The following is a 140,106-nucleotide window of genomic DNA, read 5'->3' as shown; positions in this document are numbered from 1 at the left end:
TGGTCTAGGTGGGGGAGATGGTCCTTTACATCTCATTGTCAATTGTATGTGTCCATGCTTCCTCCCCTTCCCCCAGAAAATTCTGGCTTCAGACGCTGTCAGAAACCAAGCAAGAGGGATGGGGCGCCTGGGTGGCTCAGTGGGTTAGAGCCTCTGCCTTCGGCTCAGGTCATGACCCCAGGGCCCTGGAATTGAGTCCCCCATTGGGCTTTCTGCTCAGAGAGGAGCCTGCTTCCTCCTCTCTCTCTGCCTGCCTCTCTGCCTGCTTGTGATCTCTGTCTGTCAAATAAATAAAATCTTTAAAAAAAAAAACAAGAGGGAGAAGGCAGGAGATCAGGAAAATCTTGGTTTGATGGGTACTATCATGAGATACTTTCTACTTTCTGGTCCTGATAGGTGTTTCAAGTTCTCTCTTCCACCAATTACCTTTGGGTCCTTAAGCGGCCTCCAAGGGAAGCATTTACTGCCCCTCCCATGACCAGGATCTTACATTTTCCCCCATCTCTCTCATCTCCTGAGTTTCCATCCTCCACCCAGCTGGGGCCACCAGATCCTGCAGGCAGTGCTGCAGGATTTATAACAGCTCCAGGCTGGTGCTTGCTGTGGAGTCACCCCACCCCCACCCCTCTCTGCTTCATGCGGCCTGCCCTGGAGCTCTGGCTCCCTCATAGCGGGGGTGGGGAGGGGGTGGGGGGGGAGGAATGGGATTCATTCTCCTGGCAGTCTGTTCTCTCTCTGCCCTGTCGCCTTTTAACTTAAATCCCTCAGGGGCATGTCAGGCACCTGTCCGCTGTACCCACCAAACTCCAGGGGTTGAATGCTAAACTTTTCAGGGGGCCTCCTTGTAGCCTCCTTTTGGCAGAGGCCAGGCTTTACCCTGTTGTCTTTTGCAGGAGGGGAAGGTATATACCCACAACACAGCTATTTCCAAAGAAATCCTTTTCAATCCTTTTCTATCCATGCTGTGGGTCTTAGAGTCATCTAACAATTGCTTGGTCATGAACTTTTGGAAACAGGCAAGCTCCTGGGACGGTCTGTCCCCCAACCTACTTTATATCTGACATCCACCAAAGTGTAGCACTTCTGCCGAAACTCCCATTTTAACATCCTGCTTCATGAGCCTGCAGGTCAGAGCGGGAAGTTGAAGGATTTCGGGCCTGAGAGTCTGATTTTTTTCTCAGTGAAATCAGCAGCACCAGCTTCTATTGAGCAGGAGGAGGAAGGGAGCCAAGTAGAAGTCTCAGGAATCACAGTGAAGCTTTGCCAGTTACCCTGGAGAGAAGTCAAAGTCAAGGATAAGAATGGGTGGGTGACACTAGAGGCTCAGGTGATGGAGACCAGGAGTTAGAGCTGGCATCTACATGGGGTTTTTCTCCAGTAGCCACGTGTGGGTTGAGAGCCAGGAACGAGGGACTTAGGACTAAGGTGTTTCCAGACAGGAGTGGCTGAAGGGTAGCGATGTGGGGGCATGGACAGCCACCAAGGGAAGAAGAGAGCCGAGGAGAGGTTTGAAGGAGCCGGCAGCTGTGGTGTCCAAGGCGGAAGGGCAGGGCAGAAAGGGGGAGGGTGGGAGGAGGTTGAAGGGAAGGAGACTGTGTCACAGAAGGGGAGGCCAGATTCAATATTTGACAGAGGTCCCCTGAGTCAAGACCTGGGAAGAGGAGGCTGAGCTGGAGAGAAGATTCAGTCTATGTTCCGCTGGAGGGGCGGGGACGGCGAGGCTGCCCTGGGAGGCGTGGGCGATGGGGGTCAGGATGGCAACAAGCAGGCTAGAAAGAACAGGTGATAACTCCGAGGGGTAGACAGGTGTCTGTCCAAGCCTCACAGGCGTGGGGGATGTCTTCGCTCTGCAGAGAGAGGAAAGATAGAGACTTGAAAGAAGCAGAGAGGACCCAGGCAAGCCCATCCCCCTCTCTGGGGTCTCTGATGAGCATCATTTGGAGATAACGCCCCACTGGTGAGGGTGACACGCGGATCAGGGACTCCAGGGGGAAAGCTGGGGCTCAGCCAAGGTGGGGAAATGAGAGAGGACCCTGGAGGAGGGCAGGTGAGGGGAGTTGGTCTGTCCACGGGCAAGCCCTGGGGAGCGCATCTGTGGAGGGAGGCAGAGGCTGGAGGTTGGGAGGCACTGGGCAATAATGAAATTCGAGCAGGGAAGTGGAGAGGAGGAACCGTCAGTGAGGAGAGGGAGGCTGGGAAGCCGCTGCCCCTCATGTCCTTGTTCTGCTCCCGCTTTGCAGAGGGTTTGGAGACAGAAAAGGCCCGCTGAGATATGCTCTGGGCTCTCACTTACACAGGGCTGAGTGGCTAAGAGCCAGGGACCCCCTGAAGAAGCGCCTTCCCTGGGCTCAAATCGGGGGACAGGGAGCTCAGACACAGACCTCAGGAGCTGGCCTGGGGCTTGAAGGAAGTGGCACCATAAGGCACATGAGGGTCATAATACACCAAAGTCACTGTCAGCCTCCCTCTTACTTCCTCCGACCAATGGGCTGAGAAAACACGGGAGTTTTTCCCACTTAATAAAAAGGAAATAAATGTTCAAAACTGTATTGCTAGATTTAGGATGAGGAAAAAGTTCTGGAGATGGGTGGGGTGATACCCATCCATTCCTACCCACAGGCAAATGTGCTCAATGCCACCAAACTGTGCCCTAAAATATAGTTAAAATGGTAAATTTTATGTTTATGAAGATGCTGTGTATATTACCACAATAAAACACATATGTGTTATATATGTATGTATCATATATACATATATTTAGCACCAGAATGATTTTAGAGAGATTTGTTGACTTAAAAAAATAAAACAAAACCCTATTCCTGCTATAGAAGGTCATAGTGGGAAAATACCAGTTTGGTAGAAAGAACAGCTCCACTAGAACCCATCCTTACAAGGAATTTATTCACTAGAATGTGAATTCTTTGCTCTGTGCCCAGGTAGGCAATTTCTGACTCATCACCAACATGGGAATTCTATTTTCTGAAAATATTCTCTCTTATTTTTGCTAGTGGTTTGAGATGTATCTGACACACTGTTAACATTTATACAGTTGGTCGTTTAAAATGCATACTAGGGGTGCCTGGGTGGCTCAGTCGTTAAGCATCTGCCTTCAGCTCAGGTCATAATCCTGGAGTCCTGGGATTGAGCCCTGCATCGGGCTCCCTGGTCAGTGGGAGCCTGCTTCTCCCTCTCCCACTCCCCCTGCTTATGTTCCCTCTCTATCAAATAAATAAATTAAATATTTAATAAAATAAAATAAAATAATGCATACGAGATGGAAAGGCGTCATACATAAAATTATGCAGACTGAGCTAGATTTATCAAACATTTGCTCTCTGACAAACAAGATTGTAGCAGAAGAAAAATGTTAATAGTATATATTGTCAGCCAAAAGCAAAGTTAACCAAAGTAATGTTTTCAAAAATTTCCTATTTCCCAAGTCCCCAAGCAGCACACCCTGAATTCATTTCCACAGTCCGAGCCTAGAGTATAAAGATCTGTCATTTTATAAAGAAAAGACAAGATGATTGAAACAATCACGAAACCACAGCAGAGCTGGAAGCCAGTAGTGAAAGGCGTGTCTGGGAGGCTTAGTTCCCAGGCTGCTCTGGCTCACAGAGTTTGAGAAGGGGAGGGGAAGGGACCTTTTTTAAGGTGTTTTTGTTTTTGTTGTTTTGTCTTTGTTTTTTTGAGAAAGAGAGGGAGCATGAGTGAGTGAGAGGCAGAGGAAGCAGCAGAGTCCCCGCTGAGAAGGGAGCCCAGTGTGGGGCTCGATCCCGGGACCCTGAGGTCATGACTTGAGCCAAACCCAGGTGTCCCAAGTAGGTTAATTTATGACATAATCTCAGCTGACGTTTTGGAGCGTGTATTTAACTATTCAGTATCAACCCAACAGAGTAAGATCAGGGGCGCATAAGATAAAACTCCTGTTAGAACCAGGCAGGAGACAGGCCCTGTCACTGACACTGCCCAGTCCAGCGGTGGGAGAGGGGAGGGAGCCGAGCCGAGTGGGTTGCCGCTGCAGGGTTGCTGTCCCAGCTCTGTGGTTGCTGGGCCTGTGGGCACTCATCCCACTTCTGCGTCTCATGCCACAAAATACAAGAGATGTCCCTGTATCCTGGAGAAGCGGAGGCCTTGACTTCTTTTCACTTGACTTCCGTTTTTACTGCATCTGCCTCCTGTGTATCAGTGGTGTGTCTCGTAAAATGCTCATCACCTGGGGGGGCAGAGGGTTGGGTGGGGGTGCAGGGGGGCTGGACAGAAAGAAGGAAAGCAGGAAGGCACTGGAAGGAGTGTCGGTCCCGTCCTCGCCGCCGGAGGACTTGACAAGGCAGGAAGCCCTTTGCGTTACTAAGGATCCATCCAGGTACAACGAGGAGATCCTCAGGCCTATTTATTTGTGGTTACAGGTGAGGACACTACAAATCACCAGGCACCTTTGACCCTTCCTCCAAAGAGTTCAGAATGTTCCTGAACTGTGAGCCTTCGTGGTTGCTCACCAGGACTTGGGCATCCGTGCTCCGTGGAAGGAAGCAGTCCGGGCCAGTTCTGGGGCCCTCCCCAGAAAGGCAGGAGGGTCTCAGAGCTCAGACACCAAGACGAAGGCCTAGGGTTTCCCCCCAGGACCTGGGCATGGGGTGTGGAGGCATCTGCTAGCACCCCAAAGTTACAGGCTGCTTGGCTGACCCCAGGCTTTGCACCCCTCCCACCACTGGGCGATGCTGGTGTCAGCAGAGGCCCTGGGAGGGACAGCTGGGAGCCCCCGGTGCTGCCGTCACGCCCGAGACCCAGGGAAGCAAGAACCAGGAGACAGGGGACAGGGATCCTTCCTTTATTTAATCCCAGTGAGACAGTCATTGCTAGGACATGCAGGGGTGAGGGAGGCCGTCTCTGATTTCCCCCCAGCTGCGCTGTCTTCTGGGAGAGAGGCAGAATGTCCTTTCTCCATGATAAAAACCCTGCCCCCTTAAGTAAAATGAAATCATGGTTTCAAAGTACCAAGCACAGCAAATGTTCGCTCTATGGCCATTTCCTCCTCCCGGAAATAATTCAGCGTGAAACAGAATGGCTCCAATTGTCTTTGGAAGAACTCGCAGGGCTGACGGGCGCTTTCCAACTCAAACCCTGATGGGCCGTTTGCAGTCAGGGAGAGATGTACTCATTCCACCCGCACTGAGTGGCCCATCCTGCCAGGTCAGTAGCTGAAAAGACCTTGAGCCAGAGCTCCAGGAGCCAGTGGTCTAGCGGGGGAGGCAGGAGGGGCACGGTCCTCATGCAGTGCCCTACAGAGGGCGGGCCTGATGTCACTGGAGCCCTGAGCGGGGCTGCCTTCCTGCTTTGCCTTCTTAGCTGTGTGACCTGAGGCAAGTTGCTAAACCCCTCTGAGCCTCCCGTTCTTATCTATAAAGTGGAGCTGATAAGACCCATCTCACAAGGTCATGGGCAGGACTGAATGAATTAATAGGACAAGACATCCGGCCCATAGAAGCGGCTTACCCACTGTTCCTAGGACTTCACCCTGGGGAAGGAGGGTTAGCAAGGACCTGAGTCTTTCCTCAGCAGCAGACCTTTTGGGCACAGGCCCTAGTCAGCCAGCTCCGGGGATGGAAGTCCTCCACCCCGGCTGGTGTCTGCAGTGTTCATCTCCTTTTGAAGCGACAGGAGGAGGAGCCAACGGCCAGAAGAATTGCCTAGTGTGAGCCTTAGGAAGGCAATATAGTACAGTGAACGCTAATTCTCTTCCAGGTCTGTGCTCAAGTCCTGCTCAACCCTAGACACTCTGAGCACGGACCTCAGTTTCCCCATCTGGAAAATGGAGCTAACAGTAACCACCTCATAGATTTATGTTAAGAAAGAATGTATGTAGGGGCACCTGGGCGGCTCAGTGGGTTAAGTGGCTGCCTTTAGCTCGGGTCATGATCCCAGGGTCCTGGGATCGAGCCCCACATCGGGCTCTCTGCTCAGCGGGGAGCTTGCTTCTCTCTCTCCCTCTGCAGCATTCCCTGCTTGTGCTTTCTCGCTCTCTCTCCACCCCTCCCCGTCGTCTATCAAATAAGTTTTGTTTGTTTGTTTGTTTGTTTGTTTTTAAAGAGTGCATGTCAAGTTTCAGAAACATGGAAGATTCTCAATAAATGGGAGCGGAGGTGGGGATATGGTGACAGGCAATATGACGATGGTGGGGATGGTGGCGGTGATGACACAGGGTCAGTGATCACGTCTTCCCTCATTCAGGTGCCCCAGGAGGTAGCCCAAGGCTGGTGTAAAGAGAAGGATATCCCCTACTTTGAAGTCAGTGCCAAGAATGACATCAATGTGGTGCAAGCCTTCGAGATGCTGGCCAGCCGGGCTCTGTCCAGGGTGAGTGGCTGTGGGGATTGTACCTCCAGGACTGGCCCCCGAGGATTAGGAACTTGGGAGCTTCCAGAGAATACACTGGGTGCATGTAGGGCCATGGGTAGGACAGGCTTGCTCGTCGTCCTAATGAGTTACGCAATGGGCTCAGCCGTACCCTGATTCTGAGCCCCAGAAGGCCAGAAGTATGAGGCTTCCTTGGGGGTAGAGCTGGTCCTCCTCAGTCTGGCAGAGTATCATCTTGCAGTTTCTGAAACAGACGGTTCTGCCCCTTACCCCTAGATATGCTCATGCAGTAGGGTTTGCGAACGATGATCTAGCTCAATCTGGGCTGGTGGGAGAGAAGCCCCATTGGCCCGAGCATCTGTCCAGGGGGAGATCGAGTCTGCCGCAGTTGCTGACATGCTCCAGTCAAACAGCAGAGTAGCTGTGGACCCCGTGTTGAGTGTGTCGTCTGTGCGGGGCAGTGTGCAAGGCTCGGGGCCCCTTGCTCTCTGGAGGCAGTCCGATAGGCCCACGCATGGTCACAGTACAGGTGTGTGCTGGGGAAGGATTTGGTGGGGAGCCCTGAGAAGCGGCGTGCACCCCGCTGTGGGGTGCGGGGAGGGCGGGACGATCAGGGAAGACAGGAGCAGGGTTTTCATCCCCTTCGGATACAGAGTCTGGAAACTCAGAGGAAGGTTCCTGAGTGATCAGCACAGAGCACGGATCAGCTTGCCTCATCAGTCTGCCACATGTAATCAGGGTGGGCTTCTCAGAAGAAGGGAGAAGCTCATGGCAGCAATGATTTTGAATTGAGGAAAGGAGCCCGAGAGATGGAGGGTCTCCCCTCCATGCAGGTGTCTGCTGATGTAGTGGGTGACCAGCTGCCGGGCCCTGAGGCCCTGCCTGGGGGCATCGCAGCAACCCCCTCCTAGTGGCCGCCCACCCGGAGAGACGCCCCGTGTGTGCCACCCAGACATCTCCAAGCCTTCATCCCGGGGTTTGCCCCCACAGGCTGTCTTTGTGCTTCCCCTCCCAGCCCCCAGCCCCTGCTGCCTTGTGTTAAAGGGAAGCTGGGGGCGTCCGTCTCTAGCGCATGATGGAGAGGTGTGGTTTTATGACACAGCCCGCAACGTTGGCTCTTAACCCACAGCTGTGCCTGCTCATGCCATTCCGCTGGAAAGCGGAGGAATGTTGTCTGACCCTGTATGGCGCTCTGATTCTCCGCAAACACTGTGCAATGGTTGCCAAATGCTGAGTCACGGGGAAGCGCCATCTGCCCACAGCCCGTGTCTGTGTGTGGCCGGCATCCGCCCTTTCTGAAGAAGGAGTGTCCTTTATTCTTAAAGTTACATCTTTCTTGCTGTGTCCACTTTATGAAGTTCTCTGCTGATGGTGGTGGTGGTGGTGGTGTTGTGTTAATATCCTACCTGGTAAGAGAATGGCTTAGCAAGCCCAGGTCAGTCCCTCATGTCGATGGTGGAAACTTACCAATGAGAAGTCTGGAAGTCACAAATACGGTGTCCACAGTCAGGCTGACCTACATTCGAATCCCGCTCTGGTGCTTCCAAATGGACCCCTGGGCAAGACATGGGATTCTTTGGGCCTCAGTTTCCTCATCTGTAAAATGGAAATAATGTAATCCCAGAAACATTGATTGAGTTCTCAGGCTAGGGCTGGAGCTAGGGACGTCAGGAGCTCTAAGGTCAGGTAGGGGAGTAAGACGTTCACAGACAGGCTGTCGTAGAGCTACGTGCCCCAGAGGGAGCAGGGTCAAGGCACAGAGATGACTCAGTGCAGGCTGGCTGGTGGCAAGGGGGGGTGAGGATGCTGTCTACAAAAGCGGCATGTGACCTGGGTGTTGAAAGACAATACGCAGTTTGCTGGTGGACACGGGGGCGGGGGAGCAGAGAAGGACTGAGAGAAGGGCATGGCCAGAGGCCCAGGGACCAACCCACAGGGCTCACGTGAGGAACCAACTGTGGGTTGGTCTGTAGAAGGAAACATAGCATGAAGGGAGGCAGGGGTGTGGTGCAAGCAAGGAAGATCCCCAAGGTCAACAGCACGGATCATGAGATCCTGGAGAGCCCCAACAGGGACTTGAAATTCACGCTGCGGGTGTGGGCTCTCCAGACCACACCACTGGACCCGAGGCACGTGGGGACTCACCCAGCACCTTGACACCCCACCATGCATGTCCTTTACTCAGAAACTGGAAGGAGAAATATTTTCACATTAAAATGAAACAAACATAATTACTAGAGCATAGAATCTAAAATTCACGTGGATGTTTAAAGCGAAACTGGAGATTGCACATTTCTAGTTTAAGGTCAAACACATTTTCAAAGACATTTTCTACCAAGGGCTTTTCTCTCCTTCCCAGGGAGGTGGTGGAGGGAGTGAGAGGGAGATATGAGGGGTGGACGGGGAGGAGAACCCTAGGCTGGGGCTCCGAAGCCTGGTGCATCTGATGTTAAGTCCAGACTCTACCTCTTAACTGTGTGTCCTAAAGCAAGTCATGCAGCCTCCGTCAGCCACCACTTCTGTCTCTTTAAAGTAAAAATAATAATATCTTCCTACTGGAGTTGTTGCAAGGGCCAAAGAAAGCAATTCATTGTAGAGAGACGGCATTGAACAGAAGGTAGCTGTTTTAACACAGGAGCTCTGCATAAGGATTTCCGCCAGGGGAGCTCCCTGCTTCGTGGAGGGCGGGCCCCAGGGGCAGATGAGAAGGTACTGCAACAGTCCAAGCATGACAGAATGGAGGTGGCAGGACTGGGTGAATTCAGCAGACTTCGGAGGGAGAGCCTCAGCGGTTGATGATGGATGTAGGAGAGAAGGAACCAGTAGCTGTTTCAAGTCGATGACCAGGTTCCCAGCTTGGCAGTCGGAGGCAGGATTAAGTACAATGCTAGGGACCAAACTAGAGAAGAGAGGGGAGAACACAAGCATCTAGAGGAGGGAGTGCTGCGGTCCACTGGGGCACATGACACACTCGTGGTCCCTTAAAACATCGGAGTTCTGCAGCAAACTCTGGTTGGAAAGTGATTTGTGAGTTCAACACCAGAATAGATCCGTGGCTAACATTTGGAAAGGAAAGGTGGTAGGTACTTCAGTATCCTGATCTGGCCACTTTCAAGGATGGGGCTACTTAGTTATTCCAGAATACTAAGAATGCCTTCATGATCCAAGAAGGGACACTGCCTGCTTCAGGGGTTCTGGGATGATGAGAGGTTGCTCTTACCAACTTGGCACTCTCTCTGGGCTGGGAGCGGTCAGGCCTGGCCCCCGTGGGCATGACCTGCAGCCCGGAGGCCCAGTTCCTTCTAAGCTAACAGGAGAAAGACAAAATCGCCACGTCCAGGAGGGAAGCAGGCTGGCTGGTGAGCAAGTAAGCTTGGTGAAGGAGCAAGACCTTTCTGAGGTACACCCAGAGGCAGGATCTAAAGGCAGGGCCATAGCGGTGACCAGGCTTGCGAGGACAGATGCCACAGTCAGTCACAGTGCTTGGGCCCACAGGTGCGTGCGTGAGGATGGTACTGTGTGACTTTCCAGTTAGATGCACACATTGCCAAGGGCACGGAAATGATGTCAGAAATGGGAAGGACTCCGGTGACACGGACCTGGGGAGGTGTGACTATTACTGGGTGAAGATGGCTAGTGTGAAGACCTCAGGTTTTGCTAGTGTAATGAATGAGGAGGTTTCTCACACCTTCCAGAGGCAGTGATCTGTTTGACTCTAGAATAAAATGCAGAAGAGCCAGAAAGCTCGGCTGCAGCCCCTCCAGGTGCACCCAGTCTCTTTCCCCAGAGGCTGGCTCCCCAGAGACAGTGGCACAGGCTTCTGGTCACGAGGGGCTCTGGGGTCACGAGGGGCCTTGCATGGACGTGAGGGTGGGGCACACTTGGGGGGGATGAACCACCAGGCCCTGCCACCTGGGCCCGAAGATCCGGTTAGGAAAGTTCCAGATCCCAGCCAAGGTGTCGGGCTTTCATGATGAGGGAGGGACCCAGAAAACACCAGACAATAGGAGAATCCTTCCGAAACCTTCCTCTCACGGAGAGCCGGCTCTCTCAGTGTAATGGGGGCCTTAGTCAGGGACGCTGTGCTCTTCCTCGGCCCTCACAGGGAGGTTCGGAAATGTCAGGCTGGTCACATTTCGCCCCGTGGCGTGAGGGGACCCCGCACCCAGCAGAAAGGGCCGGCAGGAGGACTGGACACATGCGGAGTTGCCCAGGCCGGAGCCCGCACGCCAGGCTGCACGGTGCTGGCGAGAAGGAGCCACCCGGCCCCGTTTCCTCTTCTCAGACACCTCGGGTGGGGTTCTGCTCTCTCAGGGAAGCCCTGGGATGGCCCTGGGTCAAGCGTGGCATCCTCCCCGGCCAGGGGGAGACCAATCTGGGGAGTGGAGACATCTCCAGAGTGATGGACCCCTTGCAGAGCAAACACAGCCCCTCACCCCCGGCACTAACCCTTCCTGTTAAAATTATTGTCATTGTAATTATTACATTATATACATTCTAATAACTCTAATCTGTCCAGGGATACCCAGGCTGGTGAAGGCCCCGTAAGACCCTCTGTGGGAGGGCTGAGGGACAAGGGCTCTCAAGAAACAAACTGTGGAAAAGGGCCAGATCCCGGCTCTGCACATCTGGCTAAATGGCCACGCTGTCCGGGGGTGGCAGTGAGTCATGGGGCATCAAGGGACCATCTTCTGTGTCTCAGGGCGCAGCAGGGGAGCCCTGACACCACCTCCTAGGACCCAGGGCCACGGCGTTAAGGGCTGTGACATTCACCAGGAGTGATGAGGGGTGCTTGGGTCCACGCCAAGGCAGCAAGAGGCCCTCACCGACTTGCACACTCACACACGCAGTACCAGTGGTGCGGGCTCGGACGCCTAAGCTTGCTGACTGGTGAGAGCCTGGCAGAGTAAAGAGGTGGGGTCCCTGGAAGTAGAGACCCTTTTGCCCTTGAATTCATCTCCTGGAGGAAGGGTCCCCTTGCCCCACACCGCCCTCAGCCCGAGCCAAGCAGGGTGGGTCCTGGGAGAGAAGGGGCCTGCTGGGTGGGGAGAGGCTTTCTCTGGACATTGTTGGGACTTCGGGGAGGTGGGCGGAGAAGCAAACAGGCCCTTCGGAAATGCTGAGTCTGTTTCAGGGAGGACTGGGCCCCTCCAGGTGCCCGGGCGGCGGTGGGGGAGGCTGGGAGGCAGACATGGTGGGTGTTTGTGAGGAGAGGTCTCCAGCAGGAAGGAGGAGTGAGTTGTCATGTCTGCCTGAGGTCCGATGTCACCTCGGTTTCTCCCTCTGGAGAATGGAGAGTTGTGGGACCTTGTTGGAGGTCAGGAGACTCGTGCCGTCCACCTGCTCTGGGCTCCAGGAAAGAAGCTGGAGGAGGAGGGGAGGAAAGAAGTGGGTGGGGAAGATCAGTGCCTGCCCCACTCCCCATCCCCCACTCCCACCCCCACCCCCCACCCCCGCTCCACCAGGACTTCTGCTTCCTCCCAGCGCATTAGGGAAGGAATAAAAAGCCCAACCACCAGCAGCCAGTACTAGACCGAAGGCAGGTGAGGCCCTTTACCTCTCAGGATGTGAGCTCTGGCTTCTCTTTTCCCTCCCCAGTATCGCAGCATCTTAGAGAACTACCTCACAGATTCCATCAAGCTCTCACCAGAAGACCAGTCCAGGAGTAAATGTTGCTGATCATTCAGACTCCCACCCTGGTGCTCAGACGAAGCCTGCTTGGGACCTGGGCATCCCGGCCCCCGCCAGCCCCACCACCACCTGCCCGAGCCCAGCCCCAGCAACCCAGGCTCTGCGGCTGGAGCCCCCAATCCCCTCACATCTGTGCTGGGCCCAGATCAGAGTGCAGCCCCCACCTCGGGCTGAGTGCAGTGAGGACACGGCTGGGCCCTCAGGGGCCCCCATGGAACCCAGAATGTCACAGCCAAATCTGGACCCTGGAGGAGTCATTGTTCCCTCGATGGCTCCAGCCTTCTTGCTTCCCGCCCTCCCCAACACAGTTGTGCTCCAGAAGATGCAGCTCTGCGGGCAGATGGGCCATGGTCTCCGGAGTCCTGTTCTACTCTCCTGTGAGCTGGCCTTCTTCGTCCAGGCCACCACACACCCGCAAAACCACAGGACAGCTTGGGATCAGGCCGCAGCTCAGGGTCCCTTGGTCACCAGGCCAGGAGGGAGGGTCTGCCTCAACCCTGGTGGCCATGGTTCAGGCCTGGAACAGATTTAGCCAGATGTGCAGAGCATGGTTCTGTCCCCCCCAGGGTATGGAGCCCAGGAAAATGCACCAAGGACTGGCTCATTCCTCTCTGCCGGAAGCTCAGATGACTCCTATAAATCTCTCTCAGCCTCGGCTTGCTGGTTGGCCCAGTGGGAGTGGTGTGTTTCTCGCCCACCTCGGTGTGATTTCGAGGACCTGAAGGTCAGCTTAAATCTCAGTTGCTCTCGTTGGTACACATTTATTTATCCCTTCAATGAGTATCATTGGGTATCTCTGAGGTACAATGCATGGAGGTCCAGTGACAAATGAAACCAACAGGGACCCTGCTCTCTGGAAACCTACGTTCTGATAAGGGAGAGAAGTCACAGGCACAGAATTGAAACCTATTCTCAAATAGTGGATATGCGCTTGAACAAAGCATACAAGGAAATGGAGTGGAAAGAAACAGGAATGGCAGTTGGTGCTGTTTCAGACAAAATGGTCCAGGAAGGCTTCCCTGAGGAGGTGTTATTTGGCATAAGGACTAGAGAATGCACAGGGGACTGGCACTGGAGATCTAGACAAAGAGCATTTCAGGGAGAGGAAGCAGCAAGAGCCAAGGCCCTGAGGTGAGGACAGGCTTGCTGTGGTCCAGCAACAGTGCAAGGACATTCATTGACCTGAAGACTCAAAGCTGCTGCTGTCCCAGAGACAAGCAAAGGGGACCCCGCCCCCCCAGCGACTCCTTGAGCCGCCGCTGATTGGCCACCAGAGGGCAGCCGTGCTCCTTGCAGGCTGAGTGGCCAGCGGCCACTGCCTGACACTTGAAACAAGGGCTTTTCTCTCCGTGCCAATCCTCAAAGCTGGTCCTCAGGCTGTGGGTATGTTTAACCCTTGAGATCTGAGGGGTAGGAGAATCCCAGTTTCCTCCCCCTGGTAAGAAATAGGCAAAAACTGAAACATGAATGATTCAGGCCAGAAATCCCCATCAGTGACCCCTACTAGGATGAGGGTTCTGGGAAACTCGTAGACTCCCTGTCCCTGCAAACTCTGGCAACAGAGAGCACAGGCAGGGCCCAGCTGACAGGGGTGGCCGAGATGACCATTCGGAGGCTCCCCAGGCCACATGACTGCCTGCCACGGAGGTCTCCTGTCTGCACAGATGTACCCTGCCCTCAGCTCCGAGCAGAGCTGGCGTGGGAGCACAGGACTTCTGATGTCCTCTGACTCCGACGATACTCCCGGAGGTAGGGAGTCCTTGGGGGAAGGGGTCAGCAGGAGAGTCTGAGGAGCCTTGTCTCCCCACCCAGCTGTGGGATAAAGACTGGCTCATCCTGGGCAGTGGCATGTGTCTGGGAGTAAGGCACTGTCTGTGTCCTTTGTGTGAGTGGTCTGCAGGTCACGCGGGCTTCCTGGGAGTCCCCCCGACTGTGGCTCGGACATACAGTGTTTGGGTGTGTGTCTACAGCAGCTCGTGCAATGGGCGTATGAACTGTTGCAAACTGTGCGCCACAATAATAAATGTACTTTATTGTTCTTCTTTTGGGCATTTTATTAAGTTTCAAAAACAAAAAACACCTGGGTGGCTTAGTCGGTAAAGCGTCTGCCTTCCGCTCAGGTCATGATCCTGGGGTCCTGGGATCGAGCCCCACATTAGGCTCCCTGCTCAGCGGAGAGCCTGCTTCTCCCTCTCCCTCTGCTGTTACCCCTGCTTATGCTCTCTCTCTCTCTCAAATAAAGTTTTTTTTTTTTTAAGTGAAATAAAATGCAAACAAACATGTTGCCAGAGTTCAAAATTCAAAAGATACTAAAGAGAAGACACAAAAAGTTAGGACAGGCTTAAGTAACTGGGGGCCCCGGGGCAGCAAAAGGAAAGCGCCCCGCCTCTTGTTCCAAAATGAATTTCAAGACAGTGACAGCGGATCTTTAAACCAAGTGCGTGGTCTTTGGAGAGTGGGTTACACTCACCCGGAGCTGTCCTGAGGAAGCAAGTCTGTGTTCAGTGTTCTCCAGAATGCCAGAGCCCTGGCCAGGCCCATCCGGCGGCAGACACACAGCGGCTTAAAGGTGAGGATCTGTCTTTGCCAGAATCACGCAGAGAGTCGACCCCAAGCCTAAACTGGCCATTCTGCGTCCTCTCCAGCATCAGGAGAAGGACAGAACTTTCCAGTGACTCGGTACAGACCCAGTAAGGGCAGGTCCCCGCAGAGGGAGACTGCCTGTGGGGGCTGCAACTCTGGGCTAAGTGAGACCACCAGGGCCCAGGAGGGTAGCACTTCTGGAGGCCCCTTCATCACCCTCCCTTCGGAGAAGAGGACCCCAATAAATAAGACGGCTCCGACCCAGGCCACCCCTGTCCCACTGCAACCCTGCTCCGAGGGGCGCTCCAGGCTATTATGAATAACACGGAGGGTCTAGGCCCAGGCTCTGGGCAGCACATACGCCCAGGCCTTGGGAAAAAAACAAAACCAAATATTATTACCAAGTAAACCTGGGCGGTGCACGACCCCCAGAGATTTGGTGGAATGCTGACTTTCTCTGCTGCTTGCTCCCATTCGGCAGAGGCTCCCCCGCTGCCCTGTCCCCAGCCACAGGAGACTCCCAGCAGTCAGATGGGTGGCCAGCACCCACCAGGCATCTGGTTCCCAGGAACACACAAGCCAGTGGCTGCCCTGCTATCACCTCGTGCCCTGAGGACACGAGGACCTGCTCACTGTGTGCGTCCCTGATGGCTCCCTCTAGGATGTGTGCGGGAGAGTGGGGGGGGACATGTGTGCCTTTAGATCTGCATGGTGTGTGTGTTGGCGGGGAGGGTTTGTGTGGCTGGTGGGGAGGGGAGAAGGTACTGAGAGGGCGAGACAGTGGGTTTCCCTCATTGAAGTACAGAAAAATTCTAAAGAAGCTCTAAGATTGGATGACAGCAGTACAGTAGGTGTAGAGGTGAGGGGTGAGGGGTGGAACGTAACCGAGGAGGGCTTTCCCTGTGTCAGCGAGGCCCCAGAAGAGCTCATGGAAGAGGGGTCAGCCTCAGGCTCAGAGGAGATGGCTGAGGTTCCCTCATCCTGGCCCACACAGCCCACCATGTCCTGGCGACCCCCCCCCCACCGACTTCCTGGGAAGCCATTCCCTTCCCCCTTCCCCTCTGCTCTACCATTCCCAGGGCGGCTGGCCTGTCATGCCTGGACCACCCTGGGCACTCCCCGTGGGGCTCCTGCCAGCCCTCTTGTTCTTTTCCCAGCCACTGCACACTCCGGCCCTCTCCGTGGCACCCATGGGGGACAGAATCCCTCTGTGGTCACAAGGCTCTCACCGGGCTGCTGCCTGCCAGGGCCTCCGCTCTGGCCGCGGCCCCCCTCAGCTCGGCACTCAGGAACTTCTCTGGGTTCCCCAAAGATGCCTCCCTCCAGCGCTTTCCCTGGCCAGTCCTCCTCAGCTGGTAGCCAGGCTTCTCGGACTCCCAGACCAGGTCGGGGTCTTCCATGGGTCCCCCACAGGCCCCCCACTCTCTGTGCCAGACCACCAGCTCCGCCACGGCGGCGGTTGGTGGGGGTTGCAGCTCTGCTCCCCATCGTCCGCCCTGCGCCCAGAGCACTGCCTGACAAGTCCGTGATTCCTGGTAAATGTTCTGGAAAGTTCAGCTCCTGGAATACTTCATCCTAACCATTCGTCCACGTGCCCTTGGACTGTGGGCTCCCTAAAGCCGGCCTTGATTCACCATTAGCCCCCGCAGTCAGCAGAGACGTGTGTCAAAAAGGACGATGAAACATTCTGTGTGATGACACAGAGTACAGCAGCCGGAAACATTGCTGCCTGAAAAGGCAATGGTGGAGTCTTATGTATAAGATGCTATCTTTTCGGTAAAAAGAGCACTAAGTAAGACTTCATATTCATTTTTTTTAAAGATTTTATTTATTTATTTGCCTGAGAGGGAGCACACACAGGGGGAGCAGCAGGCAGAGGGTGGGGGAGAAGCAGGCTCCCTACTGAGCAGGGAGCCTGATGCAGGCCTCGAACCCAGGACCCTGAGATCATAACCTGAGCCGAAGGCAGACACTTAACTGACTGAGCCACCCAGGTGCCCCTTTGTATTCATTTTGCTTATACATAAAGAAAACTCTAGAAGGATGTATACAAAATTAATAAAAGTGACTACCTTTCAAAAGGGAGGCTGGGCAGGTGGGAGTCAGATACAGGAATCAGAGTCTGCTTTTGTCATCTTACACTTTGAATTTTCAACTCTTTGAATTTATTATGTGATCAAACATTTTTGAAAAGGAAAATGAACAGGGGCGCCTGGGTGGCTCAGTGAGTTGGGTACCTGCCTTCAGCTCAGGTCTTGATCCCAAGGTCCTGGGAAGGAGCCCCAGGTCAGGCTCCCTGCTCAGCAGGGAGTCTGCTTGTCCCTCTCCCTCTGCCCCCCTGCCTGCTTGTGCATTCTCTTTTTCTCTCTGAAATGAATAGATAAAATCTTTAAAAATGAAAACGAATATTGGTGGAAGGAAGAAGAGGCAAAAGAACAAGCAGGGAAACAGGTCAAACTCTAACCAAGACCCAGCTGCCTTTGGGCAGTTACAACACAGAGCCCTAAATCCAGGGCTGACGAATTCGGACTCTGTTGTAGAAGGGCACACATAAGAAATCCCCCAAGCCCACATGCTCTGGCCAAGGAGCCAAGTCTCCCAGGTGGGACAAGATCGTCTGGGTTTTTGGTTCCCCTGGGATGTTGGCCAATAACTGAACAGGTGTTTCCAACCCCAGAAGCTCAGCACTGGAGAGAAACGATCAAGTTTGCACACTGCTCTGTGAATCACCATGTGAGTGACTATACACAGGGGTAGGTATTCCCCAAGCCTAATATCAAGACTTACCAGTTAGTCAACACTCTGGAGCCCCCTTTCCTAAGCCCAACCCTGACCCCAGAAAAGATCCTCCTCCAAGGGTGAGCTCCAAGATCAACTGAAACAGCTATATCGGGGCTGTATTGAATAAAGACACGGCATACAGGCTCGGTGACCCTGCACCTCCACCCCGCCTATATGTAACCCTTGCTGGTGGGCACTTAGGACATGATCGAGAATTTTCTCGGTAGCACTGTTTATAATAGAAAAAAGGAAAGAAACAAAACAAAACTGGAAATGACCCAGTTGTTCTAAAGAAAACTGGATAAATAAAATGTGATACAGTCAAACAATGGAATTTCATGGCAGTGGAAATGAATAAACGAAAGCCTCGTACATCGCCTGGGGGCATCTCAAAAGCATATGGAAGATAACAAGCATAGAAGGAGACAGACGGTTACCGTTTAAGTAAAGTTCAAAAGCAAGCAAAACTAGACAGTTTATCTTCACACATATTTATCACAAACACATCTGGTAAGACAACATAGAACAATAAAAAACATCCAAACGGGGACGATGAGCCCAAAACTCAGACAGCTGTTACCTTGGATGGGGGTCAGATTTGGGGAGACACACAAGGCAACTGGACAATGTGGGGACCGTCAAATCCTCCAGCGGGGCTGGGGGGCCACAGACAGTCCCCTTACTACTACACTTTGCATCTTAGATGTGTGGTACACAGATGCTTTTTACGACTCAAATATTCGATTTCTTTTTGTTTTGTTTTTTAAAGATTTATTTATTTACTTACTTGACAGACAGAGATCACAAGTAGGCAGAGAGGCAGGCAGAAAGAGAGAGACGGGGAAGCAGGCTCTCTGCTGAGCAGAGAACCCAATGTGAGGGCTCGATCCCAGGACCCTGAGATCATGACCTGAGCCAAAGGCAGAGGTTTAACCCACTGAACCACCCAGGCGCCCCTCAAATATCCAGATTTTAAAACTTCAACAACTGTGCTCGCTTCGGCAGCACATATACTTAAACTTCAACAACAGCCTGGGTTTTGGAGTCAAGCTCACTTGAGTTTGAACCCTGACTCTCTTTTCCATCGCTGTGTGACCTTGGGCACATGACCTGACCTCTCAGAGCTTCTGTTGTCTCAGAGTTTTCCGTTGTAAAGTGGGAATTGTGATGCTAACCTTGCAGGGTTCTAGTTAGGTACAGTCGGTCCTGCCCCTTTCCCATACAGGATACATACCTAGACCCTCCCTCCTGGGGATGCCCAAAACCGCAGATAGTACTGAACCCTATGTGTTACGCTATTTTCCTATACATATCTACCTGTGGATGTATATTTATAAGTAAGGCACAGCAAGGGATTAACAGCAATAACGAATAAAAAAATAGAACAATTATAACAATGCACTATAATAAATCTCTAATTGTACTGTACTCACCCTTCTTGTGATGATGGGACATGATAACGTGTCCACCTGATGAGATGAAGTGTGGAGAGTGACTGAGGCATTATGGCAAACCATGAGGCTGCCCCTGACCTTCTGAGATTCGTCAGGAAGTTCACCTGCTTCCGGGGAGACTGTATGTATGGTGTCTAATTCGTGCTCAGTATTCAATAGACGGTGGTTTGCACTGGGTCAGGAACAGTTGCAGGAGTGTTTGTTTTAAATCTACTTGCAAATAAAGGCATAAGACTCTGGCATCCCTGTTGCAGGCTAAGGGTGAAGTAGATAGGAATTAAGTGAATGAATGAGCAAATAAATGAATGAAATCCTTCATCCGTATTTCTACGCGTCCTCCCCTGAGTGAGCTCCGAGATCCAAATGGTCTGCTTAGCGTCATGGTCACTTCAAACAAAATTATAATACCATTCTTCACACCCACCGGGAGTTGCTAGAAACAGGCAGCCAGCAAGCTTAGGGGCTGATCCTGCTTCCACTCCCCAAACTGAACCAAAGATCCCTGGGGGAGGAACTCGCTGTGTCCTCCCTGCCCCCACAGTAGCTGGCAGAGTTCTGGGCCCACACAGTGCTCACCAAGACAGCTGCTTTGGGAGATGAGAGGCCTTTGGTCTGCAGGGAGCTTCCCGGACCTTCTTGTAGCCTTGGGCCGTCACCCCTGAATTGTAGGAGTATCCCTTGACCTTCAAGTCTCAGCAGCATTTGTCTTACACACAATGACAGCTCATGAATAGGGGAAATATAAGTAGTTTTCCAAACCCTGAAAATAGGAGAGACTGATATTTGTAGGCCTTCTGGAATCCCTACCCATCTCTGATTAGATTTTTTTTTACCCCGTTTCAGAGGATACCTCTGGGGGGAGGGAATTAGGTGTGAGATCATGCTAGAGTTGTGTATTTGAAGTCAGACCATCTTAAGCCTTTAGGTGACCTTCAGCCTTGAAGTCTAGCATCATGTGGTTTTCTCCTCTAGAAAATGGGGCAATAATTATTTCTTGCCTCCTTCACAAAGATGATGTGAAGATAAAAGAAATCGTGATTATGTGGGTGATTTGGAAATTCTCCAGCACTATATAATATGATGTAGAGAAAGAATATTGCGTTTAGAGTCAAGAAATGCAACTGAGGGGCGCCTGGGTGGCTCAGTGGGTTAAAGCCTCTGCCTTTGGCTCAGGTCATGATCCCAGGGTCCTGGAATCAAGCCCCTCATTGGGCTCTCTGCTCTGCAGGGAGCATGCTTCCTCCTCCGTCTCTGCCTACTTGAGATCTCTGTCTGTCAAATAAATAAATAAAATCTTAAAAAAAAAAAAAAAGAAAGAAAATGCAACTGACTTGGTTGGTTGATTGTTTGGTTGGTTGTAAGCTGTCAGTTATGTACCGAGACTTATTATACACCTTCCACATTCCAAGCATTTTATGGATATTAACTCATGTAGTCCTCGCCAACAATCCTACCAACTAAGGGGTGAATGATCACTCCCATCCAACAGCTGGGGGAATGAGGCACAGAGATGTTAAGTAACTTGCCAAAGTTGCACAGTAGTTAGCATGTTGCAGAGCTGAGATCCAGACCCAAACGGTCAGGCTCCAGAATCTGGCCCTTTTCTGCTGCCTGCTTGAGAGTTTTGAAGCCTACCTCTGCCATTTACTAACTAAAATACACACACCACGTATATTTACCGAGTGCTGCCCCAGGAAATGAGACAGACTGACACAGGGCCTGCATTCCAGTGTGGGAGATCCACTCGCCAAAATCCCGCAAGGTGTCCAGAGCCGCGAGGGCAGTGGAAGAAAAACAAAGCAGGTGTCATAGTCTGAGTTGCTATAACAAAATACCACCGACTGGGTATAAACAAAAAGAATAAACAGCAGACTTTTATTCCTCACAGCTTTGGAGGCTGGAGATCAGGGGCCAGCAAGGTCAGGTTCTGGTAAGAACCCTCTTCCCGGGGCACAGATGGCTGACTTCCTGCTGTGTCTCCGAAAGGTGGAAGAAGTGTGCTAGCTCCCCTGGGGTCTCTTTAGTAAGGGCTCTAACGCCAGTCAGGAGGGTTCCACTCTCATGACTTACCTGCTAACATCATCGGCTTGGGGATTAGGATTCAACACATGGGGGCGTCGGGTGGCTTGGTCAGAAGAGCTGGCCACTTTGGATCTTGGGGTCATGAGTCTGAGTCCCTCGATGGTCATAGAAATTATTTTAAAAAAATAAACAAATGAACTTTACAATTCAACATATGAATTTAGAGGGACACACAGACAACAGGGCAGGGGAATAGAGGGTCCAGGGGCCAATGTTGTCTTCTCTTTGGGCTACTGTTTTCTTGTCGAGTGGCCATACTGAGCGGGCTTTGTCTCGGGAGGTCTACGTGGCGTATAAACCATAAAAGGCTCTCCCAACACAGGCATTGTAGCGTTTGTGGTTGTCTCTTTGTTCCTGTACTGCTTGGTTCATCTCTCTACTTAGTTGGCCATGTAGTTTTCTGTGTCTCTCAATAAACTATGAATTTTTTAAAAAGATATTTTTATTAATTTATTTGAGAGAGAGAGAGCACGAGGGGGAGGAGGGGCAGTGGGAGAGGAAGAAGCAGGCTCCCCACTGAACAGGGGCCCCCCAACACAGGGCTCGATGCCAGGACTGGGAGATCATGACTTGAGCCAAAGGCAGACTCGAAGTGACTGAGCCACCCAAGTGCCCCTAAACTGTGCATTTTTGAGGGCAGGACCAGATCCTGGTACACAAGAAGTAGGAAACAGAGGTACAATTATTCATGCCAATAATTGCTCTTTAATCGCCCCTACTAGTGGCAGACACTCATACATAATGCTGAATTTCATATTCCTTGTAGACGTTACTGTTATCCCTGTTCCCAGAGGAGGGACAGAGGCTAGGAGGACAGAGTAACTTGCCCATGGCCATTCCCCAGTGAGTGATAGACCCATGACAGGAAGCTGCATCTCTCTGACTCCAAAATCCACGCTCTGTCACCAACCCCAAGCTGTCCTTGGATATTGTTATCCCCACTCACTCCTCCGTGCAGCAAATATTTCACGAGCACGTTCCAGGAGCTTTACATGGAGATGGAGGAGGCCAGCGAGGTCGACGGAAGGCACAATGAATGATTTAACAAATGAGGAAAATTGGCGCTGCTGTGACACTCCGAGACTCTTGCCCGGGGTGGGGGGAGACTAAGGAGGATCTGCCTGAGAAAGCGCCTGCAGACTGAGCCCGCGCCGTGAGAAGAAGCTGGTCTCCAGCAGACCTTGCAGAAGAACGAACAAAGCCAAAGAAGCCGAGGTGGGAGTGAGGTGGGCTTCTCCAAGCCATAGGGTGGCCATTGAGCCTAAAGAGTCTGGAGAGGGGCGCCTGGGTGGCTCAGTGGATCAAGCCTCCAACCCTTGATTTCAGCTCAGGTCATGATCTCAAGGTGGTGAGATTGAACCCGGAGTCGGAGTCGGAGTCGGGCTCTACACTCAGCACAGAATTCACTGGGGAGTCTTTCCCCTCCCTCTATCTCCCCCACTGCTCTTCCCCGTCTTCTTCTCCCCCTTCCCCCAACACCACTCTCTCAAATAAAATCTTTTAAAATACAAAAAGTTAAGGGGCGCCTGGGTGGCTCAGTGGGTTAAGCCTCTGCCTTAGGCTCAGGTCATGATCTCAGGGTCCTGGGATCAAGTCCCCACATTGGGCTGTCTGCTCAGTGGGGAGCCTGCTTCCTCCTCTCTCTCTCTCTGCCTGCCTCTGCCTACTTGTGATCTCTCTCTGTCAAATAAATAAATAAGACCTTAAAATAATAATAATAATAATAATAATAATAAAAAGTTATTGAAGAGTCCTGAGAAAGGCAGACAGCTGTAAGGGGTGAGGTGAGAAAGGGAGCCGGACCCACACCGTGCGGGTCCTTAGACACGGCCAAAAGGAGCACCGGGGAAGCTTCCAGAGTTTCCAGGCAGAAGAGGGATGTGATCTGATTTGTGTTTTAGAAGAGATATTATTATTGTTGTTTAAATAGCATTGGAGGGGGTCCTGGCTGCCTCCGTGGGAAGAGCGTGCCAATCTTGATCTTGGGGTCGTGAGTTTGAGCCCCACGCCGGGTGGAAGTAAAAACTTTTGAAAATATATAAATAAATAAATAGCATTGAGGTTTGTTAATAGTAAATATAACAATATATTTTTAATGTGTTTAGAAGAGAGTGAACAAAAGAGGGCAGAGAAGGTGGAGCAGGTTGGGAGTGGAGAAAGTCGTTCAGCGAACAAAGGACTTTGCAGGTGTTTTCCTTCGGCTCAGCTTCGACTGAATTCAGCCTCATTCATCTTATATATAATAATAATGGGTTGCAGATGGAAATAACTAAATCAATGTCCAGGGTTCCATTACAAGAGGGATCAGATTTCTTCTCCCTTGTCTTTCCACCCCAAGGAAAGAGGTGGCTCATAACCCTGGGGGAGAGAGGACCCACTCCTTCTGTCTGGAGGAGGTACTGTTGAGCCCTTTGGGGGAACCTTCTCCCCAGGAGCAAGGCTCTGGATTTCCCCATCAGTTCAGTCTCCCTTGGAGCATGGCCTGGGAGTCGGGCTTTCTCTGGGTTCTTATCCTATAACCTTGGCTGTCCTGTGGGAAGTGATAGGAAGTGGACAAACAGACCCAGCCTCATCTCAGCGCCATGTCTATGAATGTACAAGCGGAGACAAGATCCCACAGAGCAATGGCCAAGGGAGGGCTTCAAGAGGGCATCCCACACACGTCAGGATCCTTGGGTGTCCTGGGTTCTGGCAGAGCCCTGCCTCTCTTCTCCAAGTCCGGTATCTAACAGCCAGGCTTCTCTGCTCCTATCTAGCCCTCTCCTCCCTCCTAGAGAGAAAGCAGATCCGCATCTTGGGAAGCTGATAAGAAGCAAAGGAAAGAAAACTCCAAGAAAGCGACTTTTAAGAAGCAAAAAGATTGTATTTCAAAATTTCTAGAAAACAGAATCACCCCACCCCCATCCCCACCAGGCAAATCACAAAGAATTATGCAAATTGCTATGCCAATCAGTTACACAGTCAAATTTCCTCCTCATTATTTCCAACCTCAGCCTTTGTACCCCTGAAGTTTTTGGGGGTGAGGGGATTCTGGCAGAACCCCCTGTCCTAATAATGAAAAGCTTGCAGAGTTGGATTTTTCAATCTCTCACTTCTAGGACTGCAGATTTCTTACTTGGGCTATTTCCCTCCACACCGGCCGAAGGGCAAAGCCTGGTTCCCACCACCCAACCCCCGCCCCGCCAAGATTTCCCTTTGTCCTAGGGACTGGATAGGACATCGTTGCAGCACCAGACTTAGAGATGATGGGGCAGGTTTGGAGGAGGGAGGAGCTGAAAACAGACTCATGCTAATAGAGTCTTTTTATGCTAATGATATGCAAATATAGCTGAGTTTTCTTTCCTTGGCCCCCTGGAGCCAAGAAATGACTTGTCTATGTGCAGTGGACCAAAAAGAGGCCCAGAGAGCGAGCTCGAGAGAGGGAAAAGGAAGAAAGAGAGGCCCAGAACCCTGGCGGACACCCCACCCCCAGACTCAGCTGACCCCCTGGGCAAAGGACAGCTGACAAGTCGGTCCAGGTCGCCTGGAGGGAGCTGCAGAGCCGATTCTGATTCCGGGCACAGAGCCGGAACAGGAGCCCAGCGGTGATGGGTGGGGGTGGGAGAGTGTCGCCTGTGCCCTGAGCTTTCAAGACAGGTGCTATCCCCTCCCCCACCCCACCCCCCAGTGCCTCTGTGCCTCTCACCACCTCCCTCCACCTGTGTAGAGCTCTTCCCCGTCCCTGCTATTATCTCCTACAATTGCTCATAAATGACAACACCCCCGCCCAGCTCTTGAACCCCTTCTGGCTGAGGTGGCTTGCCTGAGGATTAGCTCCTCTTTACAGAGCCCACAATAGCCCTCCACATCTTTTGTGCCTCTGTTTGCTGCAAATATTAAAGCTCTCTCCTGAAACCCATTACAGGCAGTGGGGACAAAGGCTTTCCACGGGTCCCCAGGACAGAGCCAGCGCCAGGATGTTCCTGGCTATGTACCTGCCGCCTCACCTGCCGCATCTTCTCCAGTTACCCCCGGAGGGAAATAATCCACATTCGCGCGGACATCTCCAGGCCAGGGCAGTGGGCAGGCGGATGCAAGGGTGCCCACACCCCGCTTGCCCAGCAGACAGGAAGTGGGGGCTGGGCACGGGGGCAAGGGCACCAAGTGCTCCTTTCCATCAGGCCTTCCCAAATGCTATTACCCCTCGCCTGGAACATTCCTCCCTTCCATTCATCAGCCTCATTTTCCAAAGCTAGTTTTCTTCATCGTTCTGGTCTCTGATTAGATTTTGCCTCATCACCTCCTCCAGGAAGCCATCTTTGCTTCTCATATTTAGGTGTCCCTCTTCAGTACTCGAACCTGGGAATATAACCATCAGTTCGGAGTCCGCTTCCCCGGCCCTCTGACACCCACACCTCTGAGCAATGCGGGGGCAGTTCCCCACGGCACCCCCACATGGCACAACTCCCAGAGTGTGGCAGGTGAGTATGGTTCAATAAATGAATGGCTGAATGAACTCAGCAGGTGTGGGCCATGCCTGGGCCTTGAGTCCCCAGAATTCTGACCAAAGTGATGTGGAGTCACGAAGGGACCTGGGGAGGGGAAGGACCACGAATCTCTCAGTCTTTCTGGGGGAATCTGTCTGGTGAGTACTACTGAGCTGAGAGTTTACCACCCATAGGATGTTTGGCAAGTCTCTGATTCCCACCCCCCAACCACACACACCCCCGAGCCTCAGTCCCCTCTTCTGGCAAATGGGAAGAAAGACAATGGGAAGGTGAAGAGAATGTTCTGGAAATGGCCAAGAAGTTAATGCATGAGCTGCTTCGTGGGGAGATGTGAAGGACCTTGGCTCAGGGCAAGGAGGCCACCTCAAGAGTGGCAATGGGGTTCTTCAGGCAGGACGTGGAAGGTTCCAGCAGGCACCCCGCTGCCACCTGTCACAGGAGCTGGGTGGAGACATGGAGGTCCTGCTTCCAGGTCTGAAGCCCAAGACTGAGAGTCTGTGTCTCTAGGACCGGGAACCCCAGGAGGCAACCGGGCCTTAAAACAGCTATCCCGTTCCTTCCTGCCCTTTCACTCTCCTGGTTACTGGAAGCAAAAAATCCTGGGCAGTTGGGGGCTGAATCCAACCACTCAGGGCCCAAGTTACCCATCGCTCTCTGCCTCAATGTCTTCTCCTGTAAAACAGAAGTCATAGCAGCGCTACCTCCCGGGGCCGCCAAGAAGCTCTGATGAAATGACTTAAAGATTTAGCAGAGCTGCCCGCACCTCTGACGGGCTCCAGGGGGACAAGTCACTGTTCAGCCTGTCCCCGAACTCAGCCTCACCTCGGTTTGGGGAAGCACACAGGTCATCCTCCCGTTTAACAGAAGGAGAACCCAGAGAGGTTCCGGAACTTAACGCGGGTTACTGATGACTCAGGAAGGGGAGTTGGACAGACCTAGGGTGCCCCAGTTTCTACTCCCATTTCCTTGTGGTTTGGGACTTGAATCATTCTCTCATTACTTCATGCGTACAAGCCCAGGCCACCCCAGGACGCAGCAACAGAGGTTTCTCCTGTGTGCCTCTTAACCCCTCAGCAGTGCTGGGCTGTAGAAACCCTCAGAAACAAAATAGCGGGGAGGCTGACAGACGGTGAGGCAGAAGGAGTTCCCTGATCACCCAGGTTCCCCAGGGAAACCTGAACCGACCTGAGGATGCCAGCACCCAGCAGGGGTGCCCGGGTGGCCCAGGCATCCAGCAGTGGGGAGCAGCTCCCTAGTGATTCTGGTAGCCCCCAGGGGGGTGGGATGGTCATTCCAGGAAGATCCCTGGCCAGCCTGGCTGGGGGCACTGGTTCTGAGGCAGGAGTTTTCCCAAAGGGACAGTCAGAGGCTTGCCCACAGCCCTCATAGTCCCATGGAAAGAGGCTCCTGTGGAAATGCGGTCCCATGCTTGAAAGCTGGCCACCAGTCCAGCTCTCTGGATGGTTCCCGGCAGGATCATGAAGGCAGTGGTGGCGGGGCGGTGGGGGGGGGGGGATAGGTATCTCCCCAGGGAGGAGAATGACGCCACAGAAAGACATTCCAGCAACCCCCACCAGCACCACCTCCCACGCTTGCAGGAACCCCACACATCCTTCACTCCTCCCCCGCCCCCGCTTTGGGGATCCAAACCATGCCAGTCCCTCTGGGCAAAAACCACAACTCTGTGAGCCACAGCCTCCCAGGTCTGCCCTGGGCAGACACAAGGACAAAGGCTTTCCAGGCAGAAGGGACTCTCCACGTAAACTTCCGCTCAGGAGGGCAGGAATCAGGCCTTGGTTGATCCTTCTCTTCCCTGTACTGAGGAAGTGGTGGACACCGGTGTACTGTTTAAGACATTAAACAGTATCTGAGGAAAACAAGTGGACAAACTGTCCTCAGAAAACACCAGGATAGAAGCTTCCACAGCCTTGGTCCTGGACCCGTGTCAGCACCTCACAGGTCCCTTCCTGCCGTCTCAGCTCGGTCCTTTCTTGTTTAATCTCTGATTGTTAGGTCAAGAGTCTAATAAGCCTCTCCAAGTTCTTGGATGGCGATAAGACGCCCCCTCAGCCTTTGCTGGAATAAGTAATCCTAAAAATATCTTTCATCACTTCCTTGGCTCTCCTCTTGGCCCATCTCCAAGCCCTTCCTCACATTTCCTCCTTGGACCCGAACCTGAGCATTCCTGGCTGGCTCGGGCCAAGAGAGCTCTCCTGTGAAGAAGCCCGAGGTGGGGGTGGGGTGGGCGTGGGAGGTGAGAGCGACTTTCCACTTCAAGGGCCTCCAGTTAGGGGACTGCTTCCTGCCTGGGTTTCTGAAACTCTGCTCATTCAACCGGTCTTATCTCAGTGCTACCGACCCAGACTCCTTCCTGGCATCCTGGAAGATTAGTCCCTCCAGCAGGGTACGGTATGATGACCTCATGCCAGGGCTCTTGGCTCCTGACCTTCAGTTCCTCAGAACTCTTCAAGAGAGCCTGTCAGAATGCAGATTCCCGAGCCCCATCTTCAAGCATTCCGATCCCAAGGTTCTGGGTTAAGGCCCAACCTCCTTGACTTTAACCAGCCTCCCAGGCACTGCTGGTGTAGAGCACTGCCCCCAGACCACCCCTCCTAGGAGCCCAGAGGGCGGGATGGGAGGTGGACAGCTCCTGCAAGGAAGCAGAGAGTCGGTCTTGCTGCCCACAGCAGGCGGGAGGCAGATGGAGAGGTGGGGCAGGACACGAGCCAGGATCTGGGATCTAGCCACCATGGGAAAGTGACACCCTCTCCCACCATCCCTCAGCTCAGGGCCCAGGGTAGCAAGAAGCCAGAGAGGGAAAGGCAGACAAGCCCCAGAGAAGAAATGATACATCCTGGACAGGCAACTTCTTTAGTGACAAACGTTTCCCTGGGTCCCTGGGTCCCAGGGCAAAAAACGAGCCCAGCCTGGCTGCCTGGTTAACGGGGACATCTGATTGCTGGATGAGGGGGCAAGGGCTGGGCGATGATCCACCTCCACCAGGGGAGTGGTCCCCTCAGTGACCTGTAAGGCTGTCCCCTTGTCCCTTCAGTCTCTGCCTCTGTCTTTCGGGAGTCATTCAACAGCACAGCTCAAGGCTCTTGAGTGTCCCCCAGCCTAAAGACGAGCAGAAAACATCCCAAATTGCTGCTTCTCTCCACCTGGTCCGGGGGCCCTTCCACAGTCCTGCACTCCGACCCCCAGGTTCCGCTAGGCTCTGTGCGAACCCACTGCCCCCCACCCAGCTGCATCTCAGGGAGCCCCAGGGGGCTCCGGGCAGCATGGCACTCGGGACTTGGAGCAGGAGGCCTTTCTGCCCCGGAAACCTGGCTCTGCCGCTAACCAGCGTTGTGACCTGGGGTAGGGTCCTGGCATTTCTGAGCACTGGTTTCTCCGTCTGTTAATGGGGCCCAGAGTGCCCTTGAGAATCAGACTGTGAGATAAACTGTCCGGAGGAGTCTAGTGTGAACCTCTCCCTTTGAATGTTCTCCATGCTCCTACCGGAGGCCTGCCCGGGGAACCAACAGAAGCGGTCCTCTAGTCAGCTTCTGTGGTGCTCAAGGAGGTGACTTCCAAATAAACATGTCCTCGCAGTGCTCCTGCTGGGGGGTGGGGGGGTATCTGGCACTCTCTGGAAAAGGAGTGCTTGATCAAATACATGTGCACTCTGTTGCCCAGACACTGGCCGCTCAGCCTCAATTGGCCTGACCTTGTCCATGGCCTTCAGACACCCTCCCTCTGTAAACCCAAATCCTAAGCAACTCCCAAGCCTGCAGACTCCAGCCCACGTACTGAATTCTTCCGTCACTCCCCAGACCAGGTCACCCATCAGCCTTCTCTCCCCGCAGACACTCCACCCTCCCCAAGAGCAGACTCTGGAATTTATCTCTTTAATCCCAACCTCAAATGATCAGGTTCCAAAGAATTCAAATGTCTTGAAAGACACATCGCTCAAGCCGTCCCCGAGCCGGTCCCTCTCTGGGGACTCAGAAGCTAGCAGAGGATTCTGTAACATCAGGTGAGGTCACAGTGACCCGGCACAGAAAACAAGACCAGAGGCGGGGTGGAGGGGCATTCTAGCTGGGGACCTGCCAGTGGCAGTGTTCACTGCTCCTATTCTATGGCTTTGAGGAAAGAGAGACGGCCCCCCGCCGCCACCTCCAGCAGTACTGGCCACTAGCAGAGAACTTTCTGCCCACGGCCAGATGATATAGTACAGGGAACTGGGATGTTTTGCAATACTTTTTACTTTCCAGACCGTGTTGAATGTTAGAGCTGGAAGGAAACTTGGAGACCACATCCCCGTCCCACCTCCACTTTACAGATGAGAAAACAGGAAGTGACCTGCCCAAGGTCACCTTGGAAGAAAGGGGCAGAGCTGGAGTCCAGATTTCCTGGCACTCTGCTCTTACTCTGAACCCCACTGGGACGGATTAGGATAAGGGCTGGGGAATTTACAAAGTGCTTAGCAATCATCTTTCATTGAGTCTTCTCTAACCTGGGAGGCAGGTGTCCTTAGTAGCATTTTCAGTTTATTCTCATGGAAGGGGGCTCAGCATCGTGGGTCCCCCCGCCTGAAGTCACACAGCTAGCAGATCCGGAGCTCTGCCCCTGGGAAGCCAGTTAGGACAAGTTCTATCAGAGACCTGATCTCTTCATGTTTATCTGGGCTTGAGGGAAAAGGGCCCCTTGCCTCCTGGGTGCGAGCAGGAGAGCTGTTGAGGTAGGGGATGGGAGGTAAGCTCACTTCATAAACTCTTACCTTCACAACACCCTGAAGGGACTGTTCCCCCAAGATTACACAACTCCTGTAAGTAAACTAGAGGCAGCTCTTGAGACGAGGCAACATATAGAACTTCTGTTCTTGGGCTGTTGCCTCCCTCAGTAGCCCTCTACCTTCATCATATAAAAGTCCCATGGTGGGGACAGCGGCCATGACCCAGAACTTACTCATTCACTCACTCATTCAACAAACACGTAAGGAATGCCGATCATGGGTCAGTCAGGCAGTTTGCGAGACCCTGAGGATGCCAAAGTGAACAGGACAGCCTAGCAGAGCCAGAGGGGCTGCGGTCCACCATGACCCTCATCTCTTGACCAATAACCTAGATTCGAATGGAGAGACAAACACGTCAACAAGGAATTGATTGTTCATCATGCTAGTTGCTGTGATAAGGCTGTGCAGAGGCTCAAGGAGCCCAGGGAGAGGCACCTGGTCCGGGTAGACAGGTGACAAAAGAAAAATGTGGTCTGAGTTCAGAAGAATGTACAGATGTGAACCCAGCAAAAGCGAAGCAAGGGCATTCCAAGAAGCAAGTACAGATAGTGTGAGCGGAGGTGTGGAGAAACATGTAGCAGGACATGAATAAACTGCACCTGCTTAGAGAAAGATCTGGAAGTGTGTACACTCAGCTGCTAAGGCTGGTTATCTCAGGAATATTAGATTATAGAGACTTTTGCTCTCTTATTTGTACATTACTATTTTGTGTGAAACTTTTGCATTGAGCAAGAATTACTTTTGTAAGCAGAAAAAATATATATATACAAGGAAAGACTGCTCTGCATACGATGGAACTTTAAGAAGCACGGTGTTTGTGGAGCATGAAATTGGGAGGGGGAAATACAGGGAGCTGTCAAAAGTCCCCAGGGCCTGGAGAAGCAGTGGGTCTGACTCCAGCCCCCAGGCAGTGGCTGGAGTGCTTATTAATTGGGGGAGTCCTTTCCCTGACTGCCACAGGGCAGCCCAGGGGGAATGTCCATCAACTTAAGCTGATGTGTTCTAGGGAGTAAGCAGATTTGGGGGCTCTGGTGGCCCCCTGCTAAAGCTCCATTAGGCTGGGACCAGGCTGGGGTGAAGCTGAGAGGTGGTTTCATTGGCAGCTTGAAAGGGTTCCAGGCTCCTTATCAGAGTGTTTCTCTTGGCCCTGTCTCTGCTCCACCACCTCACTCCCAAGCCTGAACCTGGGCTAGACCAGTGAAGGACGAACTGCCTGAAGCTCTTTGAAGGTCATTTATTTAAATAAATAAATAAATGTGTGTGTATATACACACACATTTATTTAAATAAATAAATAAATGTGTGTGTATATACACACACATACACACACACATATATATGATATGTATATATAATATAAAAATAAAATATTAAATATTTAAAATATATGAAATATATAATATATATATTTTATATATATATATATATTCCTCAAAGGAGAAAACTCCTTTGAAAGGTCAAAAGGAGTTTTCTACAGATATCACTTATTTTTTATACCCTCAGTATTAGTAGGCCCTTCCTCTATTTGTCCTTTGACAGACAAGGAAGAAGCAACTTGCAAGCCATAATTTGGATGAACCAATCAAACACACACACATTTACAGTGGGGACTGTAGAAAGTGGTTGCAATTTGAGGGGCACCAACAATGTCCCCGATCCCGAAAGACATCTTCACCTGCTGCTTGAAATTTTATTTTAGGGCTAGGCCCTTCTCACCCTCTTCCTACAGATTTTTTTCTTTTTTTTTCTCTTTTTTTCCCCCTACTACCAATGCCCTGGAAAGGAAAGGCTAGGAGGAGTCTGATCCCCATAACTTAACTCAAGTTTCCTCTCTGGGGATCATAGACCAAGATTGTATCATTGATTCCACTGCTTAAAGAGCCCAGAGAGGGGCTGGGGATGCCTGGGGACAGGGGGCTGTGGGGAGGCGTCCAGCCCTCTGGGTACCCCCTCCAACAACCAACTCCTGATAAAAGGACCAATTCCGATTTCCTTTCAGGTCCAACAAGGTTGACTTAGAGAGATTGTCTGGGTCCCGTGGACTCTACATACCCATTTCCCATTCCCCACCAATGGCTACAATGCCTTTGCTGAAGTTTGTGTCTTCAACCCAGGATGTGTGCGGGACCGGGTGCCCAGGAGAGCTCTGAGCCACTGGAAATCTAGATACAATCCTAAAGCTGGCTCTGACTCAGAGATCTGGCAGGTTTGGGGGGTGGGGTGTCTCATATTATAAATAAACCTGAACATAGTCTATCGTGGGATGGCTCACTCACAGGCACTTTTGAGGAAATACACAATTCTTCAATGACACTTTTGAAACTGTTCATCTGGTCTACTCACTTCCCAAATTTTTGTCATTTAGGGTTTTCTGGCAGCTGCCTTTGGGTCTTTCAGAAACATACCCTGCCGCCCCTACTCCCTGTTTCTGCCACACAGCATTACTTTTCTGTCATCCAGGTTTTAAGCTTTCGGTGCTAGATCTCTGGGTGGATCCTAGTAATGACTAAACACCTAGGATAGCTTTTTTTTCGGAGAAACGCGGCGCCCCCTGAGCACTGCTGAGTTAGCTGGGGACGCGGTCAGGGCTCCCTGCCCTTAGGGAGCCTCCGTGGAAGTCACAGAGGCAGAGGGCTGGGAAGCCTATCCACGCCCCACTGGGAGATAAAAGCGGGAACACGTCTATACCCAGAGCAGGCAGGGACTGTGGAAGGCGGTCTAGTTACAGTGTAACCGGCTATCAGTTATGGTGTGTAAATGACTGGTTATCAGATCCTGCTGGGTTGGGGCAGTGAGTGGTGAAGGCAGAGCCCTCAGGGCACCAGTCAGTGCATCCGCCACCAAGTGGAAAGAAGATACAAAACGGGGGCTGAGGGAGGGCAGTTCGCAGCAGAGAGGAGGGCGTGCTGAGAAACCTCACACACCCCACAGATCTCCAGGGGCTCAGCCCTGTTTGGCTGGTCAAGGACAAACAGAATGGGCGTGCTGAGCTGTTTGTTGGCCGTGCCCTTGTAAATACAGCTTCCCTGCACTCGATGAAGATTAGATTTGGGGACAAGGTTTTAGGCAGTTTGGGGGGAAAAAAAAAAAAAAAAGGCCGACTTTATTAAAGTAGACGCTTTCCCAGAGACTGTGGAGTCATTTTGCTGAGGGAGAGAAACCTTTCCAAGCGTACTTATTGCATGATTCCCATTATACGAATGAAGTTGTAGAACGGGCAAAATGAATCCGTGGTAGAAAAATATCAGGGCAGTTGTTGGGTGGGGGAAGGGTGGGGTTTAGGGGGAAGGGGCATAAGGGAACGTTCTGGAGCCATCACCAAATTCTGTACCTTGAGAGGGGTTTGAACTGCACAGGTGTAGGTGTTCGTCGGAATTCATACATACCACACTTGAGATCCATGCGTTGTCACCAATAAGACTTAAATAATTAACCGAAAAATACTGAACTCTTGGTAAGGCTATGATCCTGGAACCAGCTAGATGGGTACTCACGTCTGCACCTTACTTTAAAATGCATCCCGGGGGACGCCTGGGTGGCGCAGTTGGTTGGACGACTGCCTTCGGCTCAGGGCATGATCCTGGAGTCCCGGGATCGAGTCCCACATCAGGCTCCCAGCTCCATGGGGAGTCTGCTTTGCTCTCTGACCTTCTCCTCGCTCATGCTCTCTCTCACACTCTCTCTCTCTCAAATAAATAAATAAAATCTTTAAAAAAATAAAAAAAATAAAAAAAATAAAATGCATCCCGGGCGGCCTGGGTGGCTCAGTCGGTTAAGTGTCTGCCTTCAGCTCAGGTCACAACCCCAGGCCCTGCGGGGAGCCTGCTTCTCCTTCTCCCTCTCCCTGCTCATTCTCTCGCTCTCTCTCTCTCAAATAAATAACATCTTTAGATAAACAAACAAACAAATAAATAAAACACATCCCCATATACGAGGGGCTGATGGATGGATAGAGGGATGGAGAGTTGGACAGATGTGATGAAGCCATTTTGCGGAATTCTGATGGTGGAAATTTAGCTCGCTGACCTGTATGTTTACAATTTTCATAACAGAACATGTGTCTAAAGAGAATCCAGTCATCAGGGAATCATCCTACTTCCCTAGGACTTTCTCCATCCCTCTCCCGGGGCCTCGGCTCATTCCACTTGGTAGATTCTGGCTGAGCAGAGGGGCCAGTCACCCTTCTTAGTGCCCATCACGAGGTTCCCCTCTGGCTCGGACGCCAGAGTTCTGGTGCCTGGGCGGACCCAGTGCCCTGACGACCGCTCCAGCTGTCACCAGTCCGCTGGACACAGGGAAATGCCACATCCCACAGACTCGTCACCACCTCCTTGTTCTAAAGACCGAAGAATCCTGCTTCCTGGATAACTTGTTGGCCAGCAGGCAAGTAGCCCCTCCCTGCTGAATTCCAAGCCCAGAATCCCTCTTTCTCTCCCATCTCCAGGCACAGAAATAAGGGGTATAGTTCCTCTGCATCTCTTACTTTGGTCCTTCATTCCTTTTCTTTCCTCCTGGGCTTGAAGCAGCTCACCAACAGGGACTGCACGCCTTTATTACGCAGCTGCCTACGGGCAAGTCTGGTTTAAGGGTCTCCCTTCTCTCACCTTTATCCCCCATAGTAAGGAGTAAGGGAGAGGGATAAGCATTTCTTTCACACTTATCAAGGCTACCATATTTTTTTCAGAAGATTTCATATTGTTCAGTCTCTGATTAATATTCTCACCCCCAGAAAGTTCTCCTCTGTGTCTAACTTAAGTCCCACGGGCTGCTTTTCTACAGAAGCTAAACTTTTGTGGGCCCTAGGGTCGGTGGCGCCCAGCACGTGGGTGTTCTCGTGTGAGGTGCACAGGCCCGTGTTTGTATAATTGGTGGGGCAGCAAAACCAGGGGCACTGAGGTTAAACCAACCTTTCTCTCCCACTGGCCCCTTATCCTGCACTCCACCCAAGCACCAGGTATGGCCGGGCTGCTCAAGGTGAAAGAGCAAGTCCCCCTCCCCCTCCCCCAAGTCTCCCCAGGCTGCGGACTTCTCTCCATGACACTTCCCAGGGGCAGCCTAGAGCGGTCTTCCCCACGTGGGCCAATCTGGGGGCAGCAGCCTCAGGATGCCTCTTCTTCCCCAGACCCCAACTCCCCTGGACAAGACAGCTGTGCCCACAGACCGATTCACCTTGCAGTCTTGGAATAAAGGCGGGAATTGAATGGGGACAGGGTGCGTGGGAGGAACAACAAAGCCTCTGCTTGATGGGGGAATGACAGGGGTGTCCTTCCCATTTGCAGAAGAAGTTAAGGCTTGGGCTGGTTAAAGGGCTCAGCGAAGTCTATGCAGTACCTTCTTTTGAGCATGGCCTTCAGTGCCCAGCACCTCCCGAGCCTCCGTCAGAACACATGGCTATTTAGCCTGGCAAGAGCACAAGGCTAGATATCAGGAACCTTGAGGTCTGGTGCGAGCCTGGGCCTTTCCCAGCTGAGTGGGAAAATGACCCTCGGTCTCCGAGAATGTAAGATGGAATGAGTAGCCCCACCCACGTCCCAGGACGTGGCCAGCAATTAGATGACCCATGTGAAAGCACCCCGTACACTGTAAGTCTGCAGACGCAAGCAGTCATTAAAGCGTTATTTTTTCTTAACCTCCATTAGTAGCACAACTTTATACATGACCAGCTTGCTAGTCCCAGGGAGCCTATGAAGGACAACCTAGAAGTTATCACCCCACGGGGGGCTTTCCTGACCCTAAAGACCCCTTACGCCTGCCCCCGTCTTCTCAAGCAGGAGGGCTGAGCCCTCCTTACCCAGGGAGGCTCGCCTTCACTGCAGGTATCCGTCAGGAAAATCCTGCTCTTAGAGGCGCACAGGGCTGGGCATCCCAGCTGACCCGAAACTGGGATCCAGAGCCTGGGTGAATCAGAGGCGCTCCAGACCTCTCTTTACAGGAGAGGAAGAACCCCAGTGGTCAAGTCTTTGGAACAGAGAAAGAGAACCCAGGAAATGGGTCTCTACCACCCCTTTGCCAGGCCAAGTCCTGGGAATGGGTCCAGCCCTCGGAGCGCTGGGTGCGGAACTAGCAGCAGAGGCTGGACGGGCTGTGTTCTCATCACACCAGGCCCATGTGTGTGCTAAAGACTCAAGTCCAGCACACTGCGGAGCACCCCAGTACCGTGTGTCACAGAATATAGGACTTTTTCTCCCATACAACAGTTTTAAGGTGAACCACCCAGCCTGGCGGAGCCCTCAGCTCTCTGAGGTCCTTCGTGGGCTCAGGTCCTCTCCACACGTCGCTTTCCCGTTTGCCAGGCCATTGTCACCATGCACGATGGAAGCTGGGTCCCCAGCATGGCAAGAGGAGGGAAGAGGGTGACCAAGGGATGCCCAGCTCTTTAAGGCCAGACCCGGAAGTGGTCCGCCTCATTCTACATGCCACTGCTGAAGGCTCAGTCACGTGGCCACACCTCCTTGTAAGGAGAACTTGGAAATGGGTTCCAGTCTCCCTCCATGTGCCTCACGGTCAAACTGTCCCTGATGGTAAGGAGCTAGCAGTGTACCACAGCAACCCCGGGGTGGGGCCAACGCAGTGGGACACAGACCGAGGAGAAGCCACCACCCACATTTCTGTGTGACACATCAAGAGGGTGCCTATTACAGTGTGCGCTGAGATGCTGGGCCCTCGGGATTGGAGCCCCGGGAAGCAGCCAGGCAGAATTCTCAAAGCAGAGCCCTCTCTCCATGGCTGGTGGACCACAGACAGTAAGAATGATCTGGAAGCAGAAAACCTACCCAGAGACCCCCTGGAGCCTCCCAAGCCATGGGAGACTCAGGCTCTGAGTCCCAGGGAGAGGGTAAAAGCTAGCAAATTGTGGGCAGGTCACAATAATCAGAGCGCATCAGCTGCTGGGGTGTGGCTGCGACAGAAGCCTTCTCCAGCACCTGTGGACCTCCACAGCTCAGGGCTGAAACCGCAAGAAATGCTGGTTCTCCTCATTGCTGTGGGCAGGGCCCAGAAAGGGGGCACTCTGTGTTAGTCTGCAGAGTACACTTTGGTCAGAGAAGGACACTGCAGAAGTCAAACACCCAAATCCTATGGTGCAGGAAGGTAGTTTTCTGCAAACCGTTAGAGCCAAATCCCTAACAGCACATGGTCAGGCTCCCAGCTTCAGTTATCACCTGAGAGTGCTGCAGGAGTGTGGGTGCAATCAGAGCAAACAGGGTGGGCTTCATGGAGGAGGTGAGGCATTGAGCCGATGGACAACTGAGAAGGGAAGGGAGAATATTTCAAGCTGCCTGGGTAGAAGGCAGAAGAGAAAGGACAGTGTTGGGGGAGTGGGTGGAAAATGCCAGTGCTTTCCACGCATGGCCTTGTTTAATCCGTCCAGTGCCACTCTGAGGTAGGTGTGTTATTACCCACATTTTGTGGATGAGGAAACCGACAGCTCAGAAAAGTTCAGTAACTTGCCCATAAGCAGGCAGCTCGTTGCCGGGGAGCCGGGGCCAGTCCTGTGTCTGCTCTGAGCCTCCCAGCCGGGGCCAGCAACGGCGTCAGAACTTCCCAGGCAAACTTGCCGAGGCCCTTGGCCAAGGGCCCTGATGGTCACACCACGGGCTGATGAGCCCCTGCTGCTTCGGAGCTCCCTGCTCAGTGGCGAGGTCTGGTCCCGCCCACAAGCCTGGCGCCCTGCCTGCCCCCTGAAGATGTCTTCGGTGGGAATCACAGCCAACGAATGTCCCAGCAGGATGAGACAAGCTAAATGCTCGGGAGGCTCCCAGGGAACAAAGCCGCTCTGTGAGTAGCCCAGGCTGGGGCCCGGCCCTGGAGAGCTAACAGGAACTAGTCCCTGCCAAGCAAGCCGTCCCCAGGACTCCCCAGAACCTAGTCGTGCTGTGGCCTGTTCCCTGCACTCTGGGGGGTGTGAGGGGACAGGTAGGAAAGGCACTTCTTTTTTCTTTTTAATTTTTTATTTATTTAATTACTTTTCAGTGTACTAGAATTCATTGTTTATGCACCACACCCAGTGCCCCATGCAATACGTGCCCTCCATAATACCCACCACCAGGCTGGCCCAACTTCCCACCCCCCGCCCCTTCGAAACCCTCAGATTGTTTTTCAGAGTCCATAGTCTCTCATGGTTCATCTCCCCTTCCAGTTTCCCTCAACTCCCTTCTCCTCTCCATCTCCCCGGGTCCTCCATGTTATTTGTTATGCTCCACAAATAAGTGAAACCATATGATAATCGACTCTCTCTGCTTGACTTATTTCACTCAGCATAATCTCTTCCAGTCCTGTCCATGTTGATACAAAAGTTGGGTATTCATCCTTTCTGATGGAGGCATATTACTCCATAGTGTATATGGACCACATCTTCTTTATCCATTTGTCCGTTGAAGGGCATCTTGGTTCTTTCCACAGTTTGGCGACCGTGGCCCTTGCTGCTATGAACATTGGGGTACAGATGGCCCTTCTTTTCACGACATCTGTATCTTTGGGGTAAATACCCAGTAGTGCAATTGCAGTGTCATAGGGAAGCTCTATTTTGAATTTCTTGAGGAATCTCCACACTGTTCTCCAAAGAGGCTGCACCAACTTGCATTCCCACCAACAGTGTAAGAGCGTTCCCCTTTCTCCAAATCCCCTCCAACACATGTTGTTTCCTGTCCTGCTAATTTGGCCATTCTAACTGGTGTAAGGTGGTATCTCAGTGTGGTTTTGATTTGAATCTCCCTGATGGCTAGTGATGATGAACATTTTTTCATGTGTCTCATAGCCATTTGTATGTCTTCATTGGAGAAGTGTCTGTTCATGCCTTCTGCCCATTTTTTGACATGATTATCTGTTTTGTGTGTGTTGAGGGAAACGCACTTGAGTTTTTCTTGAGTTTTGGACCCCAGAGCCACCCAGCCCGCCCCTGTCATCCCCACCGCTGCCGGCTATGCTGGAAAACCTAGAAAAGTGGCCGCGGCGGAAGTCCCAGGGGGGCTGTGCCCTAACTCCCTCTTGCACCCTCACTGGGACCGCATGCTCACGGAATTCCAGCCACATCCCATGTGCCCCCGACTCCCAGAGGGACAAAGGGGCTCAGGCTGGTCAGCGGAGCAGCCTCAGGGACCCCGAACCCTACGTCTGTCCCAGGCCATAGCACCAGCTGGTCCCAGGCAGTACCCAGAGTGGACAAGCCCCTGAGGGCTGAAAAGCTATCCGTGACCACACTCCCACCTCTGCCTGAGTCCCTCATGAGTAGCATGGCACAGAGGAGTTTGCCAGAAGGAAGGCAAGGGAGGAATCGGGGGCTAAGCGCCCTGACCTTGGAAGGTGGAAAAACAACCAAAAATGAGCCATAGGAGGTTTATTTGACATGATTTGGAGGTTTATTTGGGGGGTGGGGCACTGCCAAATTCCTGGACATGTCCCCCCAAACGGCCTCTGGGAACAAACTTATGGTAGACACGCTCCCGTCCACCCTCGCTCAACCTGAGGGCAGCTCCCCCTGCCAGGTTCTGCTCTTGCAAAGGCTGCCCACGCCTGTGAGTCTTATCCAAGAGGGACGAGTTTATTCCTCAGGAAGGAGGGCTCCAGAACCTAAAGGGTGAGTGGGCTCCTCTCAGGCCACCAGACTGCCGGCTGCCACGCAGCCACGGGACCAGGCGAGGGGGGCAGGGTGAGGGAGGAGCTTGCCCCCAGCCCGCTCCCTCTTACAGACGCAGCCGCTCCCGCCCAGCCCGCACAGCACAGATGCTCACACTCACATTCCCGCCCTCCACCCTCGGCACTGCCCAGAGGCAAAAGGGGGCAGAGGGGACCGGGGCTCCAAAGTCTGGGTGCAGGAGACGCTGTGACGGTTTTGTTCTACTATAGCAGCCTGGGAGAAGAGCCTTCCAGAATCCATGCTGCCAACTGGCTGTCTCCTGAGAGAGTGAGGGCAAGACCTGTGAGTGGAGCTCAGCACCCCCAGTTTGCTGGTTCCCTGGGACGAAGGCATAAGGCATAAGGGGCATTCACCGTGCAGTGGGGGGAAGGGTGTCACCAGCCAGGATGTGGCTGAAGCCGTGGGGTATCAGAGCTGATGGAGAGAAGCAATGGCTGTGCCGTGCGCAGTCCTCTGGGGGCATGTGTGTGTGTGTCCAAAGGAAAGGACCTAGCCTGACGAAAGCACTTCATTTTTGCCCGGTGACCCCTTTTACAGATGAGCAGACTGAGCCTCAGACAGGTCCCTACTTGGCCGGAGGTCACATGACTAGCAAACCCTTAGTGTCTACTTTGATCCTGCCAAGGACATGCAACACTTTCCCTGACAAGGACCTGTGAGGGAGATGACACCCAGAAAGACCTACAACACCCCCACTTGGGCCAGCAGCAGGGTTCAGAGAGCACCACAGCAGCGTTCGGAGAGAACTGGTCTGTGTGGTCCGGGCAGCAACCTGGGAGGAAGAGTGGGAAGCACTGAGCTTGGGGCGAGGGGGGTGGGGGGCAGGTCCCTTCCACTCTGACTCTGTCCTGGAGAATGTGCACTAGGAAAGGGGACATCATTTTCTTACAACTTTCCCAAGGTCACAAAGGTCCCAAGGTCACAAAGCAACACGTTTGGATCCAATTCTCTTGCTACCCCAGCTATACCCTGGAGACAGGATGAGGCCCTGGAACCCTCCCTTATCAGTGCCCAGCTCCTCCTGCTACCTCAGCCTCCCTGAATTGGGGGTCTTGGGCCTCTGCACACCCCCCACCCCCCCACACACACACATCCCACCCTGCTTAGAGGCAGCCCCGACACTCAGGTTAATATGTGCCTGGCTTAAGGCCCCAAAGCAGAATTAGAGCCAGGAGGCCGTCAGTCAACATTAATAACCCGGAACTCCCCACTCCCCACCTTCAGCCTGATCCTCTGCCTGGCCAGGGCGGCAGGAACTGCCTCCACCCTCGCCCAGTCCGCCTGCTTCTAGTTCTGAGCTGGATCTTTTCCTCTGTCTGGAAGCTGCAGGACTGGCCCACCCAGGAACCACATCCCCGGGCTCTCGGGCCCCAACACACAGACCTGCTTCCCCCAAACCGCAACTTTAAAATCTGCTTCCCCCAAACCCCAACCTTCACAAAACCAGCGCTCAGGGAGCAAGGCTGTCTTTCTGCATGTGCCCACCTCAGAACAACAGCATGTCTCAGGGTAACCATTGAGCAACACCGAGAATGGGGACCGGGAGGGGATCCCCAAGTAATCCCCTGTTCTCTCTGTAGGCAGAGAACCTGCTTTGTGCTTAAAGGCCAGGCTGGAGTCCTGGGGCGAGCACTGCCTTCAGGTGCCTGTTAATGCCTCTCTGGGTGACCTTGAGCAAGGCCCTCCCATCTCTGGGGCCTCAAGCTTCTCAACTGTGACGCCGGGAGGAGATGGCTCTGATGAACCCTAAGGCTCATTGCTCTTCTCCACGTTCTGGGGGTCTGCGACACCCCCTTTACTCTGACCTCGGATGTCGGGGGTTCTTGGCCAATTCCAATCTGACTCTCCAGAGATCCCTTATCCTCCATACCTCAGAGCCCCCAGCTAGCTTCCTTCCAACAACTGCCCCCCAGATGCCACTAGATGTACTCCAAGAAGCCCTCTGCCTGCTTCCTTCAGACTCGACCTCCTAAGGACTGGCTCCCATGGGTCTTGTGTCCCCAGCACCAAGCACTGTTCTAGGCACATGGCAGGAGCTCAGCTTCCCTGAGTGGAAAGGCCAGACACAGGCTGGCCTCCCCTACTCACCCCACCTCCCATCTCCTGACCAGCCTAAGATGCTCCCAGCTGGGGGATGGAGCCCCTGGCTTCCCTGCGGAAACAGGTGAGAATTTGCCGTTCCTTGGGTTTCTCCACAGCCTGCCCAGTTACCATGCACTCGTGAAACTGGTCGCTGTGGAGGCACCTTGCCACTGCCGGGCAGGGTGGTAAAGATTTTTCTGTCCCCAGCCTTGAGGTGTTTGTTTAAGTCACTGCCCAAAACATGATCCTGCCCACACCTTTGGCACACGTCCCACAGAGAGCGCACTTGCAAGAGGCCAGCAGGTACAGATAAGTCCAGAGGCCCAAGGATGGACAGAGGTGGCAGAATGAGACTCCTTCTTGGGGGGTTTAGCCCCCATTTGGTTATCTGAAAACTTGACTGGACCAGCTCAAAAGTGGGGTGTCGGGAGGGCAATTTGTGAATGCTTTGGCTTTATCTGCATAACTCAGTAAATCTCCAAAACCTGTTTGGTATGAGTGAGTGAGAGTGTGCGTGCATGCGTGCGTGTGTGTGTGTGTGTGTGTGTGTGTTGAGAGGTGTTAAACAACAGGGTTAAAGGGAATGACCAACCTCTGGGTCAGAGGGAAACACAGAAATGGGCCTATGGCAGAAAACCTTGAGTGGGCTCAGAAGTCAGTGGGTTTGGGGGCAAGCCGGAAACCCCTTCTAAAAGTAGTGTTTCCAGAGGCAGCCCCCGTCCCACCTCCTCACAGCAGTAGCCGCCCGGGGGTTTAGAGCTCAAGTCTCCAGGCTCCAGCCTTGGCAAGCCCTCTGTGGTCCCCCAGCTCCCCCCACCCTGGGGGAGTCTGCCCCAACCTCTTTTCCCCTCAAGGGCAGAGAATGGGGTCTCTGTTCTGCTCTCCCACTGCACCCCATGGTCTAGACGACGGTGCCTTCCTCACCTCTCTTCCCCACCAGCGTGAGATCTTTTCAGGGAAGAGGTTGTGTCTTATTTATCTCAGTATCCCCAGGACAGATTAAGGGGTTTTAAGTGAATGAATGAGAATGAATGAACGAATGAACACAGCTCCCAGTCCTGGAGGGGGAGGCGAAGTAGCTTGCTTGCAAAGGAACATGTATTCTGCCCCAGAGAGAGGTAAAGGCGGGATGCTCACCTGCTTTCGTTGTGAAAACAATGATTTAACAAACCTCACGCCTGATCTGCTTGGGGAGCAAAACAGTAGGTGTTTTTGGTTTTGTTTGTTTGTTTGTTTGTTTTTGCTCCTCTCTCTGTTTCTGAATCTCTTTTTCTGCATACTTTTACCGCTGCCATCTGCCCTCTCTCCATATCTTTGTTTTCTCCCCACCAGCCCTACCTCTGTCCCACAGTTTAACTCCACCCAAGATACCATAACACGCCCTTTTAAAAAAAATTTTTATTTTATTGTATTTTTATTTTTTTAAAGACTTGTATTTATTTGACAGAGAGAGGAGAGATCACAAGCAGGCAGAGAGAGGGGGGAAAGCAGGCTCTCCACTGAGCAGAGAGCCCTATGTGGGGCTCAATCCCAGGACCCTGGGATCACGACCTGAGCTGAAGGCAGAGGCTTTAACCCACTGAGCTACCCAGGTGGCCCCCATAACACGCCCTTTTGATCAGGGCTTCTCCCCCTCCTGTCCTCTGCTCATCTGACCTCCGGTCGGGCTGCCTCCTTCCTGGGTCTCCCACCCATAACCAGTCCCCAGATTCTGAGACCTCTGTCTAGGTCCCTTGGTGACTTTGTAGAAAACTCTGGGTTCATCTCTCCTTCCTGTCCTAATTATACAAGAACTGTCCATGCCAAATTTCACCAAAACTGCAGGAGAGGGGTTGAGAGAGGACGGCCAACGAATTATTAGCCCCAGAACTTATTCTGGAGGACCCAGTCGTCTTTATCCAGGTTACTTTTGGGGATAAACCTATAAGGGAAACTGCAAGTGTCTAAAAGGTGGGGTCTTGGATAAGGTCTCATTCCTAGCTTTGCAGGCTCAAGCATAAAAGTGATATAGTAGAGTAAGTGTAAGATTTGGAACCATAATATCCAGGCTTGATTCCTTCTCTTCCTTGCAGACCTTTGTGACCTAATGACAAGGTATTTCACTTGAGTCAACCTCAGATTCCTCAACTGAAAAATAAGAACAACATGCCTATATGACATGATTGTTATGAGAATTAACCCAGCTCACCTGTGTGAAAGCCAAATGTTACAATGGAAAGTCAATCAGACTCAGGGGAGGCTGACTCACATTAACAAAACTCACACTAGGCCAATTGATAGACCAGAATGTCCACGGGCCAATTTAAAACAACAACAATAAATGTACCTGCAGGCAGCCCAGATGCTCCAGTCAGTTGGGCGATGCCTCTCTGTTCTCAAAGAACCAAATTATAACCAAAAGTTTCCCTGCCTGGCCTGGTGTCCCAGGAAGGGGATTTTAGTTGTGGGATCTTGGTAGCCCCTATCACCCTGGCTTCAGGAGAGCCTAATGCCTCATCTACTTTCTAGGAATTGCCTGCCCAAAATTTAGAACAGGTTAAGCTCCCCATGCCACTGGATGAGGCTAGAGGTCCATGGATTGGGCCCTGCACTCTGGCTCTGCTTTGCTTAGAGACTCCAACAGACCCCCTTATTCCGTACGTCTGCTTTGACCTCCTACTAAGTGCAGGTCTGGGGCAAGGTCGTAGGGATATCCAAGTGAACAAAATAGACATGCCCCGCCCTTCTTATGGAGTTCCAGGTCTTTAGAGAAACGCTGATAATTGAATGCATCATTCCCATCCGTTGCGATCAGTGTGTTGTTACCATGGTGAAGCAAGGGGCATCATGGGAACCCAGCAGCTAAGCCAGCGTGGGAGTCTGGGGAAGGGCTTCTCGAGAAGTGTCCATACACACATCACCCTTCCCTCAGCAGGTAGTAGGGTGGCTTGCATTCTAGCTCCCCGCAGTCACGTCCCAGCCCCCGGCTACACCCTGACAACTCTCAGTGACCTCTGGCGTTTCTCTGGTCCCCACGGCCAATGCATCTATGAACTCTCCCTTGGGTTGGGCTCCCATACAATTCATTCTTTCGTTCATTCAACAAATATTTATTGAGTCCCTATTATATGAAACTAGCTCCTTTTGCCTTCCCAGGGGGATTTTCACGCTGACTTCCAGGCAGGCCTTACTGAAGCATTCTGTACTGGTCTCAGCTCACCTCAGAGCCTCTGTTTTCTTCTGGAGGGATGGGAAGAAAATTCAGGACCAGAACTGACCCCAGGTGTCCCAAAGAAAGGAGCTCTTGGCCTCAGGGAGGGGCAGGGGCTACACTCCTTCCCAGGAGATATATCAAGAAACTCCCCCAGCCCTCTATCTACCCTGTCAGAGGCTCTCCCACAGTGCTCAGTGGGCCTGGGATGGGCAGGCAGCTCTCGTCAAGAAGGCAGGTAGCAGCCTGAGCAGAGCCCTGACCGGGCAGACATTAATTTCTGAGAGTGACAGAGGCCTGTGATTTAGAGACTCGCCAGCCTCCCAGTCACCTTACATATAATTGTGGTAAATCCTGTTTCTGGAGCTCCTTTACCTGATCCCAAGCCCCCATGTCCCCCCTGCACCCTACCTGGCAAGTTAGGAGGGCAAGGCGTACTTTCCCCGTGGCACTGGCAGACAGACCCAGGTGCAGAGCTGAGGAGTGCCTTAAGGTTGGGGACAGAACCGGGAACCAGATCTCCATGGCAGCCCTATATGTCTAGCGGGCCCTCAGCCATGGCTCGTCCCCTCACTCAGAGGTCTACTGTCCCCCCAACACCCGCCCAGCTCTCCCTTCTTCAAAGCAAGCAGCCCCGGGACCCCACCCTTCGGGTGGCCTCAATGGGTTTCATTGTCCAAGAGGCTCTTTGGCTTGACCCCAGCCCTCCGAGCGGCAGGACAGCAAGCTCAGAGAGGGGTCTCCCTTGTCCCCTCCTCAGCCTCCGCTGGCCGCCTTGGGGGAGCCTGTGGGGCAGGGGCCCCGCTGAATGTGACCTATTGTCTTCGGGGTGGATTTAGGAAGTGCCAAGCTCCCATCAAACAGCTCTGCTCCTCAGGTAAAACAAAAAAAGGGCTGTTCATTTAGGAACTTTTCCCCCTTATCTCCTTTTCCTATCTCCTCAGGCTTAGCTATGGTGTAGTGTTCAAAACCACTTCCCCTCAGAGCCAATCAGAAGCCGGGGCTCACCCCGTGGCCCTGAGGTAAAGTTATTTATAAACGCCTCCCTGGATTATTTGAGCAGAGCCCTTTTGCACACCTCGGAACACCTTTCGGCTCCCTGCTCCCCAGACACACCTGCAGCCCTGCCCGGCCGGCTCCTCTGACCCACTGGTAAGCACCCCTCCCCGGGCCTCCGCCATGGGGCCGGGGGTCATCCCTTGAGGAGGGCCGGCAGCGGGGAGGGCTGACAGGAGCCCACCGGTCACGGGGTAGGCTGTTGGTCAACCTGAGCCCATGTGGGAAAGCCTCTGGGGCCCCCAAGTGTGAGAGCAGCCCCCCGCCCTTCACCTGGGAGGGGCCCCCAGGGTGCTCCCTTGCATGGAAGGACCTCAGCTGCAGGGCAGGAGGCTGAAGGGGGCTGGTGGGATGGGCGCTCTCGTGGAGGAGGTCTGCCAGACCCCAAAACAGAGTGAGGGGAAAGAGCTAGCTCCTTCCCAAGGGCCGCTTTCCTTCGCAAAGGAAAGAACAAAAATATTGGCTCTTCCTCGGAACACCGGCCTTTGAAGTCGCTGGCTGCATCGCTCCCCTCTTTTCAAGTCTTGGAAGCAAAAAGCTCTTCATGCTTGGCTCGCTGGCTTGCTTCTGTGTGGCTGTCTCCCCCTCCTTTGGCCCCCCAGATGTTCTCTTCTACTCGCTCACCTCTCCACCAGCTCAGGGCGGCTGTATGGGCAGCCTGGGGTCCCATCTGCCCCCATTAATCCTGAGAGGTTGGAGGAGGCGGAAGGAAGGGAGCCAGAGGATTAGGAGAGGGTCAGCAAGGGCACAGCTCCATAGGGCCGGGGAAACAGGACCCAGGGGACCTGGTCCCAGGCAAATGCTTCAGCACAGGAGGGTAGGGGTGAGGACAGTGGTGTGGGCCATTTCCATCAGCTCCCTGCTTCCTAACTTCTCATCCTGAGGCTGTGAGGGGTCCCAGGTCACCCTCCGACGGTGCCCCCGTTCCTCCAAATCAGCCAGTGAGGTCCCCAGCCTAGGTCAAGAAATCTTTTCTCGTTCTAGCATAAATTCCCCACTTACCCTTGGCCCCATCAGGTCTGAGCCACCAGGAGGAAGACCCACGTTCAGAGTGTGCCCCTCGGGTGGGAGAGTGTCCCAAGGAGGGCGAACTAAAGAGAAGGCTATCCCCGCTCCATGGCTTCCCTCACACAGACAACCCTCTCCCAGAGCCTCACGATCCTCCCCACTCCCTCCTCACACCCAGAGCCCCACAGTCCTGGTGTTGAGAACCTGGCAAAACCCTCCTTCGGGCGACATGGGCACCAACACACACGTCTCCTCCATCACCATAATGGCCTCTTCCGGGTACTTCCCAGGCCTGAAAGACTGTTCTAAATGCTCATCTGGATAAATCCCTGGGGTGCAGAGATGGACTCTTTCTTATCTCTTAATGTCCAGAGCCTTCCCAGAGACTGACACATCATCGTGTTTAGAAAGTGTGTGTTGAACTGAACCAAAATGACACCGGCGAGCTCCTTGAGGGAAAGAGGGACCCATTCTGTGCGGACGAAACTCTGGACTCCTTGATCGAGACCAGCAGGGTCCTTCGCTGGTCTCCTTGTCCATTTGCCCGCTTCCAAGTAAGACTAACCCTCCTCTCCTTGCAGACCTCTAGGAGTCTATTTTAAGTGTCTGTATCAGGGAGCCCATGACCTTGGTCGGCTCTCCCTGCTGGAAAGTGCTTTTCAGAGTCTGACCCTGATCCCTTTTGCTGGAGTTGGTTTTCTTCAGCCAGCAACCATCTCCGTCCCCAGCAGGGACAGCAGAGAAGGAGGGGAGAGTGGGCGTAGAGATAAGGAGTGGGATTTGGGGCTGGTAACTGTGAATCTCTCGGCTGCAAGTGTCCTCAGACAAGCCAGGGGACAGGAAGGCCACTCAGGGACATCTCGTCTTCCCCTTCAAGTGACTGATAAGGAAATCATGCCAGGGTAGAAAGGGGGTGAGAAGTTTGCCCAAGAAACATGGGGACAATAAAATAAAAGGATATTGATAAAAACACTTTGGAGACCTATAGCCTCTATACCCTCACCTCTCCTGTCGGGGACACAGTCCCCAGCTGAGACGCCAAGCCTCCTATCCCATCCCCAGCTCTCACCCACCAGCCCACTCAGAGATGGCTCCTTCCCTGGGGGTCCCGCCCTGGATGAGGCGGGAAGCAAGCAGCCGCTAAAGCAAAGGGGAAACCTCAGAGTGACCTTTTCTTTCCCAGAACACAGTGACCGCCCAGGTCGGGACAAGTGATAAGAATGCCAGGGTGAGCTGGCCATGCCGGGGTTGCTCCCGCGCCTGCTCCCGTGCCTGGCACAGGTGGTCATCCAGGAACCCCCCCCAACCCCTCCCCTTCCCCCCACCCCTCCCCTTCCCCCCACCCCCAACACACAGCGGGACTGAGGAGGAAGTCACCGTGGGCCACAATGACAGAATCACCTCCAGACCTGACCCAAACCCCACAGAGGGCTTTTGGCCTTCTGGCTCCCTAGATGTCCTGCCCTCATGTAAAGAGATGTTCTGCTTTTCTTCTCACCAGTTCTGGAAAATCTGAGAGGGACAAGGGCATGAAGAGGGAAGGGGTGGCCTGGCTGTGGCTGCAGGGACAGAGAGGAAAAGAAAGGCCAAGAAAGGCAGAAGGACCTGCCCGAGGTTGCAGAGAGAGGAAGAGAATCCTCCAGAGTAATCAAAGCGGTAACAATAAGGACACGCTCAGAATCTGTTGCTCGCTCACGCAGGCACCGTTCCAAGCCTTTCTATGCATTAACTCGGGCACCGTGCCCAAGCCCATCTCTGCCCACAGTTTTGTACAGATGTAGACAGACCCAGTCAGAAACGTGCCCAAGAAGAGATACCTGTGGGCTTTCTTTCGCATGAATTCACTGCAGGGGGGAATTAGGATCCTGATGAGGGGCCCCGAAGAAGCCTGGGAGGAGGTCTACTCAGCCCATACCGCCCCACACATGGAGTCCATTTCCCCTTTGTTCCCCACCAGCTCCTTAGCGCCGCAAAACCCCTGAATCCCCCTTGCCCCAGATGTGACCCCATTTCCCTGCCAAGCCTTGGAAATTGTCCACACACCCACCCCTCCTACCCTCTGCATGCCCTTTCCTTCTGGCCCTCTACTTCCCTTAAACCCCACAGCTCTCCCCCGCCCCCCTAACCAGGTCTCTCCAGCAAATCGGGACCTGCCCCTCCTTCTCTCCACAGAGCAGGAGGCGGCAGGGGCACCCTTTTGTTCCTCAATATCGTCACATGGCACCTGCCATTTCTCCCTGATCCGGTGGGGGAGGGGAGGCGCAGAGGGGCTGACACTCTTTGACGAGAGGCTGGGCTCCTTGCTACACACCTAGGGCAACAGAGCCCTCGACTTTTTTTTCACTTTTTTTTTCAGCGAGGCTGACATCACTCGGCAGGGCTGTGTTTGTTTAACCAGGGATCAAGTCTTCTGTCCCCTACACCTCTCCCTTTCTTGCTCCCTCTCTCACCTTCCCACCCCTAATCTAGCCTTGCAGGTGCCCTCTCCGGGGGTCCCTGGGAACCCCTTCCCTCTCCAGAGCCCTTGCCTCCTGCCACTTGGCCTCTCCCATCCCCCTCTCCCTCTCAGCCCACAGAACTGGCCCAGGGATGAAGTAACCCCCCTCCTAAGCCCCACCCCACCTCAACCCTACTCTTGGAATTAGGAAGTAGGACCGGGCCACCTCCTCACCAGGAGTTGGGGCAGCTCCCGTGGCTGCAGATTCGCCACCCGGTCTGTCATCGTCCTGGGAAAGCCAAGGGCATGAAGAGGCCATCAGAGCCCCTACAGAGCTCTGGAGAGGAGAGGCAGAACCCGGAAGTCCTGCCTCGTCAGCTGGGGTGTTCCGAAAGGAGTACTCTGGAGGCCACTAAGGGACGACCCCCAGAAAGCAAGAGCAGGGTCGCCCCTGGAAGGTCGGGGACCCAACGGGAGCAGCTAAGATGGAGTCCAAGGCCCCCGTTCAACTCCCCATACCACCTCCTGCTAAGACTCAGTCTCTTTATCGACAAAACAAGAAGATTAGACCAGCCTCAGGCGTAAGTTCCCTTCTAGACAAAAGTTCTGGAGTGGAGCTGGCTGCTGGGTTCCTCTTCTTTGGTGTGGTACCAAGTCGGGATTGGGAGAGTTCCCAGAGCCTTCTTGATTTCAACACCTTATTTCTTGAATGAAACAGGCAGAGTGCATGGGACCGGGCCGATTTTGCATTCCAATTAAGCAAGGGAGTTTTTCTCCTCGGTTAGCCTGTGCAAGCGGGGACTCCCCTAGCATCTGGTCCCCATCCATAGGAAGCCTGCCACTGGGGCAGAAACAGTCCTGAGTCATCCCCCTCCCAGAAGGATTTCCACCACCACCACCCCCTTGCCTCTCTCCCTTCCCTGGAAGTGACAGCTGGGAGTAGCCAAAGCCAACACTGGTGTGCAGACTGGAGGGGCTCAAATAAAGGGAGGTCAGAGGAGAAGAAGAGATCCTAGGCCAGGGTGGTCAGCAAAAGCTTCATAGAAGAGGAAGAGGAGGAGGAGGAAGAGGGCACGGCAAAGAGGCGAGGGAGGGGAGGGGAGGAGGAGGAACGTAAGCAGGTCTTAAGGCTGGGCTGGTCTAGGGAGGCAGAGTGAGTCAGGGCATCGCAGGAAAGGAGGAAAGTGTGGAGAGAGCACAGGGGTAAAACGGGGCCAAGCCTGTCGGGGACGGGAGGTGGTTTCCTGAATGGTGTCAGGGGACCTAGCCAACAATTCTTCCAACTCCACCAAAACAGGGCCAGATGGTAAAAGGACGAACATGCCAAAATAAGGAGTTGGGGTTTGATCCACCTGGAAATGAGGAGGCTGAGGGTTTCTGATAAGGGGGTGTAGGCTGCAGCCGGGGAAATCAATCAGAAGACTAATGCAATAGTCCAGGTGTGAGATAAGAGCTGAGGGGGTGAGGGACAGGAGGGACAGTGGAAAGAAATAGCAATGACATTTGGTGAGCAGCTGAAGGTGGAGGCCGGGTGGGGAAAGAAAGGGCAGGGACATATGTGGAGGTGGCCTGGGTGACAGGGAAGAAGATCCCACTGAGGAAATGGGGAAGTGAGGGGCGCTGGGTTAGCAGGGCTCTGTGGAATCGGATGTTAACCCCCTCCCACCCACTAGAACTTAGAACCTTTGAGAGCAGCCTGGGAAGGGGCTTCAGGGGCCCCCCACCACCTGCCAGGGGCACGGAGGCAAGGTCTCCCACCACCTACTCTTCCAAGGGGCTCTCCCAAAGGGCTCTCTCTTCGGGTCCAGCTCCCCTTGAACTTCTTGGCCATTCCTTTGCAGACAGTCTGTTTGGTGGCCAGGGACAGACCCCTTCCTCCAAAGCACAAGTACTTCTCCCAAGCCGGGCTGGAGCTCTGTTTCCTCTGGACGGTCATGCTCCTTACTCATCGCTCCCAGAGGGCTAGCCAGGGAAGACACTGTAAAGCTAGAGCCTCGAAGCCCCTGAAGAGGGTGGGGAGGAGTCGGGGGAAGGGCACCCACCTCACTGGAGGGTGAAGGGCTGGTTGTCTTTCCGTAGTCTCTCCCAAGACGAAGGAGGCACCCTCCCATCTTAATCATAGTAATCATCACCGTTACCATCTACTGGGCGCCTGGGAAGCGCAGCCACTTCGCACACGCGGTCTCATTTCGTCCTCACGGCAGCCACCCGGGACGGTTATTACCCCCATTTACAGATGAAGAAACTGAATCTTTGAACGCAGCTCATTCTGGTTCTAAAGCAGGTGCTGGTTTTCTTTACGCCACTCTGCCTCTTGCTTCTCCCACTGAAATGCTTCTTGTGTCATTGCTCTTACTCATTTCTGCCCATATCTTCTTCAAAACACCATTTATTGATTCGTTCCACAAGCATTTGGTGAGGACGTACAGAGCGCCCGGCGAGGGGCTGGGCATAGGCACTGTGGGCAGTTTCTCTCCCCAGCTCCCTCCCAGCTGCCTATCACCCTGGGGGTTTGCCAGGCACCCCACCTTTGCTTGTAGGCTCTTTTTTTTTTTTAATTTATTTGAGAGAGAAAGAAAAAGAGAGAGAAGAAACATGAGCAGAGGGAAAGGGCAGAGGGAGAGGAAGAAGGAGGCTTCCCGATGAGCAAGGAGCCCGACGATCCCAGGACCCTGAGATCATGACCTGAGCTGAAGGCAGAGGCTCAATTGACTGAGCCTCCCAGGTCCCTCTACTTATACGTTCTGACAGGCTTCAGGGTCCCATGAGCAAATGAATGGAATTCACCAACCCAAACTTCAACAGCTTGGGTAAAATCTTACCAATAATAGCAACTCACATTTGCCTCGTTTTTTGTACATTTTAAACATCCCTTTCTTGCCCATAACTCATCTGTGCTCACAACCCAGTGAGATAGATATGTTACTCCCATTTTACTGACAAGGAATCTGAGGCTTAGTGGGGTGATGTCTGTTCCCGCTCACCAGTAAAGCCAGGACCGGAAGCCAGGTTTCTGGACCCTTGTTAATGTACTTTCCATCTATCTGCCGTGGTCTCGTCCACAAAAGTCATTTACCAACCTGCTCACCTCCGACAAGCCCTATGCACCCAGGTTCTCCCAGAGGAAGACAAGGGTTGTCCCTAGCCCCCTAAGTGGTTTCTCACTTTCAACCCCATTTCCAATCTTTTGTCAGACTGGCCATGGTCACTCCACACTCCCCACCTCCTTCCCTCAAACGTGCCCTACCTCTTCCCTCTCCCTCCTGCCTCCAAGGTCCCCCCCAGGGGGTTCTCCCAGCTGCCAGGAGCAGGGGACAAGAGGAGGGACCCGTCGTTGTAGGAAGGATGGGGGATGGTTCCCACAGGGAGCTCCTCTGGGCCTCAGGGGCCCCGGCACTCAGCTCTGCCCTGCTCAGCTCCTGGAACATCAGCAGCATTGCGCAAAAAGCAAGGAGGAGAGAAACGCCAGTACACAAGGGTGGGGGAAAGGTTAGGCCCAGGAAGCCGTGGGAGAGCCAGCCGGTTCAGACCATCCTGATTTCCCCAAACGCGCCATTATCCCTCTGGGAAAACCTGTTGGTGAAGTCCTAGGTGTCTCTTTCAAGAAGGGTCCTCCTGAGGTCATCTCAGCCATCCCCCTGCCTCCAGGCAGGCCATTTTCTCTATTTCCCCCAAGATGACTGGCTGAACGGTATGAGCCTTTCTGCCAGGGAAACTGAGGTCTGGGGAGAGTGCCCTGAGGCTTGTGGGGGCACCAGAGCCTGGGGCTGGGGGTGGGGGACAGGACCCACGGGCTGATATCCAGCCGTGACTCCTGCCTTTGTACTCCCACCTCCTCTTTGCCTGGTGTGCGGCGGGGGTGACAGTGACGTCACAGGGGTGGTGTGCCAGCCACGTGCTGGGCGCCAAGCAAAACAGCCAGGGCAAGTGTGTGCCTCATCAGTGCCTGGGAAGGAAGGCCACCAAAAGAAGTGAGTCTGGTGGAAAGACCTGAAAGCGGGAAGGGAGGCACCTTGCTGGGTGGGGGCGGGGAAAAACCAGGATAAAAGCCTGCTTGGCCCGCACTGGAGAGAGAGAGAAGGCCCGAGCCGGCGCCAGCCAGAGATGCCCCTCGTCTCCCCCTCCTCTGCCTCTTCCAAAGCTTGTCAATGCCCCAGACATGAGCCAGCCCAGGCCCCGCTACGTGGTAGACCGAGCTGCATACTCTCTCACCGTCCTTGATGATGAGTTTGAGAAGAAGGACCGGACGTACCCCCTGGGAGAGAAACTTCGCCATGCCTTCAGGTAACATGGCCCAGAGCCCAGACGCCTCTTTCTGCTGCTCCCCACCAAAAATCCCGTCTGCACCGGGGTACGGCTGAGACAGGGCTGGGGGAAGCCGTGGGGAGGGAAGGTTCTGGAACCCTGACTTTAAGATCCTACAAGCTCTCCTGGACTGACACTCACACCTGGAGTGGCACCGGGGAGTGTGGGGGGAGGGACTAGCAGCCCCAGTTCCAGAAGAGCTGTAGGGCATCTCCAATCCCTGGCATGAGGTTCTGCTGTATTCTCTGTCCACTCAAGTCTCTCTTGGGTTCTTAAGGGAGCTCTAGATGGGCGTGCTACCCCAGGGGCAGTGGGGGCATCAGAACCCTTCCTTTAATGTCCTTTCCCTCCTGATCAAGACAAATCTGTAGCCGCCACCACTCCCTGCCCTTTGTCCTCTTTCCTGCCTAGATGTTCCTTCCTTCTGCGGATCCAGAGATGGCCCAAAGGCAGCCCTTAAATTTCTGGGCTTTCCTAGAGGAGCCCTACCAGGATACGGTCCTTCCAGACCCCCAGGTTCTTTCTACTCTCAGATCTCTGGCACCGTGCTGGGGGGCAGCAGAACCTCACCTGCAATGGCGGGGTGGGGGGGCTTCATGAGATGATCTCTGCTCATCCTGCAGAAACCTGAGGCTATGAGCTTCACCTTCCCTCTTCCTACAGTCCTGGCAGACTTTGCTCGGTCCTGGCTGTGGGCTGGCTTGCTCTTCCTCACGCCCCTGGGGAAACAGCTGATTCAGTTACCTGGATTGAGGTCACTGGCAATGGCTGAAGTGGAGATGCTGGTGGAACTGGTTTAGGCTGGGGGAATCACCCACTGGAGTCCTCACTACTAGCCCTGGTCCAACCCTGCTTCTCCCAGGAGACTCCTTTCTGCCAGGCTACAGCCAAAGCCTTGGGTGTTCAGTGCCTGGGCACCGTACCCACAGCTGGGTTCCTCAGATAGGCAGGCTCTGTCAACTGTGGTTCCCAAACTGCTGGAGTTTGGGTTGTTTCTGTGCTGGAGGGTTGAGGGTATCTGCTGTTGGCCAAAAAGATTATAGATTAAAACTATAAAGTGGTAGAGGGAACCAACAATTCCCACGAGGCTGGCACTGAGCCTTAAACAGTGCCTGACGCCCAGAAGGCGCTCCAATAAATATTTGTTCAATGAAGGAATGAATGAATGGCTAGAAACTAATCCCGCTGTCCACTTCCCTCTTGGGCTCTGAAGCCTCTGTAGAGGTGTTTGGCATCTGTTTCCAGCCCTTCTCTGGGGCCTCAGATCGCCTTGCCCAACATGCGGCAGGCTTGCCCCACAGCAGGGCAGGTATGAGCTCCAGGGCGGTGGTGTGTCTTCCCCTAGTCAGCTCTGTGTTGGGGAGTCCGGTTTCTCTGCCACAAACAAACTTGAGTGAGTTCTGCAGGGCTGGGTCTCCCTTAGGACAAAGCTTTAGAGATGCTTTCAGCTATTTGCCACTGGTCCAATGCCCTGTCCACCATCCCCAGGATGGGAGAGGCAGCCACCTGCCCCCGGAGGGTGTTGGTGGTGATGCCTTTCCCAGAGTGGAGGCTGGGACAGAAAATCTGTCCAGGCTCTCCACAGGGTACAAAGCATTGTCTGTATTGATTTTAGTCTTGGGTGCCATCCAGGGGACCCAGGATCAGGGAAACTATTGTTGAACAACAGCAAAGAGCAGGAATTGGTGCCGGGAAGGAAAGGAGTCCTAATCAGAGCAGGCCAGTGAGTCACCACGTGGGCCCCGAGTATTTGAGTTCCCTCAACTGGGAGAAGAAAAGCAAATGCCTCCCACCTCCCTCCAGTCATCAATCCACGAGCTGTCACCCTCAAGTTTGTAGGCCCTTGTTCCTACCACTCCTGAGTTTCGATGAAAAGACCTCCAGGTGTTCAACAAACAGGGAAGGTGGGGAATTTTCCCCACCCTGCCCTGACAAACGAACAGCTCCCCGATTCTTTCCGCACACCCGATGAACTAACAGTAAGAAGAACCCCAACATCGGAGTCATCACACACGAGGGATGGTGGGTCCGCAGAGGCATACCCTGCAAGCACGATGGAGCTTTCTTTGGGGTGCGGTGCTGCGGAAGATGGCGGTAGCCCCTACTCCGACTGAGCTCCAATACCAGCCCACCTTTCAATCATCCATTCATTCAGTTACTCCGCAAATATTTACTAAGCAGCCCGATACAATGTACAAGATACACAAGATGAACAAGACAGCCAGACTCTTGGCCGTGGTGGGGTTTGCTGTCCAGTGAGAGCGAGAGAAGAAAAGCAAGTAATTACAACCCGGTGTGTACACCAAGCTGCAGAAGCTCACCTGGGTGCCCAGCCCTGTGTTCCGTCAGACTGGAGAAAGGCCATCTGAGATGGGGGTTGGACCCTGTGGCTTGGAAGGCTAAGCGACCCCAAATCCATGCCTTCACACCAAGTCACATGATGTCCCAGGGGAGCAGCCAGCTTCGGAAGATGCCCAGCTAAAGCCCAGGGCATGTGGACGGCTCCCTAAAGAAAGCCCCGGCCCTTCTCCTCAGCGTCCCCGGCATCAGGCCCAGCGTGGGTGCTTACGGAATGCTGAATGAATTCCGAATGAATGAGTGGATGAATGAATGACCAGGAACGGGAGCTTGTAATCCCTCCGCAACTCGGAGTGTCCAAACCATGCTGTGCTGACTGGAAGCCTGTCCTCTTCCCTCAGATGTTCCTCGGCCAAGATCAAAGCTGTGGTGTTTGGGCTGCTCCCTGTGCTCTCCTGGCTCCCCAAGTACAAGATCAAAGACTACATCATCCCCGACCTGCTGGGCGGACTCAGTGGTGGATCCATCCAGGTCCCACAAGGTGAGGGGTCCGTGCCCTAGGAGGTGCCCGTGGCCTGCCGCTCCCCCTTCTCTCTCTCCCGGCCCCCTGTGACCTCCACAACCCAGCCCTACCCCTGAGCCTGCAATCTGTTTGTCCTCTGCAGGCATGGCATTTGCTCTGCTGGCCAACCTTCCTGCCGTCAACGGCCTCTACTCCTCCTTCTTCCCCCTCCTCACCTACTTCTTCCTGGGGGGTATACACCAGATGGTGCCAGGTAAGGCCTCTCCCCTCTCAGCGGGCAAGGTGGCCTGGACCCCGAGGACAGGAGGCATGGCAGAGGGGTTTCTGTCTTCCATCTGCCTTCTCCTAGAGCGGGTGCCCGTTGGTCCCAAAGGGACTGTCACTGTGAACGTCACTCCCAGGTCCCCTGCGACCTTAGAGAAACCACAGAGCTGCCCGTGAGCCCATTTAGCACTCCTTGCTCCGTCCCCCTCCCCAGAATGTTGGGAGCCATAGGTGGACCAGGATATACTGTGAGCCCCAAAGTGCCCAACAGACATGGGAAACTGCCCTGTCACTCTCACACTGGTCCCTGCAGAAACACTTGGCGCTCTCTGGTGCTAAGTGACGGGGAGACAAGGGCCTGCTCACAAGGCCTGTTTCTGGATTAGGCACTGCTTGCGTTTCCAAGCTCGTTTCTTCTCGCGCCCGACGAAATCACACTAGCAGCCGAGGTGAAAGCCTCTTGAAAGTGCAGGTCACGGTTACGTGTGAGCAACTGTTTTGTTGCTGGAGAGGAACGTTGGAGGTGGGGGGACCCATCCCTCCGAGGGCAGGGAAGCTCTGCTGGGCCCCTTTCTGTTTGTCCAGGGCTGTGGTCCAAACCTCTGACTCGCTGGCTGGGTGGGCACCGCAGGTACCTTTGCCGTTATCAGCATCCTGGTGGGTAACATCTGTCTGCAGCTGGCCCCAGAGTCGAAGTTCTGGGTCTTCGACAATGCCACCAACAAGAGCTACGTGGACACGGCGGCCATGGAGGCTGAGAGGCTGCACGTGTCCGCAACCCTGGCCTGCCTGACGGCCATCATCCAGGTGAGGGGACGGCCGCGTCCCTGCCAAGGGCTCAGTCTCGGGAGAGCATCTTTTCCGTCCTGCCCCTGCCTCCAAAGCCCAGTTTTTGACACTGAAGCTGATTCAAGGCTCTACCTTCTCCCACTTCCCCATTCCCGGGCCCACAAAAGACCTCCAGAAATCAGTGTCTCTCCCCACCGCCTCCCACAGGCCCCGAGACCAGCATCTGCCCCTGGTAAAATTGTCCCAAGTCCCAGACTATCCGGAAGGCTCACCGCCTCTCTCTGCCACCGTCTCCCAGGCCCGTCCCTCTGCCAGCACAGCCGTCCCAGTTCTCTAACATCCCTCACCCCCTCCACCTCCTCTACCCCAAGCCACAGCCTCTCCTGTTCCACATCAGTTACACAAACTACAGAGGCCTCTGCTAGGTTGTTTGTTTGGTTTGCGTTTTTGGTGTTTTTTTGTTTTTGTTTTTGGGTTTTTTTGTTTTGTTTTGTTTTGTTGTTGTTGTTTTCGGTGGGGGGAGGGAGGGCTTGGTGTTTTCTGTTTTAGGATTTTATTGATTTGAGAAAGAGAGAGAGCATGAGCAGAGAGAGGAGCAAGACAGAGAAGGAGAAGGGGGTCCAATGCGGGGTACCATCCCAGGACCTGAGCCAAAGGCAGATGCTTAACCGACTGAGCCACCCGGGTGCCCCTCTGCTAGGTTTTATGACGGGAAATGATGCCTGGTGGGACACTAGAGCAGGAAGCAACCAACCTCAGACGACGCCTTTAATTCGTGCACTCATTCAGTTAATGTTTCTGGTTGCTTCGCTGGGCTAGGCCTCAGGGGAACAATAAGGAGAGAAGAGGCCCAGTTCCCCAGGAGCTCCCAGCCCAGCAGAGGAAGTAGTCGTGTGAACAGATCAGCGTGGAGGCCGTGAGATTAGCTGAGTAACAGAGCTGTGTTCAAAGGGTGTGGGAGCAGCCAAGAGGGTGTCGAGAGTCGGGGAAGGCCTCGCCTCAGAGAGGAGGTGACATTTGACCTGAGTCTAAAGGATGAGTAGAGGTTGGCCGGGAACCGAACGAACGAGGCACAGGAGGACAGTCCAGGCAGAGGGAACACACCCCAGAGCGTGGAGGCCTGAGGGTGTGAACTGACCGGGGAATGATGAGGCAAGAAGTTTGGGGTGGCTGGACAGCAGGTGGCTTTGGGGGATGGGCCAGAGACGGGGCTGGAAATAGAGGCAGAGGCTGGACAATGGAGGCTGATGTCTGTCCCCTACACAGTGCCTTTGGGTGGGATTGGCGGTCTCTAAGGTCATTCAGGCCACGGAGAGGAGAAGTGGGAAGTGGTTTAGAAGAACCCAAGCAGGGGGCCTGTCAGGAGACTCTGCAGAGGCCCAGGCAAGACTCACGAGGGCTAGACCAGGGTGGCAGCCACGGAGAGGGCCCCCATGATGGGGCGGACTTACGGAACATTTGGCCAGGGCCGTTAAGAGCGTTGGTGGTAGGCTGGATGTGGGGTTGAGGGAGGATGACCTCCAAGTTTTTGGTTAGCCCACTGGGTAGATGGTGGTGTCATCTACTGAGAGAGGAGGGGCCTCTCTGGGGGAGGACCCGGTGTATTCTTCAGATAAGAAAACCAAAGCCAGAGAGAGGAAGCGACAAAGAGGCCTGTGCCCCTACGCCAACTCAGGATCCACCTGGCACAGCAGAGGGCGGGACCCGGTCACAAAAGACTCATTTCCCTGGGGCTCCTGCCTGGAACTCCAGCCCGGGTTTGGGTCTGGCCGTTGCGGGCACTGCCAACCCCTCTCATTCATCCCCCCCACCCCCACCCCTCTCGTCTCAGATGGGCTTGGGCTTCGTGCAGTTTGGTTTTGTGGCCATCTACCTGTCCGAGTCCTTCATCCGGGGCTTCATGACGGCGGCCGGCCTGCAGATCCTGATCTCGGTGCTCAAATACATCTTTGGACTGACCATCCCTTCCTACGCAGGCCCGGGGTCCATCATCTTTGTGAGTCTAGGAGCACACCCCTGCAGATGGGGAGGGGCTCAAGCAGGCACAGAGCAGATGTTACTGTTGGAAGAAGCTGTGAGCTCCTCCTTACACGATGTTCGCAAACAAGGTTGACCCCCGGTCGACCCACAGTTCCGAAAGGATTCTCTGGGGGCTCCCACTTTGGGAGCAAGGGTGAAACCATGACCTTGAGGGCTCACTGAGGCTCTCCATGGTTAATCCCTGCAGAAAAGGAGTTATCCATTCTTCATCAGTTCCTTGATGTAGTGCCTCAACCCCTCCTTGCCTGGGAATTCCTTCCTTACGTCTTATCTCCAACTCTCTTCCTTGAGCTCAGATTCTTTCTAGAGAAAAAGAGAAAAAGAATCAGCATTCCCACACTTGGCGTGAACTCCCAGCAAACCCTTTGGGAGAGGCAGGAGGAAAATGGGGAGCTGTGGGAGACCAGGGTCTGAATACTGCTTTGGTGTGCCTCCATTCACATTGACGACATCCTTCCACTGGGTTAGACACCCCAGGGTGGGGATAGCACAGGAAGAAGAGGTGGGAGTCCATGAGCATGGCGCTCTCTCCCCCAGACCTTCATTGACATTTGCAAAAACCTCCCCCACACCAACATCGCCTCGCTCATCTTCGCCCTCATCAGTGGCGTCTTCCTGGTGCTGGTGAAGGAACTCAACGCTCGTTATATGCACAGGATCCGCTTCCCCATCCCTACGGAGATGATCGTGGTAAGGACCCCATCTGGGGCTGGAGTGTTGGGGGCCAGGCTGGAGAGGCCATGAGAAATGGAGTTCAGCTCCACCCAAGGCCGAGGGAGAGCCCCTACCGACCTTTGCCTCCCCCTCCACTGGCGGCCAGTAGAATCGGCAGTTGGGTAAATCCATTCCATCCCTCTGTACATGGCTCCCACTCTTCCCTGCTCCTTGGGTTGTTCCCCTTTGAGAGAGAAGGAGAGTTGGATTTGGGGTCCCCAGAGAAAAGGAAGGCTTGGGAGAGCCCTGCCCTGCCCATTCCCATTCTGCATTTTGGGGTTTGCAGGTGGTGGTGGCGACAGCTATCTCTGGGGGCTGCAAGATGCCCCAAAAGTATCACATGCAGATCGTGGGAGAGATCCAACATGGGTGAGTCCGGGTGCCCAAGATGCCTGCCCACCCCCCAACAACATGTCCTGCATGAAGGCCTGGGCTCAGAGACCCAGAGAGGACAACCTCGATGAGGAAGCACTGTAGACTCTATGGCAATGACCAAGTGGAAATGATTTCTGTTATTTGTTTTGGAAGAGAGCCATGCAATCAGCTGTATTACAAACAGCGAATCTTAACCACCACACAGCTCCCCAGATGTCCCATTTACTGGATGCTGCCAGAGCAAAGCCTCTCTGATCAGCCCTTTGCTGGCTCTTCGCCTGCTCTAATGTGTTGGCTCTTTTCCTCCATGTGGAAAGGAAGCTATTAGCCTCAAAACAACATGTGTGGAGCATCGACTCTGTGCCAGGCACCACGCCAGGCCCTGGGAGGGGAAGGTGGTGCCTGTGTTGCAGGGCTGGAGAAGAGGCTGGAGGGGGAGAAGGAGAGGGCAGGGAGTTGGGGACTGTGGATCTGTGGACTAGTGAGAACAGAGTCCAGAACCTGGGCGTGAACACACGAGATCCCACCACTTACTGGCTTTAGGACCTCAGAGGAGTGAGTTCCTATGTCTTGGTTTCTGCTTTTGTTGATGGGAGTATGGCAGCTCCTCACAGGGTCATACTGAGGACGTAGACCCGGGCACACTGTGGAGCCTGACCAGTCCCCATGGGTTGAGAAAGGACTCGCTCTCCTTTTCTCACACTTCCGGGCCCTGCCTGCTCTCTGGCTCCTTGGCAGGTTCCCCACTCCCGTGTTGCCTGTGGTTTCCCAGTGGAAGGACATGATGGGCACAGCCTTCTCGCTGGCCATTGTGGGCTATGTCATCAACCTGGCCATGGGCAGGACTCTGGCCAGCAAGCACGGCTATGATGTGGATTCGAACCAGGTAGGTCCAGCCACCTACAGGGCAAAGCAGGACGGGCCCCGTCCCACAGAGGCCTGGCGACAAGTACTGTGGGGCTCTTGGGGCTGTGGTGAGCAAGGTGCGTGCCGGTGAGCAGGAGGGGCTCTGACCACAGGAGGCTGCCTTCAGCTTGCTTGGGAGTGTCTGGCCTTCTAGCTGTAGGGTCATTCTCAAGTCCAAGGCCCAACATCCAGTCTGCATGGATGACTATGTTGGTCTCTACCTGCTGCCCGCCCCCCATAGCCCCCACCTCCAATCCTGCCCCTGTCCCCACAGGAGATGATCGCCCTGGGCTGCAGCAACTTCTTTGGCTCCTTCTTTAAAATCCATGTCATTTGCTGTGCCCTCTCTGTCACTCTGGCTGTGGATGGAGCTGGAGGGAAGTCCCAGGTGAGTGCTATAGCAGGGCAGTTGAGGGGAGAGGTGAGAGGGAAACAAAACAGCGGCCCCAGAGAAGCCGGGACACCTGCAAGGCGGGCCAGCGGTTTCTCCAACCTTCCTCTCCCCCATCGGTCTCCACTCCACCAAAGGAATCTGTTGGAAATAAGCCAAGAACAAGAATATCACCCCTATGCCCTGTTCCCAACTCTTTCTCCGGAACAGGTGGCAAGCCTGTGTGTGTCCCTGGTCGTGATGATCACCATGCTGGTCCTGGGGTCCTATCTATACCCTCTCCCCAAGGTAAGAGTGCAGCGGGAGAGCGGAGGCAGACGGGAGACTCCAGTAAGAATAATCCCTAGGCATTGTGTGACCCTCTACAAAGTGACGACGGGGTCATGCTTTGTCCCGATCACAACCTGTGAAGTAGACAACACAGGGTTTACTTTCCTCCTTTTATAGGTGAGAGAAACTGAGGCTGAGGCCTTAATGATGTGTGGTGATACAGCTCATAAGTGCAGGGCTGGTCTCCAACTCCAGCCTTCTGACCCCAGGGTCAGTCCCCCCATCAGTGTTTACAAGTGCTTAGGAGTGTCTGACTCAGAAGGCTCTTGGCACGGGGGGGGGGGGGGGTGTTAGAGAGGGGGGAGGGGTGGCATGGAGAAGGGCCAGGAGGGGCCCCACGGCCTTGGACCTGCACTCTCCAACCCTAAGATGGAGTGCAGAGATCTGGGGGCTCTGGCAGCAGAGGTGTTCTGGAACTACAGCTTTGTCCTATGAGACACCAGGGTCGGGGGTGTGTAGGATGGGAGGAAGAAGGGGGTCCCCCAGGTGAGGAAGAGTGATGTTCTGTTTCTCCAGTCTGTGCTGGGAGCACTGATCGCTGTCAACCTCAAGAACTCGCTCAGGCAGCTCGCTGACCCTTACTACCTGTGGAAGAAGAGCAAGCTGGACTGTGTAGGTATAGGGGGGCCTCTGGGTACCCCTCCAGGCCCCTGGTTCCCACCTCCAACCCCACAGCCCCGTCAGCTCTTTCTGTCCAGGATCCCTTTGCTCTGCGGCTCCCTCGTTGCAGAACCAGCTGCCAAGAGCCCAGGGTTTGGAGTGAGGCATCCTGTGTTCACACCTTATCTCAGCTGCTCACTGGCTCTATGCTTGGCCCTAAACCAGCAAGTCCCTTAACTTCTCTGAGTCTTGGCTTTCTCATCTGAGAAATAGGTATCTTATGCTCTGTACCCACCCACGCCCCAGGGTGTTTATGAGGAAGAAATGAGATAATACAAGCAAGAAGCATGTTATCTGATTTGTACCCTGGGTCCCATAAAACGTAGCTATGGTTATTTTTATGATCTGTAGTTGCAAAAAGAGCAAAAGCAGAAAGAAATAGTTCTAAAAAAAAACAGTGACAATAAAAACCCTAGAACCTAAAGCCAGTGTACTGGGATCTTGAGTGAGTTGCCAGATCTCTCTGGAATGCTGTTTCCTCCTCTGTAATGGGGATGACAGTCATAGCCGCATCACACACTGGGGTTGGGGATTAAATGAAAAGCACCGGGAAAGCACCGGGCAGCTATGCCACGCTCAGCAAACATGACTGTTATGATTAGTCATGGTCCCAATGCATCTTGCGTTGGACAAGACTATTAAGATTACCAGGTACCGACAATTACAACCACCATCCCCAGTTAAGCTCCACCATAACTTGGGAGAGGATTTACTGACTTCCTTTCAAGATGATGAAACCAAGGGGCCCCTGGCTGACTCGCTCAGACGAGCGTGCAACTCTTGATCTCTGGGTCGTGAGTTCGAGCCCCACATCGGGTGTAGAGATGACTTAGATACATAAAACTTTAAAAAAAAAAAAAAATAAGGAAACCAAGGCTCAGAGAGGTTACAGAACTTGTCAAAGGCCACAGGGGTAGTAAGTAGTAGTCAGGTTTGGAACCCAAATCTCAGACAGGCAAACCTCTGCGTGGTACTGTCTCCTGGGGTTGCCTGCATGAGGAAAATCCTTAAAGCCAGAGAAATGAGCGGTCCATCCGGGGTCCCCCAGTGAGTGATGAGGATAGGGGAAATTCACGTTCCAGTGCCCACCCTACTGATCTGCTTTGACCACATTGCCACAATTCTCCCCCCTGACAATTGTCCCTGAGATTTACATTGTGCTTGGACTCCTATCTGAGCCTCACTGTTCTCTGCAGGAATGTGGGCAGATTTGTTTCCTTTAGAGGAATTTGGGAGACTGTAAAGGACAATCAAGGTGTCCAACCAACAGCAGCCAACCCTGCCCCCACCCACAAAGCCAGACCACAGGCGGTTAGGCGGGGAAGACCCCTGAGTCTGTGTCGGGCGTACACAGCCTCCCGTTAGGTGGAGAAAGGGAGCTCATGCTTGTGGGGTGACCACTGGGTGCCCGTCGCTAGGCTAGGACCTTTAGGTGGCTTAGCTCTTTCATCCTGTCATGAAACAGGTGTCCCTGCTCCCCTTTTGTGGGTCAGGCAACTCGGCTCACATCACTAGTGAGTGGGAGAATGAAACTTTGAACCCCGGGTGGATCTGACCCTCAGGCTCTCAGTGTGCTCCACGCTGCCTCCCTGGGTGGCCTGGCCGCCTCCTAAAAACCCAGCGAGCTTGCTAGCCACGCTTCATCTGGGGGAGACAGGCAAGCGCGCCCAGAGCCGCAATACATAAGACAGGGCCAAAAATTCCGTGCAAAGGGGAGGGCGGGTCTGAGTTTGCAGAAACAGGCCTTGGCCTGTTGAATGGGCCTTGGCTATTCCCAAAAGACCTCCCAGAAGAGGCAAGCCTTCTCCCCAGGCCTGCTGTGACGTGTCTGTCCTCACAGTGTGTCTGGACGGTCAGCTTCCTGTCCTCGTTCTTCCTGAGCCTGCCGTATGGTGTAGCCGTGGGCGTCGCCTTCTCCGCCCTGGTGGTGGTCTTCCAGACTCAGTTGTAAGTAACGGCCCCCCCTCCCCGGCAAGGCACAGCAGTGGGCCGCCCCCCGCCCACGCCCAGGCTGGCCTGACCGATTGCCATATCTCAAAAGCCCCAGAGGAAGCCTTCCCGGGCTCGAGGGCTAGGGGCAGACAAAGTAGGGGAAGAACAGGAATCTGTCCAAGGGCATTGCCAGTCCCCAGACCAAACGGGACCCTCCCCAGGGGAATACCAGGCCAGAGGACAGATGCCGTGTCCTTCCTATAAAAAAGGTTAAAGGGTACAGGCCAGGGGCACCGCAGGAAGAGGTTTCAGGCCAGGGCAGGAAGGATGTTCTATGCGAGGGTAGCACTGTCTTCTCTCCTGGAGAACTCAGAACCAGGAAGTGGTGACTTCGGGGCCACCCAAGCTTGTCACCTCACATACTCTACCTCTTCTCTGTGCCGAGCCCCAGGCTGGGAGCCATGTCAAGGCCCCACCTGTCATCCTTCAGGTCATAGCCTAGCCATAGGCCACCAGGCATGTGTCTCCAGTATAGAAAGACCAACCCAGCATGCCCGGGGAGGAGAAAGGGACCCCATCCATCCTGCTTCTGCCCCCGCTCCCATCCCAGCATCCTTCCAGGCCCACTGGCTTTTAGCATGATCTTTTTTTTTTTTTCTTTTCCTTTTTCACCCAGTCGAAATGGCTATGCTTTGGCCCAGGTCATGGACACTGACATTTATGTTAATCCCAAGACCTATAACAGGGTAAGTAATCCAAAGTTAAGACCTATTTCTTTTGCCCTGCCCCCACCCCAAAGTAAAGAGGGTTTAAAAAAAAAAAAAAAGCCAATAAAGACATGCCTGCCCCCTGAGTTCAATCTCCCTGTCCTAGGTCCAGGAAATCGAAGGGGTTAAGATTGTCACTTACTGCTCCCCTCTCTACTTTGCCAACTCGGAGATCTTCAGGCAAAAGGTCATTGCCAAGGTAGGATTCAGGACTCTGATGGCCAGAGGGGCTGATCAGAGAAGATGGGAGAAAGAGGGCTGGGAGGCAGGCCACCTCCAAAGAGGTCCAAACTGCAATTGTTCTCACCCTGCAGACAGGTGTGGACCCCCAGAAAGTGCTGCTGGCCAAGCAAAAATACCTCAGGAGGCAGGAGAAGGGGATGCTGAGGCCCACACAGCAGAGGAAGTCTCTGTTTATGAAAACCAAGGTGAACTGACGCTAGGAGGAGCCTATCCTCCTGGATCCTGCCCCCAGGGCCTCCCCCCCCAGCACCCCTTGAAGCAAAGACATAAAGTCTCTGGTCATTCTTCCCCTTGGGTGGGGGGACGCCAGCTTCTGGGGGTAACCATAGAGCTCCACGGCCCTTCCTCACTTTCTGGCTAAGACGGGATATGGCGCATAAACTTAGGAACAACCCCAAATGGGGAGCAACGGTGAATTTGCTGGGGTGCCCACCCAGGTTAGATGTGAGGGTGGGAGTTCTCGGGCACGGTTGTTTCCAGAGGCCCTTTCTCCCACAGCGGAGTGGGCCGAGGCGTCCGCGCCTCTCCCGGATGCCTCCTCCAGCGTTGTCTGGATGGTGGGAGACTGAGCACGCAGTCCCGGCCTGGGGAAAGGCCATTGGGAGGTGCCCTCTCTGCGGGTTTCTGGGGGCTCGTATTCACCACCTCGACATTCTTGATGTTACTGACCCCCACCTGCACATTCCTTGCCCCTGCCTCAACTATGGCAAAGTCTGATTCAGTCTGATGATGCCCTACCCCCACCCCCCCCATTCCCAGACTGTCTCCCTGCAGGAGCTTCAGCAGGACTTCGAGAACGCCTCCCCAACGGACCCCAACAACAACCAGACTCCTGCTAACGGCGCCAGCGTCTCCTACATCACCTTCAGCCCTGACAGCTCCCCAGCGGCCCACTGTGAGCCACCAGCCTCCGCTGAGACCCCCAGTGAGCCCAGTGACATGCTGGCCAGCGTCCCACCCTTTGTCACCTTCCACACCATCATCCTTGATATGAGTGGGGTCAGCTTTGTGGACTTGATGGGCATCAAAGCCCTGGGCAAGGTGAGGCCCCAGGCAAGAGAGTGCCAGTCCACCCTCCACCCCAACACCCTCCCCGCTGCTCTCCCACACTCCCTTTCCTTGGAGCCCTCATTTTGACAAGGGAGGTTTCATTCATTTCAAAAGGGAACTTTCCTCTGGACATGACCAGGAGAGGCAGCTCTCTGCAAAGCAGGCCTAGACAGCCCACAGTGATGAGCGGCTGGAAAGGAATCCCGGAGGGATAGTTGCTGCCCCACCTGCCTTAGCCCCTGTCTCTAGCAGAGAGACGTCCCAAGGTCCTTCTCAGGCCACCAGGATCCCACCCCGGGGTCCTCTGAGTAGAGTCCGGCCCGGCCCCGATTCACGGTCTGCTGTTCTTCCCACCCTCACCCAAATACTCCAACATCAGCCAATTCCAGTCCAGTGAGAAGAGAAGACATAACATTAGTGCCCCATATTCCCAGGCCAAACCGGCAGTCCATGGGACACCCTGAGTAGAGGTATCTATCCATCTGACACCTTTTCAGCTATGCCTCCGATGGTAGGGAGTCAGCAAGCCTCAGAGCTGGCTCAGATAGAGGCAGCCCGGGAAAACCGAGGCCTATGGAGAGCACAGAGACCAAGTATCACACACAGAGCATCTGCTGGGTGCCCGGAAGACCCCCATCCCCAGCTGTGGGCTCAGGCTGCTTCCGTAGCCGGGACCTGGAGTCTAGGCCTGTCTCCAGCCTCCCCGCAGCTTCTGCCTAAAGCTCCAGTGTTGGGAGAGAGGTGAAATCCGGACATCCAAGCTACTGAGGGAAAAGCTGTGACCCCACAAGAAGGGGCCACGGTGTCTTTAAGTGCCCGCCTCATTGGCAAAGTGCATTTCTGTCCTGCTTTCCAGAAAAGCTGGCGGCCAGCACTCCAGGGAGAAGGGGTGTGCTTTGCTGCTATGTTTATCTCTGGCTGCCAGGGTGCTTGGGGCTGCTTATTTGTTTGGCTTCCCCTCTGAAGTGCGTTTTATGAATCACTTTTGAGACCTACTCAGAACATTCCTTTCTTTTTGTCTCCCTATCCCAACACCCTTCCCCCAACACTTCTAGCTGAGCTCCACCTATGGGAAGATCGGTGTGAAGGTCTTCTTGGTGAACATCCACGGTGAGAGAAGGAGGACATTTAAGGACCCGAAGGTTGGGGGTGGGGGGGGAGGGGAGGACCAGGTTGGTGGAACGCTGCGTAGGAGGGTGGACACGAGAGCACTCAGATAACTCCCCCCGGCCACTGCCTGCGCCTAAGTGCTTGGAGCACAAGTCAGAAGAGCCTGTGGCCAGCCTAGAGGTCTCAGTAACGGAAGGAGGCGGGAAAGCAGGGGTGTGACGTGTAAGTGGGACAACCGGGATTCTAATTTGCCCCACTACTAATTTGACCAAGTCACTTCATGTCTAGGCATCAGTTTCTACTTATGTCAAATTAGGGGGCTGACTAGATGAATTTGGGGTCTTCTCCAAACCTGTGAGCCCGTGAATGAGCAGATAGCACACACGCATGGTAGCTCTCTGGGGAACACACAGGCACACTGTTTTATATACACACCATCTCCGAAGGGTGCATAGACATGGCCCTGAGGACATGCCCACAGAGCAGAAGACTTTCACATCATCTATATGGATGCAGAGTGCGAGGTCGTAGTCTGAAAGCAAGGACACACAGACATATTAACAGGACTGATGGGGCACATACACCGCACTTCCTGCAGAGCTCCAGAGACCTCCTGGGGGCTGGCCCAACTTCAGAATTAGCCTGAGCAGGACCCAGGCACCAAGGAACCTGCTCAGAGGGAGAACCTGCAATGGCAGTTAGAGTCAGTGGGCTCCTCCCTCACTGGACAGTCCTCCAGAAATCATCTCCAGCATTTGGTAAAAGTAAGGGCTTTTCCATGCATTTGAGGTTGTGGGAAAGGTCTAGAGAAACGAGAGGAAGAACAAACCGTCCAGGGATAGAATTGCCAGCAGCTTCCTTGTAGACAGTTTAGCCTTTCCCTCTCAATCCCCACAAAGTACCAACTCTCTAAATCAAACTGCTTCCTTCTGCCCTGGGTTGGAGGTTCGGCATCCTCAAGCTCATGTTGCCCTCTGCTGTCCAGAATGGATACTGCAAGGCCAATGCCTTGGCCTGGCCTTTGGGAATGCCCCAAAGAGTACAACCCTCAGTCCTCTCTCTTTCCCTTCCTTCCCTGTCACCATCCTTCCTCCACCCCCAGCTCCAGACCACATGACTGATATCTTTCTGAAAGCCTTTTCCTCCTTCCAGCCCAGGTGTACAACGACATCAGCCACGGCGGCGTCTTTGAAGATGGGTGTCTGGAGCGCGACCACGTTTTTCCCAGCATACATGATGCTGTCCTCTTTGCCCAGGCAAACGCCAGAGAAGTGGTCCCAGGACGTGACTTCCAAGGGGTAAGGTCCCAGCACGTTGGGAAGCCAAGGCCCCGGGGCACTGAAATGGCAAGACTGGGGGCATGAGAAAGAACATAGGAGAAGGTTTGGGTTCCAACACCAAGTCTGTCCTTTCACTTTTCTACAACTGTCATTACTGAGTTCCTTATCTTTAGGACAAGCAGCCTAAATTAACTTTACCTACCTCACAGCGTTTTTCTTTTGCTTCCTTTTTAAGATCAACTGATAATCATGCCTTTTGTGTCACTTGGAAGCACTTTGTCTACTGTAATATGTTTTATTAGTTTTAATTTCCAGGTCACACAAACACTCAAAGCATATTAGAGTATGCCCAGGATTCTGGCATTGTCTACCTGCCCTCCTCCTTCACTAGTTCTAGAAGAGGTTTGGGGCAAGGGAGGGGAGTGATTCTGCCTGTTTTAATCTAGCAGAGCTTAGAGGTTTCCGCCTGGTGATGGATGAAGAAGCTGGATCCAGGTTTGGTCTCAGTTTCTTGACATTTAATTTGCTAGCTCACTAAGTGATATGCAAATGAGCTACAAATCACACTGTCTAGGACTCCAGAAAGCTGGGAGGCAGAAGAACTCCACCCCACTGACTGGGGCCCCAGACTGGCCCTCCCCAGCCTCCCCCCGATTCCACTCCCAGGGCCCCTCCCAGCTCAGCAGCCCCTGCCCTTGGCCTCCCAGGACTCCATGCCCCAGACCTCCTTATATATAAAACCTCCCCTGTCCTGGCTCATAAGAAAGGCTTTTCTGGCCCTGAAGCAACCATTTGCTCTTTGCTGTAAGAGACTGATGAAGGTGAAGCCATCTGTTCTAAGTGCTGAAAGACTGCCCAGGAAAACACAGGGCCCTGGCACCGTCTTCCACTCTTAGAACAACTGAGCAGGAACAACAGGCCTTTGGGCTCCACAGAGCAAAAAGAGGGAGATTCTGGAAGAATCCTCACCATTTATTACTGCAGAAGTTATGCCCAGTTACTATGGTTATAGATCTAAAATGATTTATGGATGTAGAATCTATTTATATTTATATTTACATATTACAAAATATATTCACATATACATATGTGTATATATATAAATTATACACACACGCACACCCCTTTTCGGCAGCATCATGAGGTAGAAAGCCCACCAAGTGAGTTCAATTATCCTACTTTTGCCAGTGATGAAACAGACTCCCAGAGAAGGGAAATGGATTCCCCAAGGTCAGGCAGCTAGCCAGTCGTCCTTGTCAGCTAGGCCAACCTCCCCTGCCTCTAAGGTGCCCACAAAGGAGGGCAGCCCCAGATGCACCCCTCTGCTATAAGGGGGAGGGCCACCCTCCCCCCTTTTGTGGGGTAGATGAGGGAGGGGAGGGAAGAGGCCAGAGGGCGAGTCATGTGGCAGAAAACATGGTGCCCCTCCGGAGGCTGCCATCTGCACCAGACCGTGTGATCCAATCATGGAGTTCATCCTGCACCCATCTTCCCCCCTTCCAGGCTCCAGTGGACCCGGAGCTGTCCTTATATGATTTGGAGGAGGACAGCCCCAGCTACTGGGACTTAGAGCAGGTGAGCTGAGGGGCAGCAGGTATGGGGTGTGGGGGGCCAGGAGCAGGAAGGAGACCCTCCCAAACCCAAGGTGTTCACTGGGCTCTCTCCCCACCAAGCCGGAGCCGGCCCTTGAAGGCCACAATGTTGCTCTCTCAACTCTCCTGTAATGGCAGATCCCACCTCTTCTCACTCCCTAACAGGCATCACGGGTGGGGGCGGGGGAGACACGGGACAAGGTTCTCAGGAGGTGACGTCTATGCTGAACTCTGCACCGTATCCACACGTGATCTGGGATGGACGCACAACACACGAGGCCCCTGTTTCTATCACTGTAGAGTGGGGAGCTTTGGGGGACGGCTGGCCCCATCTACCTCACAGGATCCGTGAGGGATTCACATGTTCCTTCACGAAGGCAACAGACGTGTGAGGACTGCTTGCCTAGTCCAGTTAGAGGGTTCTGGCCCAGTTCCCAGTTCTCAGCGCATCCAGCGCATCCAGCGCTGAGACCCGTGCCCTCAGGACACTTCTATTTGGGGAGGGTCAGAATTCGAGAACTACAAATGTTGTTGCCTACGGCCAGCCCTTTAGCGCTTGTGGCCATGCAGGGGGGAAGCGTCAGCATCCCCACAGGGCCCCGTCGTCCCAACAGGGAAACTAGGACCACCCCACTGCCCTGACTTACAAGAAACCCAGATGACTAGCTGGGGAGGAGTCTGGCTTCGGGCCTGGGGGTCGCATCTCACTTTGTACCTCTTCTCATTCTTTCTGGGCTTGAGTTCCATGTCCTCCGAACAGGTCTCTGGGAGTGCTGACGGCGTGTGGGAGGCATTAGGAAAGAGAGCCGGAGCTACAAAGACTTGGCAGGCTGATTTCTGTTCTCCCGTGGAATCTCCAGCACATTCCAAAAACCTTGGCTAGGCCCCCGAACAGCTTATCAGAGCAAGAAAGGACTTTAGAGCGTGTCTGATCTTCCCCCTCATGTCAGCTAACAAAGAAAGTGAAGCTGAGGAAGAGGGACACATGGAGGTCACAGAGCCTGCCAGAGGTGATTCTGCGCAGGTTCCAAGCATCTCCTCTCCTCACCTCTGTACCAGTTTGCCTCTTGGGCGGGGCCTGCCTCTCCCTGGCTCACGCACACACTCACACTCACACGCTGCCTCAGGAAGCTCTCTCGGGCCAGGGGCTCATAGGGTCACCTCACGGTTGCAGCCACTGTGAATCTGACAGGTCTAACGCCCTCCCTTCCTCTCCCTTGTCCTCCTGCAGGAGATGTTTGGGAGTATGTTTCACACGGAGACCCTGACTGCCCTGTGAGGGCCCAGCCAGCCCCCCACACTGTCTCCAGAGCACGTGGCATCCGGGACTCCCAAGAAGAACGAGCCTGGGGTCATGAGGAGTGGTGGGTAGAGGACAGCACATCCACCAGGACCTCCGCTCCTCCCTACCCTCCTCCTCCTCCTCTCTCCTTCCCTCGCCGGCCTCCTGGCATCTCTAGAGCCAGCCAACCTCAGCAACAAGGAAAACCACCTCCTCACTCTCCTGCTGATGCTCAGGGCCCTGGCCAGAAGGAGAAAGCCTACAGCTCACCCCACCACACCCACACATGCCCTGACCAAGGCACCTGATGGGACCCCCACTGCACCCCCGCTCCCTGGCCCAGATTGCTGCCTTTCAGAGTGAGCCAAAAACAGAAGGGAGAATGGGCCCCTGCTGACCTAGTGTGCAAAGGCCCTCGCGCCCCCAACAGTTTGGTGTCAGATGGTGTCAAGCCATCACAGGACACAGGAACGAACTTGCTTAGGACTCAATGGCTTGCCCAGTCCTGCTGCCCCAACTCTGTCCCTGGCAGCCGTGTGCTCCTGGGACCACATGCTCCCTGCGACCCAGGACTCTGTCTTGACTCTGCCTCCTTCCTCCTCATCTCAAGGCTGCTGGGAGCTCTGCTGCTGTTCAGCACTTCAGACTCAAGGCTGGGGGTGGCCAGGGTCCTGGGGCCGTCAGAGCTACCTCCCTTGGGGCAGCCCACCAACGTAGCTGTCCCCAAACATGATCTCTCCCTGCTGCCTTCAGGGGCTGCCCCCCTCCACTTGAGACCCGGGGGTGGGATCCAAAAAGGACAGGTGGGTAACCACCAAAGTCCTCTGGCAACCTAGTAACAGATGCCAGTTATTCTGCATAAAAGCTCTTGGAAATCCTTTCTTGTACTAGAGACTTGGGGGTGGGGTGTACTAGGGGCAACCAAAGGCCAGCTGGTGGGACCTGAGCCCTGATGGTCCCCTTGACTTCAGAAATGCCTCCCCCGCTTAGGAAATCAGCTTTGTGCTTTTTCACTTGGTGAAGAGCCAATGATTTTAGCTCTCCCTTATCAGCTTGGAGCCTAGATCCTTCGGCCAGCCAGGGGAAGAAGCCCTCAAGAGCCAGTGGCACCCCCCAAGTGGGTGCAGAACATGGCAAAGGGCTAATCCAGACTGGGTCTTCCTCCACGGGCTTCCTTAACAAACTCAGGACCTGAAGTCATCGTCAAGGACAGATGAGAAGAGGGATACGTTCTTCATGGATGTGAGGGGTTAATTGAAGAACCCTACTGTTGACTTGAAAATAAATAGATGGCATGTGCAAGTATTTGGGGAAATTCCCATGGAAGTGCCCAGAAAACCTTTCCGTCTTCCCTCCACTATTTCTTCCAAGCTCCTTCAACTCAATGACCCTGCCCAACAGGTTGGGCTGGCCCAACCTGGAAAAAAAAGTCCCAGTTCCTAACATCAGCCTGACCTATGCTGTGTGTCTGTGTGTTGAGTGAGCTGGTCAGCTAGCAAGTCTTCTTAGAGTTAAAGAAGAGGGTGCTGGCAAAGAGCCAACAGATTCTTGGCCTACAAGCATTGCTTCTCTGTGATTTCGTTATGCCATCTGGCTGCCAGTGGAACTCAAGACTTGGAAGGCAGAAGACAATGCTATCTGGGATTCACCGTGCCCAGCACCCGAAGTGCCAAATTCCAGGACGACAAGAACTTTAGCCAATGACAACTCATCTCCCTTACTCCACCTCCTTCAAAGTCCATCTCGGGCCCAGGAGGTGGGGGGAGGTCACAGAGCCTCAAGACATCCCAAGCAGAGGTGTCCTTTGAACCAAGTGTCCAGACAGTGGAGGTAAAATTGGAAACGCATTTGGGGAGAGGGAGGATTTGACAAAAACCTCACTACTGGAAGACTTTGAAAAGAACCCGAGCAAAGTCAAATAGACCATTGTCTGGACATGACTGAGGCAGGAAAGGAGGGCAAGGTAGTGAAATAATCCAGAATTTCAATACTTTTGAATGTTCTTCGTGATACTGACCTGTGACGATGGGATCCCTGGGGAAGCCCGGGACTCGCGATGTTTGTGTAATTTATTTAATTTAAACAGCATTCTCCTTTTGTTCATTTTGGTAATAAAGTGGTTTTGAAATGTGAACAAATGCATGTGTTTGGCGGGTTTTACATCAAGGCAAAGTAAGTCACCTCCAGAATAGGCTGGCCTTGCTTTGCTCTGTCCTAGAGGGAAATGAGGGGCTAGGAGCCATCCACCAATACAATGGAAGATTTCAGGACATTTCTTTCGCTGTTGGCAAATCATATGGATGGAAAAAAAAAAAAGGAGTATGATATGAAAGAGTTAAACAACAAAGTCAACTATCTTGATCTGGTAGACATGTGTTAAACTGCACACACAACATTTAAAATTTCTACTTCCTAAGTACACATAACATATTTATAGAAGTTGATCACATTCTAGGCTCTAAATCATTCTCAACAAATTTTGAAGAAGAGGCATTTTCCACAAGCAATGACCACAATACATTGAAGCTAAAAATCAATTACAAAAAGACAACTTGCACCAAAAAAGGATGCCTTTAGAATTTTTAAAAAGATTTTATTTATTATTTATTTGACAGAGAGACAACAGTGAGAGAGGGAACATAGCAGAGGAAATGGGAGAGGAAGAAGCAGGCTCCCTGTGGAGGAGGGAGCCCGATGCAAGCCTCGATCCCAGGACCCTGGGATCATGACCTGAGCCCAAGCCAGATGCTTAACAACTGAGCTACCCAGTTGTCTAAAGCTACCCACTTTAGAATTTTTTTTAAAAATACTTCTAAATAGGGGACGCCTGGGTGGCTCAGTTGGTTGGACGACTGCCTTCGGCTCAGGGCGTGATCCTGGAGTCCCGGGATCGAGTCCCACATTGGGCTCCCAGCTCCATGGGGAGTCTGCTTCGCTCTCTGACCGTCTCCTCGCTCATGCTCTCTCTCACTGTCTCTCTCTCTCAAATAAATAAATAAAATTAAAAAAAAAATACTTCTAAATAACCCAGAGTCCAAAAAGAGATCCTATGGAAAACTGAAAACATTCAGACTTAAACAAGAAGGCAAATACTACGTGTCAAAACAGTACAGGGAGGGGCATCTAGCTGGTTCAGTCACTTAAGTGTCTGCCTTCAGCTCAGGTGATGATCCCAGGCTCCTGGGATGGAGTCCCACCTTGGGCTCCTTGCTCCGCAGGGTGCCTGCTTCTCCCTCTGCCTGCCACTCCCCCTGCTTCTGCTCGCTGTCTCTCTCTCTCTCTCTCTGTCAAATAAATAAATAAAATCTTTAAAGAAGAAAAAAAAACCCTGCAGGGAGGGGCACCTGGCTGACTGAATCAGTAGGGCATGCAATTCTTGATCTCCCAGTTGTTCAAGCCCTACACTGGGTGGGTTCAAGTCCTACGCCGGGTGTAGAGATTATTTAATATAAAATCTTCAAAAACAGAAAAGAAAAAGTTGACAGTTAATGAACCAGATATTCAACCGTGGTAGTTAAAAACAAACAAACAAATAAACTCAAAGAAATTAAAGAAAAAGGTAGTAATGATAGTATAGCTAACATTTATGGAGCTGTTACTATAAGCTTCCAAATGCTTTACACATATTAACTCAATTAATCCTCCCAACAATGGGAAGGGGTACAGACTCTTATTATCCCCATTTCATGGATGAGGAAACTGAAACTCATAAAGGTGTGTCTGTTTGTTTGTTTTTTAAGATTTCTATTTATTTATTTGAGAGAGAGGGAGGTCAAGCACAAGCTGGGGGTAGGGGGTTCAGAGGCAGAGGGAGAAGCAAGCTCCCTGCTCAGCATGGAACTGAGGACGAGGTGTTCCATCCTAGGACCTGGAGATCAGGACCTGAGCTGAAGGCACACACTTAACCGACTGAGCCTTCCAGGCGCCCCCAGACAGGTTTTATGTAAGTTTCACTCAACACAACTCCGTGAACATGAAGGAGCTTAATATTTCCACCCAAGGGGTGCGCCTTGGTAACTCAGTCGGTTAAACAGCTGCCTTCCGCTCAGGTCATGATCCCAGGGTCCCCGGCTCAAGCCCCACATCGGGCTCCCTATTCAGCAGGAAGTCTACTTCTCCCTCTCTGTCTCTCCCTGCTTGCGTTCCCTCTCTTGCTGTCAAATAAATAAATAAAATCTTAAAAAAAAAAAAAAGATTTCAACCCAAGTAATCTGGCTCTAGAGCTTCAGCTCTTAACTACTACAAAGTTAAAAACTTAAGCGAAATGAATAAATTGCTAATAAAATATAATTTACCAAAATGAAATTTAAAAAAAAAAAACAGTAGAAAGTCTGAAAATCCTCCAGCCATTAGGTAAAACAGAGAAAACACCAGGCTCAGATTACTTTACTTTTTAGAATTGTTAGAAAAATATATTATGTTTCGGGCCCAATTTCATATATATATATGTATATATATGTACATACATACATATATGTATATGTATACATGTGTATATAATAGTACATGTATATATAATATGTATAATATATACATATATATATAATATTACAGAGAATGCAAAAAAGAGAGAGAGAGGAAAGTCATTCCTTTAATAGTGTAAATTTAGTAGAAATAGGTCTCTCTCTCTCTCTCTCTCTCTCTCTCTGTAAAAGTAATCCAAAGGTAGATATGCCAGGGCTGGGATTGTCATGAGGTTCCCCTAGGATTCAGGCTACTTTCCTCCCGAGGTGTAGAACTCACCATCATGGTCCAACACGGTTGCTAGAGCTATGGCCATCACATCTGAGCACGGAGGGAAGGATTTAACAAGAGTGTGTCTATAAAAACACCTCCTTGAATCACATGCAACAGTTTGGCTTGCCTTCCATTCTCCAAATGTAGTCACAGGGCAAAAATCAGCTGCCAGGAGCTGGGAAATGTGGTCTTGCAGCTGAATATTCAACTGCTGAGCTCAAACTCAGAATTCTTGCTACTTAGAAAGAAGGGGAACGGATAATGGGGTCAGCTGGAAATCTCTACCATTTTGTCTGAGATTTCCAAGGCTATTATAACACTTGATATTGAATCCAAAAGAAGACATTATTAGAAAGAAAAACTACAGGCCAAAATCAAATTCATAAACAGAATTGCAAAAATCCTTAAGGAAAAATCCAGCAGTGGGTTTATCTAAGTAATGGTTTTTCCCAGGGTGGTTTACATTTTTTTAATTTATTAATGTGATTCACTACATTAACAGACTTAGGGAGAAAAGCATTTTGCCTGATATGGAAACACATTTTAAAGCTATAATAATTGAGTTAGTCATATTAGCATAGAAATAAACAAAGAAACCAAGGCAAAAAAAAAAAAAAAAAAACAATAACAGGCCCTTTCACATATGAAAACATAGTAAAATGTCAGAGCTGGCCCTGCCAATCTCTGAGGACAGGGTAGCCTATTTAAGGAATGGTGTTGGGAAAATTGGTTATCTCTTTGGAAAAAAAATAAAATTAGACTGTGATCTTCTACCACTTACAAAAAAGTCAATTCCAGATAGATTAAGAACTTCACTGTAAAAGTTTAAACCTTTTAAGAGATAATATATTGAAATATATTTATGACCTTGAACTAGAGACTTACTAAATCATATACAAAAAGTACCAATGATTTTTTTAAAGGATAAGTTCACCAACATGAAAATTAAGACTTTAGTTCATCAAAGACCATAATGTGAAAACACATGACACAAATGGATAGAAATATGGCAACATAAGTATAACTGATAAAATATTAGTATTTAATATATGGAAACTCCTGGGTGCCTGGGTGGTTCAGTGGGTTAAGCCCCTGCCTTTGGCTCAGGTCATGATCTTAGGGTCCTGGGATTGAGGGCTGCATCCGGCTCTCTGCTCAGCAGGGACCCTGCTTCCCCTTCTCTCTCTCTCTCTGCCTACTTGTGATCTCTCTCTCTCTCTCTCTGTCAAATAAATAAAATAAATAAATATATGTATAGAAACTCCTAAGAGCCAGTAAGACAAACGACTCAAAATAAAAATGGGCAAAAGACAGAGATGGTGATTTTACTGAGACACGAGAATATCCAGTAAGCAAATGAGAAGATGCCTAAAGTCCTTACTAAATTGGAACTACAAATCAATACCATGATGAGAGATCCTTTTTCCGGCCGCTAGATGGGCAAAATTAAGACGTCTGAAATGCCAAGCACTCGCTCATCAGAATATGCAGAACATGAAGCAACAGGAGCTCATACACTCAGCACAGCTTACTGAGGGGAGTGAACTAGTTCAATGGCTTTGGAAAATAATTCAGCATTATCTTATAAAACTGAACATTCGCATATAATACAACCCAACGTTCCCACTCCTGGATAGAGACCTCCGAGAATCTCTTTCCCCAGTGGCTCAGGTCACATGAATGCTGGGTGTTGATGTATTTGCAGAATGCAGTAGCCTACACAGGGAATGCGAACAGCCTGCAGTGGGACAGAACAGTAGGGACAAACCCCACAAACTCCTGGTAGGGTGAAAACCGCAAAGACTGTAAAAAGCGTGCTGTCACTTTTATAAAAGCAAGCGAAACCAAACTCTCTCCCTTTCTCTCTTTCTCCTAACCCGATACATGGTGGAATGATTGAAAGCACACTCAGACACACCCCATTTCAGGGAGTGGTCACCTAGAGCAGGGAACGAAAGAAGCAAGGCACTAGGATACACACACACCTTTACCATTATTGATTTTGGGGTCGTGTTATTTGCTTTACACTTTCTTTTTTTTTTTTTTTTAACGATTTTTAAATTTATTTATTTGACAGAGAGAGATCACAAGTAGACGGAAAGGCAGGCAGAGAGAAAGGGAGCGAGGGAAGCAGGCTCTCCGCTCGGCAGGGAGCCCGATGTGGGACTCCATCCGAGGACCCCGAGATCATGACCCGAGCTGAAGGCAGCGGCTTAACCCACTGAGCCACCCAGGCGCCCCTTGCTTTACACTTTCATTGCATATATAGAGTACCAAATGTTACATGGTAAGAGAATTTAAAGAATATTTAAATTCAGGGAATTGTTTTTAATATAAGCTAAAGGAAAGAAGCAAAATACAGGACTTTGTATATGGTATGTATCTGGTTTTTGTTTTTGTTTTTTTTTTTTAAACAGACACACATTGGAAGCCCCTAAATTGAAGAGATTTGGGGCAGTATCTATGTAGTTAGTTGAATGTTATGAGTGTAAAGGGAGCACAGGGGTTGGAAGCATACAGGGAAAAAAGGAGTTTAATTCCGGGGACGCCTGGGTGGCGCAGTTGGTTGGACGACTGCCTTCAGCTCAGGGCGTGATCCTGGAGTCCCGGGATCGAGTCCCACATCGGGCTCCCAGCTCCATGGGGAGTCTGCTTCGCTCTCTGACCTTCTCCTCGCTCATGCTCTCCTCACTGTCTCTCTCTCAAATAAATAAATAAAATCTTTAAAAAAAAAAAAAACAGTTTAATTTCAAGTCACTTGTGATCTACTGGAAAGAGATTATGTTAAACCAAATAAATATATCACTTCTCCCTCTTTGTCCTCTGAAATGACTGCAGTGGACATCCTTATTTAGTCATCCCCATCCCCCAACCGCCCCCACCGCACCCCCACACCCCACCCTGTTTGATTTAATTGACCCCCTCCCTTGGGTGGTCTTTCTATTTAAATCAGGGAAACGGAGCTAGATCTCCCAAATGCACTTGGATCTTGTGTCTGAGAAAAATCAACAACCCAGTACCAGATGCAAGTCACATGAAAGTGCCCCCAAAACACAGGTATGTGTCCTTTTTGTCTTCCCCATCTTGCCTTAACACGGAGTAACGCTCTGTGTGTACCAAACCTGAATGGATTTCTGCCACCTAACGTCCTCCTCACGCATTACTTCAAATCTCTACTTTGTCTCTAGGTATGCCTTATTAACACCTGAGGAACACATATTTTATTGGGAAACTGCAGGTGTCAGGCCTTGAGAGTTTCACAACTGTTCTTTTGGTGTATGTCACCACGTCATCGACTCCTTTAGGGCATGCTTTGAGCACCATACTCTCGGTCTTGCCTGTTGTATCGTTATTTACACATAGTAAATTATTTTTTCCAAGTATGCTACATGTCTGAAGTTTTAAAGTTTTTAATAAAAAGCATGCCAGTATGAATATCAGCAGTTAATTTTGGTAACATTTGGGGGGGGGGGTGGTAAGGATTTATTTCTTCCTTCCAGAGAGAGAGAGGGAGAGGGAGAAGGAGGAGCACAACACCCGGTTGATCCCAGGACCCAAGATCCTGACCTGACCTGAAACCAAGGGGTGGATTCTTAACTGACTGAGCCACCCAGGCACCCCAGTAACACTGGACTTTTCTTCAAGTTCATTAAGAGGTTTGAAATAAAGGCGTGTTCACTAGTGAAAGAATAGAGGGGATGAGGGTCCAGATCAAATCGTCAGAAGTCAAATGTCAAGACAATGAAGAACCAACAACCAGATCTGGCCTGGTTCAAGAACAGAGGGGCTTTGGGGAGTGAGACCACACCTCTCTCATCCCCAGGTGCCATCCTTCTCTGAGCTTGTCTTTCTCTCCCTTCTCCTCTGGCCTGTTGGCAGTGTTGTTCACTTATGCTATACAGAGGAAAATGGGTGTAAGGCTCCTATGCTTTGCCTAATGAAATTTGCTGGCAGCTTTAGCCACGTTCCTTGTGGAGTGATTTTCTTTGTGCTCAGAGTGACTTGATTCGGAGTCCTAATGTTGTTTTGTATGGAGCAGCCCTTTATCTGTATTTTAGCAGAACTGTTCCTCTCTATCCTTGATCACTTTTCCTTACTTTTGGTTCCTTTTTAAAGTATGCATCGCACACGCGCTCCATGGGTTAAGCCTCTGCCTTAGGCTCAGGGCATGATCTCAGGGTCTGGGATCGAGTCCCACATCGGGCTCTCTGCTCAGCAGGGAGCCTGCTTCTCTCTCTCTCTCTCTCTCTCTCTGCCTACTTCTCTGCCTACTTGTGATCTCTCTCTGTCAAATAAATAAATAATCTTTAAATAAATAAATAAACATACACTTTATATGTGAGTGTTTGAGGGCATAAAAAATGTTGAATAACACATCAAAATATTATGAGTGAGTATCTCTGGATAATGATTTTTTATTTTTCATATAAAAGGCAAAAGTTTAAAACTGTAAAAGATGACACATCAAAATATATGTATGATATTAAACTAGAGAAAGATTTATTAAGCAAGAAAATAAGGACTGTGTAAGAAGCACGATTTGTTTTCTTTACATTTCCTTGTATTCTCCAAATAATTTGCAAGGGCCTAAATGTGTACTAATCTTAAAATCATAAAAATTTTGAAGTTTGGGGGTGCCTGGGTGGCTCAGCTGGGTAAGTGTCCTGTGGGGGAACCCTGCGTCCAGCTCTGCATTCAGCAGGAAGGCTGCTTTTCCCCTCTACCTCAAATAAATAAATAAAAATATTATTAAAAATGTTTTTGAAGTTTGGTAGAAATTAAGCCACTTTGTATAAAAATTCTGCCAATGTTCACATTTTTTAAAAAGATTTATTTATTTATTTTAAGGGGAGGGACAGAGGGAGAGAATCCCAAGCAGATACCCCAATAGGCCTAGGGCTCCATCCCACAACCCTGAATTAATGACCCAGGGCAAAACCAGGCACCCCCACTATTTATAATTTTAAAAACTCACTTCAACTTTGTTTTTAATATTCTAGATCTTAAGCTGGGTGGTGTAACCTCCAGAAATGTTCATTATATTATTCTTTATACCTTTCAGTATGTGTGAAATGTTTCATAATACTGTTTTTTAGATTGCTATTAAAAAGTAAATATATGATTGTAGTCTTTTTTTTTTAATTGTTGTTGTTATTACTTTAAGTAGGATTCCTGAAAGGGAACAAAGCACTCCCTCTCTGAGCTTTGGCAGACACCAGGAGTGTGAATTTGCAGCTTTGGGCATGAGTAGCTATGCTGCCCTACTGTTGATTTTTTTTCTAGAGAATTCTAAAATATGTGACTGGAGGCAGATTAAATTGCATCAAGGGATATGAAAGGAATGTTTTTTTCTGGCTCCCATAAATCTAATTTTATTCTGTGTCCCAATTTTCTTTTCTTTTTTTTTTTCCAAAGTGATCCTTTACTGAGAACAGCCATTAAAATTTCAGTTTATTAAATACATCAAAATTATTAAAACACGATCTTTCTCAAAATCCTTCAGTCTTCATGTATTTGCCTAGAGTTGCAAAAATGCAGTGTTTACATTAATATCTAAAACACTTCCAGCGAATTCCTAAACAGGGGCAAGCCCTCTGAGCTGATTCAAAGCCACGTCTATAGATAGAGGAATACTGTTTCAATTTCAGGTTAAATAAAGCCGGGGGCCGGGTAATAAATAAAGCCAGGACCCTTCAGCCAGGGGGTTGGTTATCAAGTTCTAAACTTCAGAAATGAGAAGCAGATTAAGGTCTGACACGCTTTGCTGATTTTATTTTGCGTTTCCCCCCTTTAATTGGTTTGTCATATAGCAAGGGATTTCCGAGAACCTCAAAGCAGAAGATCAAGGGCGCCTCAGACCTACCGTGGACCTGGAGTCCTCACCTCTGCCCTACTTCTGCCCGCCCCAGACCGAGAAACCACCACTCCCGAAAGGCCCTGCGCACCTGGGCGGAGCCGTCCCGTCGATTGGTTGTTCCTCAGCCCCGGGCAAGCGACGATTGGTCAGATCTGGGGATAGGGTGGGGCTAAGGCAATTGCGGGAATTGGAGCAGTTACAGGACGACAATCTCCATCTCGGTAGTTGAGGTGCAAGCTCCAGTTGCAGACCGGAGGGAAGCATGGTTCCGCAGTGTGTTTGCGTGCTGGCTCTGGCGGCTCTGCTGCTGCTAGGTACCTCCACAGTCTCCAGATCGCAGGGCTTGAAGGGCCAGAAGCATCAGAAGGCGCCGCAAATCCCTTCTCAGTTCAGTCCAGGCGAGCGCTTCGCGATGAAGGAAGCGTTGAAAGGTGAGCCTGGTCCCCTGCAGCCAGCTTCGCCCAGATACGGGTCCTTCTCTCCTGGGGCCAACCCGTGCCGCCCCACGCCCCCCGCAGAGGGTCTATTACTAGAACTGGAGCGCCACCACACTCCCTAGACCGGCACTAGCCTGAGTCCCAGCACCTCGTGCCGGCGCTTGGGGACGTCACTCTTGCCCCAGATCTGGCTTCTGGGGGACTCCGGTGTTCCCTGCCTTGTCCGGAATCTTCCCCAGCTTCCACCACCGCCCCTGCTGCCTTGCCCATCACCCAGCCTACCCCCTGCTTTTCCTCAGTATTGGCAATACTGCAATACTTTTCTTCGTACTTAGTACTTTTTAAGATTTTATTTATTTATTTGACAGACAGAGACCACAAGGAGGGAGAGAGTCAGGCAGAGAGAGAGGAGGGGAAGCAGGCTCCCCGCTGAGCAGAGAGCCTGACGCGGGGCTCCATCCCAGGACCCGGAGATCATGACCTGCGCCTAAGGCAGAGGCTTAAGCCACTGAGCCGCCCAGGTGTCCCTTTTCTTCGTACTTTTAACCTTAGAAAGTTTTCACTTCTGTGAAACCTCTGTGATTTAAAACTAAATTATCTTAATCTTATCTACAGTTGATGGAAATTGAAGCTTAGGTCAATTAAATGACCTTCCCCAGAGACTCCAGGGCAAGGAGCAAGCAGGGTGTGATAGCATCTCTAGCTTGTAGGATCCATTCAGCTCGGAAGGACTCCGAAACCCTGGGGTGTGAGATGTTGCAGATTTCCTCTCCAAATTAACAGACATCTCTCCCCTCGACCTCAAACCAAGGTTAAAAACTCATTTGCCTTCTCAGTCTGCATTTTCCAGGAGAAAAGAGGAAAGGTTCTGTGGCGGGCTAGATTCTAGGGGATAATGAAACCCTCACCACTGGGCTTAGCTCCAGTCTTTTCCCTTTCATTAAAATCATGGATTAAAAGAAACTGCCTACATAAACATGTGCAGCCAGATGCAGGGACCCAGTGCTAACCCCCGTGACTGAAGATACATTGTCCGTGTGCCTGACCGATCGGTCTGGAGGCAGAGCAGCACAAATAGTTCTCTGAAAGCCGGGGGGCAGCTGCTCACCCCAGAGTCTTTTCACCTAGAAGAAAGCAAAAGCTTCCTTATTTAAAGAACCCAAAGTAGGGACCTTATAACCATGTGGCTATATGGCCTACATCTCCTTATGTGGGACATGTGATGGGCTGTGATGCAGGGTGGATCCTTAGCAAAACTGACAGAGGGAAGCGTATCTTTCACAGGCCCTCCCTTGATAAATGCACTGCATGCCTGGGTGTGTGTGTTCTTCTCACTGTGTTTCGGGATAGCTAATCAATACCTCCTATCTTACTGCATTCCCCTCCCACAGGTGTTTCATGTAATAATGGATCAAAGTGTAAAGCCTTCAGGCCTGGAAGGGATAAACCTAGCAGCAACTTAAGACCTGACACATCTGGGTAAAGGGGATGAAATGATTAAGGACTGAGGAGTAGAGGAGTTTCTAAATCCACACCTTCCTTTTTTTTGTTTTGTTTTTTTGTTTTTGTTTTTGTTTTTTAAAGATTTTATTTATTTATTTGACAGAGAGTTCACAAGTAGGCAGAGAGGCAGGCAGGCAGAGGAAAGCAGGCTCCCTGCTGAGCAGAGAGCCCCATGCGATGCGGGGCTCGATCCCAGGACCCTGAGATCCTGACCTGAGCCAAAGGCAGAGGTTTAACCCACTGAGCCACTCAGGGGCCCCTAAATCCACACCTTCCATCATGTGCCAGAATGCTGGCCTTTGTTGAGAGATCAGTGAGACTCTGGGTGAGCCAGTCCATGAGGAATAAATCTGCTTTCTGCACACAAAGCCTCCCTCATGTAGGGATCCAGGATAGTGGGCTTCTCCGGTTCATTGGAGGGATGATGGTTTCAGAAGCAGAGTGAGGCTTAGAAGCAATTTATAGCAGCTTCCCACTGTGGATCCCAGGATCCACAAAATCTACTCCTGTCCACCTACCCCTACCCTACCCCCCATCTTGGACTTTATTTTCCTTTTTTTTAACTCTTTATTATTATTATTTTAAAATTTCAGGTATACAGCTTTGTAATTTGACATTTGTATACAATGAAAAATGATCACCACCACAAGTCTAGTTCCCATCCATCACACATGGTTGATCCCCTCTAGCTCCCCTCTAGAACCCCCTAGTCTGTTCTCTGTATTTATGTTTATTTTAATTTGATTATTTGTTTAATTTCTCTCTTTCTCTCTTTCCTTCCTTCAGATTCCACATAGGAGTAAAATCATATGGTGTTTGTCTTTCTCGCTTAGCATAATACCCTCTATCCTGTCACAAATGGGAAGATTTCACTTTTTGTGGCTGAATATTACATACACACACACACGCACGCACGCACACATACACACACACACATCTTTTTTTGCCAATTAAAAAATGTTTCTTTTATTTCTGGATAGGTAATACATTCACAGAGTTAAAACCCAAAATAGTGTCAGAGGTCGGGGGGGGGGGGGTGCGGGAGTGTCTCAGTCCCACCCTGTCTTTGTGGCCCTGTTTCCCACCAACCACCACCATTTTCTTGCCCCCACAAATACACAGAGGGTAGCTACTTGCATTAGGTTCCTTTGTATCCTGGAGATCTTCTGGTTAAATCCAAGCATGGAGATCTTCTGGTTAAATCCAAGCAACTATGAATATAGTCAGCACACCATTTTTTTTTGTAAGATTTATTTATTTGTCATAGAGAAAAGGGAGAGAGCACACGTGGGGAGCAGCAGGCAGAGGGAGAAACAGACCCCTCACCCAGGCTCCTAGCCTCGCTCATGCACATACTCTCTCTCTCTCTGTCAAATAAATTAAATATATATATATATTAGTCTAAAAAATCTTAAAGATCTGGGCTTAAATCCCAGTTCTGCTGCTTATTTCAGGACAGTCCTGAGTAGCTCCTCTAACCCCTCTAACTTGTTTTCCCACCTTCGCATTAGAGAAAATAACCCCATAGGATGGTTCTGTCCTCCACAGTAAGAATGCAGAACTCTCTCTGCACAGAGAGCTATGGGAAAACCACTGGTTGTTATCATCCGTCATCTCCCATCTCTATCTGCCCCGACAGGTGCCATCCAGATTCCAACTGTGTCCTTCAGCCTCGAGAACTTGAACACAACAGCCCTGGCTCAGTTTGGAGAATTCCTTCAGACAGGTCTGCCGCAAGCTGTGGAAAGGGGCGGGGGGGTGGGGCAGAACGGCAGACAGTTTTTTAATAAGGTGATGAAGAAGTGTCTTTTGTACTAACCAGAGGACAGTCAAATTGCTGTGGGCCTATTTTGAGTTTACACGCAGTGGGGAGGAATAGAAGTGCCCCAGGAGAAGGCAGAGTAGAGACTAAAGCTTTGTTTGGCCTTTGAAAAACTAACGCACTTCCCTGTTGGGTTGGAGTTTGAACTCTCCCGATCTTTTCCCTGAATATGTTATGGTCAGTAAATATGATGTAATCAACAGGTGGGACAAAGAAGGGGAATAAAAGGCACAGGTTAAGGAATATAGTTGGTCCTAGTCTAACAGCCACGCGTCGGGACAGACGGTAGCTACACTTGCAGTGAATACAGTACGTTGTGTACCGAAAACAGAGGGGACATTTGTGTCACTATACTCAGATTTAAAAAGGAAAAAAAAAAAAGGTAGGAATAGGCATTCCTTCTTCCCATGCAAGTTTCTAGAAACTCTACCCCAGGCTCTTCCCACCCCTACCTCCATGCACACACCTACACACCTTTGTACACACTCCATCCACCTGGGCCCTTCCCCAGATTTTTAACTGACTCATTTCTGAGTTTCAAGGCCCTTGGCAACTTTAAGCTGCGCTATCAGCCCCTCACCCCGAAGTGAGCCAAAGAAGTGATGGGTCAAGAAGAAAAAGGAGGCTTGGAACTCCCCAGTCGCCATGTGGAAAGCTCCTGGAGAGTAGTGAGGCCCTCTTCCTAAGTCAAAGGGAAAAAACAGCCTCTCCAAAGTTGTCAGAGCTGGGAGGAGTCGGCCCAGGTGTATAGTGATTAACCCCCCTCTCTAACATCGTCTGCAACCCAAGTAACCGACCCTGAGAAATCCACACCGGCACACAGGAGTGTGGCCTTGTGCTAGACAGAGCTAGTCTTCTCTCCATATGATACACACAGTAGAAATATTACTTTTCAAGTAAAAAAAGGCCTTTCTCTTTTTCTTTTTAATATAAAAGTCATGTTTGGTTCCAAGTAATTTGGATATTGGGGACTGCTGTATTTAAAATTTAACACACTCCTCATCTTCATAGCCCAGTAGCATAGAACTTGTGATAACATATTGTGAGTCACACCAAACCAGATCTTCCTCTGTCAGCTGTCACCATGATAGAATCTTGATATGCCCATTCCTGCATAGTCGCAGCACATTAAAATATGAGGAAGAAGAATTTTAGAGAGTGGCCAGGCACATGAGGAATCCCACTGGCTTTGTTCTGGAAGGCTTCCTACAGGACGCTGCATGTTTTTAAAAAGGCGGGGCCCGGAGCAGACATCTATGAAATAGTAGGAAATCCAAAGGAAAGTGTTAAATCTGGCTTTCTCTCTCCCTGCTTTTCATCCCTTTGTCCCTAGTCTTTCCGACCATTTTCAAAACCAGCTTTATTCAGCATGAAGTCATAGGAGAGTATAGCCACCTGCTCACTGTCCGAGGCTCAGACCCCAGCTTGCAGCCCTACATGCTGATGGCGCACAGTGACGTGGTGCCCGCCCCCGACGAAGGCTGGGAGGTGCCCCCGTTCTCCGGCTTGGAGCGTGATGGTTTCATCCATGGCCGAGGCACAGTGGACAACAAGAACTCTCTGATGGTCTGAAATGCTTTGTTTCCTCTGCCTGGGGGCCCTAAAGAGTCCCCCAGGTTGGGCTCGCTCTGCTGACCCCTGGGATGCAGGAGGTTATAGTGGAAAGAACCTTGGCTCCAGGCAACCTGGGTTCCAGCCATCGCTTGGTCACTGTCCTTTTCTGGGTCTTGATTTCTCAACTGTGAAACAAGGACTGGAGTAGATGATCTCCAGGGACCCTTTCAGCTTCGAATTGATACATGTATGCTTCCCTCCCACTAGGAAAGGAGCTAAGCTTCCTCAGCACCCTCCCCCTGGGCCCCTTGAATGTGTTCTCTTTAAAGAGAGTGTCTGGTGCCAGCCCCAGCAGGCCTGATGCAGGCAGCTGTATGTCACCGATGCCCTGATTCTCCCTCTTCCCTTCTGCTTCTCCCCACCCCAGGCGATCTTACAGGCCCTTGAGCTCCTGCTGAACAGAAACTACATTCCCCGAAGATCTTTCTTCATTGCTCTGGGCCATGATGAAGAGGTAAAGCCTCCTCACCCTGTAAACCATCTCGAGAACCTCTGTTTGGGGGGAAGTGGGGGTAGGAGGGAGTTTCACTCTAGGCCAGTTTGCTCCCCAGCTGCAGGGTCTCCAGAATATGGTGTGGGGTTTTTGCCAGCTTCTCTGGGTATCTTTGTGCCAGGACGGTCTAAGGCCCTGGATCCAAGTGCAGATTCCCACACCCTGGGCCATAGATCTGAATTTGGTTTTAAAAGGCTTTATTCTTTAGAGCAGTTTTCGATTCACAGCAAAACTGAGAAGGTATAGAGACTTCCCTTATAGCCTCCCCCATTGTCTGCATCTCTAGCGGAGGGGTATTTGATACAAGTGATGAACCTACACTGATACATCATAATTACCCAAAGCCCTAGTTTACATTGGGGTTTACTCTTGGTGTCCATTCTGTTGGCTTAGTCCAACAGTGACTTGGTTCCACCATATAGAGTCCATTATAGTGTCAAACAGAGTAGTGTCACTGCCCTAGAAATCCTCTGTGAGCACACATCCCTCTCTCCCTCCCGCAAGTCTTGGAAACCACAGATTTTTTTACTGTCTCCATAGTTTTGCCTTTTCCAGACCGTCCTATAGTTGGACTCATCCAGGATACAGCCTTTTTCAGATCGACTTCTTTCATTTAGCGATAGGCATAGCGCTGAATTTTTTAACAAACTCCCTGGTAATATCTAAGGCAGGTTCCATTCATGACACCTTGAGAAACATGGGTGTGATAGAAAGAGAACCAACAGGGAGCAAGGAATCAATATTTTGTTTCCAGTGATGTCACCTACATTGACCCTGGGCCAGTAACCCCATTCTGTGGGTCCCAGTCTCTTCTGTGAAATGAGAGTGGTCTGGCTGTCCAGCTGTGATATTCCAGGGTCTAGTGAAGCAGGATTGTCTAGGCCCCTTACCCCTACCCCTTCCCCAGGAAGAGACTGGGCAGGATGGTTCTAGAGCCCCCAACTATGTTGAATGTGTCTCCACTGGCTACTGGAGGTCTGGCTGCAAAGGACCGTGGCCATGGGTTTAATGTTTGCAGGTGTTGGGATATAACGGGGCCCAGAAGATCTCAGCCCTGCTACAGGCAAGGGGTGTCAAGCTAGCCTTCATTGTGGACGAGGGTAACTTCATCTTGGATGGTTTCATTCCCCACCTCAAGAAGCCCTTTGCTATGTGAGTAAAGTACCCCACCCCTACTTTGCAGTCAAATGCTCTACCGCCGAGCTATACCCCTGCCCACCCCTACTTTGGAAGGTATTCTCATCCCCCTCCAGATGACCCCAGCCTTGTGTCTGTAAGTCATACTGAGGCAACTCCTTATTTTACTCCTCTGCTCCTGAATGCCCACCAGGTTTGGGTTCCCCCTTTCCCTTTCTCCTCTAGGGTTGGTTTTTTTAGGCAGCAGGAAGCCAATCTCCTAGACCACCGTACAGGCAGACCTCTGGGCCCATGGGATAATTCAGGGTGGGAGGAAGTCAGGAAGCCCCTCTCTGATTCTCTCCTGCAGGATTGGGGTCTCAGAGAAGGGTTCAATTAACCTCAGGCTTCAAGTAAACATGAGTCCAGGCCATTCCTCAGCTCCCCCGAAGGAGACCACCATCGGCATCCTAGCAGCCGCTGTTAGCCGGTAAGCAGCACGGGCCCCGCTCCCTAGCCACACTTGGGATGGAAGACCTGGTACTTTCCCACTATGATTTGGAAGAGTCTAAGCTTCCTGCCCTGCAGCTGGGCTGAGAGGCCACAATGGGGGCTGCTGGGAGGACAGAGGCACCAGTACCGAGGCAGGGATTAGAGGTCAGAAAAGAATCTACCCATATTGCAAGCAGGAGCTGGCAGTAAAAGCTAGGGCAGGACCTAAGGGCAGCAGGCTGAGGAGCACAGCAGGGTCTGTCCCAACAAAACTTACCTCCGAGTGGGTGTTCTTAGCAAAGTGGGAAGAAGTATATTACCTCAGTTAAAGATGTAACTGATGACCAACGTTTAAGGCTCTGTGCCCAGGAACAGAGGGTCCCTTTCCTCAGGGAACTCACAGGTAGCCGCAGAGACTGAGAATTCTGCTACGGTGTGGTAGGTGGTATGAGAGTCGGGGTACCTGCTTGGACTTGCCGGACGGGGACAGCTTCTGCTAATGGACTCAAAGTGTCCCGTTTGGGCGTTGAGGTCTCCAAACAGGTACATCGGTGGAGGTGACAGGTGAACGGGACGACACCTCCTAGCCAGACCTGTTGAAAAATCCTGTCTCCCTCCTTCTTGCCTTCAGATCGCCGACCTTTAACCGGGGTTGGGGAAGTCTTGAGAATTCCGTTTCTCTTCCAGCCTGGAGCAGACACCAATGCCGAACATGTTTGGAAGCGGGCCACTGAAAATGACACTGCAGCAACTGGCCCACGAGGTGGGAAAAGGCGTCTCCCACATTCCTGGTTGGCTGTGGAAGAGGAAGAAAGGGTGGCAGAAGTGTAGCTTCCAGAGTAGTAGAGGGGCCCGCTGCTGACCAGAGCTGTGCATGTGCTCACCTGTTTTCAGCCAGAGGTTGAGCCAAGACAGAGCTGGCAGTAAAAGCCAGGATCTGACTCTTCCCAGGGGTGTCGGTGCTCCTCTGAGACCCTAAGACTTGGCACACCCAGGCACCCTTTGGGAGCTGGTTCCTCCCACTCGTCCTCCCTCCAGGCTACCGCTGAGGGCCCTCAAGGCAGATCTAAAGGAGGGAGAGACCCAGGCCTCGGGTACAGGGACCCCATTACCTTGACCCCTCTGAAATCCGGCTGATCTGGTTCTTTCCCTTTCAGTTCCCCTTCCCTGCCAATATTATCTTGAGCAACCTGTGGCTATTTGGGCCACTTGTAAGCAGGTAAAGTTTTATCTTTCCTTCTTTCTCATCCTCCATCCCAAACCTACCCCCTCCCCAGTCCCCTCTTCTTGGCTTAACAGGGCCTGATTAATCATCCCTTTGCCACCAGAACTACATCTGATTCACACATAGGATGTCCTTCCTAGTCTTAAAGATCTCCAAGAGTCAGGAAAGTGGGTGATCTTCTAACCCATTCTTTTCCACATTGGACAGTTCTTCCTAATATCTGACCTTAGTCCTTTTGCTTAGGTATATGGAGAGGAATTACATAACCAACGCTCTGGTCAGGACCACTGTGGCCCTCACCATGTTCAACGCAGGAGTCAAGGTAACATCTCTTGGATCTTCCCCTACAACTTTTCCTCACTGTCCACCCACCTCTCCAACCTTTGGCTTTGTCTCCTGCCCCTTCTTCCTCCTCTGGTTGCAGTTCGTATACTAGGAAGGCCCAGGGCTAAACTACACAGTGGTACCGGTTGGGTAATCTTCAAAAACAAATGTAGCTGAGGGTCACAAACCTTCTGAAATTGCTGGCCAGATTTTGTATATGTGTATTTTAGGGGGTGTCTGTGGCCCCTCCCAGGTTCCTTGGATCTATACCCCTTCAAAAAAAAAAAGAAAAAACAGCCATGATACTGGTTTGAAGGGAAGTTATTGGGAATTTCTGGAAGGATACTCATTCAGCATGTTAAATATTTACCTAGTGTTTTGGTCAGGCAGACTAAAGGTTCTAACTTTTCTACCATCAAGGGTCTTTTGGTTATTCTTCACCATCCTTGGAAAGGTTGATCCTGCCAACAGATTTAATGCCTGATTAACGTATTTTACCCTTGTGCTATTCTGAGTCAAAAGAGAGAAACTCAACCTGCCACTTACAAAGTCTACAATAACATTTGTGATGTATACAACACCTAAAGGCATGTATTAGTCATTTCCTAAAACACACTAAATACTGGGTAATCTGAAAGGACCTCATTTCTAGGAGAAATTCATTTGTAGAGATAAACTTTGAGTGAATGATGACTTTGATGGATTTTTCTTTTCCAAGAACTGCTTTTCAGCAAATTGGTCTACTTCCAGTGGGGTTGGCCACGAAGGGGTGTGTCTATTTCAAGGAACAAGCCACAGCCTCCCTTGATAGCCTGGGCCTAGGCCTTCCTGCAGTCTTGAGAAAGGTGAGACTGGTCCAGTTACTACCAGTCCCACCAGCGCTGTTTTAGGGAGCGCCATACCCCTAGCTTACCGGGTGGCCTCGTGGAGCTCTGGTCCCCAATGAATGGCACATCACTGACCTCCTAGCATCACTAACTGGAGTGTCCAGTGTGTCCGCCGGACCCGAGCTGTCCTTACCAGCGTGCCTAGAGTATTCCCCGAAATCGTAATACCGTGTCCTTGCGTGTGAATGCCATTTTTTCCGTCCAGAATACCGTCACATTTGTTACTCCTTTCGATCTGCTCACAGCCCTCCTGGTACCGTTGCCCCAGTTGACATTCGGGAAACAGAGGCACAAACAAGTTATAATTACGCAAAATCCCATGGTTAATTTGTAACAGCCCAGCTCTCCTGCCCCTACTCTAGTGATTTTTTGCACCACAGCAGTTCAAAGAAAGATTCAGAGTCGGGGAGTCTGTTCTCTCTCATGGCCTCCGAGGAAAAACTCTACTCAGAGCCCAGTTCTCTTTTCCAGTTAGTCTTGGGTTCTTCCTGGGCAGGCAGAGAACAGTGGCACATTTTGCAGTTAGACATGGGAAACCACCATCATCACCTGCAGTGGCTCAGGGCGCCCTGTCCTGAGTGACCATTAGCTGTTGCAGGGACAGCCCAGGCGCCTTGGAAAAGAGCATTTGCGGGAGACAGCCCGCGATGCTGCATGGGGCCAGGAGAGCGAGGTCTGCGTGGCCTCAGAGAAAACAGTCTTGGACTGAGCAGCTCTCTATGACCCCCACCCCACGACCAAGAAGCATGGAGGTCTGGCCTATCACAGAGACACCTCTCTTGCTCACTTGTCAGGAGCCCTAGGAAGACAAGGAGCTGACAGAAAATGGAGCTCTGTGCCTTTATCAAATCAGCTTCCTCTTTCTCTACTGGTGGTAGTTGGCCTTTCCTGGGTGGGAGGCACATGTGGCTCAGGCCAGGGTTTGTGGTTCTCTCTCCAGGTGAATGTCCTCCCCCCAGTGGCCCAGGCCATGGTCAACTTCCGGATTGACTCTGCGCAGACCGTCCAGGAGGTTTGTGACTTCTGCTCCCAGCCACTGGTTCAGTATCGCGGATGTTTGGTGCTCAGGATGTGGGTGTAGCTGCCGTCCCAGGGCTGGCCAGCCACCATTTTTCAACCAACTTTGGTTGGTTTATCCAATAGCATTTGTTCAGCCTTCTCTGGAGGCTTCCAAGAAGGTGGCTAGGATTAGGAGACCTCTGGGCAGGGGGAGCTTGGAGTCTGATGAATGATAACAGTAGTAGCAGAAATATCCCGCAGGCTTGCTTGGTGCGTGACACTGTTCTAAGGTATGTGCATATTCATTTAATGCCCATGGCCACCCTACGGTCATCCTTATTTAATAGGGAAACTGAGGCACAGATCAAAAAGGCAGGTAAGTGATATACCCAAGATGACGCATCTAAGGGTCTAGCTCCACAACCACCATGCCAGACCAGGACCAGAGTGATTTGGGATGAACAAATTCCTGAAGGACCGGTGCAGAGAAGGGGACTGTCACTGTCTTTGAAGGTCTAGAAAGTGTTTCTGACCAGTAGAAATAGTGTTACCATATAGAAGACGTGAGCTACCATATAAAAGACAAGTAGGACTTAGCTAGAAGCCAGGCATTCAGACTCCGGCTAAAGTAAAGTAGGGATGAAGAGGAGGACAGCCCGGCAGAAGTGGCAGGTGGTGAAAATGGAGCGTGGGGCTCAGGATGTTTTGTGCCACAGACAGAGGGACCTGTCAGAGGTCTTCAAACAGGGTCCCAATGTCCTCGGATGTGCTTCTGAGAAGACGGTGCCAGTGGCAGTGCAGAGGAGGTGGGCATGGAGGAAGGGACAGCTGGGAAGCTGTGACAGCCTCTCAGGCAGCGGTTGGAGTGGCGGTGATGGGACAGAGAAGGCTGGGTTCAGCAGAATGTCGTGCGTCATGGGTAAGGGGAGACAGGAAGGCGGGATGGCTCCGAGGGTTTTCAAGGCATCAGGAGCTGATGCCTTTAACCAAAAGATGGAGAGTTCAGGAAGTAGAGCACATTGGGAGAGAAGAGAGAAGTATAATGGTTGAGAAGTTTGAGAAGCTTAAGAAGTTTATAAATTATAACTCGGCAATTATAAATACCTCGGGTCTGGAGATAGAATAAACTAGAGATACAGGCTGGAGTGTTACTAACATAAATGAAACCTCTAGAGTCACTAAAAGCCCACAGGAAGGATGTATAAAATTAGAAGTAAAGAGGATTGAGGACAGAGCCTGACAGTGAGTGGCCTTCTGGAAACATCAATTTAAAAATGATTAAAATCCGTGCGTAAATGCAAGCTGTGAGTGCTATGATGAAGAGGGACCAGGTGCTAGTGGAGAATGTAACAGGGAACCAGACCTCGCGAGGGGTCAGGCAAGGCTTCCCCGGGGAAGTGACATGTGACCTGAAAGATACAGGCTTGAGTAGCCATCGTGCAGAATGTTTGGCATCTGCAGGAAGGCTAGCTTATTTAAACAGCAGGTTGAGCTAAAAAAAAAAGTTCAAAAGGCAAATCTAATCCTTCAAAAACTCATCTCAAGAGGCAGCCCAACAACTATGGAATGACTAGTACATTCCAGAATGAAGCAGGCTTAGGGGCAGGTTGTAGTCCCTGAGTCTCTGGTGCAGATCCTCGAGGGTCAGCCACACTCCTTTCTCCCTACTTTCTTCACCCTGGAGGGTTTTGTTCATCCTCATGCAGGGTGCAAGGCACACCCCTCCCTGCAGGGGGGTGGGGAATGAATTGATGGCCAGCCCGGCGTCACCCAGCATTTGGGGGAAGCTGCGACCGGTGTGAGCCCTGGGCTCTGCTGCTTTTCATCGAGTGCCAATCTTTGTCCTCTCCCTAGAGGATCATGGGGCCAGGAAATCACTGAATTCCCCTCATTGAACTTCTTTCTACCAGTTTTTTTCCAGCCTCATTCCAACTCCATGCCCTTTCCAAGGGCTGTTTTCCACCAGCTGGGGCTTTCATCTCCCCAGCTGCTGGCACTCTTCCTCCTCTCTGGTCCCCCACCAGAGTGGCCTTCCTTCCCAGTCTATCTCATGAAATCCCTGGAATCCCTGGGCGCATCCAGCCCACCTGCCCAGTGAGGAATGGAAAGCCTCCAGCATCTGAAAGCACACAGCACCCTTTTGTTCTGGTCCCTCCCCATCCCATCCCCGCTTTGTCCGTGCATCGGGTTCTACCCTCAGACACTGCTGGTCTGAAGGCCAAGGGTGCAGGGCCTTGGGCTGGATCCAGCAGGAGCATGCACAGTTCCCAGAACCCTTGTCCTCCATCTCCGACTGGTGTCTCCCATGGTGTGGGTGTAGAGAGGTCCCCAGCACCTCTGTGTGAGGAGCAGTCTTCAGAAATGTCATCGGTTGCCCTGTAGAAGGTTTGTTCTGAGTGGGCCTCAAGGAGTAAAAATAAAATCACTGGGAGCTGTTGCAGGAAGCCCCCACTTGAAGGAGAGTTGGGGAAGAATATGGCGCCTTGGATGGTAATGAGCTTCTCAAGCTCATTCTCATTCTCCCCCCCCCACCCCTGTAGAGTGTGGCACAGGAAATTCCTTCCTTCATTCATTCACTGCTTCACCAAGTGTTTACTGAGTGGCTACTATGAGCTGGACAATCTTCTAAGCACTTGGAAGAACGGTGCGCATGGCAGCCAAGATTCCCATCCTGATGGCACTAATGTTCCAGTGGGGAAGGGATAGCAACACGCAAGTGGTCAAGTACATGACCAAGTTGGGTTTGTTTGTTTTTTTTAAGATTTTATTTATTTATTTGACAGACAGAGATCACAAGTAGGCAGAGAGGAAGGCAGAGAGAGAGGAGGAAGCAGGCTCCCCGCCAGGCAGAGAGCCCGATGTGGGGCTCGATCCCAGGACCCTGGGATCATGACCTGAGCCGAAGGCAGAGGCTTGAACCCACTGAGCCACCCAGGCACCCCCCCAAGTTAGTTTTTTAAAAGGCAAATACCATAAAGAAAACCCTAGGATGTTGTGTCACAAAGTGATTGTGGGGTGGGGTAGGAACAGGCAGTCAGTCCTCCAGGGTGACATTTACCCTGGGACATGACGCAGAACAGAGACCTTGGGACAGCCTCCAGGCAGCAAGAGCACAGGCCTCGAACTTCAAAAGAGGTGAGATGCCGTTGATCTGGCTTGTAAGTACTGTATCCCATGGAGGATATAAAATACATAAGATAAAAAAGAGAGGGGTGAGGTGCTCAGGAAGCCACATCTGAGTTCCTCTTAAGGAAGACATTCACAACCAAGGTGCTCTAAGGCGGGATGGAGTAGCGCTCACAGCCCCCTTCCCAGGTCAGCGCTACTGTTAGTTACCCTTACGTTCATAAGGGCTTAAGGAGCTCACCCAAGGTCACACAGCTCGAAGAGGCCCCCTCAGCGCAAGGTGGGTGTCATTCCCCAGTTTGTGTGCACGCCCTCTACCGCCCAGACTGTCTCTTCATGTATTTCATGACCTTCCTTCAAATTCTGGCTCAGAATCCACACCACCAAGGAATCCGTCTTAACGAACCCTGCCCTCTTGCGGGTGCGGCTCTGTACCACCTCAGCCCGGGGGTGCTTTGGAAGCAGTAAAGCTTCATCCTTGTGAAGTCAGAGACCAGGTTCAGAGAACCCAGCCCAGCGGCGCTATCATCCTGGACAAGTTCATGAGCCAAGGCCCACTCTTTATTGGTTCATATCTTTTCAAGTTCTTGTAACCAGCATCCCTCGCATGCCTTTTACGTTCCTGGTCCTGAAAACAACAGAAATGAGGTGGCCGCTCCTCTTGCATCAGGACCAGGCCTGAGAGTTGGTGGGGAATCGGAGCTCCTATGGCCTCTCACGAAGGTGGGGGGGTCCCATCTGTGTGCGCTCTCCACTTCCCAGGGACAGGAATGTTCAAGTAATTTGGGACAGAGGTCAGTAGGCATAGTCCCAGCCCACCTTAAAGGGGATGACTGGGAACTTCCTGTTGGTTGGTTGAAGGCACATCACAACTGTGTACTAATTCACATACTTGATGATTTAGGACAGAAGTGCTGGCATCAAAAAAAAAAAAAAAAAGCTCTGATAAGTGAGTTGTCCTCTACCACCCCCAGACTAATCCAGCAGCAGGGAGTTTGGTTTGGCTCAATGCTGGTTTCTAAACCAGAAATAGAACCCTCATTCCTTTCCAGACTCAGTTCCTAACATGATTCTAGGGGACAGTGCCATAAAAAGGGGTACTCTTGAGATAATGCCCCCCCATGCAGGTGATCCTCAGCTGTGAGACACCCCTCTTTCTAGGGCAGAGGCAGTTCAAACAACTGCTGATCAGATGGGATGAGACCGGTGCTGGGGCTTTCCCTGGGTTATGGGGTGGGCTGGGGCAGGGCCCTCCCTAAGCCAGCCTCCGGGTCCACTCTCTCATGTCTCCCTGTGACCTGATCCTCAGGGTCTGGTCTACGTCCTGCCTGGGACCAGGACTTGTGTTGGATTCAACTCTAGTTGTTTCAGACTGAATTTTCTAGGAGCTTCCTCAGGTTCCTTCCTGAGGAAAGGAGGCAGAGAGAAAACTTGAATACCAGTCCCCCAACTCCTGACTTTTTGTCTGTGTTGAGCTCATCTTCCTGGCTCCAGTGCAGTTGGTTACAAACAGGAAGCAGGGATGCCCAGAGAGGAGGAAGAATAGTGTGTGACCCTTCCCTCAACTGTCTCAGATTCCCAGGTTGAAGTGAGGTCATCACATCTGTCACCCTGCCTCAAGATGGTCGTGTTCCCCTTTCTGCTGTGTCTTCTGCATTCCACCCGGCCCATGACTCAGCCCACAGGAAGGACATACGATTTCCTAATTTTCTAATTCCCAGCCTGCCTTGTAGCTGTGAGGCAAACCCCCTGAACACTTAACCTCAGTCCGCCATGCTGTAGATTGCTTGCCAGGAAGACCCAACTCTTCCATCTCCAACAGCCGGTGTGCTTGAAATTGATGGCCCAGTGCAGAAATGGGCTCCCCTGTGTGCTGCAGGGCTCTGCCTTGCTGCAGAGAGATCAGAGCTATTGCAGTTCATGTGGTACTTGGAGAGCAGCTAGTATGAACTCAGACTCCCTCTCCTTGCTCCCTCAAGGTTCTAGACCTCGTCAAGAACATTGTGGCTGACGACCGGGTTCAGTTCCACGTGTTGACTGCTGTTGACCCCCTTCCCATCAGCCCCTCTGATTCTCAGGCCTTGGGCTACCAGCTGCTCCGCCAGACCATACAGTCCATCTTCCCGGAAGTCAGCACTGTTGTCCCAGGTAATGACTTCATAAGCTGTGGCTGGAGGGAGGTGGGGGCTGGAAGCGTTTTCCTCTCTAATGTCTCCTGCCCCACCTCCACCCCAGCTGTTCAGCCTGGAAACATCTGGCTGCCTCCCCTCGTGATGAGATTGGAACTGTATTTTCCCCTCGGAGTGGAAGTCAGAAAGCAAACAGGAAAAGAGCAGAAACAATAAATTAGGTCAGTCATGCCTGGGTCCTAGCTTAGCCTAGTCCAGCCTCTCTGGCATGGAGGACAGGATCAGCCCAGCCCAGAACCCACCCCACTACCACACACACACTCATATACACACACTCCTCTGGAGGAGCCACAAAAGGGGCCAAGTTTCTCTGAGGCTGGTTCTGGCCCATCCTAGGATAATAGCTCAGCATCAGAGCTCAGAAATGCCTCCCTGCCTATACCATTGGCAGGAACCCCCTTCTGCTCTCCCAGCCCAGACCAGTCCCAGCAGCAGTGCCTCTGTGCCCCTTCCCTAGCTGTCCACACTGCCTTCCAAACCTAGGCTGGGGAGACCGTGGCTCCCCAGTTTGAGTGGAAGAGGATTCCCTAGGGAACTCATTAAAGTGGGTCCAGGTAATCTGGACTCCCAAAGACTCAGGCTAACCAGATCTGGGCAGGACCCTGGAATCCACCTTTTTAACAAATCCCCTGAGGGTATCCTGGGACCAGGTGATGGCTGCCCACAGTCTGAGGATCTCAGTCCATGATAGGGGGAGGGGATGCTCTAATGCTAAGACCAGGTTTTTCAAAATCTAGGTTTAATCATGGATTCCCTCATTTTCTTTTTTTTTTTTTTTTTAAGATTTTGTTAATTTATTTGAGAGAGAGAGTGAAAGCAAAAGCTGGTGTGGGTTGGGGGGGACAAGCAGACTCTGTACTGAGCTAGGAGCCTGACGTGGGACTCGATCCCAGGATCCTGAGATCATGACCTGAGTCAGAAGTAAGAGTCAAGAGTTGGACACTTGGGGCACCTGGGTGGCTTAGTGGGTTAAAGCCTCTGCTTTTGGCTCAGGTTATGATCCTGGGGTCCTGGGATGGAGCCCCACATCGGGCTCTCTGCTCAGTGGGGAGCCTGCTTCCCCCTCCCTCTCTGCCTACTTGTGATTTCTCTCTGTGTCAAATAAGTAAATAAAATCTTTTAAAAAAAGAAAAAAAAAGAGTTGGACACTTAACAACTGAGCCACCCAGATGCCTTAGGTCCCTCATTTTCGAAGCGCAAACTTTGGACCCGCCTCTGCGCTGGGCACAGGCCCCTTAAGGAGCACACAGTGAAGTTCTATATCCTCAGGTGTGAAAAGGTCAACCTTGGTTTTTAATCGACTTAAATCTGGCTCTAAGTCCCACTATTCAGGCAATTCAACTACAGGAACTGTTAGGGTCTTGGGGCACCCCTACCACCACCTCATTTTGAATCCAGTCCTCAAGGTCTTAGGAAGCAACATGGCGTGGGAGTCCCTGGGCCAATGTTCATTGATCCTGGGCAGTTACCTTAGACATCCATGGCCTAGGTAGAAAGTCACTTCAGGTTAGAGATTTCCATTGATTTCCTGGCCTGTTCGGGGAATGGGATCTTTGACTCTGGACCTAAGACCCCACCTCCCTGAGCTACCAGACAGCCATCCCCTCTGAGGTCAGCCACCTCTTCCAACTCCTTCCACAGAGCAAGGCCTGGGTCTCCACTATCCTGGCCCTTTTAGTCCCAATTCTTCTTTCTTGGCCCTCAAAGCCTCCCTGAACTACCATCTCCCTTCTGGGGCACCCACATAATCCCATTAAAGGTTAGGTCTTTACAGAATAAAGACAGGCAGACATCAACTGGTAGAAATCCCTGAAGCAAGGAGTTTGAAGGGCCTAGTTACCCTTTGGAAACCAGGAGTGGAAAATGAAATAAAACACAATGAACATCTCAGATCATCCCACCAATCTTTAATTGGTGATTCGGGGTAGGGAGTGGGGGGGAATGTCTTTTCTCAGAGACCACTCCCAGTGGGGACAGGTCCCAAGCCCTAGCCAGAGCGTGGGGTGAGCTGCCACCGTCTTCAGGAGATGAACACACTGGAGACCGTCCTGGGACTTTCCTAACCTGAAGTTTGACTCTTGGAAGACAAAGTCATCCTTCAGAGGATAAAAATAACAGGAAATTATGTTCTGCTTAAAGAGGACTGCACTTTAGAGCAGGAAAGCTCTCTGGAGGGTGTTTATTTTGGAGCTAGGGCGGTGTAAAGAGAACTGAGGCAATAAAGAATGGATACCTAGATTTCTAGAGAGCTCAGTTTCTGAAATAGTCCAGCTAAGGGTATAAAATGAAGCTATTGGCCTCCCTGGCCATCGTGGAGAGAGGACACTTTGGTCTGGATCATTTGAAGGATAGCTCACTCATGTCAGGGGATGAGAGTCCATGTTTCTGGCCAAAAGAGCGTTTTAGTAAGGTTTTAAGAATGGGTAGCTTGAAGGACAAAAATTTTCACAGCTGCAGGCTCCCTGGAGGGCCTTGGTGATGATCTTATTGACCCAGAAGTCCTAACTTCCCAGTCAGCCCGCCTCCCCCATCTACCTTGGCTTGGCAGCTCCCATAAAGCTCCATTCTTGATTTTCTCCATCTAGGCATTTGTATTGGCAACACAGACAGCAGACACTATGCAAACCTCACTGCTGGCATCTACCGGTTCAACCCCCTCTACATGACTCCTCAGAGCTTCCATAGGTGAGTGAGGGAGATGTTTTGGACAGCAAGGGTCAAAGAGGAGATACATCTGGCCTACTACCCCCACCGCATTCTCCTGCCAGTGCACAGAATGGGGCAAAGCCAGGGTTTGCACAAACTAAAATGGAGACATTATTGAGCCCACTGGCCAACTTTTTCCTCATTGTCAGAGTCTTGCCACTCCCCAGAATGTAGGGGAATTGGCCTCTATTTTGGGGAGATGGAGATAATCAGGTGATTGAAAAGGACCTGGTAGAAGTAGGACCCTTGGGTCTGATTTCCTTCCTTTCCTTCCTCCCTTTGGAGGAGTACTTACCCTCTGGACTTCATTTTCTCCCCAAAAAGGGAGATTCCAGACTTGTCAGTGACCACTCAGTGAAATCCAGACCTGTATGTTGTCAAAGATGGATACATGCTTTGAATTCTCAGAAGAAAACACACTGTAAGAATCTAAGACATGATCACCAATTGCAACTACTGTGTGTGAATTACTACTTTGTGGGTGGGTTCTTCAGCAAATTTTTAGTCCGGGGTGGGGGGGTCATTGAGTTCCGTTTACCTTTCTGTTCTTTATCATACCCAGTTGAATTTCCCCACCGTAAGTCAGAGGCCAATAGAACGAAAACATTTGAATATGAGTGTAAGAACAGCTTTGTGGGTTTTGTTTGTTAACTGGAAGAGGAGGTTGCTACTCTCTATTACATTTATCTTTGAAGGTACATGTGTGGTTCGGTTGTGTGTTGCGCTGTGTGGAGGCAGATCGTGAGTGCGGGATCTGATGGGTAGTTCCCAGGTGAAGTGGAGGCCCCACAGTGACCCTGGGCAGTCGCCCTCCCTATCCTTTTGGAGAGGGAGTAAAGTGGGGGCCAGGAGACTCTGGCCTAAGAGAAAGAGAATTCAAAAAATAATTTCCCCTTGGAGGAGAAATTATCACATAGATTCCCAAGCAGGAATCGAGTCTGAACTCCCTGGGATTTTATTTTTATTATATTCCCCATACCGTTCTCTGCCATGGGGCTGGACCCTGGAGAGATGATCTTGTGTCTCCTGAAACCTCACTTCTTATCCCTGGAGGGTCAAAGGCTGGCTTCAGGGGACGTGGGGGGGGGGGGTTCTCTGTAATACGCATTATAGCACATGGCTCTCTCCTCTCTTCCCCAAACTTTCTTGCTCAGCATCCACGGAATCAATGAGAAAATCTCAGTCCAGGCCTATGAGACCCAGGTGAAATTCCTCTTTGAGTTCATCCAGAATGCTGACGCAGACCAGGAGCCAGCACCCCACCAGCACGAACTGTGAGGTCAAGGAGCCAGCTGGATTTGGGGTGCCTGACCTCAGCCGTGACTAACCCAAGGGGAAAGCTAATGCTGATGAAACTTTGGGTCAAAACCACTTGGTGATCCATCACCCACCCGCCTTACTCACTCCAGAGTCACCAAAGAAAAAGGCCAATGGGTAGGGGTGGGCAGGCAGGAGCCTGACTTCCTCCTTCCTCCAGACATCGGCATACATCGGCTAAACCAGCATTTACTGCCTTCATGCCCTGATCTTGCTGATCTCATGCTGGTTATTTAACTGCTGCTTGTTAAGGCCTGACTCGACAAATGCAGATTTGGAAAACCTCAGCCAGGTCTTATCTTCTAGAAGTGTTTAATTTAGGGCACAGTCTCCAGGCTGCCGTCCATCACTGATACGTTTCTTTGTGCTGTAACTGCCTTTCTCGTCCTCCCTCCTCCCTTGGCGTTTTCAGCTGGCCCTTCATCTCTCCTCTCCTGCCCCTGCATCCCTCCAGTTGATGCTACATCTGGAGCAGAACTTAGTCAAATTGTAAGAGCATTGTAATTGCCACAACAACTGGTCAAATAAAGTGAGCAAGGCAGCATCGAGCGGTCACTGAGAGATGAAACTGAGGCACGGGGTTTTGCAGGAACCCCAGAACTTCTTGGTTTTGGAGACTGAAAGCTGGAGAAGAAAGCCTCTGTCCTTGGGATCCTCCCAAGGGCTTCATGGGCTTTGCTCCCTCCCCTGTCCTGTTCTGCCACCTGCTGCTGCTGTCCCACCCCGGGAGGCACTAATCTGTGGAAACATTTTGCTGGCACATCCTATGGGCTGAGCTCCCAAGAGAAGGGCACTCCCGATCCTGCCTTGCAGTGGGGCCCTGGACCAGCAGGACTCTGGCCCTGGCATCAGGTCCTGGTTCTGACCTCTCAGAGGGAAGTGGGGGGTAGGGCATGGGGGAGCAGGAAGGAGCCTGACTTGAGGGCTCTGCCCCATGGGGTGGGCCTGGAAGGGGCAAGCTAGGCTCGCTTAGGGCACAGCAGCGCTCCTGTCCTTTTTCTCTGGAATGCAACCCTGAGCGGATTTGAATCCACTTAGTAGCTGCCAGGTAGGGGCACTGGAGGGCAGCCTTTCTTGGCTCAAGGCTGGGAGCTGAGCTTTGTGAGTCACAAGGGAGCTGGGGTCAGAGAGGGAGACCAAGGAGCTGGGACTTGAGAGACTCCCTCCTCTTCCCTCACCCAAGACCTTTCATGTCGTTCTGGGGTTTGACAGCAAAAGGCTCCTATTTCCACCTCACAACCCCCATACCCCCAATTCACCTTACTTCCCTCCATGCCCTTGGCCATGGGCTCTTCCTTGGAGCTTAGGCTCCATGGAAAGAGTTAGAAACACAGTGTGGGGAGTATTTGAGCTTTTTTGCTCCTCCCCCTAAGATTCATATTCCTTCCCTCACCCTCCTTTTTTTTGGCCAATTCAGAACTTAGTCAACCTTTGTTAGAGGGTGAGCTGAAGAGCAGACATAATCCTTCACCTTCCTACTGCTGAAAGTGCTTTCGTACACCTGATTTCATCGGAGCCGCGGAAGAGCTCCATGAAGAAAGTATTCCCAGCCTTCCGAACAGATGAGGAACTGGTTCTCAGAGGGTTACACACCCAGCTGGGGGCAGATCCAAGCCCATGTCACCTGGCCCCAAGTGCACCATTGTTCCATGGTCCCAATCAATAATGGAGTCGACTTCCCATCTATTATCGTACTGAATCCTCACAACAGCTCCGAGGAAGAAACGAGAAAACTGTTCCTATTTTCTAGATGAGGCAGTTTAGACCCAGAGATAAAGTAATTTGTCCAAGGTCATGTAGGTGTTCAGGGCAAAACCTCTTGGAGCCCAAAGCCTGTGCTAAGAGTATGAAGAGGGAGAAAGCTGGGACTCAGAGAGGTCATCAGTCCAAGATCCAACAGCTCATAAGGGGCAGCGCTGGAATTCCAGTGCCAGGCAAAAAGCCCAAGTCCAGCGCTTTTGCAGTCATACCCCACTACCCGCCCCCAGACCCGTGGTGTGTAGCTCATTCATACCCGTCCAAGGAGATCTCAAGGACAAAGGCTGTTTTACCGTTGGCTTTGGTTCGTAGCTCAAGCTCTCTCTGTTCCCCCGGCTGACCTCTCTCTATTCACACCTCTCCTTCGGTCTGCCAACATTTCTTACCACCCCCACCCCAGCTTCTGAGTTCGGTTTTTTCCCCTTGTCTGAGTTTGGGGACAGCTGGGTCTCCAATAATCCACAGGATAACTGGGAGAAGAATGAGCAGGGACCTTGTCCCCGCGGGGTGTCACCACTCTCTTCTAGTGCCAGAAAGGATAGTCTAGTTCCAGACAATGCAGTGGGAAGGAAAGCCCTCGACAGGGAACTGCTCCAAATCCCAGTTCCAAGAAGGCAGACCTTTCAGCCCTGTGGTCCTTGAAGGCTTCTGCAAAGATTGTTGGCCAGACCGGGACAACATGAGCTCTAAGATTCTGGGCAGGAAGGGGCAATGAATCTGGAACTTTCCTCCACCCCTACCTGCATCCATCTACCACTGTACAAATCCACCTTGGAAAATCTACAGTAAAAGCAGGTGTACTCTACATCCCCATCGAGGACTTGGCTCAAGCTTCTTACTCACACCTCACTCCCTGAGGTTGGAAGGAAGACAAAATAGTCATGCAAAGAAGTAGGGAAAGGAAAGGAATAAAGTGGGGCTGGAGTCCTTGGAGGTTGAAGACGGTTGCTAAAAACTTGGCCCTTTCTTCTCCCCCAGAGGAGATAGTAGAAAGACACAAAGTCTGCACTCATTGATTTTTTGGAAAATGTACATAATTGTATAAAAATGAAACCATTTTCCATTTTAGTGTTCAGGGTCCATGTAGCTGTCAATAAAAAGGATAAGCAGCATGCTTCATGTAGGTTACACCCAAACCTACAAATACAAAAATATATATAAAGTGTTTAATACCAAAAAGTATTCCTCAGCCACCATGGGCAATGCTGTAAACACTGCACTCATGACCACGTCCAGAAGCAGAAACTGGAACTCAAAGAGGAGCCGGAAAATGGACACTCAGCACTCCTGAGAAAGAACGTGTCACACAGGAATCCGTTGCAGTCATGCTATCTGAGAGGAAGGATTTGACAAGTCAATTTTCTTTGCTCTGAGCTAAGCACATGGGCAGCTCAGTTCCTCCCTGCGCTCCAAAGCCACGGGCATCTCTAAAGTCCACTCAGAGTGTTCACATGTCATTTCTTTTCCAACAACATAGGGCGAGCTCTGTGGGGACATATTTCTCTGCGGCTGGAGCTGTGTTCATCTCAGAAATATGTGGGTCAGGGGACAGATCGCTCTGCACGTGCTGAACCCTAAGTGACAGAAACATCCTTGGGTTTTTTTTTTTCCTCCTGTAATTTTATTTGAGAGAAAGAGAGCACAAGTGGGAGGGGAAGGGGGAGAGAGAATCTCAGGCAGACCCCAAGCCAAGCATGGAGAGGGAAGCAGGGCTCCATCTCACCACCTTTTAAGATGTCATTTAAAATAAACTCTATACCCAATGTGGGACTTGAACTCACAACCCCAAGATTAAGAGTAGTGTGCTCTGTTGACTGAGCCAGCCAGGAGCCCCACCCCTAGGTTTTGGGGTTTTTATAAAGATTTTATTTATTTATCTGACAGATCACAAGTAGGCAGAGAGCAGGCAGAGAGAGAGAGGGAAGCGGGCTCTCTGCTGAACAGTGAGCCCAATGAGGGACTCGATCCCAGGACCCTGAGATCATGCCCTGAGCCGAAGGCAGAGGCTTAATCCACTGAGCCACACAGGTGCTCCCCCGACCCCTGTTTTTTTAATAGATTTCATTATCTGGTTGTTTCCCTCAAAGAGTGAAACATAAGGGTGCCTGGGTGGCTCAGTCATTAAATGGCTGCCTTCGACTCAAGTCATGATCCCAGAGTCCTGGGATCGAGCCCAGCATCAGGCTCCCTGCTCAGCGGGAAGCCTGCCTCTCCCTCTCCGACTCCCTTTGCTTGAGTTCCCTCTCTTGCTGTCTCTCTCTGTCAAATAAATCTTTTTAAAAAGTGATACATAGAGTTACTATATGAGCCAACAATTCCTCTACATATGTACCCAAAAGAACTGAAAAGAAGTTCTCAAACAAAAATTTGTACCCAATAGCTTGTAGCCTCACTATTCCTAATATTCAAAAGGTAGAAACAACCCAGATGTCCACTAATGAATGAATGGAATAAACAAAATATGTTATATCCATACTATGAACTACTTTTCAGCCATAAAAAAAGAGTGAAATACTGACACACACTACAACATGGAGAAACCTTGTAAACCTCATGCTGAATGAAAGAAGCCAGACGCAGAAGGCCACCTATAGCATGGTTTCCGTATTTCCTATATGAAATGTCCACAGTAGGGAAATCCACAGAGACAGAAAGCAGGCTAGTAGATCTGGGGAAGAGGGGAGTGGAGCTTAATGGGTAAAAGATTTCCTCTTGGGGTGATACAAAGTCCTGGAACTAAATAAAGCTGATGGTTGCACAACATGGTGAGTTTACCAAATGCTGGTGGATTGTATGCTTTGAAATGGCTCATTTTTATGTGTGAATTTTACCTCAAGAAAAAAAATTCTTTTTGAGGTATTTCAAAGGTTGAGTCAATGGGTAGTAGGGAGGTAGGGTAGAGGAAGACATCAAGAAGTACTCCCAGGTGGCGGACATGAGCAAATGGGAGGTGTGACTTCATTCACTGAAGAAGGAGCAGATACCCAGGAAGTGACAAGCTGCATTTTGGATATTATGAGCTGAAAGTACTGAGACATCCAAGCCCAGAGCTCAGAAGAAAAGACTAAGGCAAAGGTATCTGGGAGTCATCAACCTAACACCATAAACTGACACTGTGAGAGTGAATGAGACTCACAATCTGAGGGTCTAAGGAAGGAGAACTCAATTTGTAAGTTTAAATTAAAGTTTATTTAATTAACTTTATTATAAGTTTATAACTTTTATTATAAGTATTATAACTTTATTGTAAGTTTAAATTAAAATGTCAAAAGACATTTTTGGTAAGGGACTGCTATCCAAAACATAACCAAAAAACTCTTAGAACAACAGGAAAACAAACAACCTCAATAAAAATTGGACCAAAGACTTGAACAGACTGGAAGGGAGGGAGGTGAAGGGATGATGGGGTAACTGGGTGGTGGACATCAAGGAGGACAGGTGATGTAATGTTATATAATGTTATATATAGATAATGTTATATAAATGTTATAGAAGATTGGTGAATCACTGACCTCTACTTCTGAAACCAATAATACATAATAGTTAATTGAATTCAAATTAAAAATGTTTTTCTTTTTTAAAGATTTTATTTATTTGACACAGAGAGAGAGATCACAAGCATGCAGAGAGGCAGGCAAGAGAGAGAGAGAGGGAAGCAGGCTTCCTGCCAAGCAGAGAGCCTGATGCAGGGCTCGATCCCAGGACCCTGAGATCATGACCTGAGCCAAAGGCAGAGGCTTTAACCCACTGAGCCACCCAGGTGCCCCTCAAATTAAAAATGTTTAAAACAAAAGACCTGGGGTGCCCGGGTGGCTCAGTCCGTTAAGTGTCTGCCTTCGGCTCAGATCATGGTCCTGCGATCAAGCCCCACATCGGGCTCCCTGCTCAGTGGGGAGCCTGCTTCTCCCTCTCCCTCTGCCTGCTGCTCCTCCTGCTTGTGCTCTCTCTCTCTGTCAAATAAATACATCTTTAAAAATTAAGAAATAAAAAGACCTTCACAGACACCTCATCAAAGGAGATGGCAAATAAAGCACATGAAAAGATGCTCCGTATTACACATCATCAGGAAAACAGTAATTAAAACAATGAGACTACCACCACACACCTATTAGAATGGCCAGGATCCAGAACACTGACGTCACCAATTGCTGGTGAGGATATGGAGCAACAGAAACTCTCTTTCATTGTTGGGGAGAATACAGCCGGCAGCTTTGAAAAGCAGTTTGGGGGTTTCTCACAAAACCCTCACCGTAAGATCCACCAATCACATTCCCTGGTATTTATTTTTTTTTAAAAGATTTTATTTATTTTTTTGACAGACAGAGATCACAAGTAGGCAGAGAGGCAGGCAGAGAGAGAGAGGAAGGGAAGCAGGCTCCCTGCTGAGCAGAGAGCCCGATGCGGGGCTCGATCCCAGGACCCTGAGACAGTGACCTGAGCCGAAAGCAGAGGCTTTAACCCACTGAGCCACCCAGGCGCCCCTCCCTGGTATTTATTTAACCGAAAGAGCGGAAGACGTTTATCTACACAAAGACCTGGTTCACAATTGCCAAAACTTGGAAGCAAAGATGTCCTTCAGTAGGTGAATGGATAAACTGGGGTCCATCCACGCGATGGAATAGTATTCAGCACTAAACAGAAATGAGCTATCAAGCCATGAAAAGACATGGAGGAAGCTTCAATCTGTATTATTAAGTGCAAGAAGCCAGTCTGAAAAGGCTACACTCTGTATGGTTCCAACTATAGGACATTCTGGAAAAGACAAAACTATGGAGACAGGAAAATAATCCGATCGGTGGTCATGGGGAGGGGGTGTTATGAATAGGCAGAGCAGAGAGGATTGTTAAGGCCGTGAAAATACTGTATATGACACTCTAATGACGAATGTACCATTATACCTTTGTCCAAACCCATAGAATGTACAGCACCAAGAGGGACTCTTAAAGTAAACAAGAGACTTTGGGGGATTACAATATGTCAATGTTGACTCATCCTTCGTAGGAAATGTACCACTCTGGTGAGTGAGATTAATGACGGGGGGCTATGTGTTTATCGGGACAGGAGGTATATGGGAAGTATCTGTGCCTTTATTATTGTAAATCCAAAGCTACTCCTAAAAAAAAAAAAAAAAAGTTTTTTTAAAAAAGAATAGAATGTGTCAGCCAACAGCACAGAAATTTTAAAATATAAGGCATTAATAATTAGTATAAATTTAAAAATATAAAGTATCTATGCTCAAAGACCTTGCAATCTACTTGGGAAAACAAAACCAGTATGTCAAACGAAAGGTCCATGTAAAATAAGTCTCAAGCTGTGTAACTGATAACATCACAAACCACACTGTCTTTTCCCTCTGCACCCCAACACGCATCTAGCTACATACTGAAAAACCTGTTCCCCCCAAAAGACCACATTCTCCCTGTCCTGCCATTTCACTGTTTCCGCCAACTAGAATGCTTTTCTCTACTCCCCATTCTTTGGGGCATCAACTTAGGAGTGGAATTGCTGGGGACGTGGTAATTCTAAGCTTAACTTTTTGAAATGTTTCTACAGTGGTTGCACCCTTTTACATTCTCACCAGCAAATGTACAAGGGTTTCAACCTCTCTACATCCTCGCCAACCTCGGATTTGCTTTTTTTTTTTTTTTTAATGGCCTACCTAGTGAGTGTGATGTGGTATCACATTGTGGTTTTGATTTGCGTTTCCCTAAGGACTAAACTAAATAACTTTTCAATATGCCTACCTTTCTCTGAATCATGGTCTTGTTTGTGATCTGTTGTGTTGCCACAGCCCACTTCATAGTGTAATTATTAGGATTAAGTGAGTTAATAGATAAATCCACACAGGAAGTTTCAACTGAAGCATCTGCAGGACTTTGAAGACTTCCAGAGCCTTCCCAGACAAAGTTTGGTGTTTCCTCCTACAATAAAGGTCTGTTTCTCTTATAGCTTCCCGGGAGGTTCTAATAGGCAGTCCTGGTTGAAAACCACCAGATTGGGGTGCCATTCTCCAAATTGGTCAGATCATGGGAATCATCTGGGGCACCAATTAAAAGAGTGGATTTCCTGGCCTGGCAGCAGATTCTGGAAACAGAATTTCCAGAAGAGAGACCTGGAAATCCATATTTTAAAAGAAGTGCTCGCAGGTGATACCAAGGACCAGGCCGGTTGAGGAAACCCTGGGCTTTTGGATAATTAGAGAACAGAAAACATGGAGGGCAGATCAAAATGATCATCTGATTTGTAAATTAGGATCCTCTTGCCTTGTGGCTCTGGAAAGAAAAAGATGACCCATATCTGGTTGCTAGCTCCCCACGGGCATGCTGAAGACTGTCCATCTCTAACCCTTCCCAGTTAGGAGTACCCACACAGTCTTCAAAACCTACACTTCGGTGTGCATCCCAGAGAGAACCCGACCTGCCCCTTCCATTTGCCTCGTCCTGCCCCTTGATGCCTTGTCCTCTTCCTCTTTGGTGGAATCAAAATTTTCCTACCATGTGCCGGAAGTGTTCCCAAGGCTCTATTATCACCAATCCTTGCAGCATCTCTGCAAAAAGGAGTAGTGTCTCCATTTTACAGATATGGCTGAGAGACATAAAGGAGCCCAAAGGTCTCATAAAAGGCCCAAGGTCACGGGCCTAATATGTGGCCGAGCATGGATAGTTACACTTCACCAGATAATTTGACTTGAAGCTAGGGCTTTCCAACAATAGCCAGTGATTTCAGAACTGCAGCTCGGAAATACTTGGAACCTTCCTGTCCACAGGAATCCAGAGAGAGTATCCAGGGGACTTTGGGAAAGGGGAGCTCGGTTATAGGGAAGTAAAGGCAATAGTGAGAGCAACCAGCCCTGAGCACAGATGGCCACACTTCCCTATCCCACCCCCATCACTACATCCTCCTAGAACTGAATGAAGCCGGAAGGGGATATCACCTCAGTTCTGGGCAGCAGGAAAGAAGTTGACCTCTGGGAGGGAGATAGCAGGGGAGGGGTTATGACAAGGGGAAAAATGGGAGGGGGCATCCCTTCCCGAGCAGGAACAAAAGACAGAAAAGTTTCCAGCCGTGTCAGGGCTAGTCTTGTGACTATGCCACACTCATTAGGGGATCCAGGATGAACAGGGCTCTTGAATTTCTTGATATTTCAGGATGAGTATCCGGGTAGTCAATGGAGAAGCCATTGGTAGACCAGCTGTCCTTAAAGGAAGGCCACAAGACATGGAGGACCTCAGGGTTGAGCCCCATATTAGGAAAAACGCCATGCAAGACTGAAGCAGCCTGCCCCACAGAGATGCTTCCTTCACAGGCTCCTTCACAGGCCCCTATCGGGGAGCAATACCTCCCCCTCCCCCCAAGTCCTTCAACCCCACCAAAAATCTCACATCCTGAGTGAAAATACTGTGGGTGTGATACAAACACCATTTCATGACATGCCGTGTAGCTCCTCCCCTACCAGCCTCTACCTCACATTCATCCTATATAGAAAATTCCTCACATTCATCCTATATAGAAAATTCTGAAGCCACCACTAACCTCACTGTCTTCTAGTGACCTGGGAGAGGGGCGCTGTGAGTGTGTTAGAGGGTTGCAAAAGAGAAATCCCTCTCCTATAAAGACTTCCGAGCTGACCTGGTATCTGCTATGGCTGAAGGAAAAAAGGAGAGGACACCGGAGAGAAGGACAGTGACAGAGAAGCGCTAGAGAACGCCACAGGCCTGGGCAAAGACTTCCCGGAAAAGAGACTGGCAGTGACGTAATTTTTTCCCATCTTTAGGATAGACATTACAGGCCACAAGGAAATCAAGGCCCAGATCTGAAAAAAAAGAGTTCCGCATGGGGAGGTGGGAAGGAGACCAGGCAACGGAAGTCTCCAGGAAGCCCCTTCAGAGAGGGAAGTGTGTTTAAGTGGAGGTGAGCTCCCTCAGCTGTCAAGCTTTTGGAGTGGGCATGTCTTGAGGCAGTAGGAGGCCCATGTGAACTTTGAAGGTTCTTGTTTGCTGTGATGCTCACCGTCTCCTTGGGGGTCTCTGAGCATCCACTCCCAACTGGGTCCCTCATTCTGAAGCATCTGGCTGGCTTGCTACCTGCTGCTAGTTCCTGTCTTTTCATCTGTGACCTCTGCTCCCTACATCCGTACTTCTGTCTTCACAGATTGTAGCTATTTCTGCTCTTCTAGTAGGGAAGGGCTGTGTGTCTTCCCCTTACCAAGGTCACAGCTGGCTGGGCTGGAAGGAAATCTGCTCCCTCCAGCCCTCTGGAGGTCTGACCCTAGGGATCAGCACAACACAGGACAAACTACCTGGACGAGTCTTAGCTTCCCATCCATTACTCATGCAATGTATTTTCCGAGTCCTGCTAAGGGCCAGGAACCAAGAATACACTAGTGATCAAAATGGACCCAGAGCTCACAGTCTTGTCCCAGGGGTCCTGGGGCTGGAAAACCCCAAAAACAAAGTCTTCTGTATTTATGTACACGTAGAAATACTTCCAATATCTAAAGCCAACAAAGAACTCATATTTTTTTTAATTTTTTTTAATATTTATTTTTTTAAGTATTTTATTTATTTATTTGACAGAGATCACAAGTAGGCAGAGAGGCAGGCGGGGCCGGGGTGTGGGGAGCAGGCTCCCCGTTGAGCAGAGAGCGCAATGCTGGGCTTGATCCCAGGACCCTGAGATCATGACCTGAACCGAAGGCAGAGGCTTTAACCCACTGAGCCACCCGGGCGCCCCATCATATTTGAAATATTTAAAGAACTCCTACAAAACAAGAAGACGGAAAGCCAGATACAAAAATGGACCCCTCAAAAGGGACAAAATACTTGAACAGATATCCAAATGACAAAAGATACGAAAAGGTGCTTCCCCTCATGGGTTATCAGGGAAATGTAAATTTAAACCACAATGCGATGCTGCTATTTACCCACCTGAATGGCTAAAATTTTTTTTATTAACATATAATGTATTATTTTCTTCGATTCATTCACAGGTCTGTGAATCATCAATCTTACACAATACACAATTCACAGCACTCACCATAGCACATACCCTCCCCAATATCCATCACCCAGCCGCCCTATCCCTCCCCCTCCACCCCCCAGCAACCCTCAGTTTGTTTCCCGAGATTAAGAATGTCTTACGATTTGTCTCCTTCCCTGGTCCCATCTTGTTTCATTTTTTCCCCTCCCCACCCCCAACAACCCCCTGCCCTGCGTCTCCAATTCCTCATATCAGAGAAATCGTATGATAATTGTCTTTCTTTGACTTATTTCGCTTAGCATAATACTCTCTAGTTCCATCCACATCATTGCAAATGGCAAGATTTCATTTTTTTGAAGATTTTACTTATTTATTTGACACACAGAGATAGTGAGAGAGCACAAGCAGGGGGAGTGGCAGGCAGGCAGGCGAGGGAGAGGGAGAAGCAGGACCCCCGCTGAGCAAGGAGTCCAATGTGGGGCTCAGTCCCAGGACCCTTGGGATCATGACCCAAGCCAAGGGCAGATGCTTAACCTACTGAGTGGCCCAGGCACCCCAAGATTTCATTTTCTGATGGCTGCATACTATTCCATCGTATATAGATACCACATCTTCTTTATCCATTCATCTGTTGATGGACATCTAGGTTCTTTCCACAGTTCGGCTATTGTGGACATAGCTGCTATAAACATTCGGGTGCACGTGCCCCTTCAGATCACTACATTTGTATCTTTAGGGTAAATACCCCGTAGTGCGATTGCTGGGTCATAGAGTAGCTCTATTTCCAACTTTTTGAGGAACCTCCATACTGGTTTCCAGAGTTGCTGCACCAGCTTGCATTCCCACCAACAGTTCCCCTTTCTTCACATCCTCACCAACATCTGTCATTTTCTGACTTGTTAATTTTTTTTAAAGATTTAATTTATTTATTTGTCAGAGAGAGAGAGAGAGAGAAAGAAAGAACACAGGCAGACAGAATGGTAGGCAGAGGCAGAGGGAGAAGCAGGCTCCCTGCCGAGCAAGGAGCCTGATGTGGGACTCGATCCCAGGACGATGGGATCATGACCTGAGCTGAAGGCAGCTGCTTAACCAACTGAGCCACCCAGGCGTCCCCTGACTTGTTAATTTTAAATGACTAAAATTTTAAAACTTTTTAGATTAATAATACAAAATGTTGCTGAAAATGTGAAGTAACTGGAACTCTAAGACCCTGCTGACAGGAGTATAATTAACATGAGCAGCTCAAAAAATTATTTAGGAGGGACGCCTGGGTGGCGCAGTTGGTTGGACGACTGCCTTCGGCTCAGGGCGTGATCCTGGAGTCCCGGGATCGAGTCCCACATCGGGCTCCCAGCTCCATGGGGAGCCTGCTTCGCTCTCTGACCTTCTCCTCGCTCATGCTCTCTCTCACTGTCTCTCTCTCTCAAATAAATAAATTAAAAAAAAAATTATTTAGGAGCATTTACTAACACTAAACGTAGGATTACTCTATGACCTAGTAATTCTGTTCCTAGGTATATATCCAACAGAAAGATGAACGTAAGTGTACCAAAGGACACAAACAAAAGTGCTACAGCAGCATTATTCATAATAACCCCAAACTGGGAACAACTCAAATGTCCACCAACAGAATAACAGATAGGGGCACCCCGGTGGCTCGGTTGGTTATGATCTGACTGTTGATCTCAGCTCAGGTCTTAAACTCAGGATCGTGAGTTCAAGCCCCATGTTGGGCTCCATGAGCATAGAGTCTACTTTAAAACAAAACAAAAAACAAAAACAAAAACAAACAAACAAACAAACAAAAAAATAGAGAGAGAGAGAGAGAGAATAACAGTTAAATTGTAGTATGTTCATTTAATGCCATACAGTAAAGCAATGCAAATGGATGAACCACTGCTACCACAATGTGTTATGCATGAATTTCACAAACATAATATTGAGAGAAACCAGACACAAAAAGATACCTAATGATACTGGTTCAAAATCAGGCAAAACCATTCTATGGTGTTAGAGGTTACCTTTGGTAAGGAGGGTGAGGTGGTGGCTAGGAGGGAAAACGAGGAGGGCTTCTGGGATGCCAGTAACGATTTAATTCTTTTTTTTTTAAGATTTTATTTACTAATTTGACAGAGATCACAAGTAGGCAGAGAGGCAGGCAGAGAGATAGGAGGAAGCAGGCTCCCTGGGGAGCAGAGAGCCCCATGCGGAGTTCCATCCCAGGACCCTGAGATCATGACCTGAGCCGAAGGCAGAGGCTTTAACCCACTGAGCTATCCAGGTGCTCCAACGATTTAATTCTTGACTTGGGTCACTGTTACATGGGTATGTTCACTGTGTCATAATTTGTTGACCTGTACACTTAGGCTTTGTGCATGTTCACACGTGTCTGGTATACTTTGATGAAAAACACCAACAACAAAACCCACAGGAGAGCGAACTATTTTCAGGTGGGTAAAAAATGGGAGGTGGGGAGGGACTAGGGGGAGATGAAGATTTTACATCCAAGGGGCTGAGATGTGGCACCAATTTAAAGCAGCAGGGAAGACTGTTGAACCGAGCAGGACAGGAATTGTTTCCAGTCCCTGGACAAAAAGTCTCCAGATACACCAGCCTTCCTTTCCCACCTAATCCTACACCCTCTATTAATTCAAAACCGGGTCCTTCTGGCTAGAGCCCACTGTTTCCCCAGTCTAACAGCCACTTCTGTCTCCAGGCAAAGAGACCCAGTGTTTTAAACCAAAATTCGATGGGTTTTTTTGTTTTGGTTTGGTTTTTTTTGTAAGATTTTATTTATTTATTTATTTACCAGAAAGAGGTGGGGGGGGCGGGAGGAGGGGCAGAGAGTCAGGGAGATGCTCTGGAAGCTTCAAGTCAGGGAGCCTGCTCAGGGCTCTATCCCAGGATCCTGGGGTCATGACCTGAGCTGAATGCAGATGCTTAACTGACTGAGCCACCCAGATGCCCCCAAAATTGGGGTTCTAAGACACTGACATTTCCTCTAGAGATCCTGTGAGACAGCAGGCCGTTGATGCAAATGTCCTATCAGCTAAACTGAAATAATCCTAAGTACTAGAGTGGGGGGTAGGGGGCCAGGCGCTCATGATCATCACCGCATCCAAAGGAATTACCTACTCAGGGTACTTGTGCTTTCCTGTGTGTCTGAGAGAGGAATGGGCAGCCAACAGCTTCAAACCCAGTACTGTGTTCTCTCCCCAGGCCCATCTCTATTCCAAACTGCATCCAGAGGTCTGGAGTCACGCTAGAATGCCCCCTGAGCCACTTTCCCAGTGGAAGAGGGCAGGAAGGAACCACTGATCACAGGTTCCACTGACAAGAGGGGAAAACCTGGGGGTGGCAGTTCCTTTCTGGGGTAGGTCACACCCCCTACACAAAAACATCCCAAAGAGAGCTGGTACTGAGTTTGCTTTGGAAAGGTGGAGATACCCCAGGGAGGAAGTGGCAAAAAAAAAAAGCGAGACGGGAACACCCCTCTTTGATCCCACAAGGTGCGTCAGGGAAAGTTGGATATCGTTTAGGCCGGGATGGAGACTTCTCTCCCCTGTGCTGCCACCAGGATCAGGGGGTCAGAGGAAGGCAGGCTCCCCCAACCCGCCCCTCCCTCAGGTGGTGCCCGTGGGACCCTAGGCGCGAGTCTGACCTCTTTTCCCTCCCGCCCGCCCATCCCCACCCCTTCCAAAACTGGGACGTTATTAAGGCCGGTTCCGTGAGGGCTGAGCCATTTGCTTAGAGGAAGGCGGGATCCGGAGGCAGCGCGAGGTGCCGAGCCAACCAGAGAGGGGCTGTGTCCAAGAACGAGGTGGGGACGGTTCTCTCCGGGTGCCGACCGCGGGAAGGAGCCCGGGGATGGCTGCTTGAGCCCGCGGGGCCAGAGCTGGCAAGCCCCACACCGACGCTTCCCGGTCCTCCCGGAGGCCACAGGCTGGAGGAAACACTCAAGACGCGCGAGGAAACGCGCACAGGCGCACTCGCCTTTAAAGGGCGAGGGGGGCTCCCGGCACGGCGGGGCGGGGCGGGACGGCCCCGGAGGAGGTGGCCTGAGCCGCGAGCGCCGGCCAGCGGGAACCTCTGGTCGCCGGCCGTCGGGCGAGGGGACCCGCGAGCTCGCGACACCGGCCGCGGGCCCGCAGCTCCCGTCACTCCTCGCACTGCGTTTCCCCGGCGCCCCGCCTCCCGGGCACAAAGCGAAGGAAAGGGGCCGGGCTGAGGCCGAGCCCTCCCCCTCCCCGGCCTCCGATTGGCTGCTGCCGTTGTCCATCCCGAACCTATTTTTGATGGGGGGGGGTGCCACCCAGTCTGCCCCAGATCACGTTTGCCACTAGCAGCCAACCAGTCGGGCCCAAGTCCGCGGGCAAGAAGCGATTGGGGGCGAGTGAGTTCAGCCCCGCGGTCCCCCCGTCCGGGTCCCCCCCGCCCGGGCCCGAGGCGGTATATCCTGCCCTCCCCGGCCACCTACCCCTCGTGGAAGCGGAGCGGCGGCCTCGCTGTAACGCAGAGGCGAAATGTAGCGAGCCGGGTGTTGCGGCTGGACGCTCGCCTTGGCCGGGGGTGCGGGGGGTGGGCACGCCGGGGGCCGAGGAGGACTGCCGAGGAGGAGTGATGAGAAGCGGGGGAGCCCTGCACCCCCCGAGACCGCGGGTCCCTGCTGCCACTCGCCAGGCGCCCCCCTTCTTCCCAAGCGAGAGGCAGGTCAGTCCTGTGGGGTCTGGGGCGGTGGGTGGCGGAGGGCGGGAGCCCTGGCGCGCAGCGCATTTGCTGAGTCTGAATGCGAGAGAGGCGGGGGAGGCCACCCAGTTACTTCTCCCCCTCCCTGGGTTTGCAGATACTGAAACGGGTCTTTTTTGTTCCCTCCTCAGGGCATCCTGGTTCACTTTTGCTGCTTTCATCTGAGGGCCTTAGGCCCGTCCGGACTGTCTTTAGTGGAAGGAGTGGGGTGAGGGACAGGCTTCTCTTCCTGCGAGCCCCCTTTCAGTTTAGGTGGCCTGGCAGGAAGACGGGAGGAGGAGGGAGGGTCAAGTTCTAGCAGACGCCGCTGGCATAGGGGCATCCCTCCCGCCTTGAGGGCAGTTTCTGGATCTCCCGTGAGGGTCTTTGAGAGAACCCCCGGACTGTGTTTTAGGAGTTTGGAAAAGGGAATCTGGATGTGTGACTTGAGCCCATAGAAAGAGAAAACAATTCCCATGGGTCAGTTACTGGAGTTTGAATCACCCTTTCCCAAACTGTAGTTGACTAATTGTGTGTGTCTGGAATACTTAAGTACTTGTTCATCCTGCCTAGGGAAATTCTCTTTAAATTTATTTTTCTCCTCATAAGAACTATGTTGGTGAAATGGGATAGAGTGGGATCAGGGCTTGGGGATTCCTTAAACAAGAAAAGTGGGGCCATTCCATCTAGATGGTGGCCTTTGGGAGCAAGTGCATTTTGGCTTATACTGCTTTGTATTTTGCTTTGCTTTGTTTTACTTTTTTTTTTTTTTTTGGTTGCTGCTTTTGTTTTTTGTTTTTGTTTTTTAGAATTCCACTATATCCAACTCTCAGTCACCCAGGGGAACAGGGTGAACCTAGGGAACTGAAACGTGTGCATAATAACCAATAGTTTTGCCCTCTCCCCCTTCAAACTGAGATAACTCTCTTGTCCTATCTGACAGACCCACAGGGCCAAGAGCAGGGGGGAGAGAAGTAGAGACAGAAGCCTGGATCCCAGTCAGCGTCTGACTTTTTGTTACATTGCTGACTCTCAAGGGCAGGAGTGGGTAGGCCTCTGGCTCTTGGCCTTGGTCTGGCAGCCTTGCCCCATTGCCCAGGGAGTCCTCCTAGTTTTGTTTTGTTTTCCCCGTCTCGGGGGCTAGGACGTTTGGGGGTCTGGAGACTCTCATTTAATGATCAGATTCTGCCTGTTTCTCTTGCGCAGCTGTCTTGTGACTGTAAACAATCACTTTCTACAGTGGGGTGTCTGTGCTGTGTGGCAGGGAGCTTGTGACTGAATTTATGACTGACCCCACTGGGAGACGACACTTAAATAATCCTGAGTTTTTAATGAACATTCCCCGAGGACATCCCTGTCCACCCCTGGTTTCCGAGAAGACAATGTCAAGGTCTCTTGCGCCACATTGTCCCAATCCCCAGGCCGACCTCATCTCGCTGCTGTTGACCAGTGAGGTGATCCCTGTGCGGCAGTGGGCTGCTGGGCAGGAGGAGGGCAGGGATAGCTCCTGCTGGGCCTGCAGAGTTCACAGGGCAGGAATGGGTAGTTTTAGTGAAAAGAACAAGGTAACCAGCAAACCCTTTATGCCTGCCTTGTGGGAAAGTCGTTTGGGTGTGAACTGTCTTCGGCTAGGTCATGACATTCTCTTTTTTGTCTTCTTCCTTCCCACACCAGGTGTTTCACGCAGATTCCGGTGACTTGAAGGACCAGGGATTTGGGGCAGTACAAGGTCTTCCCAGGAAGGAAGGAAATCTCTGGAGCAAAGGGGAAGGACAGCAGACAGTGCGCCCGGACCAGCAGAGCCCGAAGAGCTGCGGGAAGCCGAAGGAGCCCAGCCAGAGGCGTGAGCGGGAGCCACAGCCCTAGGCCAAGGCTGCCTTCTGGGGGATTCGAACTCGGGCTATTTTTCATGAAAGAAGGGCCACCTCCGAGGGTGCCCCCGACTTGGCTGGGCTCTTCTACTCTGGATGCCCTCGGCTCTGAGGAGCCTGCTGCTCAGAACCAAAGAAGATAAGAGGCCAGATTCATTTCCCCGCAGCAGCGCGCTGGCCGGCCGGAGTCAGGCCTCTGCACCCCTGGTGGCTGGCTATGGAGTCTGGTGGGGGGTCTCCTGCTTCCCTCCAGCTCGAGGCTGCAGTGCTTGATGGGGCTGCCTGTCGCTGGATCCATTTTTGCAGCGCCTGGTAGGAGCAGAGAGCCGTGGGAAGAGGCCCCGCGGCGCCCAAGCCTGGGTTCGTCCCAAGACTAAGTGCTTTCCTGACTTAGGGAGAGAGAAAGAAAAAAGAAAAAAAGAGAGGGAGAGAGAAAGGAAAGGTCCCCCTTCCCTTCCTCCCTTCCCGTCATGTCCTCTAAGCCAGAGCCGAAGGACACCCACCAGCTCAACGGGACTGGCCCTGCTCCCTCACCCTGCTCTTCAGATGGCCCGGGGCGAGAGCCATTGGCCGGGACCTCCGAGTTCCTGGGGCCTGATGGGGCCGGGGTGGAGGTGGTGGTGATTGAGTCCCGGGCCAACGCCAAGGGGGTCCGGGAGGAGGACGCCCTGCTGGAGAACGGGAGCCAGAGCAATGAAAGTGATGATGTCAGCACGGACCGTGGCCCTGCACCGCCCTCCCCACTCAAGGAGACCTCCTTTTCCATTGGGCTGCAAGTGCTGTTCCCCTTCCTTCTGGCAGGCTTTGGGACTGTGGCTGCTGGCATGGTGCTGGACATCGTGCAGGTAGGACCTGGCTAGGGCAGCTCTTGACCATGAGCCTGGGGCTACCGTTTCCTCCTGGGAAACCGACTCCTGTAGCTTTCTCTCCACCTCCCTGTGAGAAGCAGCTGCTGCTTCCTAGAACCGTTTCCCTTTGGATCATGTCCTCGATTTCTTCTTGGTCTAGTTACTTTCTACAGAAGCCTCGAGGAAGCCCAGTAGCCCTGAGGAGGTGGTCAGCACAGCATTGCTTAATAGAAGCAGAATTTGTTCCGGAGCTCAGGCTTGGAGGAGGAGAGATGGAATGAGGTTGTTGCCTGCTGCCCCTCCCAGGCATTCCTCCTGAGCCAGCTCCATAGGGGAGACACTTACATGGGACTCCTCTTTATGCTTTCTTTTCCCGTCACTTGGGGTTTCAAGGATAGCCACAGTAGAAAGTTCAGTTTCAAGTCTCCCCTCCATCCCCCTGCTGGGCAGGAATTTATTCAGCTGCCAAGAGGGTCTCAGATTAAGTGGGAAGGTTCTTAAAGGCATTCTGTGTTGCTTATCTGCCTGTAACCTCGGCATGATCTTGGGGAACAGGGGTGGGCACATGCTATCTGATGCATGATTTGGGCAGGAGGTGGGGTGGGGGGTTGACATGGCAAGACCTGGAAGTGCTAATTATGGGGCGTAAATGGGGACAGGATGTAACCGGGCCTGGGCAGAACTCCCTCTTCTCTTTGCTTCTTACCTGTCTTTCATGAACCTGCCCTAGGCAAAGAGGGCTCTTTGTGGGGCTACTGGGTAAAGTTAAGGATGGGAACTGGCAGGACCTGGAAGCTGAGAGCCAGGAATATACTATGTAACGCACGGCAGGTTAGGACTCACCCAGAACCTTCAGGTCCAAGACATCATTCCAGTCTTGTTACCAGGGGAGAGTTTTGAAGTTGAGGATGACAAGTGCGGTGGAGTTTCCCCCAAGGCTCTAGGGTTATCAAAGGTAATCATTAGCAGGTATCAAATTCCTGCTGGATGCTGAGCTCTGTCCTAGGTACTTGGAGAAATGCAAAGACTAGAGGAGATCTGGCCTTGGCCCTGGGGACCTTCCAATTTGTCCCTAACCATGAAATCTCCCAGGAGGACGTGGAACTCAGTATCCCCTCTCAGTGCCAAGCCAGCCCTACCGGTGCAGTGATGCAGAGAGGCCTGCTGGTGGATGGAGGTCACTATGCTGGTGTCCCAGGGAACGGAGGGTGGTTGGTTATAGGTGGTTCTGTCAATGGTGTCCACCTGGACCTCTTTGACTTGAGCCCTTAGGAGAAGCCTGTTGCTAATGAGGATGGTGTTTAATGTCATGCCAGAATGTGCTGCGGTCCCTCTCCCCTAACTTACTATCTTCCAGGTAGTAATCTTCTCAAGGAGATTGGGAAGCCAGGCTGGAGCTGGGAAGGCAGGCCTTGGATCCCTTCCCCTAGTGGCTGCTTTGCCTCCTAGGGCAGTGAGGGGGGCTGGTGGCAGGAAGAGAAATAAGATGGGAGTAGCAGTTTCTCCGCCTCTTCCATCCCTTTCCTGTGACCTTGATTCTCATTCTTAAGAGTTTTGAGTTCTGGTTTGGTACTTACTTTCCCTGAGGCATAGCACCAGGTTCCAGTAGTTTTATTTCCTGGGTACTAATAACAGTAATGGGCAACATTTGTTAGGCCCTTCAGGAGGTAGGCCCGTGAGGAGGAAACGTAATCATCTCCCATTTTGTAGCTAGGGAACCTTTGGCTTAGAGGGATTGGATAACTTGTCCCTGGTCATCTTGACTCAGAGCCCGTGCCGTTAACCTCTATGGCCTACACCATGTCCATGGTTCACCAGTTGGTTAAAGACTTAGGGAGGAGTCTGCTCTCTGTGTCTTCCCTTGAAGAACAGGGTGGATCAAAATCTGGAACAATTGGAGTTATATTCTAAAGTGAACAAGAGCAAAGGTCCTTAGCAGTCTCCCACCCCCACCCCATTCCCACATACTTGGAGAATTCCAGAGCTGGAAGAAGCTTCTGACATCTTGCCCCACCACCAGCCTCCGCACCCATGAGCCAGAGACATTGGTAGGGACCTTTGGAGCCTGCCCAACATGCCCACAGAGGGCCAGCAATTGCCCTCGGTGTGGCCCTTAGGCCCACCCCTAGAGCTAGGGTCCATTGGATGTGGATGACAATGGCTGGTTTGTCCTTGCCCCCCTCCCCCAGCCTTCCTGCCACAGCTGGGTTGAAGCAGATGGCTACAGTGATATCAGGGGAGGAGGAGGGTGCAGAAAGACTAGGACATGGGACCACAGGGACATTCTTATTCCACATCCAGGGAGGCAAAGGTCAGGGGCGGGGGAGGGGTGGTTGACAAGCCCAGATTCAGGAAGAGAAGGATGATTTCTAGGGATTCACACTCGTATCCCCCTTTCATAAGCTAAGCTGGCCTTCAGTGAGACAGAATCTGGGAGTGCCTAAGAGACTGGGGCCATCTGGAGGAGATGGCTAGAGAGTGTCCCCAGCATCTCAGAGCAAATGAGCAAGTCTGAGTTGGTGCCAGTGTCTCCTTGGTCAGGGCCCCCCATCTTTCCCTACTACTGCAGAAGACTCAGTCTCTTTCTGGAAGGTCATTTCTGTTGCCTCTTATCTGCCCTTCCACCCAGTCAACGTGTACAGCCAGCCTCTACAGTGAGATAAGGGGCTGGTGTACCAGCCAGAAGTAGAAAAAGGCTAAGTGGACTGCCACCTGCTCCACGGTCCCACCATGGCTGCCAGCTCCCATGATATTTAGGAAGGAAAGCAGGATCAGGCCCCACGTTGGGACTGGAGCTGGTTGAACATAGTTGGCTCTGGATCTGCCACCTGTGCTCTGGGCCACCCCCCCCCAAGTCTGGTCCTAGGCCATTGGGGGGCGTCTCACTCCCCTTTGCTGTCAGCCTTTTGACGAATAGGGGAGACAGGAGGTGGTGGGGAAGGTTGGGAAAGGTTGCTTCCTCGGAATTCCCAGCTGTGTTAAGACAGGTGGGACCCCTAGGTCCTTATTTTAACTCACTACTCACTTGCTGAGGATCTCAAGGAAAGGAGACAAACCCCTCGCCCAAACACCTCCTCCTCCAGCTTCCCTTCCCTGCTGTGTGTATAGAGGAGTCCACCAAGATGAAAGTGGAGTGGAGGGGAAAGAAGCGGTCCCCCCTGGTTGGCCTGCTCCCGGGGCCACCTGCGCTCCTGGACGGAACCCGTCCTCCTGGACCACCTCCTTTCTCACACTGGGTACAGCCCTGAATACCCAGGCACTGCCCCGAGGCCCTCCTCCTTGGATGCCTGGGATGCCTGCAGAGGGGGAAAGCCTTAGACAGGGGATCTGACTCAGTCCTCACCCCGCAAGGTCAACCCCAGCCCAGCTTCTGGGGTCCCCCACAGCCTGGTGCTCAGAACTTACCTCTAGGGATTTTCATCTTCTTAATGTCTCGACTCCAGCTCTTCCTGGCTATGACTTTCCTCCCTGCTTCTGCTGTCCTGTTGTGGGGTGTGGGGGTTAGGCAGGAGAGCTCGGAGCCGAACACTCCCCTAACAGGCAGGAGTCAGTATATGGGGCTGGAGGAGGTGAGGGACAGAAGAGGCAAGAGGGAAGGACAGAGAAGGGGTACCAGCTGGGCTGCTGCGGTCTAAAACTTACAGTGATCGCTTTGAATCAGGATTATTTGGGGGTATAGGGGGAGCAGTCTCATTTCTCACCCCTGGATAGCAGAGCCTCCTACCTCAGGCCCCTCTAGGATGGAGAAAGGCAGAGAAGAGGAGCCACGTTTCTGCAAAGCACTGCTCTCTGTGGATGCCCTCCCCCTGCCAAGTGGGGCAGTGTTTCCTGGAACGTGCCCTTTCCTATCCCCAGCAGAGCAGGAAGGCGTGGGCGCGGGCTTGGCTGACAGGTTCGGCTTCAGGGGCAGGCGGGCACTCCCAGCCAGGATGAACAAGATGGGCCTGAATTAGGCCAAAGGAAGAAAGAGAGACACTCACTGTCTCCCCTGCCACGTTCTACCCGCTCAACCTCAGGGCTGCCCTGCCCCCCAGGCTGGTTCCACATCCCCAGCCTCTGGGGGCCCGTGTGTGTGTGTGTGTGTGTGTGTGTGTGTGTGTGTGTGTGTGTCAGAAGCTCCCACTGCCCCCCGCCTGAGCTGCCTCTTCGAGAAGGTTCTGTGGGTGGAGAATGTGTGTAGGCATTGGCCAGCCCCGGTCTGGAGGTCAGGTGGTGTGAGATCCTGGGCTGAATTCCGTGTGGGCTGGGAAGACTTCTGCACAGAGCCTGGTATTGTGGCGCCTTGTTCCCCTGGGCTGCCTCCCAGCTCATCACTGCTGAAACCCTATACCTTCTGGGTCCTGCTCACGTGTGTGCTGGGAGGCAGAGGGCTCTGGGAGTGCTGACGGGGGCAGCCAGAGGGGCCTAGCTGTACTTCCTACATTTTGTCTTTAAATAATCGCACAGACAGTGTTCCTTACAAACAATTGAGACAATATTCCATGCATACGCTTAGCGTATGTCTGTCCAGGCTCCTTGACGCTGCCCGCCCATGTTCGTTACAGACGCCTCAACACAAAGCTAGTAGCTTGGAAGCTGGGAGGGGCAGGTGGTCTGCAGGGAGGAGGGGTATGAGGCTGTGCTCTGAGAGAAGCTTTGAAAACCCCCTGTCAGCCATCCTCATGAGAGGAGGGAAGCCGAGGAGAATTCTTCCCCTCTCTGGAGCTGTTTGTCCAGTTTCGGTCCAGTTCAGGTGAGAAAGAATGGGACAAAGCCCAGTGTGGCCAGGCCTGCAGGGAACTGAAACCCCAATGGTAGGCACCAGCCATGTCTAAGAGTAACAGTGCCCTAGTTCCTCCAGGGGAGTGAGAAGGGATTCGCATCCCTTCCAGCATTTGCAAGGGCCTGGTTCTTCCTGTGGGTACCTCAAAGCTCAGCACCTGTTGCTGGGGGAGAGGGAGCAGGGCAAAGGGGTTCTTTCCCATCCTTAGTCTTGGAGAGTGGGTCCCCTGAAGCGAGTCCTAGGCCCTCCGCCTGTGAGGGACCAGACCAGGAGCTCAGGTCAGCATATGTTGTAGCCCTAAGGACATGTGCCCTTCCCCCAGAGTCCTGGTGTGGACATCCCCCCACCACACAGGCACACCCCCCAACAAAACGCACTCTGACAAGAGAAGAGAAATCCTTACCTTATAGGCGCTCCTGGTGTCCAGCCTCCCCAGATCTCTGGCCCTAGCCCTAGCCCCCTCTGCTATTCCTTGCTCATATTTTGTTATTACTACTATTTTTTTTTAAACGCCTAACAAAGTTTGTCACCTCACCCATTTTTAAATATACCGTTCAGTAGTGTTAAGTATATGCACATCGTTGTGAAACATCTCCAGAACTTTTCATCTCGCAAAACGGAAACTCTGAACACTAAATCCTCTGCCAGCCCCTGGCAACCAACCATTCTACTTTTCAATTCTGTGTATTTGACTACTTTGGACACCTGACATGAGTAGAATCACACAGTATTTGTCTTCTTGTGACTGGCTTATTTCACTTTAGTATAATGTCCTTCAGGTTGACGTTGACTCGTGCTGTAGCGCAGGTCGGAATGTCCTTCCTTTTGGAGGATGGATACAATCCCACTGGATGTGTGTACCACCCCTCATGTGTCCAGATCCACCCGTGCATGCCTCGGTTGCTCATACGTCTCAGCCATTATGGATAATGTTGCTAGGAACGTGGGTGAGCAAACATGAATTCAGGACTCTGCTTTCCCTTCTTTGGGATATGTATCTAGCAGCGAGATTGCTGGGTCCATGGTAGTTCTATTTTTAATTTTGGGGGGACACCCCCTCCTGTTTCCCATAGACAGTGTAGTATTCTGCATCCCCACCAACAGTGTACAAGGGTTCTGGTTTCTCCACGCCCATGCTGACACTTGTTATCTCCTGGGGTGTCTTTGTAGTAACATCCTCATGGGTATAAGGTGATTAATCTCATTGTGGGTTTGATTTGCAGTGTCTCAACTGTGGAGTGACAATGCTGAAACGGCCTTTAGGGACCCTCCAGCATGGCCCCCAGACTGTACATTTTATAGTCGGGAGCTTGAGGCCCCTATAGTGTGCCTGAGGTCCCCACGCTGGGCCTTGTGGGCACATGCTGGAACATATCATGAGGCCCATCACTGTGGTCTCTGTAGGAGACCCAAGGCTCTAAGTCTGGTGTCCTCACACCTACAGTACTCTGCCTCCTGACCCCCTCATCAACCTTCATAAACCTGCCTGGCTGCCTGCCCCCTCCTCCCAACCTGAAGGTGTTCCATTCCTGAAACAAATAAAGAACAAAGAAAGGAACCCTTGTGGCTGTCAGCCCCAGCAGGGAGGCACAATCCCAGGCTTTTTTGCAAGTCTTCAGTTTCACTTGGAATTAAAGTAGCTTTTAAATAGCCAATCCTGGCTCCTTGGTTTTTCCCCCTTAGCAGGAACAAGCACAAGTGTCCTCTGAAACTCACTTTCCTTATGCACAGAATGGGGATCAAAATAGCCCCCACGGCAGTAGACTGTTGATCTGCCGAAATGAGCAAATGCATGGAGAGCGCTTCGCCTAGTGCGCAGTGGGCACTGAACAGCTCTCAGCTGACGGAGCTGGTAGGAGAGCGAGGCCTGATGAGCCTGGGACTAGAACCCAGGTCTCCTGACTCCTAATCCAGTGCTCTTCCTGCAGGCGTACACTCGCCTCTCCTAACTGAGAGCTTGGGGAAGCTATGTGGTGTGAGGGACTGCAGAGGACTCATAAGAAGCCTCTTGCAGGCAGCACGCAGAGGTCTGGGGGCCCCGGTGTTAATTCAGAGCCTATTGGGGAGGAGAGTTGCTGTGGCTGAGGCCCAAGGCCCTTGGACACAGAAACCAAACAAACTCGAATCTCCTCGGCCCCAGCCCAGCCCCATGGTGCCCAGCTCTCACAGCTGAGACAACACCACCCAAGGCTGAGACCAGGGAGAAACTAGGCTGAAGGCAAAGAGGTTGGGGATTGCTATTTGAAGGGGGATCACAAAGGAGTTCTGGGGTATAAGGTAGCCTGGGGTGATGGCCTTGTGGGTTCCCACCTCCTGTCCGTCCGCTCCAGAAAGCAGGCAGAGGGAGAAGAGCCAGGCTGGGGTCTTCCGCCTGGAAGAGCACCTCCGTGTCTCCCCGTTTCTGGGTGGCAAGAAGCGGGGGGGCTGTGTTGTTGGAGCACCGTGGTCTTGGTTTGGGTCCAGGGTTCTTGGCGAAAAGGCGGCCGGCATGCTCACGCCCTGCTGATTCCACTTCCTCCTCAATCCCCTGGTCCCAGATTATCTGTTCAACCTGGTGCCAGCTCTTTGGGGCACTGAAATTCCTGGGTTCTGTTTTCACCTTGTAGCACTGGGAAGTCTTCCAGAAGGTGACCGAGGTCTTCATCCTGGTGCCTGCGCTGCTGGGGCTTAAGGGGAACCTGGAAATGACCCTGGCGTCGAGGCTGTCCACTGCAGTGAGTGTCCTGGAGGGGAAACACACGGAAGACGCAGGGCGGCGTGGAGCCAGACTGAGAGCTCACTGCAGGCCTTTCCCAAGAGTCCAGGCCCGGAGTGTGGGGCTGGGGTGGGAAGGTGTGGGGAGATCCCGGCCCGCGTGTCCCGCTCCTGCGCAGGGGCTCCCTGCCCGGAGTGGTTCCCAGGCTTGGTTTCTGGATGTCCCGGCCATCCCTGGACTCTTGCCTCGCCCCCTGCTCCGCAACCCGCCTCGTGACTGTTTGTGCAGCTTTGACCCGCGAGCATCACGCTGGTCCCTCCACCTGCACAGATGGGGGCCTCCTCTGATCTCCAGCCCTGCCCCGCAGCTGGGCAGGAGCGGAGCCAGGCCTTCCCAGCCCCCCATTCGTCCCGTTCCCTTTCCCTCACGGCAGCTTGCTCCTCACTAAGGGAATAGAGAGGGGGCAGCTTATCAGTCCCCCTGCCCACAGCCCCATAGATGGGCCATGATAGTCCCGAGACTGGACCAGATACAGGGCTCTGGGGTGGAAGGTGGGAAGCAGAAAAGTTCAGTGGGGTGGAGAGAGGGGGGTGGGGGGGCAGGGCTGGCCCATGTGGCTACAAGTCTAGAGGAGGCAGCAGAGGGAGCAGCAGCTGGTCCAGCCAGCCCACCCCACCCCCACCCACGGCCTGACTTCCCGAGTACTCCTGGGCCACCTCGTTCTTCCCAAACCCTCTTGCAGATTCAGCCCCGCACCAGCACCTGCCCCGACCTGCGCTGGAACGGAAGGCTGGCTGCAGGGCCAGGGATCGGGTCGCTCTGACCCACTCGGGCGCAGGCTTCCTGGGAGGAGCAGTGCGCAGGATGGAGCCATCCTGAAAAGAGGGAGACCAGGAGGGGCCGCCTTGGGAGCCTCCTTTCTGCCCCCACCCAGCTGCAGGAGCTCAGGCTTGTTAGCTCCTTCCTTCTGGCCTCCTTGATGCGGCTTCATGTTCCCTGGGGGTTATGTCCCGGTCCCTGAGTCCTAGACCCTGTGCACTGCCTCCTGATCCAGGCAGGGTCCTAACGAAGGAGCCGCAGGCCTTTTCCAGCCTGGAGCTCCAGCCCTTGCCCTCTCTCTCCCAGGCCAACATTGGGCACATGGACACACCCAAGGAGCTCTGGCGCATGATCACTGGGAACATGGCCCTCATCCAGGTAAGAAAGCAGAGACTAGAGAGGGTGGGCTGAGCTCCCCCCTTGGTCAGGAATCTGAAAGACTGAGCTCAGCCCCAGCCAGCTTGTGAGTGAGGCGCCAGCATCCTGCCGAGCTGGCCGCTCCCGAAGCGGCTCTAGGAGGGAACCAAGTTTCTCAGGCCAGCAGCCAAGACGGGGAGGGGCCCAGCAGGTCCCATGTCAGGGCCCAGCTCGCAGGGGTCCACTGGGCTCGAGTTCCCACAGACCAGACTCAGGAGTGCCGGACTGTCCTCGACCACTGTTGTCAAATCTGTGTGTGAGGCGACACGGGTTCCAGACTGGGTGTCTCCCCGTTTGAGTCCCGGCCTTGTCTCCTGACTGCAGGCTTAGGCTCTGCTGATTCTCACCCCAATCCCCAGAGGGATGACCGGCTCCTGCGGGGTGCACTGCCCAGGACGAGTGTCTGGGGAGAAACTAAATAAATAAAGACATCATTCCGGCCTGGGAGGACTGCACAGTCCAGCCCAGCCTGCCTCCTGGGGCTGCTAAGAGTCAGGCAGAAGGCTGGCCCGGCACTCGGGCGACCTGCGCTCGGAAACCTGCGGCAGCTGGGCTCCTCTGAGTTACCACTCTTGCCTCAGGTGCAGGCCACGGTCGTGGGCTTCCTGGCATCCATCGCAGCCGTTGTCTTTGGCTGGATCCCTGATGGCCACTTCAGTATCCCGCACGCCTTCCTGCTCTGTGCCAGCAGCGTGGCCACGGCCTTCATCGCCTCCCTGGTCCTGGGTAAGGAAGGACGGGAGGGGCAGGGGAGGAGGGAGGGGCCTCAGAGGTGTCGCGGGGCCTGGCACCTCCAGTCTCTCCTTTTGCTCATTGATACCCCTTTATCTCTTCTCCCCTGCCCGGCCCCACCTCTTCCTCCCCAGGTATGATCATGATCGGAGTCATCATTGGCTCTCGAAAGATTGGCATCAACCCAGACAACGTGGCCACGCCCATTGCCGCCAGCCTGGGTGACCTCATCACCTTGGCACTGCTCTCAGGCATCAGCTGGGGACTCTACCTAGAGCGAGGTGAGGCTGAGGCCACTGGGGGTGTGACCAGGGCGGATCCCCGGGTGGGCTGTGGGGAGATGGTGGTGGGTTTGCACATGTGTAAGGCTTTCCTCTATGTTCTTAACCATCTGGTTGGAGCGAAGTTTTGTACCCGAGCTTGGAGACTAAGGTTTAGTACTCTCAAAGTCACACAAGGCAGCAGGGCCACAAGGGAAAGGATCTGAGAACTCTATGCCTGCCTGGTCCTGCAGACTCCTGCTTACCTTGGAGGAGTAAAAGGGAAGGGCTGAAGGAGAGAAGCTGAAGCATGGAATCTGCCCGCAGCATGGAGAAGGGGCCGGGAGACTGTGCTTTCTGGGTCTCTAAGCAGGCGACATTAGAAGCTGGTCTCTGCCCCTGATTAGCCCCAGGTCTGGGGAGCTCTCAGCTTGGTTTCTCATCCACACAATGGACAAGGCTCCCCGCCCCGCCCCCAGGCTTGCAGGGAGGATCAATGAGGTCCTGTGTTGTGTTGTGTTGCGTGTTGTGTTGCGTGTTGTGTTGTGTTGCGTTTTTGGTTCCTGCCCGGATTGTTGTCAGGCTGAGCTGGGGCAGGCCTGAGCGAGCAGCTGCAGCGCTTACCTCCCTCTTCTCTGCCTCTCTCAGATGACTGGCAATACATCTACCCCCTGGTGTGTGCCTTCTTCGTGGCCCTGCTGCCTGTGTGGGTGGTGCTGGCCCGACGGAGCCCAGCCACAAGGGAGGTGTTGTACTCGGGCTGGGAGCCTGTCATCATCGCCATGGCCATCAGCAGGTAGGCTTGGGCCCTTGGGACATGCCCTCACCCCCTCTCACACCCACTCACAGATGCCCTGGTGAGCCCTGGAGAGAGAAAAAGTGGTACAGAGTCTAGAAACACCTTCCAGAGTGTATCAGCTCCATGGTCTTCTGTCACATGTGACAGAAACCATCTGACGTGGGTTTCCTTGAAAAGTAGAATACACTGGCTTAAGGCACGAGAAGGGCACAGCTGGTCTCAGGGCTATTGATGACACCATCTGGGCTGTGGTGGTCTCTCTTGGTTCTGCTTTTGCCTGTGATGGCCTGTGGCTTGAGGTTCCAGCTAACTCCGGTGGGAAGAAGTCTGTCCGCAGTTCCACAGAGTCCCGCCAGAGAATTTCACTGGCTCTCGTCCAGTCACATGGCTGTCCCTGTCTCACGGTGGCCTCAGGGATGTGCTGCCTGATTGGTTGGGGCTGGGGCCTAGCCATCCTTAGAACAATGTCACCTGAACCATAGGGGCTGAGTTTGAGAGAGGTGGTTCCTGAGAATGAGTCCAGTGCTGTTCCCACAAGGGGGACTAATGGGCAGAACACCAGCGGTCTTTGTGGGCGGCTGGTCGTGGGCTCCTCTCGCCAACGCGGGGGGCAGGTACAGGTGGCAGGGGCCTGACCCCACACCACCAGTTTGCTCTGGGGGGGGCACTGTGCCCAGTCTGAATATTATAAGCAGCGACTGGTTCTGGCAAAGGAGACAAGGGACCCCTGGGAGCCCCTTGCTCGCCAAGGCCAGATGGGCCTGTCCTTCCCGGAACTGACATACAATGTCTCAGTGATCTCTGTGTCACTTTGTCTTCGTCTGTAGTGTGGGAGGCCTCATCTTGGACAAGACTGTCTCTGACCCCAACTTTGCAGGGATGGCCGTCTTCACGCCTGTGATTAATGGTGAGGTCTTGGCGTCAGCTGCCGGGGAAAAGGAGAGGGGCAGGAGAAGAGAACGCGGGGGCCTTCGTATCATTCAGGACTCCCGCAGCAAGAGCATCCGGCTCAGATAGCTCAGACTTGAGCGAAGGGGCGGCTCACAGAGCGGGGAGCGGGGGCAGGACCCAGAGATGAACTACAGCCAGAAGCCCTCATCCTCAAGGGTCAAGGAGAGAAAAAAATGTTACAGGAGCCTAGAGAGAACACTCTTCTGCCCCCGACGGGGATAAGCCACTGCCAAAAAGAGAGGGATAAAGGAAAAAAAATACCTGAGCTCGCCCTCCTTCCACCTCCCGGAGCGTGTCCTGGTGGCTCCTGTTGAACAAACCGGATGAGAAGCCGCCTGCTAGGGAGCCTGGGGGACGCTGTCTGTAGTCAGCCTCTCAGAGCTCTGGGCAAGGCTGGCAAGAGCAGGGAAGAGGTCCGGGCTGGGAGGGCAAACAACAAACACGGTTCCCAGGACAGGCCCCAGAGTCCAGAGCTCAAACCTGACACTTGAACTTGGTTCCCGGAACCAGCCCAGGAGCGTGGGATGCCTGGGTCAGCTCGGGCAGGGGCGGGGCTGGGCAAGGCAAGGCCTTGTCCGCTCAGCTGGGTGGGACAGCAGGTGTGCAGGCTATGCTGGTGAAGTCAAGCTGCCTGAGTAGGCAGATCTGTTGGTGCCCCTTCCTGCACTCTTAGTCACCCTGGGGGCCCGTGGGACAGCCGTGTCACCATAGAGAGGAGGATAGAAGCAACTAGAAGACTCCCTGGTGGAGTGGGGGGCAGTAATCTTTGTCTCCTGGGGACCAGTGATGTGTCACGCCCTCCCTGCTCCTCACTCCACCCCGTCTAAGCACTTTTGTCCCTCTGCAGGTGTTGGGGGGAATCTGGTGGCAGTGCAGGCCAGCCGCATCTCCACCTTCCTGCACATGAATGGGATGCCAGGGGAGAACTCTGAGCAAACCCCTCGCCGCTGCCCCAGTCCTTGTACCACCTTCTTCAGTCCTGGTAATGGCAGAGTCCCAGCCTCCTGGTCCGTTCCAGCCCTGGAGGGAGGGGGCCAACAGTGAGGGAGGGAACCTCCCTTCAGAAACAGCTGGGACCTGGCTAGGTCGCTTCTCCCTCTCTGCCGGGCCACACTGGCTCTCTGGAGAGTAGATCCTAGGCAGGGAGACTGTCCTTTCCGGAGACGCCATTGGGGCAGGGGACCTCAGGGTGGTGAGGTAGAGACTGTCAGCCACCTGCTGTCCTGGGGCATAGTGGGGCATCTCCGGCTTGGGGCCAGGGCTCCTCCTCCTCACTCCTCCCCACTTCTGTCCCCTGGCCCCAGATGTGAATTCTCGCTCGGCCCGAGTCCTCTTTCTCCTCGTGGTTCCAGGACACCTGGTGTTCCTCTACACCATCAGCTGTATGCAGGGCGGGCACACGACGCTCACGTTCATCTTCATCATCTTCTACATGACAGCTGCACTGCTCCAGGTACAGGCGGATAGGAGCGCGGGGAGGGCCTGCAACCCACTCTGCCGCCTCGTACTCTGGGCCTGGCTGGCCAAGAGACGCAGGACAGGGGCTCCGGAGAACTGGGTGTGGGTCTGGCAGGGTCACTCACATGCTGTGTGACTCGGGCCCAGTCGCTTCACTTCTCTGAGCCTCTGGGATACATTTGCCAATTGAGAGGAATGGGCCCAAGGCAGTGGTTTGTGGGCAGGTGGTGGTTGTCAGGTGCCGGGCAGGTGGGCCCGGGGGGGCCGCCCCCACTGGCCTGGCCCCAGAGCGCCTCTTGGCTGCTTTGCATGCTGGGGCTTCCTGAGAAGATGTCATTTGAATGAAGGGTTTCAGAGCTCAAAATGGTGTCAGATCCACCACACTGGGTCCTCTGCGGGATCCTGCCCGGCCTTGGCTGTTCTTTGACACAATCTGCTCTCTCCCTGGTAGTGTTAGCCCATTATTTTTTTCGACTTATTTTGGAAGAATTAGACATTCACAAAAGGCTGCAAATAGGAGGTACACAGAGGCCTAATGTCTCTTCAGCAGGTTTCCCCACTGGAAGCCTCTCACATAGTTCAGCCCCATCGCAGAACCAGCGGTTCGGCCTCGGAACAGTCCATGGGGCTCACTCAGATGACAGCGGCTTTACACACACCCGTGTGCGTGCACGCGCGTGTGTGTAATTCTGTGCGGTCCTGTCCCCTGTGTCGATCCATCTGTCCAACACCCATGAAGACACAGAACTGTTCGCCCCTCACAAGCCCCCTCCTATGCTCCGCTTGGGGCCACATTCACCCTGTTAGACATTGTCAATTTCCATAGACATGACTTTGAGTAATAGTAACAGTCCTGTCATTCAAAACTTTTTAAAGGCTCACAGTGAAAGCTCTTCTTTCCCGTCCTCTTTCTGTCACCTCGCGTCTTCCTCCCAGCCGTCCACGCAGTCTGTCAAGCTCCTGCTATATTTATACAAGCAAACATATAATTTTTCTTGTTTTCCTCCCCCTTTTTTTTACACACCCATCACGCACTCTACACACTGTCCACAGCCTGTGTTTTCGCAGCACAGTTGATCTTAGAGATCATTCCACATGGATACCTAAGGAGGAGAGCACTCTGATTTGTTATGGCTGCATTCTTCTGCCCTATAGATTACATCATTTCATGTAACCAGTTCCCTCTGGGTGAACACTCATCCTCTAGCCCCTCACCGCAAACCTTAAAAGAACTGTGTGTTGGGAGGCTTAGCGAGAACCAGCCATAGGCTCTTGCCTCGCCGCCACACCCCCCTTGCAAGCTGGAGTTAAGTATACTCCGTGGGGAAGGCGGGGTGGGGGGTGTGACAGGGAGATGCCGAGGGTCTGCTGCTGGGGCTTAGCCCTGGGCTCCTACTCTCAACCTCTGCGGTCTCCTCTGGGCCTTTGGAGGGCCAGAGCTGGGTGCTGAGTCCCCTGGAGAGTGCTTCCTGATCGTTTTGCTCCCTCCACTCAGCCATGTGTCTCTGGAATGAGGCTGGAATGAGCGGACAGCTGCTACCATGCCCTTCCTGGAGCATGTCCCAAAGTCCTGGTCACACTCTTTATTTGGGACTCTTCTGCAGCAGCTGGAAAGGACGCAAGGCGATGGGGGACTGGCCCTCACCCAGGGCCCGGGGCAGGCCATGGGAGCACCAGGGAGCTGTGTGCAAGGTGGGGGTGGGGCAGTAGGAAGGGTGTTAGAGCCTCAGAGAGAAGACTGGAGAACAACAAAGCTAGCCTAAATTTAGGTATCAGTTCTGGCTTCAGGATCACCCAAGGTTTCCATTTCCTACATCTGAGCCCCTTAGGGCAGAATTTACATACCACAGTTTTTGCAAAGTACAGTCAAGAGTAAAACCTCCCTTCCAAATGACTGAGTTGGAGATTTACCGTTAGAAAGCATTTCACCCTCACGCAGATGCGGTCATTTAAGGAGCCCAGATGTCAGGACTGGTGTTGAGTGTAGAGAAGATGCAGGCCCACCCACTCTCCCCTGGTATTGCACATCAAGTGCTTTGCCAACTTCAGAGTGTATGGGAGTCTTGCTAAAGTGCAAATTCTGATTTGGGAGATCAAGAGTGGACTTGAGATTCTGCATTTCTTTTCTTTCTTTCTTTCTTTTTTTTTTTTTTTTAAGATTTCATTCATTTATTTGAGAGACACGGAGAGAGAGAGAGAGCATGAGCATGAGCTGCAGAGGAGCAGAGGGAGAGGGAGAAGCAGACTCCCCGCCCAGCAGGGAGCCCAACACAGGGCTTGATCTTGGGACTCCAGGATCATAACCTGAGCTGAAGGCAGAGATGCAACCAGCCAAGCCCCCAGGCGCCCCAAGATTCTGCATTCCTAACCCGCCTCCAGCTGTTGTTGATGTCACTGGTCCTGGGCCCACTAGCAGAGTTCTAGTCGAGATCATGCTTGATCTGTAGACATGGAAGGGAAGCAAGGGCACAGATAAAGCAGCAGATAATCCAAAATGTCTTTTGAATTGATGTGCACTCTCTGCTTTCTTTTCGGCTGACTTACTCGTAATTCTGTTTTGCTGGGCTCACGTTAAACTAGATTTGCATTGTCTGAGCCCACAACAGCAGAATGGAAAGGGCCAGGAGGACACTAGCTTGGCATAATCGACTGTTCCTCAGGCAGCTGTGCCGGCAGCAGCCTCAAACACTGTCCTTATTCCATTCTGCTCCGAGGAGAAATCCCTGCATGAAAAGCCAGCTCCAGGCCCCAGCCCCCTGCCAGGCCCCTGGAGAGGCCCCCCGTGGCAGGCACTGGAGTCCTTCGTTCTGTCCACTTGGGGGCAGGATGCAATGCTGCTTGGGGGCGGTTTCTGGGGAGTAGCAATATCTTTCTGGGACGCGGACTGTCTACCTCAGGCGGTGATTGTGCCACAGAGGAACATAAGGTCTGGTTGGGGTGGAAAGATGCATCGCAGCATAAGGACTGTGGCTTGCCAAGCCCGGGCTTACGAAGAGTGTGCTCTCTTGAGTGGCCTCTGGCTCCCCCTGGAGAGAGGGGATGGCAATAGGCCGGCCCGTCTGTCTCCCCAGGTGCTGATTCTCCTGTACATCGCAGACTGGATGGTGCACTGGATGTGGGGCCGGGGCCTGGACCCAGACAACTTCTCCATCCCGTACTTGACGGCTCTGGGGGACCTGCTTGGCACTGGGCTCCTAGCACTCAGCTTCCATGTCCTCTGGCTCATCGGGGACCGAGACACGGATGTCGGGGACTAGCCTGGTCACTCCACCTTTGCCCCCCTCCCTACCCCATGCACTTTCTGTTCAAATTTTTTTCTTTTGTTCCCCTTCCCCTACCTGACTCCACACTCCCACCTCTTTCTAGGACTTCACTTTGATACCGAATTCTCATTATTTTCAATGGGAATTTTTATACATTGAGCCAAGTTTGTATAGCAAGAATTCCGACAGGACAGATGGACTGAGATGAGCAGTACAAGTAGATTTTTGAGACAATCACCAAGTGCAATTTCATGGTGGGTGCCTCCAGGCAAGGTAGACTGAGGCGGGGGTTTCCATCTGGGGTCGGGGGACATTTGGTTTAGCTTTAGCAAACTCAGTCGTGGCCCTAATGAGAAACCCTTTGTGCGTGGGCTCTGGCTTTTTAGGTTTATTTTTGTTTACTCTCTCTCTTTTTTTTTCCTTTTTTTTTTTCTTTTTGATTGAACAGAGAGATAAGTATCATTCCCCTCCCCCGCCAGCTCCTAAAACACACACACAGTTTTTTCTAGAAATGGACCAACTTCAAAGCACTAGTAAAGAGATAGCTGCTCCTGGCCCCTTGTAACCCTAACCCTATCCTCAGCCCTCTGTCCCAAAAAAGACTGAGGTGGACTAACAATTCAAATTGTACACACACCTCTTACCCGATTGCCTGATAAACACGGCAAACCCCTCCCTTTGATCTTCTTCCCATTGATTGTCACAGTGGGAAGAAATGAACCAGAGCCTGGTCTCTCTGTTGACCCAAGGCCACCAATAGGTTTACCAAGATCTACATCCTTCCAGGGCCCAGAGCATCAATTGTTTATCTCTGTTCAATCTTGATGTCTAATTGTCTCAACGCTAGCTTTCCCAGAGCTTGCCAGGTTGGGTTCTGAGATTAGGGACGGGGAGCAAGGACGCGGGGTATGGTTGGGAGGCGGAGGGCAACCGGGGTTGTTTCAGTGCCACCGATGACATTTCATGGGGTCACCTTAGTCCCCCTCACTTCCTGAGATCACTCCTGCTGTCCTGCTGTGGAGGTTTCCTGTGTCTTGGCTTCTGCCCTCGTCCATCACACCCTCAGTCACCCATTCAGCCAGTGCACAGCCTCCCCAAGAGGAGTCCCGTGCGGGCGTGGTCGGAGGCTTCCGCTGAGCCGCATGGTAGGTCCTGTGCCAGCGGTAAGGGAGCCGGCTCTCAGCTCACCTCATCCCCAGATACAAAGGCCTTGTGCTCCTTCCAATCTGGTGGAGAAAGTTTCCTTGCTAGAAGCGTTTGCATCTGTGTCATCGGGCCAGCTTCTGCCTCTCGATCTCCCCTCTGTGCAGGCCGACCCCCACGAGAGACCCCAGGCCCGTCGCTTCCCTGAACTATACCCTTCCTCACCTTTTCTTCCCTCCACCTGTCCTCATTAGCCGCCCGACAGAGGATTTGGACCCAGTAGGCTGGACGGCACCAGCTGCGGCTGCCCTTCTCTGCCCAGCACAAGCTTCAGGGAACAGGGGAGCCTCGGCATCGCCCCACCCATTGCTCTGACCAGATGAGAAATCTGTCCACACTCGCGTGCGTGCGAATCTGAGCGTTCGGATGCAGGTTTTTCCCTAGGCTCCCCATCCACAGCCTCGCCATTGAACCTCCTCTCTGTAGCGGAAAAGGTCCACCTCCAGGGGCAGGCTAGGCAGTGACCCCGGGTCCTCCCGACCCTGTGCCTTATCCCCAGAACTTGGCCGGTTCCTCCAGAGACTGTCTGTCCTTTCCATCCATTTCCACCCATGCTACCTTCTGGAGTCTTTCAGTTGGAAGGAAAGGACCACAGGACTGGGGCTGGGGCTGGGGCCAGCAGAGTTCATTAACACTAGCCTGGGCTTGTAGCCGCTCTTGCCTCGGGCCCTTTTTTCGCCTCACCGTCCACCTGCGAACACGGTTGCACACACTCTTGTACGGGCACCAAAACCAGCTCCCCTGCCCCTGAGGCCGCTCCCCTGTGTCCTCCTGTCTGTCGCCCTGGCCCCAGTCCGTCACCTCTTCCTCATCTCCCGAGTTCTGCCAGGCCACCCTGGAGACTCTGAAGCCTCCTTCTTTGCCGAAGAAGCAGGAAGGCGGGCGCACCCCCAGCCCCAAGTGCGTGAGCAAAGGGAGGACCGCGGGGTGAGAGGGAAAAGAAAATGAAGTGGACTTCCGTGGAAGATTTGTTTCTTTTCCCAATTGCACAAACTGCATGTACTTTCGGCCTGGCTGCAAGGAGCGACATTGGTTTACTCTTGTATCCTTAAAAAGTTACAGAACTGTGTCTTAAGAGAATTATTTATAGTTACTATAACTGAATTGACAAATGTCAACGTAACTGATAAATTATATTTGGTAAAATAAAAAGGACGTTTATTTAGATGGTGGCTGGTTCTTATGCGTCTTACCCTAGAGCGGTCCCCTCTTATGCGTCTTACCGGGGCGGTCCCCACCCAGTCCTCGCTCG

General features: G+C 52.0%; 4 protein-coding genes across 9 annotated transcripts in view; all 4 read left to right on the top strand.

Annotated features, from left to right (window-relative positions):
* The window catches only part of RAB7B (RAB7B, member RAS oncogene family), a 24,338-nt gene extending 10,248 nt beyond the window's left edge, over positions 1–14,090 (top strand). Inside the window, exons 5-6 of the mRNA XM_044267766.1 lie at positions 6,232–6,357; positions 11,956–14,090. Of these exons, the coding sequence (XP_044123701.1) occupies positions 6,232–6,357; positions 11,956–12,036 (207 nt within the window). The 3' untranslated portion in view covers positions 12,037–14,090. The remainder of the gene's footprint in view (positions 1–6,231; positions 6,358–11,955) is intronic.
* A 32,094-nt stretch (positions 14,091–46,184) lies between these two features.
* On the top strand, positions 46,185–74,604 carry SLC26A9 (solute carrier family 26 member 9). Of its 6 annotated transcripts, none has more exons than XM_044267763.1 (22): positions 46,185–46,270; positions 53,486–53,590; positions 53,761–53,903; positions 56,624–56,763; positions 56,888–56,998; positions 57,641–57,816; positions 59,630–59,794; positions 60,376–60,528; positions 60,839–60,921; positions 61,666–61,813; positions 62,108–62,221; positions 62,435–62,512; positions 63,071–63,166; positions 65,055–65,161; positions 65,823–65,892; positions 66,020–66,112; positions 66,228–66,341; positions 66,916–67,197; positions 68,262–68,316; positions 69,469–69,614; positions 71,100–71,171; positions 72,420–74,604. In XM_044267763.1, the coding sequence occupies exons 3-22, from the start codon at positions 53,779–53,781 to the stop codon at positions 72,465–72,467; spliced, it is 2,376 nt and encodes a 791-aa protein (XP_044123698.1). In that variant the 5' UTR covers positions 46,185–46,270; positions 53,486–53,590; positions 53,761–53,778; the 3' UTR covers positions 72,468–74,604. The 6 variants fall into 6 exon arrangements, with proteins under 6 accessions (XP_044123698.1, XP_044123697.1, XP_044123695.1 ...); XM_044267762.1 differs by lacking the exon at positions 53,486–53,590 and adding an exon at positions 47,555–47,736 and having other exon boundaries at positions 53,777–53,903; XM_044267760.1 differs by lacking the exon at positions 53,486–53,590 and adding an exon at positions 47,555–47,736.
* Positions 74,605–83,255: 8,651 nt separating this feature from the next.
* On the top strand, positions 83,256–103,858 carry PM20D1 (peptidase M20 domain containing 1). Its single transcript, XM_044267758.1, has 13 exons — positions 83,256–83,495; positions 86,644–86,730; positions 88,160–88,392; positions 88,808–88,894; positions 89,952–90,085; positions 90,420–90,539; positions 91,229–91,304; positions 91,699–91,760; positions 92,010–92,088; positions 93,918–93,989; positions 99,082–99,250; positions 101,877–101,976; positions 103,152–103,858. The coding sequence occupies exons 1-13, from the start codon at positions 83,327–83,329 to the stop codon at positions 103,273–103,275; spliced, it is 1,512 nt and encodes a 503-aa protein (XP_044123693.1). The 5' UTR covers positions 83,256–83,326; the 3' UTR covers positions 103,276–103,858.
* A 14,537-nt stretch (positions 103,859–118,395) lies between these two features.
* SLC41A1 (solute carrier family 41 member 1) lies at positions 118,396–140,019 on the top strand. The gene is made up of 11 exons (XM_044267756.1): positions 118,396–118,761; positions 120,451–121,492; positions 128,864–128,971; positions 130,078–130,149; positions 130,770–130,914; positions 131,055–131,201; positions 131,829–131,976; positions 132,807–132,886; positions 133,778–133,912; positions 134,235–134,383; positions 137,460–140,019. Exons 2-11 carry the CDS (start codon positions 121,118–121,120, stop codon positions 137,643–137,645), a joined length of 1,545 nt encoding a protein of 514 aa, XP_044123691.1. The 5' UTR covers positions 118,396–118,761; positions 120,451–121,117; the 3' UTR covers positions 137,646–140,019.
* The last annotated feature ends 87 nt before the right edge of the window (positions 140,020–140,106 follow it).

This window comes from Neovison vison, chromosome 10, assembly GCF_020171115.1.
Source record: "Neovison vison isolate M4711 chromosome 10, ASM_NN_V1, whole genome shotgun sequence".
Taxonomy (NCBI): domain Eukaryota; kingdom Metazoa; phylum Chordata; class Mammalia; order Carnivora; family Mustelidae; genus Neogale; species Neogale vison.
This window is presented reverse-complemented; position numbering and strand designations above follow the sequence as displayed.

Coding starts and splice junctions, on each gene's coding strand:
- SLC26A9 (XM_044267764.1), top strand. CDS start 53,779: ATGAGCCAGCCCAGGCCCCGCTACGTGGTAGACCGAGCTGCATACTCT. Junction 53,904..56,623: donor AAACTTCGCCATGCCTTCAG/GTAACATGGCCC, acceptor CTCTTCCCTCAG/ATGTTCCTCGGCCAAGATCA. Junction 65,162..65,822: donor GTGGTCTTCCAGACTCAGTT/GTAAGTAACGGC, acceptor TTTTTCACCCAG/TCGAAATGGCTATGCTTTGG.
- PM20D1 (XM_044267758.1), top strand. CDS start 83,327: ATGGTTCCGCAGTGTGTTTGCGTGCTGGCTCTGGCGGCTCTGCTGCTG. Junction 90,086..90,419: donor CTCAAGAAGCCCTTTGCTAT/GTGAGTAAAGTA, acceptor TCTCTCCTGCAG/GATTGGGGTCTCAGAGAAGG. Junction 101,977..103,151: donor ACTCCTCAGAGCTTCCATAG/GTGAGTGAGGGA, acceptor TTTCTTGCTCAG/CATCCACGGAATCAATGAGA.
- SLC41A1 (XM_044267756.1), top strand. CDS start 121,118: ATGTCCTCTAAGCCAGAGCCGAAGGACACCCACCAGCTCAACGGGACT. Junction 121,493..128,863: donor TGGTGCTGGACATCGTGCAG/GTAGGACCTGGC, acceptor TTCACCTTGTAG/CACTGGGAAGTCTTCCAGAA. Junction 131,977..132,806: donor ATCGCCATGGCCATCAGCAG/GTAGGCTTGGGC, acceptor CTTCGTCTGTAG/TGTGGGAGGCCTCATCTTGG.